Source organism: Mustela nigripes, chromosome 12, assembly GCF_022355385.1.
Source record: "Mustela nigripes isolate SB6536 chromosome 12, MUSNIG.SB6536, whole genome shotgun sequence".
Lineage (NCBI taxonomy): Eukaryota > Metazoa > Chordata > Mammalia > Carnivora > Mustelidae > Mustela > Mustela nigripes.
Window position 1 is genome coordinate 69582609 of NC_081568.1, and position 144179 is coordinate 69726787.

At 42.9% G+C, this 144179-nt stretch overlaps 2 protein-coding genes across 5 annotated transcripts in view; both read right to left on the reverse strand.

Annotated features, from left to right (window-relative positions):
- Positions 1-52646, reverse strand: part of MEIKIN (meiotic kinetochore factor) — an 80319-nt gene extending 27673 nt beyond the window's left edge. The window contains exons 1-9 of the mRNA XM_059416343.1: positions 52360-52646; positions 52105-52192; positions 51441-51528; positions 49585-49645; positions 40863-41000; positions 32597-32716; positions 23740-23779; positions 12944-13008; positions 7239-7309 (exon numbers count right to left, since the gene is read on the reverse strand). Coding sequence (XP_059272326.1) covers positions 7239-7309; positions 12944-13008; positions 23740-23779; positions 32597-32716; positions 40863-41000; positions 49585-49645; positions 51441-51528; positions 52105-52192; positions 52360-52471 — 783 coding nt within the window. The 5' untranslated portion in view covers positions 52472-52646. The remainder of the gene's footprint in view (positions 1-7238; positions 7310-12943; positions 13009-23739; positions 23780-32596; positions 32717-40862; positions 41001-49584; positions 49646-51440; positions 51529-52104; positions 52193-52359) is intronic.
- Positions 52647-56531: 3885 nt separating this feature from the next.
- On the reverse strand, positions 56532-119210 carry ACSL6 (acyl-CoA synthetase long chain family member 6). Of its 4 annotated transcripts, XM_059417517.1 has the most exons (22): positions 119059-119149; positions 118195-118308; positions 101884-102104; positions 99710-99824; positions 98947-99011; positions 98584-98685; positions 97983-98082; positions 97030-97208; positions 95973-96005; positions 94626-94677; positions 86150-86223; positions 84483-84560; positions 82731-82865; positions 82192-82326; positions 81105-81200; positions 80034-80106; positions 77944-78032; positions 76470-76586; positions 73377-73520; positions 72191-72292; positions 71250-71321; positions 56532-60414 (listed from the first exon to the last, which is right to left on the reverse strand). In XM_059417517.1, exons 3-22 carry the CDS (start codon positions 102076-102078, stop codon positions 60277-60279), a joined length of 2094 nt encoding a protein of 697 aa, XP_059273500.1. In that variant the 5' UTR covers positions 102079-102104; positions 118195-118308; positions 119059-119149; the 3' UTR covers positions 56532-60276. The 4 variants fall into 4 exon arrangements, with proteins under 4 accessions (XP_059273500.1, XP_059273499.1, XP_059273498.1 ...); XM_059417516.1 differs by lacking the exon at positions 118195-118308 and having other exon boundaries at positions 119059-119210; XM_059417515.1 differs by lacking the exons at positions 84483-84560; positions 118195-118308 and adding an exon at positions 84348-84425 and having other exon boundaries at positions 119059-119192.
- Between the last annotated feature and the right edge of the window lie 24969 nt (positions 119211-144179).

Here is a 144179-nt window from a genome sequence, read left to right on the forward strand (position 1 = left end):
CTTATATATATTCATATATTTTTTCTCTTATCTCAGAGAATTGCTTTTTAATTTCACTTACAAAGAGTTTGATGCTAGTGTATAGAAACACAACAGATCTTTGTATATTGATTTTGTATTCTGTAACTTTACTGATTTTATTTACCTCCTAACAGTTTTTCAGTGGAGCCTTTAGGGTTTTCAATATATAAAATCATGCCATTTACAAAGGATAATTTCATTTCCTCCTTTCTTATATGGATGATTTTTTGTTCTTTTTGTTACCTAATTGCTCTGGCTAAACTTGCAGTACTATGTTGGAAAGACATAGCAAGAGTGAACATCTTTTCTTATTCCTAATATAGAAAAATAACTTTTAACTTTTCACCATTGAGTATGACATTAGCTGTGGGCTTGTTATATATAGCCTTTATTATGTTGAGGTATATTCCTTCTACACCTAATTTGTTGTATGTTTTTATCATGAGAGGATGTTGAATTTTGTCCAGTGCTTTTCTACATCTTTTGAGATGATCATATAATTTTTATCCTTCATTCTGTTAATGTGGGTTATCACATTAATTGCTTTTCTTATGTTGAATTATCCTTGCATCTCAAGGATAAATCCTACTTGATCATGGTATATGATCTTCTCATTGTGCTCTTAAATATGGTTCGCTAGTATTTTCTTGAGGATTTTTAAATCTATGTTCATCAGGGATATTGGCCTGTAAGTTTCTTTTCTTTCAGTGTTCTTGCCTGGATTTGATATCACAGTAATTCCAGCTTCCTAAAATGAGTTTGGAAGTGTTCCTTCCTCTTCAATTTTTTAGAAAAGTTTAAGAAGGACTGGTATTAATTCTTCTTTAAACATTTGGTAGAATTCACCAGTGAAGTTATCTGGTCCCTTTTATTTTTTTTATTTTTATTTTTTTTTAAAGATTTTTATTTATTTGACAGACAGAGATCACAAGTAGGCAGAGAAGCAGGCAGAGAGAGATGAGGAAGCAGGCTCCCCGCTGAGCAGAGAGCCCGATGCGGGGCTCAATCCCATGACCCTGGGATCATGACCTGAGCCGAAGGCAGAGGCTTTAACCCACTGAGCCACCCAGGCGCCCCTATCTGGTCCCTTTTATTTGCTGGAGATCTTTTTATTACTGATTCCATTTCCTTGTTTTTTATGTCTCTTCAGATTTTCTGTTATTTCATGATTCAGTCTTGGTAAGTTTCTGTTTCTAGGAATTTATCCATATCTCCTAAGTTATCTAATTTTTTGGTATATAATTATTCATAGTAGACTGTTATGTTCTTTTGTATTTCTGTGGTATGCACCGTAATGTCTTATCTTTCATTGATAATTTTATCAATGAGTCATTTCTCTTTTTTCTTAGACTAAAGTTTTTCCATTGTTTATCTTTTAATAAAACTGGCTCTTAGTTTTGTTAATGATTCTTATTGACTTTCTAATCTCTATTTCATTTATTTCTTCTTTTTATTTCCTTCATACTGCTTTGGACTTTGTTCTTTTTCTAGTTCCTTGTAGTATAAGGTTAAGTTGCATGTTTGAGATCTTAATTTTTTCATAATGTAGGTATTTATCATAATAAAATTCTATCTTAGGGTTACTTTTGCAGCATTCCATAAGTTTTGGTATGTTGTGTTTCTATTTTTATTTGTCTTAAGATTTTTTTTTTGACATCCCTTGATTTCTTCTTTGACTCATTAGTTATTCAAAAATGTGTTATTTAGTTTTCACATATTTGTGAATTTTCCCTTTTCCTTATGTTATACATTTCTAATGTCATGCCAGTATGTCAGAAGAGATACTTGATATAATTTCAATCTTCTTAACATTTGTTAAAACTTGTTTTGTGATGCAATATGTGATCTATCCTGGAGTATGTTCCATGTGCACTGACAAGAATGTGGATTCTACTATTGTTGAATGAAATGTTTTGTATAAGTCTATTAGATCTATTTGGTCTAAAGTGTTGTTTAAATCCATTATTCTCTCAATGATTTTCTGTCTGGATGATCTATTCATTGTTGGATAGTAGGATATTGAAGTATGCTATTACTATTGCATTGTTGTCTATTTCTGCCTTCAGACCTGTTAAATATTAACATATTTAGGTCCTTCAATGTTGGATGTTTATATATTTACAAATGTTATATCCTCTTGATGAACTGGCCCCTTATTTTTATGTAATAACATTGTCTCTTATTATAGCTTTCAACTTAAAATCTATTTTGTCTGATATAACTACTCCTGATCTCTTCTAGTTTACACTTCCATGGAAAAAATTTTTACTTTCAGCCTAATTGCCTTTAAACCTTAAGCAAATCTATGGGGAACCTCAGTGGCTCAGTTGGTTAAGTGGCTGACTCTTGATCTCAGGATCATGAGTTTCAAGCCTCCTACATGAAAGAGAGAAAGAAAGAAAGAAAGAAAGAAAGAAAGAAAGAAAGAAAGAAAGAAAGAAAGAAAGTTAGAAAAGAGGGAGAGACTTTATGTCTTTTAAATGGCAAATTTAAATAATTTACATTTAAAGTAATTCTTGATAGGTAAGAACTTATTAATAGTAAGGACTATCATCATTTTGTTAATTGCTTTCTGACAGTTCTGTACTTCCTTTGTTCTTATCTTCCTCCCTTGCTGTCTTTCTTTGTGAATTGATTTTTTTTTAAAATAAGGATATGCTTTGATTTTTTTCTCTTTACATTTTGTGTGTCTCTTAAAGACTTGTGCCTGGATTGTCATAGGGCTTTCAAAATAGTTACAATAGTTCATTTTAAGCTGATAACTTCAACTGCATAAGGATGTTCTACACATTTATTCTTCACCCCCACATATGTTTCATGTTGTTGGGGTCACAATTTACTTCTGTTTATATTTTATATTTCCTTCTTTTCTATAACTTTTCAACCTCTTCCAGTCTGGCTTGCCTCTCATCAGTCTACTAAAATTATTTTTGCTTAAGTCATCAGTTTCCTTCTTGATTCTGAATGCAATTGAGTTTTTAAAAATTAATAAATTTTTATTTTACTTTTTAAATTTTTTTTAAAGATTTTATTTATTTATTTGACAGAGACAGAGAGAGATCACAAGTAGGTAGAGCAGCAGGCAGAGAGAGAGGGGAAAGCAGGCTCCCTGCTGAGCAGAGAGCCCAATATGGGGCTCGATCCCAGGACCCTGAGATCATGGCCCAGGCCAAAGGCAGAGGCTTAACCCACTGGGCCACCAAGGTGCCCCCAAAATTAACAAATTTTTAAAGAAAAATTGGAGGTTCACAGCACAATTGAGCAGAATATACAGAGTTCCCATATAGCCTTTGACCCTATATATACATACTATTTAACATACTCCATCATAGTCTTACATTTATTAGGAGAGTTAAACCTATACTGACACATCATTCTCTTCCCTGAGAATTTCCTTTAACATTTCTTACAAAGCAGGCCTACTGGTGACAAATTGTAATTTTTGTTTGTCTAAGAAAGTCTTTAGCTCTCCTTCATTTTTTTTTTAAAAGATTTTTTATTTGTTTATTTGACAGACAGAGATCACAAGTAGACAGAGAGGCTGGCAGAGAGAGAGAGAGAGAGAGAGAGGGAAGCAGGCTCCCTGCTGAGCAGAGAGCCCGATGCGGGACTCAATCCCAGGACCCTGAGATCATGACCTGAGCCGAAGGCAGCGGCTTAACCCACTGAGCCACCCAGGCGCCCTCTCCTTCATTTTTGAAGGGTAATTTCATGAGATATAGATTTCTAGGTTGGTGGGTGTTTTTCCTCTCAGGAATTAAGTATTTCACTTCCCTCTTTTCTTGCATGGTAGTTTCTAGAGAGAGCTCTGTAATTCTTACCTTTATTCTTCTATAGGCATGGTGTTTTGTTCCTTCTGGCTTCTTTCAAGATATTTTTCTTTCTTTCAAGATGTTTGAATATGATAGTTCGAGTTGTAGATTTGAGGGTACTTATCCTGCTGAGTGTTCTTTGACCTTCCTGAATCTATAATTTTGTATCTGACATTAATTTTAGGAAATTCTCAGTCATTATTGCTTCAAATATTGTTTCTGTACCTTTCCTGTGTCTTCTCTTTCTGGAATTCCAATTATGTGTATGTCACACCTTTTGTAGTTGTCTCACAGTTCTTGAATATTCTGTTCTTTTTTTTTCCAGTCTTTTTTCTCTTTGTTTTTCAGTTTTGAAAGATTTTACTATCATATCCTCAAGTCCATCAAAAGCATTCTTCATTCTTGCTATAGTATTTTTGATCTCTAGCATTTCTGTTTCGATCTTTCTTAGAATTTCCACCTCTTAGGTGCATGGGTGGCTCAGTTGGTTAAGTGACTGCCTTTGGCTCAGGTCATGATCCCAGATTTCCAGAATTGAGTCCTGCATCAAGCTCCCAGCTCCACAGGGAGTCTGCTTCTCCCTCTGATCTTCTCCCCTCTCATACTCTCTTACTTGTTCTCTCTCAAATAAATAAGCAAAATATTAAAAAAAAAAGAATTTACATCTCTCTGTTCATATTATTCACCTGTTTTTGCACATTGTCTACTTTTTTCTATAATGCCCTTAGCATATTAATCATAGCTATTTAAAATTCTGGTCTGATCATTCTAATACTACTGCTTTATCTGACTCTGGGGATGTCTATTCAGTCTCTTCAAACTGTGTTTTTTGTTTGTTTGTTTGTTTTTGCCTTTTAATAAGCCTTGTAATTTTTTTTGCTAAAAGGTAGACAAGATGTACTAAGTGATGGGAACGTTGGTAGATAGGCCTTTAGTAATGTAGTGGCAAGGTGTAAGTCATAGTGCTATGATTAGGTCTTTTTTGTTGAGCCTTTACACCTGGAGGGTAAAATTTGCCAGTACTTCTTAGTCCCCATATCTTCTTAGGTTGGACAGGACACGTAGAGACACCTGTATCTGGATATTTCCATTCCTCCATGTGGAAGGCTAGAGAGAGCTGGAATTGGAATATTTCCTTTCCTCATTTGTAAAAGCAGAGCTGGCTGAAGTTGGGTATTTCCTTTCCCCAAGGTAGGTCAGGCTCTACTAAAACCCCAACAAGTTAGACTCTGGTGAAATACATTCTTCTGAGGGAAGGCTTTGTTAAGAACAGAATATTCCAGTATATTTCAAGATGGTTCTTTTCCTCTTCCCATTACCAAAAGCATGAAGGGATTTTTCTCAGATATTGACTGTGAGGATCTGATAAAGGTCCTTCCTAAAGATATAATCTTTGAGTTTTTAACTCTCATCATTGTCCTCACTGAGCCTCTAGCAACTCATCAACCACACCAACACTGATTTCCCATCCCAGCAATGGTTCTCAGAGAGGTTTCTGTTCAAGTGTTTTTGCTCCAGTAATTCATGAGTCTCTGTATCCACCTGTCTTTCCAAGTATTAGTGCAGTACTTTGGCCTATGACATAATTTTTCTGACATATCTAAAAAGACTTATTGATTTTTAACTTTGTTCAGGTTTTTTTTTTTTTAAGGTTTATTCACTTATTTAAGAGAGAGAGAGAGAGAGACTGAGAGATAGAACAAGTACAGGGGTTGGGGATAGAGGGAGAGAGTCTCGATCAGACTCCACAGAGAGCCCAGAGCTAAACAGGGCCCAATCCCAAGATCCCAAGATCACCACCCAAGCAGAAACAAAAAGTCAGGCACTCAACTGACTGCACCACCCAGGTGCCCCTTTGTTCAGGTTTTTACTTGCTAGGCCAAAGTGGAGACTTCTAAGTTCCTTACGTGCTAGACCAGAAACTGGAAGTCCTCCAAATTTGCAAAGTTCTTTATAACCTGGGATTCCAAGCAACATTCAGTATTATTAACCACTCCCCCTTTTAGGAATAAATATTCTTGTCTCTTCTCCTATGATATCACATTCTGTTCATTTTCCTCTTTTCTTCTGTCCACTTTTTTCTACTTGACTATTGAATTTTCCAAGGAATGATCCTGGACTCTTTTCTCTTCTTCACTCTGTAGAAACTCATTCTTTCTCAGGTGCTGTCATCTATTTGTATAAACTTAAAAATATCTGCAACACTGTATACTTATCTTCCATTTTCCTGACCTGCAGATTTATAGCCAGTGGTCCTTACAACATTTTCATTTTCATGTACCCTCAGACCCCCTGCCTCTCCTATCACACTAAATAGTACCTTTATCCAACAAAGCTGCTGAAGACAGAAACCTAGAAGTCTTTTTTGGCACTTCACTCCTTCATCTTCTATCTCCAATTCATGATCTCTACAGGCAAAATTATCTTGAATCCATGCATATTTCCCATCTCTCCTACAAAATATCCTTGTCAAGCCACCACAATCTTGTACCTAAAATAACTATAACTTCATACTAAGGAATCTTCCTACTGAGACTCTTGCCCTTTTTCAATTTTTTTTACCCAATGTATACAATGACAGTAAAGTATAGTGGAAAGAATACAGATGTAAGATCCAGAAAAACCTGCCACAAACTCCTCAAATACACTAAATAATATCTAAACCTCATTTTTCTTAGCTATAAAATACGTGAAAACAAAGCAAAACAAACAAACAAAAACCTCATAGGTAGGAATGTTATAAGAAAAAGATATGGGGCGCCTGGGTGGCTCAGTGGGTTGAGCCGCTGCCTTCGGCTCAGGTCATGATCTCAGGGTCCTGGGATCGAGTCCCGCATCGGGCTCTCTGCTCGGCAGGGAGCCTGCTTCCTCCTCTCTCTCTCTGCCTGCCTCTCTGCCTACTTGTGATCTCTGTCTGTCAAATAAATAAATAAAATCTTAAAAAAAAAAAAAGAAAAAGATATGATTTATAAAAAGTGCTTAGAATAATGCCTAGCACTGAATAGTCACTCAAAGAGTAGCTCCTGTTACATACAAAATACAGTTTATATTTCCCCCAAAGACCTCTAGATTCTAGACCTAACATATTATATCACAAATTCTCCTCAGCAGAAAACACTGCTCTAGCTATATAGCGAATGTCTTATTTTTACCTTAAATTAATATTTAATAGACATCCAATTATCTAAAAGGAATTTGGAAAAACTGTAAACTTTCTCTTTCGTTAAACTAATTTACAGTATATATTCATGTAACAGTAATGTAATCGAATTCCTAAGTTCGAAACCTGTTTGAAATTATTGACTTAAATAGCTGAAAAATAACTCCTATAAAACCGTTAGTTAAGAATATGTCCTACATCAATGAAATTTATGATTTATACAGTTTTTCTGTTTCAACACTTACTTTTTTCTTTGTTTTCTCAGGGGCTGAAGGGTAAGTTTTCTCAGCAAGTAAAACTTCACAAGCTGCATTATCTGTAAAGAAAAAGATGCTTCAATATTTTAATCATTTAGGGACGCCTGGGTGGCTCAGTTGGTTAAGCAGCTGCCTTCGGCTCAGGTCATGATCCCAGCGTCCTGGGATCGAGTCCCACATTGGGCTCCTTGCTCTGCAGGGAGCCTGCTTCTCCCTCTGCCTCCCATTCTGTCTGCCTGTGCTCGCTCTCTCCCTCTCTCTCTGATAAATAAATAAAATCTTTAAAAAAATATTTTAATCATTTAATCTCTTATTAACTCTAAGTATAGAAAGTAGAACTCAGGGCGCCTGGGTGGCTCAGTGGGTTAAGCCGCTGCCTTCGGCTCAGGTCATGATCTCAGAGTCCTGAGATCGAGTCCCACATGGGGCTCCCTGCTCAGCGGGGAGCCTGCTTCCCTCTCTCTCTCTCTGCCTGCCTCTCCATCTACTTGTGATTTCTCTCTGTCAAATAAATAAATAAAATCTTTAAAAAAAAAAAAAAAGAAAGTAGAACTCAAATTTGGAAAAAAACAAAAACAAAACACCCTGATTTTAATGACTGCGTCTTTGAAATAGGTTTAGAAGAAAGGCTTAATATATGTTGAATAACCTGACTTACTACACAAAGGGCTTTATTTTTAAGAGCTCTAGGTTTCACACAAGTAAATAAGCTCTATGTAAAATATTTACTTTTCATTTGGTACAGAAGGTTGCATGTGATTAGAATTCTTCAATAACTATCCTTCCATTTCCATTCTCCTGTATTTTCAGGCTCTCCCTTTTTACTGCAAATTTTCTATTAGTATTTAAAATACAGTCAGGACTCTTTCATCTTACCAAAAACTTTATCTGTACCCCATACTCCTTCCTGTTACATCCTTTCTCTCCTTTTCTCCGTGGGCATGTTTCTTCAAAGAGCTGTCCACATATACTAACATAACTTCTTCTCCTCCTGTTTACTCCCAAACCCACAGCAATCTAGTTTCAGGTCCCACCTTTATGAACAGAAACCTTTTCTGTCCTATCTTACTGGACATCAGTACAACAAATATGAACATTTTCCCTCTGGCCCCTTTTATGGCTCTTCTTTATTTCTGACTTTTCTCCTTTTTTCAATCTCCAGGCTCAATCCAAGGCAACAAATATCTAGTCTGTTATGTGTCAAAGTTACTGCTATGAGTATTGCAAATTTGGTTTTCTTTATTCTTAACACTAATACCTTGTTTTAAGTCAACGCAAGATTTCTCTTCAAATTATTTCAATAGCTTTTCATTTCAGCTCCCTCTGCAGTCCACTGCCTACATTATAAACCTAAAACACAAGTTTAATATCATCTGCTTAAAATTCTTCCAAGGCTCCTCTCTCTCTCTCTCTCTTGTTTTTTTTTTTTTTGTTTGTTTGTTTTTTGCTATTTTAATTGGGATTTTTCTACTTAAAAAAAAATTCTTCCAAGGCTTTCCATTGTATTCAAGTTACAACTCAAACTTCTTAACTCAGCATACAAAATCCTGGTTTTTATGAACACTGCCTGTATACTTCTATATTCCCAGCCTCACTGCAAAGGTGAAAAGATTGCTAGATATAATACAGGATACCCACTTAAATTTGAATTTCAGATAAACAAATAATTTTTTAGTGTAAGTGTTTGCTGTGTAATAGTATAGCATGTGTAATATTTATGACAAAATTATATTAAAATTATTCACTGTTTACCTATACCCCTGGGGCTAATAATACAATTTATGTTAATTAAAAAATAAATAAAGTGGATACCATATTAAAAAAATTATTCACTGTTTACCTGAATTCATATTTAACTGAGCATACTGTATCTTTATTTGCTAAATCTGGCAATCCTTAAGACTACTTACTCCACTCATCTTCATCTCCTAAGGTAGAGAAAAGTAGTAGTTTTGAGAGTTTAGTAAGAGATGAAATTGGTACCAAAATTTGGTAATACATTAAGCAAAGGAAGTGACAAAGATGAGGGTGTCAAGGATGATCTCATGCTTCTGGTCTGCTAAGCTACATTTAGTAACTAAGATGGAGGACACTGGAAGACCAGGTTTGGTCTTGGTCGTGACAGTTCTCAGTTTTCAATGCTCATTTTATTTAATCTCTTGCTAACTTATGTTCAGTTAGTTCTAAATGTTGGAGTCTTCCATTTACATTCTTTTTGCATGTTTGTTTTCTATTCCACTTCCTAGGTAATCTCATCTATATTCTTTTTTTTTTTTTTAAAGATTTTTTTTTCTTTATTTATCTGACAGAGATCACAAGTATGCAGAGAGGCAGGCAGAGAGAGAGGAGGAAGCAGGCTCCCCGCAGAGCAGAGAGCCCGATGTGGGACTCGATCCCAGGACCCTGAGATCATGACCTGAGCCGAAGGCAGAGGCTTAACCCACTGAGCCACCCAGGTGCCCCAATCTCATCTATATTCTTGACTCTAGATCTTATCTAGATACAGCTTGTCTCTGCCCTAAATTCCAGACTCCTGTGTCACAAACTGCTTTCATGACATCTCTGTCTGAAGGCTAATAACCCTCCAAATGTTTTAATATTTTACTGAAGCACTTCACATACACAGTAATGGGCACAAATCTTAAATGTCTATGTATTCACCTATATAGTCACTGGCCAAATCAAGATATAAAATATTTCTAACACCCCAGAAGTTTCCTATATGTTTTTTTTCCCAGTCAGGACTCCCTTTCCAAAGATTATCACTATTCTTGCTTCTACTACATAAAACACTCTTGCCTGTTATTGAACTTCATATGTACAGAATTACACAATACATACATATTTGTGTCTGTGTTATTTTGTGAAATATTAAGTACATGAGTAGACAGATCAAATTTAATGTTGAAACCAAATTCTCTTAATCAGTCTCCCAACTTGCTCTGTCTTCCAGTGCTCCCATTTCAAGAAATGATACCATCATTCCTCCACCTGCTAAAACCAATAATTTTAGACTCATCCTTAACTTCTATTTTCCTCTCTCATGCAACATCCAGCCACATCAGAAAATCCTGGCACATCTGCTTTAAGATAGATTCTGAATCAGACCACTGCTCCCACTTTGGTCTCATATACCACTATCTGACCACCACAATAATTTAACAGGGTCTCTTTGCTTTCATTTGCCATCTCCACATGGTAGCCAGAGTGATCATTCAAAATATATCTAATCATGTCATCCCTTGCCCTAAAATGTGTTTCTAGGCACATTTAGAATAAAATCCCTGCTTCTTATGATGGCATAGGAGACTCTACATTATACCATTCTATTTCTCCCTGAACACAACTGACGTCATTCTTTTTTTTTTAAACTGATTTTGCTCCAGTCATTTTAACCTCCTTTCTATTCATCAAACATGCAGACCTCATTTCCATCTCCTGGTCTTTTCTCTTGTTTTTTTGTTTGTTTGTTTGTTTGTTTTTTGTTTTTTTTTTTTTTTTGGTTGTTGTTGTTGTTTTCCTTTGCCTAGCATGCTTTGTCACAGATTTTCACATGACCCACTCTCTCACTTCATTCAAGCTCTGTACAAATGTAATCTCCTCAGAGAGTCCTATCCTATTACCGTGTTTAAAATAGCATCCCTAGTCACACTCTGTTTTTACCTGCTTTATTTCCCTTCAGTACTCTTATTCCTGACATTGTTGTATATTTATTTAACTGTTTATTGTCTTTCTTCCTCTACTATAACATAGCTCTGTTAGGGCAAGGTCTCCGTCATGTTCCCCAGCAACTAAAATACTTTGTGTCATACTGTAAGTGATTAATAAATATTTGTTGAATGAATGGAATTAATAAATAGTGTGATGAGGTATCTCTGAAACATCCAAGGGGAGATGTTTAGAAGGCACCTGCATATAAAGGTCTTAGCCTCAGAGGATAATCTTTAATGAGAGAAAACTCAGAAGCCCTTCTTTTTATAGGACACCTATACATATCAAGGGTTAATTTCAAAAAGATTAAAATCTACGAACTAACCTTGAGGAACTCCCATATTTAATCATTAATAGTGGTAGATAAGATTGCAAATAAGCAGGAATTACCTGAGAAATAATTTATTGTTTATTTGTCTCTATGATTAGACTATTTTCTAACATTTAATAAAGAACCTGACATAAAATTGGAAAAAAGATAGGTTTGTTGAATTAAGGAAGTAAAAAATACCTCTTGAGCAAGATACGACTTAATTTTAAATTTCAAGTTAATCAATCACATAAAAGAATACAAAAGCATACATAATTTCAGAATCACTATTTTCCCTTACTACTAGGCCTTACAAAAACATTTTCTACCACCAAAGCAAAATATTTTATTGGGCAAGACCTAAATAAAATCATGATTGTTTTTGGTATGCTTACCACTTTCCCTTTCATAATCTCTCTTCTCTTGTTCACAAATTCCCTCTTAGGTTTATAAAACAAATCCCCCTTCTAATGTTCACCCTCTAGGGTAATAGACAGCTACTCCTTTAAAAGATGTGTGTTTTTACAAGTTTAGTTTATATCACTTGATTAATTTCCTTCAGAACAGTCACTATTGGGGCACCTGGGTGGCTCAGTTAGTTAAGCATCTGTCTTCGGTTCAGGTTATAATCTCAGGGTCCTGGGATGGAGCCCCATATCGGGCTCCCTGCTTGGTGGAGAGCCTGCCTCTCCCTCTCCTTCCGCCTGTTGCTCTGCCTGTTTGTGTTCTCTCTCTCCCTCTCTGTCAAATAAATAATAAAATCTTTTAAAAAAAGAACAGCAACTATTTTAATCATTTTTATACTCCAAATTCCTAACATAAAACCTGGCATGTAGAAAATACTGATTAAGTTGGGGCACCTGCGTGGCTCAGTGGGCTAAAGCCTCTGCCTTCGGCTCTGGTTGTGATCTTAGGGTCCTGGTATCAAGCCCCACATAAGGCTCTCTGCTCAGCAGGGAGCTGCTTCCCCCCTCTTTCTCTGCCTGCCTCTCTGCCTACTTGTGATCTCTGTCTGTGAAATAAATAAAAATTAAAAAAAAAAAACCTTTAAAAAAAAAGGAAGAAAATATTGATTAAGAGAATTTCTTAAAGTGACAATTATGTAAAAAAAACTTTATTCTTTATATAAACATACCTATTAAGAGCCAAATCAGCAATTCTTCAAGTTTACCCCAAAACAGATGCTATAAAACTTGATTCAGGAAATGAAAATAGCAATCTGATAGCATAAATTAAAAAGGTTGGAAATGTTTAGTTAAGTTCATCCTAATAATAAACTAAATTGTTTAGTGTCTATTATGCAAGGTACTATGTTGATTTTTATTTTCAATCATCACACATAATTCCAATATATCTGTTTATCGATTATGTTCCTTTCCCATGACTGAAACTCAGGAGGCAAGGACTTTATATCACTCCTCACTGCTGTAAATATAGCAACACCTAACACAGAGTACATATTCAGAAAATGTTTATGAAATGACTTAATGAAGGGTGTTACAGGGATAGTTAAGACCCTCATTCTAATATCACATATCTTCATTTCTTAAAATACAACCAAGCTAAAAAGCACTTAGTTTCCTGGGCTACCAATTTTATCAAAATATGCTGTACTGTCACAAAAATAAAGAAATACAGAATTATGAAGATGATTAGTTTTAGTATTTATTACCTGATTCTGAATGTGAAGTACTCTTTGGTTTTGAAGTAATATTTTGGTCTGTTAATGTCATCACTCTATAATAAGAACAAATTAATGGTTATTCTCTTAATCTTTCAGTAACTTTTGAGAATCCTCAAGTAATACTTAAAATAATAACATTTATATTTATATCAAATGTCCTAGAAAAAATATAACTGGTTAAAAATGTTCCTGTATCTATATGAAAAAGTAGTTTAATAGTAAAAAGCAATATATTTATACATTTTTCAGTGTGAGACGATACAAATAGAGGAAAAGGTATAGTGTTCAGAATCAGACAGACCTAGGGTTAAAGCCCAGTTCTGCTACTCACACTTGAGTGGTCTTGGAAATTTACTTAATTGTCTTGACTCTTGTTTCCTTCATTTATTTAAAAAAAAAAAAAAAGGCAATCTTGTTTCTTGTTTCCTAGGATTCTTGTGGTAACAATCTCAAGTAACATTAAATATAATACTTTAAAAAAATTAATATCCTTTTTTCTCTCTTTTTATTAAAGATTTTATTTATTTATTTATTTGTTTGAGAGAACGTGAGCATCAGTGGGGGGTAGGGGCAGAGGAAAAGGGAGAGGGAGAAGCAGACTCTCTACTGAGCAGGGAGCCCAATGCATGGCTCAATCCCAGGACACTGGGATCATGAACTAACTTTAACTGCTTAACTGACTTAGCCACCCAGGCACCCCTATCCTTTTGTCTTTTACAAATTATACCATCCAATTCTATTGAAATGTGTATGAAAGAATTACAAGAGGAATACCAAAGGATCAAAGCTCAGCTTTTGACCACCAAAATGGGATTTCTGAATTCCTGGCAAGACAATGGAGTTGAAAACCAAATGTGAGAAGATAATTTTCTAAATTCCTATTGTCGGCTTATTGAACAATTGAATTCAGTAAGCAAAAAAAAATTTTGGAAATGGAAACAAAGGCAAAAATGAACTACTGGGGCTTCATCAAGATAAAAAGCTTTTGTACAGCAAAGGAAATAATTGACAAAACCAAAAGACAACTGACAGAATGGGAGAAGATATTTGCAAACAATATATCAGATAAAGGGCTAGTATCCAAAATCTCTAAGGAACTTATCAAACTCAACACCCAAAGAACACATATTCCAATTGAGAAATGGACAGAGGACATGAACAGACATTTCTGCAAAGAAGACATCCAAATGGCCAACAGACACATGAACAAATCCACCACATCACTTAGCATCAGGGAAGCATAAGTCAACCACAATGAGATACCACCTCACACCAGTCAGAATGGCTGAAATTAACAAGTTAGGAAATGACAGATGTTGGTGAGGATGTGGAGAAAGTGGAACCCAAGTGGGAATGCGAGCTGGTGCAGCTTCTCTGGAGTACGGAGTTGAAAGTTGAAAACAGAACTACCCTACAGCCCAGCAATTGCACTACTGGGTATTTACCCCAAAGATGTAAATGTAGTGATCCAAAGGGGGGCCTGCACCCCAATGTTCATAGCAGCAATGTCCACAATAGCCAAACTGTGAAAAAAGCCCAGATGTCCATTGACAGATGAATGGATAAAGTTGTGGTATATATACATAAACACACACAACACAGTATTACACACCCATCAGAAAATGAAATCTTGCCATTTGCAACAATGTGGATGGAACCAGAGGACATTATGCCAAGTGAAATAATTCAATCAGAGAAAGATAATTATCCTATGATCTCACTGATATGTGGAATGTAAGAAATGAGGCAGAGGATCATAGGGGAAGAGAGGAAAAAATGAAACAAGATGAAACCAGAGAGGGAGACAAACCGTAAGAGACTCCTAATCAAAGGAAAATAACTGAGGGTTGTTAGAGGGAAGAGGAGTGTAGGGATTATGTAACTCTGGGTGATGGACATTAGGGAGGGTGTGTGTTGTAATAAGCACTGGGTATTATATAAGAGTGATGAATCACAAGCCTGTACCCCTGAAACCTAAATAATACATTATGTTAATTTAAAAAAATGAAGAAAAAACCCAATTTTATTCGATCCTATTTTATTTTTTTTTTAAAGATTTTATCTATCTATTTGTCAGAGAGAGAGAGAGAGAGACAGTGCGAGCGAGCACAGGCAGACAGAGCGGCAGGCAGAGGCAGAGGGAGAAGCAGGCTTCCCACCAAGCTAGGAGCCTAATGTGGGACTTGATCCCAGGACACTGGGATCATGACCTGAGCCGAAGGCAGCCGCTTAACCAACTGAGCCACCCAGGCATCCTTCTATCCTATTTTCATTTTTAAAAAAATCCTGTCAAAAATAGTGCTTTCTTGCCCCTGAATGAACTTTTAGGTGTATCCCATTGTTTTTATGGTATTCTCTTATATAATAAAACAGTCATTTGGGGGTAATAAAAATGGGAATGGGGGTACCTGTCAATTTATTTTGTTTTCATCTATTGAGGTCCCTGTTCAAGTTCTAAGACTACTTGAAAACCACATTTAATATCCTGGTACGTTCCTCAAGTTCCTCTTAACATATGTAGGTGAAAACCACAGAGTTTTACTATTTGCTACAGAGTGTAGAAAAAAATTCAGGATGTGACCAAAGATAGATTCCTGCTCCATGCCTTCCGCCTAGAGGACTACTGCTAAGAAAAAGGGGACAGCGTCTTGGGAAACAAGCAGTTTGACAGTGGGAACTGACTTCTCTACATCAAGCCCTAAATCTGGAAGCGGGAGTAATAGCTACAAAGATGACATTAGAAGAGGTGAAGAGTAAGCCAAAAGCAGAGGGGGCATGTGCCAAATTCACTCTAGGTGAAGATATCCACAAAGGGCAGAAATTCAACATCAAAATAAGAGTTTGAACTATTCAGTGTTCAGGAGACCTCAGTTAGCCCCCCTTGAGAGTCCCTTAATTCCTGTAGATTGTGAATGAGTTCTCAAGGTTCCAAATACCAAGGGCAGTGCAGAAGGTACTCAAATTAGAACCAAAATACTTGACTTGGGCCACTACCACTACTCTACCACAAAGGTTACAGAAAGGCAATCAAATTAAAATATAGTTGGAGGACTTCAAAGACATCCAAGGAGTTTTGGGTAGCAACAAAAGGTAAGTTGAGAATGAAATCAGCAATGGAGGATCTCAGGCCCTAAATAAGGAAGTAAGGTCACCAAAAATGTTATCAGCAGAGTCTAGCCCAGATACAGAACCAGTCTTAAAACCTCTACCATAAATTAATATAAGTCCAGAGACAACATGTGGATCCCAAACAACCTCAAAGCCCCAACTTTACCCCTCCCCCAGCTCTGGCTTGTTCCTGTACCTATAAGGAACCTATATTTAGGGTGACCATTTATTCAAACTGGCACCTTTCCAAGAGTAAAAGGGAGTTCTACTAAAATTTATGTCAGAACAGTAGACACATACTAGGACAGTCCCAGGCAAATCAAGAGGTATGATAATCTACCTATATGCCATACTCAGGAATATGTAATAAGGGAAAAAATCTGTAAGATTCAGCATTCACCCAAAAGAGACTTTTAACTGGAAGTAAATGGATGGCACTAATAAGTTTAACTCATAATTTCCAAGCTAAAAAGGAGAGAAGGGATAGGAGAGCCTATGAGAAATTGAAGTCAGCTAATTTAAAAAATAAATAAACTACATATGAAACTAATATTCTACTTCATGTTCACTAACTGGAATTTAAATAAAAATTTTAAGAGTGCCTGGGTGGCTCAGTCCATTAAGCGTCCTACTCTTGATTCAGGTCAGGTCTTGGTTCAGGTCATGATCTCAAGGTCCTGGGATTGAGCCCCCACATCAGGCTCCCTGCTGAGTGGGCAGTATGCTTATTTCCTTTCCCCCTACTCATTTCCTAGCTTGAACTCTCTCTCTCTTAAATAAATAAACCTTTAAAAATAGAGAAGCAAATAAATAGATACATACATACAAACTTAAGGAAGGAAGGAAGGGAGGCAAGGAGAAAGGGAGGAAGCAAAGGAAAGGAAAGGAAAGAGAGAAAGGAAGGGAAGAGAAAAGAGATGAAAGCTCTATTTTCTCTATATAACCATGTGGTACATTTTATTTTTTAAAAATAGGGCAACATTTAGGGGGGACAGAAAATAAGATCAGATACACATAATCAAGCACTGTATTACATTTGCTCCATGCGATATATAGGCAACACTCATTGAACTGAGTATATACATATCTTTCATCAATATAAACAAAACTCCCTTACTTTATTAGGTACTATGTCAAAGTTGTAGGATTTTAATTTTGTGAATGTGTACTTAATTAAAGAGAATGTCAAAAATAACTAATAGTCAAAAGTGGTATAATTACTATTACTATCCAAACTCTCCTTTCTTCCTAAAAATATATTGCATTGTAAATTGTGGAAGGGATTTAAAATTATATATCATTATTTCTCTCTGGTGACGTTAATAATTTATCTTCAGAATTTTCATTGTTCTCACCTTCAATTTGTAAAAAATGTAAAATCTGTGAAGCACAATAAGAAGTACAAATAAAATGAGGTATGCCTGTAAAATATTCCCTTTTCTTCAGAAATTTTTTTACCACCTAGATACGAGCATATTTGTAAGGAGGCTTTCACACTAACACTATTCTTTTCTCACTCCACACAATTTCCTAGGGTGACAATGATCCCTTTAGCCCAGAATCATTCCCTTGCTAACCAGGCTGGAATATTTAACTACTTGCCCATTAAAACCACCTCAAAGTGTTCTAGGTGCTTCAGTATTTTCCACACTAAAATTATCTGTCATGCCAACTCACTCTTGCTTTTCTGTTTGTGTTCCTTCATCCAATGAATTAGTCATCATTTACCCAGTTTCTTAAGTCAGAGGGCTAGAAACCATGTCGGACCTCCATCTTCCTCCCTTAACCAACCAAACATTAAAAATTACGGATTATCCCTTCTGAATTGTTCTGAAGTTTTCCCTTTTTGCTGTTCTTGCTGATAAAGTTCAGGTCCTAATTACCCTCACTTGAAATGCTACAAAAGACATTCCTTCAATCTAATCACTTTTTCTAATCCTTCTTCTTTGTTGCAAAAGTGATTATTCTAAGACAGAAATATTATCATGCATATGTCTGTGGGATAGGCATGTGGTGGGATAACAGGCAAGAACTTTGACTGAGTAATGTAAAGTTCTACAGAGATCTGCCCTATAAAAGTATAGCAGTCCTCACCCCCATAAACTCATCAGCACAGAATACCTAAATCATAAAGACCCACCAAGGAAGATAACATTGTACCATCTACTATTTCATTCTAATTTAAAAAATCAACTTATAAGATAGTAAGAGTTGTAACATTATTTGACAGACACAAAATCTATCAAGTAGCTATAGGACTTTTCCTTGTATCTCAAAAAGCTGAGAGCCAAAATGTGGCTCAATTAAATCATCTGACTCTTAACTCTTATAGCTTATTTATTTTTGGTCTATTATCTTTACTACCTGTATTTTCTATTAAAAATGATATTTCCTTGGTTTCCTAAGTCTTAGCTTTTTTTAAAGTTTTATTGATGCAATTCACATATCATATAATTCACCCATATAAAGTATATATTCAATGGCTTTTAATATATTTATAGAGTTGTGCAACTGTCATACATTTAATTTTAGAACATTTTCATCACCCCAAAAAGAATCCCTATACCCATGAAGCAGCCATTCCCTATTTCTTCCCAAACACTCTAGACTTAAGCAATCACTAATCTTTCTGTCTATACAGATTTGTCTATTCTGGATACCTCATATGATTGCAACCATAAAGTATGTGCTCTTATATGACTGGCTTCTTTCACTTAGAGTATGTCTGGGGTTCATCCACATTGTAGTATATATCAGAATTTCATTTTTTATTATTTTATTATGTCTATACCATATTTTATTTGTGCATTCATTAGCAGATAGACATTTGGACTGTTTCTACTTTTTTGGCTATTATGAATAAAGTTTCTGTAAACATTCATGACAAGGTTTTATGTGGACATGTGTTTCCATTTTTCTCAGTTATGCATACTTAGGAGAGGATTGCTGGGTCACATGTAACCTTTTGAGGGACTACCAAACTATTTTCCAAAGCACCTTCACCATTTTAAATTCCCACCAGCAATGTATGAGAGTACCAATTTTCCCATATACAATATAATAGTTATTATCAGTATTTTTAATTATAGCCATCCTAGTGAGTATGAAGTGATTCTCATTCAAGTTGACTCGCATTTCCCTAATAGATAATGACGCTGAGCATCTTTTCATGTATTTTTTTGCCATTTATGTATCTTCTTTTTTTCTTTAATTTCTTTTCAGCGTAACAGAATTCATTGTTTTTCCACCACACCCAGTGCTCCATGCAATAAGTGCCCTTCTTAATACCCACCACCTGGCTCCCCCAACCTCCCAACCCCCACCCCTTCAAAACCCTCAGATTGTTTTGCAGAGTCCATAGTCTCTCATGGTTCACCTCCCCTTCCAATTTCCCTCAACTCCCTTCTCCTCTCTATCTCCCCTTGTCCTCTATGCTATTTGTTATGCTCCACAAATAAGTGAAACCATATGATAATTGACTCTCTCTGCTTGACTTATTTCACTCAGCATAATCTCTTCCAGTCCTGTCCATGTTGATACAAAAGTTGGGTATTCATCCTTTCTGATGGAGGCATAATACTCCATAGTATATATGGACCACATCTTCCTTATCCATTTGTCCGTTGAAGGGCATCTTGGTTCTTTCCACAGTTTGGCGAACGTGGCCATTGCTGCTATAAACATTGGGGTACAGATGGCCCTTCTTTTCACTACATTTGTATCTTTGGGATAAATACCCAGGAGTGCAATTGCAGGGTCATAGGGAAGCTCTATTTTTAATTTCTTAAGGAATCTCCACACTGTTCTCCAAAGTGGCTGCACCAACTTGCATTCCCACCAACAGTGTAAGAGGGTTCCCCTTTCTTCACATCCTCTCCAACACACATTGTTTCCTGTATTGCTAATTTTGGCCATTCTAACTGGTGTAAGGTGGTATCTCAATGTGGTTTTAATTTGAATCTCCCTGATGGCTAGTGATGATAAACATTTTTTCATGTGTCTGACAGCCTTTTGTATGTCTTCATTGGAGAAGTGTCTCTTCATATCTTCTGCCCATTTTTTGATATGATTATTTGTCTTGTGTGTGTTGAGTTTGAGGAGTTCTTTATAGATCCTGGATATCAATCTTTTGTCTGTACTGTCATTTGCAAATATCTTCTCCCATTCCGTGGGCTGCCTCTTTGTTTTGTTGACTATTTCCTTTGCTGTGCAGAAGGTTTTGATCTTGATGAGGTCCCAAAAGTTCATTTTCGCTTTTGTTTCCTTTGCCTTTGGGGACATATCTTGAAAGAAGTTGCTGTGGCTGATATCGAAAAGGTTACTGCCTATGTTCTCCTCTAGAATTCTTTTTTTTTTTTAAAGATTTTATTTATTTATTTGACAGAGAGAAATCACAAGTAGACGGAGAGGCAGACAAAGAGAGAGAGGGGGGAAGCAGGCTCCCTGCTGAGCAGAGAGCCCGATGTGGGACTCGACCCCAGGACCCTGAGATCATGACCTGAGCTGAAGGCAGCGGCTCAACCCACTGAGCCACCCAGGTGCCCCCTCCTCTAGAATTCTGATGGATTCCTGTCTCACGTTGAGGTCTTTCATCCATTTCGAGTTTTTCTTTGTGTACGGTGTAAGAGAATGGTCGAGTTTCAAAGAGAAATAAAAGGTATCCAAATTGTCAATGAAGAAGTCAAACTCTCTCTTTGCAGATGCCATGATACTTTATATGGAAAACCCAAAAGACTCTACCCCAAACTACTAGAACTCATACAGCAATTCAGTAACGTGGCAGGATACAAAGTCAATGTACAGAAATCAGTGGCTTTCTTATACACTAACGATGAAAATACAGAAAGGGAAATTAGAGAATCTATTCCACTTACTATAGCACCAAGAACCATAAGATACCTGGGAATAAACCTAACCAAAGGGGTAAAGGATCTGTACTTGAGGAACTACAAAACACTCATGAAGGAAATTGAAGAAGACACAAAAAGATGGAAGACCATTCCATGCTCTTGGATTGGAAGAATAAACATCGTTAAAATGTCTATACTGCCTAGAGCAATCTATACTTTTAATGCCATTCTGATCAAAATTCCACCGGTATTTTTCAAAGAGGTAGAGCAAATAATCCTAAAATTTGTATGGAATCAGAAGAGACCCCATATTGCTAAGGAAATGTTGAAAAACAAAAATAAAACTGGCGGCATCACGTTATCTGATTTCAAGCTTTACTACAAAGCTGTGATCACCAAGACAGCATGGTACTGGCATAAAAACAGACACATAGACCAGTGGAACAGAGTAGAGAGCCCAGATGGTCTCTATGGTCAACTCTATGGTCAAATAATCTTCGACAAAGCAGGAAAAAATATACAGTGGAAAAAAGAGAGTCTCTTCAATAAATGGTGCTGGGAAAATTGGACAGCTATATGTAGAAGAATGAAACTCAACCATTTATGTATCTTCTATGGAGAAATGCCTGTTTGGATCCTTTGCTCATTTTTAAATTGAGTTATTTTTTCCTTTTATTGTGAGTTGTTAAGAATTCTTTTTAAAAACATTTTTAAAAATATTTTATTTATTCATTGGACAGACAGAGATCACAAGTAGGCAGAGAAGCAGGCAGAGAGAGGAGGAAGCAGGCTCCCTGCTGAGCAGAGAGCCCGATGCGGGGCTCAATCCCAGGACGCTGGGATCATGACCTGAGCTGAAGGCAGAGGCTTAACCCACTGAGCCACCCAGGTGCCCCTTTTTAAAAACATTTTTTAAGGTGTTATTTGTTCATTAGAGAGAGAGAGAGAACCAGAGATAGTGAGAGAGAGAGCACGACTGTAAAGGAGAGGGAGAAGCAGCCTGCCTGATGATCAGGGAGCCCAACGTGGGGCTTGATCCCAGGACCCTGAGATCATGACCCCAGCCAAAGGTAGACGCTTAACTGAGCCACCCAGGCACTCCAAGAATTCTTTATATATTACAGATACAAGTCCCTTATCAGATATATAATCTGCAAATATTTTATTCCATCCTACAGACTGTCTTGTCATTTTCTTTATATGGTGTCTCCTGGATTTGTTTTTAAACTTGTATGAATTTTTTCAAGTTCCTTCAAACTTTGTAAATTAAAGTGTTTAAAATTTTTGTTAAATTTTATAGGTTTACTGAAAATCTTTCAGAGACTCCCATCACATTCAAGAGAAAATAAAAATCCCAGTCCCTAAGGCCATTCATGATCCAGATTATGATTACCTCCTTCAGTTTAGGTACCGTCTCTCTCACATATGCCTTACCCCTTAGTCTACAAGCCCCAAACCAAATCCTTGATCTTTGCTCAGCAATGCTTTTCTTTAGTCTCTCCCATTTTAATAAATGGCAACACCATCCTTCTAGTTGCTAAAGCCAAAACCGTGGAGTCAGTCTTCACTATTTTCAGACTCTACCATTCAGAACATCAACAAGTAACAGTCTATCCTGTTAGTTCTGCTTTCAAAATATATGCAAAATCTGACCTCTCTACCTTTACTCTCACCACTCTAGTCCAATATCTCTTGCTTAGATTATGACAACAGTCTCCTAACTATAATCTCCCTAATTCCTTGTCTCTTCATAATCTATTCTCAACACAACAGCCAGGGTGATTCTTTTAAAACCTAAGTTATTTTTTTTTTTAAGATTATTTATTTATTTATTTGACAGACAGAGATCACAAGTAGGCAGAGAGGCAGGCAGAGAGAAGGAGGAAGTAGGCTCCCCACTGAGCAGAGAGCCCAGTGCAGGGCTTGATCCCATGACCCCGGGATCATGACCTGAGCAGAAGGCAGAGGCTTTAACCCACTGAGCCACCCAGGCGCCCCTAAAACCGAAGTTATATCATGTCACCCTTCTAAACCTTTCAAAGGCTTTCCAATCCACTTATATTCACTTACATTGTCTTATGTGATATGATGTCTGCTGCTTTTTTCACTTCCTTTCTCGTCTTCCCACATTCCACTCCTAGCACCCAGGCCTTCTTGCCGTGGGTTCATGCTCCAACTATTACTCTTCTCTCCTATGAGTCACACATCTTGCTCTGTCTTCTTTAGGTTTCTGCTCAAATTTCAGTTATGACTTCTCTGACAACACTACTTAAAATAGTGAACCTCCATTCCAATGCTCTCTCATCCCCATTTTACTTTTTCTCTATAGGATTCATTACCACATAGAATAGTATAAATTTACTTACTTATTTATTGTCTACCTCTTCCAACTAAAATGTGGACTTGATGAAGGCAAGAATTTTGTTTTTAACCAATTTCATTCATTACAATATATCTCTAGCAATTAGCATACTTTGGGCACATAATGATTCCTCAACCAACCATGAATAAATGAACACCTGAATTTGCAGGCTAATAATCACTCCAGGTATGTAACTATTAGAACACAGGGTTTTCTTTCTTTTTTTTTTTTTTAAAGATTTTATTTATTTATTTGACAGAGAGAGATCACAAGTAGGCAGAGAGGCAGGCAGAGAGAGAGGAGGAAGCAGGCTCCCTGCTGAGCAGAGAGCCCGATGCGGGACTCGATCCCAGGACCCTGAGATCATGACCTGAGCCGAAGGCAGCAGCTTAACCCACTGAGCCACCCAGGCGCCCCAGAACACAGGGTTTTCAAAAGCACAACTTTAAAATGTTAGTTCTTACATTTCTCTCTGGCATTTCTGATAGTCTTCTGAAGACATACCTAAGAAAGGGGAAAAAAAACAATCTATTAGAAATATAATTCAAATAGAGACCAGAGGCAAAAATTAAGTGAAAAGAAATATTCTTTCTAAAGTATATGGTGATAGTATAGTTTATTTTTATAACTTTATTTTTTCATATTGTTTTTATGTCTGCCACTTAAATTAGGTAGAAGTATTTCCAAAATACCAAAATAAACCCAACAGAATTGCTGGGAAATTTTATGAGATGCAGGAATCTATCAGCCTATATTTGGATACTTATAATTTTTGAAGTCCTTTTCAATCTTTTATCTTTCTCGATTCTTATAATAGTCCTGTGAGGCAAATGTAACAATTTACTATTCCTATGCTACATATATAAAAAAAATAACTTGTCAAGTTATAAAATTAACAGCTGCATACCTGGAACTTAAACTCAGATCTCATGGTTCTTAATCTAGTACCAAGCATATAGATATACATATTAGACTGATTAGCCAAGAATGCCTACCAGTCAACATTTTACAGTCCAGATCCACTATGCTAGTACTTAGGAACATAAAGAATCATGAGAGTAGTCTTCTGAAGAACTTATGACCCTAATCAGCTGCAGAAGTCTGCTTATATTTAATTAGAATGTTACAGTTAAGTAAAAGTGAAGTGAATGGTATCTAATAATCACTGAGAAGCATTTCCCTGAAATGGAGGTTCCTAAAATATAAAAGACTACAGTGCACTACTCTCTGCTTTTGCTGATAATAGTCTCTTGCTTTTCCTTTGATGAACTAGACAAGGCCTGTGATTCAATGTAACAGGAGCCCTGCATCTTCCTGCCCAAATTGACTGTTCAAGGATAGACATATGAAATAATTTTAGCCAATGTGTAACATCAGGACTTTTATTCAAATCATTGGTAAAGAGAAGCACTTTGTTCACTGGATTCGAGGCTGTGAGTATATAAGCCTGGACCTAAAAAGAGTTGCTATATGAAGGGGGAGCTTAGCTAAGAACTTAACTGGCACAGAGGGATGATGAACTTAGAGATGGAAAGGAATTGGTTCCTATTGCTGTCATTTGAAATTCTGGATCAAGTTGTAGTTGCATATAATTTACTGCTGGATTTTTCAGGTAATAACTTCCTTTTTTAACATGATAAATTATTTGAGGTAAAATTTTCTTTTCTTTTTCTTTCCTTTTTCTTACTTACTTACTTTTTTTTTTTTTTTTTTTTTTTTTTGGTCACCTGCAGTGGACAAAAAACCTAACTGAAACACTCACTAAAGAGATAGGCTGCTTCTTTGTGCACTTTATATCAGCAAAGGAGTTGCCAAACTAAACATAACATAGAAGACAAGGTTTTTGAACCGTTTGAAATATTGCCATCCAGACAGCTATCAACTCTCCTTTAAGGGACCCTATAATCAATGCTTAATTCTTTGATATTATTTATCCCTGTTTTTTTATTTTTAAAAGATTTTATTTATATATTTGACAGACAGAGATCACAAGTAGGCAGAGAGTCAGAGGGGGAAGCAGGCTCCCTGCTGAGCAGAGAGCCCAATTCGGGGCTTAATCCCAGGACCCTGGGATCATGACCTGAGCCAAAGGCAGAGGCTCTAACTCACCGAGCCACCTAGGCGCCCCTATACCTGCTTTTTGGCAGGCCCTGAGAGGTGAACTGACATCATCCATTCCCATTCCTCCTCTCCATTCTTTTCCATTTCTCCTTGCTTTATACCAATATAGAGAATAAGAGAATGAAAAACTTGATTTTTGTTTTGTTTTGTTTTGTTTTGTTTCATAAACTTTATCAAAGAAGCCTCCCAAGTAGTCATAGGCATATGACTCAGTCATGGCCTATAGATCTAAAAGAAGTCTTCTGGGCAATTTCTTGGAAAGCTTTGACTCTTCTGACAAAAAGAGATGTACATGGCTAGTACAGCCTTTTCTCATTCTTTTTCCCTGGAACTGCTCTGATACCCACAGGCTTAGCAACCATTCTACAATTATGGGGAAACAATCCAACACACTTGGTGGTAGAAAGATATAATGACTATAGGATCTTAATGATATTAGTGAGCTGCTACATTAGCTCTGGCCTGGGAAGAGAAGTAAATCCAATATAAATAAACATTTTTTTGCATGACAAAAAATAATATACACAAAAAGACAACTGACAAATTAGGAAAAATATTCATAATATATACCAAAGACAAAAGGCCAATATTCTTTAAAAGAAATTTTTTTTTTGAGTATAGGTAACACACATTACATTAGTTTTATGTGTACAACATAGGGACTTAACTTCTCTGTACATTATACTATGCTCACCACAAGTGTAGCTACCATTTGTCACCACAGGATGCTATTATAAAATTCTTGACTTATTCATTCCATAACTAAAAGCCTGTGTTTCCTACTCCTCTTCCTTTCCTACTCCCATTTTGCCTATATCCCATCCCTTTTCCCTCTGGGAACCATTAGTTTTGTTGTCTGTGTTTACAGATCTGATTCTGGTTTTTTGTTTTTGTTTTTTTTTTAATTCTTTAAACTTTTATTTATTTAAGTAATCTCTATACCCAACATGGTGCTTGAACTCACAACTCTGAGATCAAGAGTCGCATGTTCTTCCAAATGAGCCAGCCAGGTGCCCCTGTTTTTTGTTTCTTAATTTGATTTGTTTTTTAGATTCCACACATGTGAAATCATATGGTATTTGTCTTTCTCAGACTCACTTATTTTTGCTTAACATAATACCTGCTAGGTCCATTCATGTTGTTGCAAAGGCAAGAGCTCAAACTTTTTTATGTCTGCATAATATTCTTGTGTGTGTGTGTGTGTGTGTGTGTGTGTGTGCACACCATATCTTTCTTATTCATTTGTTCATCGATGTGTACTTGGGTTGCTTCCATATCTTGGCTATTGCAAATAATGCTGCAAAACATAGGGGAGCATATAATCTTTTCAGATTCGTGGTTTTGTTTTCTTTGGGTAAATACCCATTAGCGGAATTATTGGATCATATGCTACTTCTGTTTTTTGAGGAAAATCCACACTGTTTTCCACAGTGGATGTACCAATTCACATTCCCACCAAAAGTGGATAAGAGTTCTTTTAAAAAAAAAAATTGCATTTAATGGGCACCTGGGTGGCTCTGCCCATTAGGCATCTGACTTCGGCTTCAGTCATGATCCTGGGGTCCTGGGACTGAGTCCCAAGTTGGGATCCCTCCTCAGTGGATAGCCTGCTTCTCCCTCTCCCCCTTCTTGGTGGCTGTCCTCACATGTTCTCTCTCTCAAGATATTTTTTAAAAAATTTGTTTTTCAATTCAATATAATTAATACATACTGTATTCTTAGTTTCAAAGGTAGAATTTAGTGATTCATCATTTACATACAATACCCAGTACTCATTACTTCAAGTCCCCTCCTTATTGCCCATCACCCAATTACCCTATCTTCTCACCCATCTACCCTCCAGCAACTCTGTTTGTTTCCTTTAGTTAAAATTCTCTTATGATTTGCCTCTCCCTCTATTTTCCTCTTATTTTCTTTTTCCTTCCTTTCCCCTACATTCCTTGGTTTCATTTCTTAAATTCCACATATGAGTGAAAACATATGGTATTTATCTTTCTATGACTATTTTGATTAGCATAATACCCTCTAGTTTCATCCATGTCATTGTAAATAGCAAGATTTCATTCTTTTTGATAGCTGAGTAATATTCCTCTGTGTGTGTGTGTGTGTGTGTGTGTGTGTCTGAGAGAGAGAGAGAGAGAGAGAGAGAGAGAGATTTCCTTATTCATTCATCTGTCAATGGACATCTGGGCTCTTTGAACAGTTTGGCTTTGTGGACATTGCTGCTATAAACATTGGGATGTATGTGCCCCTTTGAATCACTGTTTGTATCTTGAGGGTTCCCCTTTCTCTGCATCCTCACCAACATCTGTTGTTTTCTGAGTTGCTAATTTTAGCCATTCTTTCTGGTATGAGGTGTTATCTCATTGTGGTTTTGATTCGTATTTAGAAGTGTTGCTTTTTCTCCACATCCTCACCAACAATTGTTTTTTCTTGTCTTTTTATTTTAGCCATTCTGCCAGGTATGTGGTTTTGACTTGTATTTTCCTGATGATTAGTGATGGATAGCATCTTTTCATTTGTCTGTTGGCCATCTGTATGTCTTTGGAAACACGTCTATTCAGGTACCCTGCCATTTTTTTTTTAAGATTTTATTTATTTATTTGACAGAGAGAGAGACCACAAGTATGCAGAGAGGCAGTCAGAGAGGGGGAAGCAGGCTCCCCACTGAGCAGAGAGCCTGATGTGGGGCTCCATCCCAGGACCCTGAGACTGTGACCTGAGCCAAAGGCAGAGGATTAACCCACTGAGCCACCCAGGTGCCCCACCCTGCCCATTTTTTAAAATTGGATTGTTTGGTTTTTTGGTGTTGAATTATAGAAGTTCTTTATATATTTTGGATATTAACCCCTTATTAGATATATCATTTGCAAATAGCCTCTCCCATTCATTAGCTTGCCTTTTTGTTTGATTGATGGTTCCCTTCATTGTACAAAAGCTTTTTAATATAGTCCCAATAGTTTATTTTTCCTTTTGTTTCCCATACCTCAGGAGACATATCTAGAAAAACAGTGCTATGGCTTATGTAAAAGAAAGTACTGCCTGTATTCTCTCCTAGGATTTTTATGGTTTCAGGTCTCATATGTAGGTTTTTAATCCATTTTGATTTTATTTTGTGTATGATGTAAGAAAGTTGTCCAGTTTCATTCTTTTGCACATAGCTGTCCAGTTTTCCCAGCAGCATATATTGAAGAAGCATTTTCTTCATTGTATATTCTTGTCTCCTCTGTCACAGATTAACTGCCCATATAAGCATGGTTTTATTTCTGGGCTCTCTCTTTTGTTCCATTGATCTATGTGTCTGTTTTTGTGCCAGAACCATACTGTTTTGACTACAGTTTTGTAGTATATCTTGAAAACTGGAAGTACAACACCTCCAGTTTCGTTCTTTCTCAATATTGTCTTGGCTAGTTGGGGTCTTTTGTAGTTGCACACAAATTTTAGGATTATTTGTTCTAGTTCTATGAAAAATGCTATTGTATTTTGATAGGGATTGCATTGACTCTTTAGATTGTTTTTGGAAGTATGGACATTTAAAAAATATTAATTCTTCTAATCCATGAGCATGGAATATCTTCCCATTTGTTTGTGTTCTCTTCGATTTTTTTCATCAATGTTCCATAATCTTCAGAGTACATGTCTTTCACCTCCTTGGTTAAGTTTATTCCTAGGTATTTTATTCTTTTTTGGGCAATTATAAATGGAGTTGATTCCTTAATTTCTCTTTCAGCTACTTCACTATCAGTGTATAGAACTGTTACCAATTTCTGGGTATTAATTTTGTATCTTTAAACTTTATTGAGTTTATTTATTAGTTCTAATAGTTTTTTGGTAAAGTATGTAGGGTCTTCTATCTCTAGATATCTCTAGATATGTCTAGATATCTATCGATCTATATGCATTCATTGATCTGTTCTATTGTTTTTGTTTTTGTTTTAGTCTCTAACATTTATTTCTGCTCTGAACTTTATATTTTCCTTCTTTCTATTCATCTTGGGTTTTGTTTGTTCTTTTTCTAGTTACTTTGGGATTAAGATTAGATAATTTATTTGAGCTTTTTCTTGTTTCTCCAGGTAGACTTCTACCACTTTATATTTCACTCTTAGAACTGCTTGTCTTAAAGGCTTGGAACCGTTATGTTTTCATTTCCTTGTGTCTTTATATAATTTTTGATTTCCCATTTGATTTCTTTGTTGACTCACTGGTTGTTTTATATTATACTGTCTAGTTTCCACATGTTTTGGAGGTTTATTTCCCAGTTTTTTTCTTGTGAATCATATCTAGTTTTATATTATTGTGGTCAGGAAAGATGCCTAGTATGATTTCAACCTTCTTAAATTTACTAAGACTTGCTTTCTGGCCTAATATGCAATCTATTCCCAAGAAAATTCCATGAACACTTGAAAAGAATATATATATTCTCTTGTTTGGATGAAATGTTTTGTATGAATCTGTTATGTTCATCTGGTGTAGTGTGTCATTTAAAGACACCATTTCCTTATTGATTTTCTGTCTGGATGATCTATCCATTGATTTAAATGGGTTGTTAAAGTCCCATAGTATTATTGTACTACTATCAGTTTCTCTCTTTATGTCCATTAATATATGCTTTATGTACTTAGGTGCTTCAATATTCAATATGTAGATATTTATAACTGTTATGTTCTCTCACTGGATTTATCCCTTTATCATTATTTAATGCCTTTCTTTGTCTCTTGTTACAGTCTTTGTTTTAAAGATTATTTTGTCTGATAAAAGTGTTGCTGCCCTGGACTTTGTTTATTTACATGTGCATGGTAAATGTTTTTCTATCCCTTCATTTTCAGTCTGTATGTGTCGTTAGGTCTGAGATGAGTCTTACAGGCAGCATATGTTCATTTACAGGCAGCATTTGTTCATTTAATCCATTCTGTCACCCTATGTCTTTTGATTGGAGCCTTTAGGAAAAGGCTAATATACTTAATATCTAATGAACCTAGAGAGGGAGGGTAAAGATGAAAAGCTGAATGAAAAATGGGGAAAAAGCATGAAAGGAAAACTCACACACACACATACACACACACACACAAAACAAAAATGGCTCTCAAACATATGAAAATGTTAAACTCACAGACAATAAAACACAGATTAAAATAACCCTGAGATATCATTTCTCACCTATTAGAGTAAAAAAATTTGAAAATTTTAAAATATGACAATATATTTTGCTGGTGAGGATATGAGGATACAAGCACTGTAATACTTTGCTGGTGGAAATGCAAACAGGTTTAATCTTTCTGGAGGAAAATTTGGCAATATTTGACAAAACTATAAATCCACTTACCTTTTGACTCAGTCATCCTAATTCTGAGAATCTACCTTGAAGATATTCCATCAATAATATGAATGATATATATAATAAATTTATTCATTAACACATTATTTGTAGTGGTAAAATATTGGGGGAAAACCCCTTGCACACCCTATTCATAAAAGAGCGGTTAGACAAACAAAAGTGCATCCATACAGTGGAGTACTATGTAGCTTTCAAAAAAATGAGGAAGATCTCTAAGATCTGCAGTGATTTCTCGTACCTATTATTATGTGGATGGAAAAAAAAAACAAAATAAAAAGTACATCTATATGTATGCTAAGCTCTATGCAAGAAAGAAGAAGATGTAAGAAAATACATACAAAAGAAATATAAGAAGGATAAACCATAAACTAAAGAGACTAGTTACTTATAATGGTTGGATGGGAAAGGTGTAAAAAGAAGAGGGGAATTGGATCAGAGTAGCAGGAAGGAAGAAGTGATATTTTCTGAGAATATACATATTTCTTACAACTTTGACTCTCAGAACCACAACAATGTTTCACATACCTTCACATAGCCCCTTCTCTCTGAATAAAGAAACAAACAAATAACAAATAGGATGGGGAATGAAAAACTAAATCCAACACTAACAAATCAATCTAAGTATATTTCAAGTGAATACCAACTGTACTGCAAGGGGAAGGGAAGAAAAGAACTAACCTGTATATATAGCTTCGGAAAACATTATTTTAATTTGTAATAGTAATAACAAACAGAACTGTACAAAAATGCTATAATCTATTTAGTTAGTGTGTTTCTCAAAGGGATCTGGGTTAACAATTCTGAAACTTCTTTATGTGTATACTAGAATTCTATATATACATAAATAAATAATGAAAGTATTGGACTTGGACACATAAAATAAATATTCATGACTTCATACTGACATAAACAACTGAATAAATAGTGGCAGAAAAGAGATAGTTCTTTTACAGTAGGATTCCAATTAGTAAATGTAGCAGCAAAGTGTGAAATGGAAAATCATCATTACATGAACACCAGAGTAATAAATGTCACAAACTCCTCTGATGACTACTAATGCCAGTGAATGAAAACTTGAGGAGAAACAGAATTTAAGGGTCTTAAACTATCTTTTATATATATTTGTTAACACAAAGGTAAACTAGTAACTTAACCATGCAGGAAACCACAGACACTATGTTCATCCAATGACGAAGTTTAGTATCACCAGTAATAAAATATACTGACCTCAAGAACTTCATATGATGTACTTACTAAAAAGGGCGTAACATCATTTCTGCAGCATTCTTTTAAAAAGTGAATAAATTCATTCCAATCATGAGGAGATATTAGACAGATTCCATTTGAGGGATGTTCTACAAAATGCCTGATCAGAAATCTTCAAAAAGTATCAAGACTATGAAAGACAAAGAAAGACTGAGAAACTGTCACAGACTATAGTAGATTAAAGAAGAAATAACAACCAGATGCAATGTTGGATCCTGAAACACAAGAAAAGAAACTGGTGGAAAAACTAGTGAAATGTGAATAAAGTCTGTAGTTTTATGCCATTGTTAATTTTCTGATTCTGATCATTGTACTAATGTTATATAAGGCAGCATTAGGGAAAGCTAGGTGAAAGATATATAGGAACTCTCTGTACTATTTTTGCACCTTTTATGCATTCTAAAGTTAGTTCAAAATAAAAGTTATAAAAAAGAAGATCCATGTGTGCTTAAGCTACTACTAGTCAGATATTATGTGTAGCCAAAGGTAATATTAATTGATGAATTTAGCTTATAAATAGTTTTTAGAAATTACTTTTTTTCCAACATTGACGATGGGGTTTCCCCTGTGACATGAGAAAAAAGAATGTGAAAACTTACCTAAAATTGCAGAGAGGTTTGAAAACTGTGGTACCTTCTCTATTGCTACTGCTGTACTGGTATCCAGAAGAGTGGAATTTTTGCATCGTGTACGTTCTTCCAATTTGGGACATTCCCAATCTAAAACAGCAGGAGGAAATGGCACACAACTTTGAACAGCGTACAAACAGTAGGTTATCTCCCTGAGCCCCAACTTAGGTTCCCATACCAGCTTAGGTTCCCCATACCAAGCTGTGGTAATTAAATATTAAATTTATTTAATATGTAAGTATTATGTAAGTATATGTAAGTATACTTACATATTAAATAAATTTAATTTAAATTTAATTTAAATATTAAATATGTGGTAATTAAATATTTTGAGAAGACAGATAAAAAAGACAAGCCTTGATTGCATTAGGATAATAAATAATCTTTGGCCTATTTCAGTGCTATTTCTTTCATAGATTTTTGCCCCATAAAGATTATAGACCTAAGGAACAGACGGCATACACAGGAGGTTCCTCTTAATATTTTTTTTTTAGATTATTTATTTATTTATTTATTTGACAGAGAGAAATTACAAGTACACTGAGGGGCAGGCAGAAAGAGAGAGAGAGAGAGAAGGAAGCAGGCTCCCTGCCGAGCAGAGAGCCCGATGCGGGACTCGATCCCAGGACCCTGAGATCATGACCTGAGCCGAAGGCAGCGGCTTAACCCACTGAGCCACCCAGGCGCCCCTCCTCTTAATATTTTATGTGTAAATTATACCTAGGTCCCATTAAATATCATATCACTAAATAACATACTAGTATCACTTGATGTCGATTTTAAGCTTTGCATTGATTTCCCGCTATGGAAGGATGAGGTTATTCTCTCTTATGTCCCTGTCCTCACCTTTCTCACAATTTCCACAATTCATTATATTGCATATGTAGTTAGATCAATATTTGGTGTAGACATTATGATGATAAATTGATATAAAAATGATATTTACTCTTGCAGTATACCATAACAATTTCTCCCCCCTACACCCCAGAGTCAATAAGTCTTTTTAATTTTCTCTGTATTTTTCATTGATTTAATCACAAACTCTTTCAAATTCTATAAACCCATTCTTTTTATCCCATTCTCTAGTTCTAAAGTTGCATAATGCTCTTATCTTGGTGTTTTTTATCTATTGTGCTAGGTACACTGTGGCCCTTTTAACACAGAAATCATACTCTTTTGCTCTAGGAAATGCTCTTGAATTATAACATTTATAATTTTCTTCCCTCTGTTTCTTCCATTATCTTTGTCTATAACTCCATTTATTTGATATTAGATTTTATATACTCTTCCTCTGATTTTTTTTCCCTCTCTCTAAACTGCAATCTTTTTTTCTTTCTTTTCCTCCTGACTCTTCTCTCCTCAACCCTAACTTCTAATACTTCTTCCAAGTTTTTCCCTGTTGCTGCATTTGTTATTGGAATATTGCTTTTTATAGCACCCTACTTTTATTTAATGGACACAATATACAGTTTATGTCAATTAGACTATTTTTAAAAAATTTTTTTCTCCTTGTGTTTCTATTTCTGCATGGTTCCTTTTCTTACTTTTTAATTTTTTGTTCTATTCTGGTAGGAACATTCAACATGAATCTTCCCTCTCAAATTTTTAAGTTTATAATAGAGTATTTTTAACAATATAGCACAGTGTTGTTGTTTAGGAGATCTCTAGAACCTATTGATCTTACGAAACTGACACTAATACCTGTTGAATAGCAACTTCCCATATCTATCTCATCCTAGGCTCTGGAAACCAACATTCTATTCTCTGCTATGAATATGACTATTTTAGATATCTCATGCAAGGCGAATGATATAGTACTTATCTTTCTGTGACTGATTTATTTCACTAAGTGTGACATTCTCAAAATTTATCCATGTTGTTGCATTTGGAAGTCTTTCCCTTTATTAAGGCTGAATACTATTTCATCATGTGTATATACTTTGAGTAAAGAACCAGAAGTGTGTTGGTAGATCATATGGTAGTTCTATTTTTAATTTTTTGAGGAAACTCCACACTGTTTTTCGTAGCAGCTACACCATTTACAATCCTAACAACATCATACAGGAGTACTCATTTCTCCATATTCTTATCAACACTTGCTTTACTATTATTATTATCATCATCACTATCATCCCAACAGGTGTAAGGTGAGATCTCATTGTGGCTTTAATTAACATACCCCTGAAAATTAGTGATGCTGAGCATCTTTTCATATACCTGTCGACCAACTGTTTGCTTGGTTTTAGTCATTTTTTAAAAAGATTTTATTTATTTATTTTTCAGAGAAAAAGAACATAATTACAAGGAACCAGAGGGAGAAGCAGACTCCCCATGGAGCAAGGAGCATGGTGCAGGACTTGATTCTAGAACCCTGGGATCATGAGCTAGCCAAGGGCAGACACTTAACTGACTGAGCCACCCAGCCTTCACCTGTTGGCCATTTGTATGTCCCCTTTGGGGAAATGTCTATTCAAGTCCTTCATCCACTATGGTTTTTTTCCTACTGAGTCGCAGGAGTTTCTTACAGATTTAGACATCAGTCTCATCAGATACGTAGTTTGCAAACATTTCTCCCTTTTTGTATGTTGTCTTTTTGTTCTGTTGTTTTCCTGTGCAGCTTCTTAGTTTTATGTAGTCCCACTTGACTATTTGAGGTTTTGTTGACCGTGCTTTTGGTGTCATAGATCAATATCATCTAGATTTACCCTTGTGTTTTCTTCTAGGAGTTTTATAGTTTCTGGTCTTATGTTTAAGTCTTTAGTGCATTTTGAGTTGGTTTTTCTACATGATGTAAGGTAATGGCCTGATTTCATCCTTTCATATGTGGAAGTCCTGTGTTCCCAACATAATTTATTGAAGAGACTATTCTTTCCCCATTGTTTATTCTTGTCACTCTTCATTTAAAATCAAGAAGACTGTATAAGTATGGATTCATTTCAGGGCTCTCCATTCCATTCACCTATATGTCTATCTATTCGCCAGTACCATGTTTTACAATTGCTGTAGTTTTGCAATACATTTTGAAATAAAAAAGTGTTGAATTTAGGGGTGCCTGGGTGGCTCAGTGGGTTAAAGCCTCTGCTTTCAGCTCAGGTCATGATCCCTGGGTCCTGGGATTGAGCCCCACATTGGGTTCTCTGCTTGGCAAGGAGTCTGCTTCCTCTTCTCTCTCTGCCTTCCTCTCTGCCTGCTTGTGATCTCTGTCTGTCAAATAAATAAATAAAATCCTTTTTTTTAAAGTGTTGAATTTATGTATAGATGTTTTATTCATTATTTAAACTATAAGTAATGAAGTCTCCATTACCATATAAATGTCCATTTATGCCTTTAGGTCTATCAGAGTTGATTATGTTAGGTACTCTGATACTAAGTGCCTATTTATTTATTATCATAATATGTTCCAGATTAATTGACCTTTTTATCATTATATCATGTCTTTGTGTCTAGTGATAGTTTTTGATGTAAAGTCTGTTTTAGCTGATATAAGAAGAGTCACTCCTGCTCTCTTTTGGTTATCATTTGCACAGAATATCTTTTCCCATTGCTCCACTTTAAGACTATGAGTGTCCTGAAATATAAAAAGAGACTTTAGTAGACAGCATAATGTTGGACCTTGGTTTTTTTAATCCATTCTCCTACTCTTTGTCTTTTGGTTGGGGAATTTAAACCATTTACATTTAAGATAATTACTGACTGGGAAAGACTGTTACTATTTTGTGTTTATCTTCTGTGTTTTAGTTCTTTTGCCCCTTTACCTCTCTTGCCATCTTCCTTTCTGTTTCATTGATGTTTTTTCATACTGATATGCTTTTATTCCATTCTATTTTTCTTTTGTGTACCTTCTTTTAAAAAAATATTTATTTATGGGGTGCCTGGGTGGCTCAGTGGGTTAAGCTGCTGCCTTAGGCTCAGGTCATGATCTCAGGGTCCTGGGATCAAGTCCCGCGTTGGGCTCTCTGCTCAGCAGGGAGCCTGCTTCCCTTCCTCTCTCTCTCTGCCTGCTTCTCTGCCTACTTGTGATCTCCCTCTGTCGAATAAATAAATAAATAAATTTTTTAAAAAAGAATTTTATTTATTTATTTGAGAGAAAGATAAAGTGAGTGTGAGGTGGGGAGGGGCAGAGAAAACAGACTCCATGCTCAGTGCAGAGCCCAATGTGGAGCTCGATCTCAGGACCTTGAGATCATGACCTGAGCTGAACCTGAGAGTCAGATGCTTAACCAACTGTGCCACCCAGGCATCCCAATCTTTTGAGTGTCTTCTATAGGTATTTTCTACATGGTTACCATAGTGCTTATATAAAATTTTGTTTTAACAATCTATTTTAAGCTTCTAGCAACTTCAATTATATACAAAAACTTCATATATTTATTTTTATTTTTTTTTAAGATTTTATTTATTTATTTGAGAGAGAGAGAGAAAGTGAGAGAGCACAAGCAGGGGTAGTGGCAAAGGGAGCAGGAGAGGCAGGCTTCCTGCTGAGCAGGGAGCCTGACAAAGGGCTTGATCCCAGGATCCTGGGATCATGACGTGAGCTGAAGGCAGATGCTTTAGCTGACTGAGCCATCCAGGTGCCCCAAAAAACTATATTTTTATTTATCCCTTCATACACACTGTTACTGATGTTATAATTTATACCTTTTTATAGTGTGTATCTATTAACATATTTTATTATAGTTATTTTAATAGTTTTAGTCTTTTAACTTTTTCTTTAAAAAGATTTATTTATTTATTTGACAGGCAGAGATCACAAGTAGGCAGAGAGGCAGGCAGAGAGAGAGGAAGCAGGCTCCCCGCTGAGCAGAGCCTGATGCAGGGCTCGATCCCAGGATCCTGGGATCATGACCTGAGCTAAAGGCAGAGGCTTTAACCCACTGAGCCACCCAGGTGCCCCAACTTTTTTTTTTTTAAGATTTTATTTATTAATTTGACAGAGAGAGACACAGGGAGAGAGAGAACACAAGCATGGGGAGTAGGAGAGGGAGAAGCAGGCCTCCTGCTGTCCCTGTGCCCCGGTAACCATCAGTTTGTTCTCTACCATTAAGAGTTTGTTTCCTGGGCGCCTGCTTGGATCAGTTGGTTGGGCAACTGCCTTCAGCTCAGGTCATGATCCTAGAGTCCTGGGATGGAGTCCCACATCAGGCTCTCTGCTGGGCGGGGAATCTGCTTTTCCCTTTAGCCATCCCCCCCCTTGTGCTCTCTCTCTCTCATATAAATAAATAAAATCTTTAAAAAAAAGAAACAAGTTTGCTTCCTGGGGTACCTGAATGGCTCAGTTGGTTAAGCATCTGCCTTTGGCTCAAGTCATGATTTCAGGGACCTGCAATCGATCCCTCATCAGGCTCCCTGGTCAGTGGGGAGCCTGCTTCTCCCTCTCCCCACTGCTCATATTCTATCTCTCATTATCCCTCTCTCTCTCAAATAAAAAAATCTTATTTAAAATTTTTTTCTTGGTTTCTCTCTCTTTTTCCCCTTTGCTCTTTTTGTTTCTTAAATTCCACATATGAGTGACAGCATATGGTTTATTTGTCTTTCTCTATTTTACTTAGCAGTATACTTTCTAGCTCCACCCATGTCTTTGTAAATGGCAAAGAATAAAAAATTATTTTTATGGCTGAATAATACTCCATTTAAAAAAATGACAGTGTTGCTGGTTACAGTATTCTTGGTTGACAGTTTCTTTTCTTTGATCACTTTAACTGTATCTGTACAGTTCAGCCACCAATGTTTCTGCTGAGAAATCCATCGATAGTCTAATGTGGACTGTTTTCTATGTAAGTCTAGTTTTCTATGTAAGTCTAATGTAGACTGTTTTCTTTTTTAAGATTTTATTTATTTATTTGAGAGAGAAACAGTGAGAGAGAACATGAGCGAGGAGAAGGTCAGAGAGAGAAGCAGACTCCCCGTGGAGCTGGGAGCCGGATGCGGGACTCGATCCCAGGACTCCGGGATCACGACCTGAGCCGAAGGCAGTTGTCCAACCAACTGAGCCACCCAGGCGTCCCTGTAGACTGTTTTCTAATGTAAGCTGTTTTCTATTTTGCTTTTGTATTACTGCTTTTAAAATTCTTTGTCTTTCGCTTTTGATCATTTGATTATGAGTTCCTGTGTGGATTTCTTTGATTTGCCTATTCTGAGATTCATTGGGCCTCCTAGGTCTGCATTTCCTTCCCCAGATTTGGGAAGTTTGCAGCTATTATTTCTATAAATAAATTTTCTGGCATGTTCCTTCTCCCTTTTCCTCCTTCTACCCACATTCTCTTTCTCCTCCCCCGACCCCCCGCCACCTCCCTTTTTCCCCCTCTTCCTTCTCTTTCTTTTATCCCTCCCTTCTTTCTTTCCCTCCCTCATCTCTTCTCCCTCTGGGACCCCTGTGAAGTATAAATTGCATGTTTCATTGTGTTCCTTGAGTGTCTTAAGCTTTCCTCACACAATGTATTTGTTGTTAATGGCCAAGAGTCATCTAGAATATAGCAGGTCCCATCAGCACTCTGAGACAGATGAGACAGAAGCCATTCCCTTAGGCAGCAATCTGAAACAGTCACAAGAGTAGCCAATCCTTTGGGAAGCTCCCAGAAAATTTATATTTCACACACAGTTCGGTCCTTTTTTTCCCTCCCCACGGAGAAGCTGGGACCTGGTGGTTTTCTGCCAATTGTGTGGCAATGTGCTATGAGTGGGAATTATGGTGAGAGAGTGTCTTGAATTTTCCTACTGGCTTTGATGTGGCTGATCTCATACATGCCTTGGGTATAAGAGTCCCTTGACTAGCTTCTAGATTTCTCACAAAAGGAATAAGTCCATGTATTACTGTTGAATTGGTGTGTCCATGGGGGAAGGAGGAGCCAGGGCTTCTTATTCCAACATTTTGCTGATATCATTTCCATATTTTCCTTTGTTCTGATCTCTATGTTTTATGTTAGAAACTTTCCTCAGAGGTCTGGTGATTCTTGGCTCTCTACTCATATTTAAGAGAGGGCCGTAAGAGGCTAACTGGGATTTCTGTGGCCTAGTTGGGGTTTGTCACAAGTTAACTTCATTTTAGGGTGTTCTTATCAGCTTCACTGAAGGGCTACTGAGGTCAATATCATTAGATATTTTCTTTAGGGTAGTTCAGATTTGTTAGGAAAGAATCTTCCATTCTCCTGCCTGAAATGTTCAAGTCTGGATGCTAGTATTCTGGAAGCTGAACAGAAAAAGGGAATGTTGGGTTGGTGAGGGAACAGGTATTAGGTGAGAAGGTACAACAATTCCTAATGTACACTTCATTTAATTTCGTCTCTACTTCATTCTGTACAGTATCTGAAACAGTTGGCTTTTTCTATGTAATAAATAACCCTCAAATCTCATGGACATAAAATGAAAGCATTTATTTTTTATTCCCATGTCTACAGATTGGTTCAACCAGGTTTGCTTCAGTTTACATTTCTGCTGATATGCTGGGGCAGCTCTCTGCAATCTACAGATTGCCTGGGACTGTTCTGTTCCATACCTCTCATTCTGGGATCCCCACAGGAGAAGCTGAAGCTAATTAAGATATATTCTTCTCACAATGTTAAAAGTTTAAGAGGACAAGTCCACCCATTTAGGCATATTTTAAAGATCTGCTTATGTTTCATTCACTGATATCCTACTGCTCAAAGCAAGTCATATTTCCATTGCTTTTCCAGAGCCAACGAGGGAGAGAGTACACTCTGCCCACTACAAGGATATGGCAACAATGTGGATATATAATATTACCACAAGGGAATAAGTATTTGGGACCAACATTTCAAAATATCACAGATCCTTGTTTTTAGCAGTGCTTAGTATCCTATAGGCCAAAGTTCCTCTGTTTCAAAACACCCCAAAGAATAAATCTCTAAGTTCCATTTGAGTAAGAAAGTAGTCACCACATCTTTCACATTTCAGACATACTTTTTTACAAGTACTGGTGAAGCCAAATTGTGAGCTTCTCTGGGATACTACAGATCAAACTGGCCTGTTTTGGGGGCATTCCCCTAGTATCTTCTTCCTTTTCTTGTCTGGTAGCTTTTAGTATATGTGCTGCCGAAGCGAGCACTGTCTGGTAGCTTTTAATGAATAGTCCTATGTGATTGAGCATGGAATGCAGTAGTGGACTGGGGAAGGAGGTTTTGTTGAGGAAGACAAGCATATCTTCTCAAGAGGAATATTATTTGTGAACAAAGGAACAATTTCTATATGGGTCAGCTTAAGGTTGAGAGTATTTCCTTACCTAAAGAATCTGATCCTCTGAAGAGTTCAGGTGATGAGAAACTGCTTAAACTCTCTCCAAAACTCTTGTGTTCTGTGTAAGAGTCTGTGAATGAATAGCTCAGAAGAGAACTAGAAATACCATGCTGCAAACTTAGTCCTATAAAATAAACAAAGGAAAAGGGTAAAATGTTTCAATAGTAAATAGACTCAAAATCCTAGGAATTCATATTTGTAGAAACATAAATGCAATTATATAGAGAGAATGTAAAATTACTTATACAAACAACTGAAAAAGCATACTGTTGCATACCACTTTAATTTCAATCTTAGAAATTCTGGCTTTGATGTAGAGAAACCATTATTTCAATCTTAGAAATTCTGGCTTTGATGTAGAGAAACCATTATAATCTTTTTCCATTGCTTTACCAAGTTTCATAATTTATTTCTTCCCTTCCTTAGGTTAAGTTGTGATTTTTGATTCCAAAATGCAAGTTTTACATATAAGTAACCCATAATTGTAAACTAACTAACTGAGAAGGAAAAGTAACTCTAGTTATTCCATATAAAAAACAATGAGCTTAAACAGACAAATAGATCAAAGGAATTCAACAGAAAGCCCAGAAATGACTTATACAAGCAACTGATTTTTTACCAAGATGCAAAGGCAATTCAGTGGAGAAAAGACACTGTTTTAAACAAATTATCTTGAAGGAATTGCGTACCTATATGCAAAAGCAAAACAAAACAAAAAACTTGCATTCATATCTTCCATCAGATAAAAAATGGGTCATTGACATAAATGTAAATCCTAAAAATACAAGGTTCGAGAAAAAAAAAGCAGAGCAGAAAATCTTCATGACACTGAGGTAGGCAAAGATTTCTTATAACACTAAGATTAACAATAACTATAGCAATGATCATTAAACTTCATAAATTTAAACCTTCTCTTTGAAAGAGACTGTTAAAAGAAAAAGACAAGTCACAGATTGACAGAAAACATCTGCAAATAGATTGGAATCCAGAATATAAATAATTTTGAAGACTCAATAATAAGAAAACAAACCTTTCAATAAGGGGCAAAATATTTGAACAGAGAATCTCCCAGACTAAGAAGTCTTTAAAGTTATCCCTATAGAATAAACTATAGTGAAGAACTTTAACATAAATGAAAGGGAAGGAAATTAATACCAAAACTTAAGAAACAGGTTTAGTAAAAAAAGGGAAAATGTAGTCTTCTCTAGTCAGCATTTATTAAACACTTTCAACCGAAAAGATAGATGTTAACACTAAATAAAAACTGGCAGGGTGTTGGGAGGGTTAGGGATAAAAGGGGAGCATGACTCTCATAAATTTATTTTTCCTGTGGGGCACTGACTTATAGCCCATCTCTCCTCATCCATTACCCACCTGAGACAACTAACTCTTTGTCCTTCCTACATTGACCTTACCACATCTTTCTCTTCCACTCCAACACCATCCTTAAAGTTGACAATTATTTCTAATCTGGCCCCCTCTTCTAACCACCACTCAACACTTAAATTGATTGACCCAATCTAATCTCTTCGCCACATCAGATGTCATAGGTAGGTTGATCATCTTTTGCTTCTCTTACTCCAAGTGCCCCAGAGTATCTTGTCCCTGTCCTCGCTTCTTAGTCTTCTCACTCTGTCTTCATCCTTCCCCTCTCACATGTTGTTACATCTCTCTTGCCTTCCAGTTTTCAAAATTCCATGAACACCACACACAGAGTAGAACCAGACCTTCCACCAAACCCCAGAACTCAAGCCAGGCTTAGAAATTAGGAAAATCCCATGCTCACCATCTGGGTAGTTGGGTAGAGAAAAAAATATATAAATATTCATGATTATAGCAGTGGAAGGATGTTTCTGGAGTCACAGGTTAGAAATGTAAATGCACTTAAAGTTATATTTATGTCAGCTTATACCATGTATATATATATGTATATATATATATATATACACATATATATATATTTTTTAATTAAGTCAACTTGTTCTATAAGGCTTGTAACCAAAACAGCAATCTGTTGTCTCATATCACCCCATAATTCCCTAATCTCCAGAGTCAACTATTTTTAACTACTAGCTGTTTCTTCTAACACTCCCTTTATATTTCTAAATTAAAATGTGTTCAACAATTCTATTATTATGCCAGCTCAAATATATTTATACCCAAGCCATACACTATGAGCTATAGACAGATCCTTTTGCTACAAGTTGTTTTTTTCAATTACTGATTACTCAATTTTAAAATTAGTTTTCTAGGGGCACCTGGGTAGCTCAGTGGGTTAAGCCGCTGCCTTCGGCTCAGGTCATGATGTCAGGGTCCTGGGATAGAGTTCCGCATCGGGCTCTCTGCTCCGCAGGGAACCTGCTTCCTCCTCTCTCTCTCTGCCTGCCTCTCTGCCTACTTGTGATCTCTCTCTGTCAAATAAATAAATAAAATCTTTAAAAATAAATAAATAAATAAATAGTAAATAAAATTAGTTTTCTAAGTACCGATCACTATTCTGTCCCAAGTATTTACAAACTTATACATCTCTTCTCAATACTTTAAAAAATTTCCAAGTTATCTATCAGTTCCTTTCCCTTTTTTCTTTTCTTTTTTTTCCACCCTTATTCCCCCTTTCTCCTCTTTCCTTCTTTTTCTCCCCCTTCCCCCTGTTTTTTAAGAAGTACTGCTATTGAAGCTCTCAATTCACTTGCTCAAATTCAGACCTCTTGTCCTCTAGACATGATGCACAGGTGTCTTCTTGGAATTCCCCTTTTACCATTATCCTAAGGAATTCTTTCTGAATCTTAAGAAAGTCAATCAGATTGCCTCTGATTGCTGGATACTTTGATTTCTTCTTTATTGATTTATTCTCTAGTTTTGCTGGAGTATCTCCTTTATCTCATGGGAAAAGATGGAAGACCTGTCTAGAAATTTGCTTATACTACTATCTTCATGCTTGAGTAATTGTTTGGCTGGGTACAGAATTCCAGACTCGTGTATTAAAATGACTGATTTCATTTTCCGATGTTTGACAAATTCAAACCTCAGTGCTATCTCTGCCCCACATTTGGGCAAGCTGATAAGAAAGTCCTGATGTTCCATCTTTTGGCAATGGTTTCAAGTTAAAACCATGCCTGGGAAACTCCATCCTGGCCTCACTTAACACCCCTTCTACTGTTTCTTCTCCCTGTTCTCTCAAGCCATTTTCAGTCCTATTTGGAAGATGCAGTTCTCTCTAGAAAGTCTCATTATGTGAGTGACAAACCTTTCCTTAACCCTCTCAGTTATACAGGTGGCATCATCAGCCTTGAAATCTGAACTGAATTTTGCCTGGGCATCTATTCTATCTCTGCTAAATCTGTATGCTTCAGAATTTTAAATGCATTGCCCCACCATGTTCTAGCTTCTGGAGTTGCTCTTGAGAATCTTAATGCCATTCATATTCTCCATTGCTTATTTGCAATCAACAATTTTTTTCCTGGAAGACTGAAGGATTTCTCTCTTTATCCTGAGGATATTTAAGTTACATTGTGTTGTGCTTGGTATGAGTCTTTTTTCATTCATTGTGATGGGCAGCTAGTGGGCTCTTTTGTTATATATACTCATGAGCTCTCTTAATTCTAGAAAAATGTCTAGCTTTATGTGTTCATAATTTCCTTTCTGTTTACTCTATAATATCTCGAACTACTATTCAGATGTTAAAATGTCTGAACTCATCTTCTCATTATTTTTCCTTTTTTTTTTTTTTAAGATTTTATTTATTCATTTGACGGAGAGAGATCACAAGTAGGCAGAGAGTCAGGCAGAGAGAGAGAGAGAGAGGGAAGCAGGCTCCCCTCTGAGCAGAGAGCCCAATGCAGGACTCGATCCCAGGACCCTGAGATCATGACCTGAGCTGAAGGCAGCGGCTTAACCCACTGAGCCACCCAGGTGCCCCATTATATTTCTTTTTAAAATAGCAGTTTTATTGTGGTAAAATTTATATTCCATAAATCTCCACCTTTTAAAGTATACAATTAAGTGATTTTTAGTATACTCACAGAATTGTGTCACCACTAACACTATTTTTATCTTTTATCTTCTGATGTTAGTTTAACTTTTGGAGTATTTCCTTAAATTTATCATCCAATCCTTCACAGAATGTTTTCTTTTTCTTCCTTCTTCTTTTTTTTTAAGATTTAATTTATTTATTTGACAGAGAGAGACTTTTGGAGTATTTCCTTAAATTTATCATCCAATCCTTCACAGAATGTTTTCTTTTTCTTCCTTCTTCTTTTTTTTTTAAGATTTAATTTATTTATTTGACAGAGAGAGACACAGTGAGAGAGGAAACACAAGCAGGGGGGAGTGGTCGAGGAAGAAGTAGGCCTCCTGCAGAGCAAGGAGCCTGATGTGGGGCTTGATCCCAGGACCCTGGGATCATGACCTGAGCCGAAGGCAGGCACTTAATGACTGAGCCACCCAGGTGCCCAGAATGTTTTATTTTTAATTTTGTATTTGTATTATATTGTATTTGTATAAAAAAAACATACAAAATTTGTGTAAATATTTGTATAAAATTTGTACAAAAAATTGTACTATGATTGTGTTTTGTATTTGTATGAAAATAATGTATTTATTTTTAATTTTGTATTTTTATTTTTTAAGAATACTTTTTGTTTTCCAACTGCTCCTTTTCATGGTAGTCCATACTTTTACCTTGGATACATATTTTCATTCTCCTGAGGATAATGAAAACATGGCTTTTAAAATTTTTCTTTACTTTGCACTGTATCCTTCAAGCTTCTTTTCATTTGGTACCATTTATTTGAAATGCTTTCATTAAATGCCTTTTAATTCTTGAATGTGCAAGAATGATGCTCTAAAACATTAATTGGAAATTCTAGTTCCATGAGTGGGATTTAGGAAGTAGTGGGCTTCACAGAAGGGTACTTAAGATAGGGACCAGGTCATTACTGCTAGAATATAGGTCTCCTTCTGGTCAGAGAAGATTCTAAAAGCAGAATCCTCCAGTATTTTTTGAAAAAAAAAAAAAAAAAAAGGAGTATTTTCGTGAGTGGGGTAAGGTGGGATAATGGGCCCAAAAGTTACACCACTAAGAATACAAACTTTAGTTAATTCCCTTCCCTCCTCCCTGTACCCCTACTACTTTTCAATAGGGCATCCCTGAGTCCAGATCCTGTGCTTCAATGTATCTGGACTGCCAAGGTAGGAAAAAGAGTAATTGTCTGACCACACTGTTAGGGAAGGGAGCAAAGAATTTAACCATTACTTTTAAAGATTTCTAAAAATCCTCCTATTTTCAACACTATCTGTACACATTTCTTCAGGAATATGTGATGCCTCTAATTCCTGAAACTATAGCTTGGATCAGTTTGTTTCTTCATTTGTCCTTACTTTAGGCAGCTAGCTCTCAATTATTTTTTCCTTCTCTCTCAGGAAAGGGAGAAGTAAATGTCTATGTTCAATCTTCTATACTAAATATAAAGTCTTGAATTAATTTTCATCATGTTGCAAAATTAACTACATTCCAAGACAGAATTAAAATGGTTACTTAAGTATTAAATACAATTCTGTAGGTTGTTCAAACCTAACCATTTACATTTTATTATGGGAAAAAGTATTCTAGGTTTCAAATATCAGTTGACAAAGATGTCTTAGAATACAACCAGTCTGCAAATTAGAGACAGTCTAGTCTCTATTTCCTTCTATCTTTTACCCATCAACTTGATAAATCTAGTAACCAATGACATATATTATGTATTTAAACTACAATTTAAGAAAATAATAATTATGATTAAATAGTTTATTTTCTCTAAACAGAGTATAAAACTCATTCAATAAGGATTTGCAATTATATAAGGTCCCAAACATGAGATAGGAACATAAAATGTAGGGCTTATTCTCAATGGCTTTAGCGCCAAAAGTAACAAAAGCAAAAATACTACTGTTTTGAGTCCTAAAAGAAGTATACAAAGAGTACCACAGAATTCCCAGGGAAGAACAACTCATGTAGGAAGAGAGAAGATGGGTCAAGAGAATTCCCAGTAGAGACAGCACCTGATTTTTTTTTTCCTTGAAGAACAAGTATAAGTTAAACATAAAAAGAGAAGAGAAGGAAGGAAATGCATTTGTTGAGCACCTTCCATGTTCTTTTGTACTATATTCTAGGAAATATTTCTCTATTCTACTTTCTAGCCAGCTAATTTGATTTTGAGCTGAATTCATTTCAATATTCCGATCATTTTCTGAGCTTTAAAATTTGATGATTTTTTAGTTTCTAGGGACTATAATTTCTGTTAAAACAGATTGTTATATTATGGATCCAGTGGTCTCTTGTCTTTATTTTTTTCAATATTTTATTTATTTATTTGAGGGAGAGGGAACACGAGCAGGGGGACAGGCAGAGGGAGAAGCAGACTCCCCACAGATCAAGGAGCCTGATGTGGAGCTCCACCCCAGGACGCTGGGATCATGACCTGAGCTGAAGGCAGATGCTTAACGCATTGAGCTACCCAGGTGCCCCAGCTTCTTGTCTTCAAAGAGATATTTAAAGTTTTTTGCTATTTCTCAGCTGTTAAGGTTACTCTGTTTGCTCAATTTGTTGCCTCTCTTCCATGCCACTGATTTTATTCAAAGTTTTGGCTGCTCTTGGTTGTCTGTTTATATCTCTACTTGAAAATCTTTGCTTGTATAGCAGTGCATATACACTCTGAAACAGCAGCCTACTTCTGGAGACTTATGAGTGATAAGACATTCTGAGAACCTGGGTTCTGCATGGTGATGTCCTCCTGTATTTTCTGGGTATTGTAGGTTACATGGAGCACTGTCCTAATTGTCCGGATAGTGTACATACTACAAGGTTCCATTATCAGAAATTCCACTTCAGGGGCACCTGGGTGGCTCAGTGGATTAAAGCCTCTGCCTTCCGCTCAGGTCATGATCCCAGGGTCCTGTGATGGAGCCCCGCATCAGGCTCTCTGCTCTATGGGGAGCCTGCTTCCTCCTCTTCTCTCTGCCTGGCTCTCTGCCTACTTGTGATCTCTGTCTGTCAAATAAATAAATAAAATCTTAAAAAAAAGAAAAGAAAAGAAATTCCACTTCAGAGGTGCCTGGGTGGCTCAGTCGGATAAGCGTCTGCCATCAGCTCAGCTCATAATCCCAGAGTTCTGGGACAGAGCCCTATACTGGGCTCCCTGCTCAGCAGGGAATCTGCTTCTGCCCCTCTTCCTGCTCCTTCTCTCTCACATGGCCATGTTCATTCTGCTCTCTAAAATAAATACATAAAATGTCTTAAAAAAAAAAAAAAAGAAATTCCACTTCAGAGAGTTATACTACATCTGTACCCTGGGGTTAATAAGCATAAGCATAATCTATCTCTTTCACTTTTTTATCCCTCTGTGATCTTTGTGGCATTCTGCAGTTACTTCAGACTCTCTTCTGCTTCTCATTCCAGCCTCAAAATTGACACTTAGAATCCAAACCCTTAGTTCTCTTTGCTTAGGAGAGTTTCCATGGTTTATCCTGGCAGCCAGCATTGTAACTGCCAATGTTTCCAATGTAAGAAAGGGATGAAGAAGAAGAACCAGGCCACATAGTTACATAATGTAGTGTTTAATCCATCACCTTGACAATTCCTTCAGAGTCCTTTCTATTACTTTTTTTTTTTTTTGCATTTATTGACCAACTGTTTCAAATGTCTCTAGAGCTGTTCTTACCACAGCAGCAGTTTTTCTCTGTTCTTCAAATATTCAGCAATCTGATTTCATCTGCTTTTAAGAATTCCTCAGTATTTCTGGTGTGCTGATGGCATCCTTTCTTATTTTTTAAAATAACTTTGATTACACCAATATGTAGATGGCTCACAAATTTTCTATCAGCTTCCCTCCATATCCAACTGCCCATATGGCATTCTACTTAATCATCTTAAAAGTACTCATAACTTATATTAAAAACATAATTTATGAACCTTCCCTCAAACAAGATTTTTTTTTCAGTAAATGGCACCACCTTATATTCAGTTATGCAAGCCAGAAACAGATGTCATCTTTGATACGTCCATCTACTTCATTCCTCATTTGCCAAACTCCGTCAGTTTCATTTCCTAAAATAGTCACGAGTTATGCCCACTTTGTTCCATTTCCAATGTCATCTTTTAGTACAAAGTGCCATCATTTCCCTCTAAACTACTGTATAACCCCCTATCTGATCTATTTGCATCCATTCTGCTTATTTCCATACCACAGCCAAGGTGATCATATATTTTCCTAAGTAAGACTTCAGTGGCTTCTTGCTGCTACAAATACAAACACCAAAATCTTTGACATAGCCTACAATGTTATGCAAGGCCTCTTTCTGTTGAACCTTGGCTTATTACTGCATTCCCCCCTTCTCTCTGTACTACAGTCACACTGGCTTTCTTTCAGTTCATAGAACTCACAAGGCTTAGTGCCATATTAGGGTCTTTGCACATGCTGTTCCCTAAACTTTCTAAATAAACTCAATTAGTTACCCTCAAGTCAATCTCTTTTGTAGTATTGATCTCAATTTTAACTGACTGGAGTGTGTTTGAAGGATGAGGATGAGGTCCATTGTACATGCAGGATTCACCCGGACTAGGAGAAAGACACTTCTTCCACTGAGATGGGAAGATGAGGCAAAAATACAAATGGATGCTTCTATGTATAAGAAACAAAGCTGAGAGAGTTCACATCTGATAATCTTACCTGATACTAGCTCACTATTGGATGAACTACAGTCAACCTGGAGGTCATCAGTCACTGATTCCTAAGGGAAACGAGAATTAAAATATAGCACAAATTATGAGACTGAATATTTTCATATTATAATATTATATCACACTAGTTTGGTTACTTTGAAAATGAAAAACTAGTATCAACATTGTGTATCAGTTTCATATGTAATTGATTCTTTCAGCCTACTGATCACAGATGTAATCTGATAATATTAAATCTAAAAATAAATACTAAAATATAATAACATGGACATATCTACAGACTCAGCAATATACTAGTCAACTAACTACTGGATAAAACAGCAACTAGACATTAAAGGTGAATATTTTTATGACCTCCTAGGCTGGAAGGGCTTTTCTTTCTCTAAATATGAAAGCAAAATAAATGAAAAGAGTGATAAGTTAAAATACCAGAAATATGATTAAAAGCAAACAAAAAAATATAAAACTATTTGTTATGTGTGTATAAAGTGTAACTATCTTCAAAGTATATATCAATAAGCATTTCACAAAAAAGAAACACAAATGGCCAATAAAAGGAGGGGGAAAAAGTGTAAACTTTACATTCAGAGATACTGCATTCAGAGAAATGCAGTATCAAATAACATGCTACTTTTCATCTATCATATATGCATTTTTTTCCTTTTTCCTTTTTATTAAAATATTAAATTAAATTAGCCAACATATAGTACCATCATTAGTTTCAGATGTCATGTTCAATAAAATATATGTACTTTTTAAGTATCAGGTAAAATGGTACCAAGTGGCCGACATGAATCAAACTTTAAACATGATCCAACCCTTGACTCACTGCAAAGTTATTTGTCTTAGGATAACAATTTTAAGGTACACAAAAAACTTCCGTGGTACAACGTCCACTGATACCTAAAATGGTAAAACCTCAATCCTCCAACCACCGGAAAATAGTTATATAAATTAAAGTATATTTATCTCTAAGACAAAGCACTATTTAGACACTGAAAATCATATTTTTGAAGGCCATTTAGTGTTAGAGGAATATACAGTAGGATAACAATTTCTAAATTGAAAAAAGAGATTGTAAAAAAAAAAAACAGAAAAAGGAATGTAAGGAAATACATAAAAATTAGAGGGAATTTTTAAAGCACTTTTTTTTTGCATAATCTGAAACATCTGCAAGGAACACTTAACACTTAAAATCTAGGGTAAGGGCCCTTTAAAAAAATGCCATTTGTTTAAAAAAAAAAAAAATGCCATTTGTTGAAACTGCCCACCCCCAAAACACATGTTTTAGAGAGATATATAAGCTAAAGCTCTGGAACATGACTATTTAATGTTAATGGTAAATGAGTCACAAGCAATTTTTAAATTCTGTATCTCTCCAAATTACTACATATCCTTAAAATATTGTACAGAATCCATATTAAATACTGTAAATCAAGAAGTTATATATTCTAATGGTAATGAACACTGTTTACTAGCCATCAAAGGAAATTCAAATGAGAATGAAAATGGCTTTAAAATGGTTTAACTGCTACTAAACATAAGGGAGTTACTAAGAAAAACTTACAGATAGCTGTTTTATAGAAAATTAGTGAGTAATGGGCATTTCTCAAATCTGTGTCAATTGGAAATTAAAAACAAAAAAGATACGCCCATGAATCTTCAACCAGAATTAGAAATTCAAGGGCCTGTCTAAAGAGAAAACACCAATGTTTACAAAAACGCTAGGAAGATATGCAGTCACTATTGAACAAAATTCTTACTACACTTTAATCTGAAGGCACATCAGTTACCATTGGCCTCTGCTTTAAGTATATCCAAGGTCCGTAAGAGAAATATACATACACTCAATGCAGCAACTTTCTCATCCGGGGGCTCTTCATTAGTGCTATTTTCTTGCAGGCTTTTCTGTCCTGTAACTCTTAACTGACCGCTAACAAACAAATAACACAATTAATTTGCATGGTCTGACTTGGCTCTCCCCTTCTCTGTTCACAGTTCACACTGTTCAGAATCTTAAAGGCTGTTTAGACGTCATTAGGAAAAAGTAAAGACTCCAGTGGGTTAATTGTACCAATATTCGCTGGCGCTACAAATGCTTTCCGGAAGGTTTTATCTCACTTGCTTTTAGGTAAGTTGGCAAAACTGCTCTTTAAAAAAAAATTTCTTAAATAAGTATTTCCAGGGGCACCTGGTGACTCAGTCAGTTGAGCTTCCACTGAAGATTTAGGCTGAGGTCATAATCTCCTGGGTCCTGAGATCAAACTCCTGGGGCTTCTCGCTTCCCAGGGAGTCGGCTTGGGAGTCTCTGTCTGCTCTCTCTCCCTCTCTCTCAAATAAAAATCTTCCTAAAGTCAAATTTCTGGGTCTATGTTGCAACAGCAGCCAAAGTAAATAGTATTACAGTTATTTCTTCCTTGACACTTAGAATGAGGGCCTATAGGCGGAAAAGGAGACTAAAGTTCTGCGGAGACAGAGGGCACAGGTTTGGCACTAGTGGCTTACGCACCTCGGTGGCCTAGAACCGCTAACTCCCTGCCCACCGCACTCTGCTTTCTCTGAGATCTTCTGCAAACGATGTGCTTTCCCTTTCAAGCCTAAGAGAGGACGACATATTTCAGGGCAAAGCCCTGGAAGCCGGCTTGCTGCCCTCGGGTGTCCCTGGGGTGAGGACTAGTCACCCCCGCCCTTGTGCTCGCCCACCCTGGGCCCTGCTCCACAGGCCCTGTCAGCTGGGGCTTACGGTGCGCAGATTGCCTTCTGCCTGGACCTGGGGGGGCCTCTACTTTCGCGGTGGGGCCTAGGTCCAGCGTCGGGGTTAGGTTGAGCCTCTGGCCGACCCGCTTCTTGCGGGTATACACCCGTAGTGACCACATTGCCACCCCACTCCCAAGGCCTCAGGGACCTCTCGGCCCTTCACAGCCTGTCTCTCAGCCTTCCAGAGGAAACAATCTACAGTCTGAGTGAACCACCGTCCGGGCAACGTAGCTGCCTGCGGAATAGAACGACAGGAGCTGGACGAGGAGATAAAAGCCGACAGCACCAACGCCTGACTGGCTGGAGCCTCCCACTGCCCTCCCGCCCTTTTTTATCTTGACCAAGCCGCGCGATAGCTTCTGGGAAGCGGAGTAACGAGGAGGAGACTCCGCCCCCTGAAGACGGCCCCGCCTCCCCTACGCCCGGGGGCGTAGCGTTGGGGTATTTGGCAGTGGGCCCGCAGGGTTGCCAACTGGTGGTACAGACTCACCCCTTTCTCGCCTGAAGGGAAGCTTACGGGGAAAAGGCTTTTCGTCGTCCAGGAGGTTGCTCCTCTGCGTTTCATTTTTTACTTGGTGTGATGAGCCTGTCACGTGATGCTACGGATGGCTCAGCTTGTCTCCTTGTAACATTGTGTTAAAGCCCTCGTAATAGTGTTGGGGTCTGAACACAGGGAATCTAGCGGGGGTGGGGGCGGAGGGGGACAGGGGCGGTGGGGGGGCGTTACCTGACTCAGTGCAGGAAGATCAGACGGGAACAAAAGTACATTAAACCAGTAGAGAATAGCCTCCTGAGCAATAAGCTTCAGTCACCGGGCCATGGTATTTGAGCATTCGAAGATCTTGTTTCCAGGATATTTCTTCTTAAGGATAGTGGAATCCCTTAGCCCCTGTCCATCTTATGGTCAAGGTAGAGAATTTCTTACCTCCTGCTGACTTGGGGCTCGGCGCGTTTGCTGGGCATCATTGCAGGAACGTGGGAATGTCCTCCCTCTCTCCGTACACTGTGGTTGAACCATCTGGCTGCAGCTGATGAACATATTGTGCACACAATAACCATCTTCCTATTTTTAAAAATGACATTTCACAACATTAAAAATGCATTTGTAGATATAAAATTACAAAAACTCCAGACTTTTTTGGTGATGCTCCAATAGTGTGTATGTATGACTATAGCACACATACAGCCACAATATTTTCATAATGAAATCACTCTGAATTTTTTAAAATTTAAAATAAGCTCATAGAAAGTCACGACAGTTGATTCAATATATAAGTAATCATTAAAACTTAGCTTTCAAGAACAGAATGTGGGTAGTCTTACCTAATTAGATACAGTGCTTTGAGTCCCTGAATCAATACTTACTCAGCACCTTAGTCTGTGTTAGACATGGTGGTAGGTCCTGGGGATACAGAGGTGTCCTTCAGTCTAGGATCTCATAGTGTTTTTGCAGTACAAAGCAATTCTCATATTTCAACCTCCTTTCTTTAGTTATATCCATAATATGCTGACAGGCAGTCTCTAGTTTACAAGTCGGGTCTCCAGGCTCTCCTCTCTCCCTTTGGGGACTGTTGTGAAAAAAACTTGGAGTTCTGAAATGACCTGTGGGAGGTCTGGGTTCTTCCATGCCCTATACCTAGAAATGGAAGAAACAATGAAACAGGAAAGCAGCTTAAAGCAAAAGCTGATCTGTGCTTTGGTGGCCCTATAGAGGTCTGTCTCACTCACTGGTCTGCATTTACTGAAATGCCATCAAGTAAAGATTCATAGGAGTTCATACATAGGGTTTCAAAACTGGAAATAAACTTACGAATGATTTCTTGAGCCAAAAGAGGTCCTTGGAGATAATTAGTTGCCTCCTCATTCTGCAGCTGAGTAAACTACAGCCGATAGAGGCTCATTGTGACTGATGATTGGCATAGGTGGCGTGAGTCTGCTGGCATTTGCCTAGTGTGTTTGTCATGACCCCATTCTTCCTAACATATGGTTGGGCAGGGGGTAGAGGGAGCAAGGAAAGGAGTTTGAAGCCCTGGGTAGCAAGGGGATTAAAGAGACTACAGACAGACTTGGTCTTTTTAAAGCTTCGCGCAGAACCAGGCTATAAAAGGGAAGGAGATGTGTCCCATACAAAAGGATGAGATAGGGCAGACACATCTTAATTCAATTATCTGTCTGTCTCCCCCATTCTACCCCAAATACACAAATGCCAGTGCAAGCATTCATCTTTGAGTGTTAAACTGAACTTCTCCCATTTCCCTTTGCATGCCTTCCGTATCTAGACTCAGGATTCTACTCTCTGTTTCAGTTCAGTTATGTTACGGGTTTGACTAGGTTTGGAGCAGTTGTGGAGTGGCAAACTTCCATGGGAAAACAAATTCCAAATTTTGAAGAGATTTCAAAAGAAATATTTTTGTTTTTGTTTTTTAAATAGCCTGTCTGTGGCTTTAGGATTCCCGGAAGCTCAGAGGAAATCTTTCTGTATTTTTTATGGCGTGACTGACCCACTGAGTAGTTTTGTTTGTGGTACTATCCATAGGTTTCAAGGTGCAACTGACAACCAGTTTATTTTTATTTTTCTTTACTTGACAAGAATGAACAAAACCACAGTGATAGAAGAAACATATCCTCAAGGGATTGCAATCTTAATGCATATGAACATTATGCATGAATGTATGAAAAAGAACCAAGGGGATTTTTCATAAATGGATATTTTTTAAATTTTATTTTTAAAAAAGATTTATTTATTTCAGGGAGAGAGACAGAGATCGCAAGAGAGAGTACAAGCAGGGAGGAGAGGGAGAAGCTGACTCCTAGCTGAGTAGGGAGCCCTACACGGGGCTTGATCCCAGGACCCTGAGATCATGACCAGGGCCAAAGGCAGACTAACTTGAACTTCAACTAACTTGAACCACCCAGGTGCCCCTAAATGGATATTTCTTGAGCATCCACTATGGACCAGACCTCTGCATTGGGGCTACAACTTGAAGTAACTCACAGTGGGAGTGGGAGTGGAGCAAAGGGAATCTTCTAAGATAAAAGAATAGTTGAACTGTATTACGAGATGTATGGTGGAAGTTAGCAGGGGGATTAAAGGCTATGGCATTCTATGAAAAGGGGACTCTTATGTGCCACATGGAGGCACAGAAAAGCATTTTTCAGATGAAGCTTTTAGGACACTACATGAAGTAGCTAGCTAGAATGACTGGAGCCCAGGCTCCATGGGAGAAGGGCAACAGAAGAGATGCTAGGTCTTGTGTGCTGGAACAGAGAGTTGGAACTTTATCCTGGAAACTATGGGAAGTCATCAAAGGAATATTAATCAGGAGAGTGGCGTGACCAGATTTTCAATTTAGAAAGATCACACTGACTGAAATATGGGTGGTGAAATTTATGGAAGCTGGGGTGGAAACCGGAAGACTAATTAAGAAAGAGCAGTAATGGGGGCGCCTGGGTGGCTCAGTGGGTTAAAGTGTCTGCCTTCAGCTCAGGTCATGATCCCAGGGTCCTGGAGCCCCGCATCACATCCGGCTCTCTGCTCAGCAGGGAGCCTGCTTCCCTTCCTCTCTCTGCCTGCCTCTCTGCCTGCTTGTGATCTCTTTGTCAGATAAATAAAATCTTAAAAAAAAAAAAGAAAGAAAGAAAGAGCAGTAATATTCCAGATGAGATGAGAATGGCCCCAACTATACTAACAGCTTTGAAAATGGAGGGGTAGGCAATAGCAAATCTGTAGAGAAGGCATAATCTGCATAACTGAGGCACACAGTAAGAAATTGTAACCATTAGTTTGCATATGGGTAAAATAAATTGTAGAAATGTTGTTTAAGAGATATTACAATGGAAAATTTGAATACAGGTATTTGTTCTTTTAAAAGTATAAAAATTATTAAAATTCAGGACACATAAAAATCCAGGACACATTTGGTAAAAGGAAATGTGCAAAGCAAAGAAGAGAGTCTCTGGGTGGGGACTGTAATCTGAAGTCTGAGGATCCTTAAAAAGAATGCAGAGTATCCTGACTAGTGTGATAAAGCTCTATACAATGTTTACAGTTATCAATGACTATTAATATGCTAACTACAGGGATTATGTTATATAAATATATAAAATAGTAATTATAAGCAGCTTTGAGAAATGAAAAAAATCTTTATTTTTTACAAAAGTTTTCATAAATGCATTTTATATTTGATAGGCATGCTATTATAACAAAGCAACTAAAAATATAATTACAGTTAAGATACTTCTATGCATATTTAAAAAGTAATTTTTAATCTCAATTTTAAAAAATTGAATGTAGAATAAGCAATTCTTCAAAAAATATCCATCCTGCCCCATGCAATTGTTGCAGTGAGTTAACAAGGAAAATTAATCAGTCAAATGAATGTCTAAAAGCCACTGTCACCTCAACAGAACCTTTTCAGTTTGGGACAAGGTTTAGAAATGCTTGTATTCCAGGTATTTATCTATTGCCTCTGGGTTATGACCATTCATTGTTCTAAGTCGAGAGTTCCTCCTTTAGGGCTTTGTCCTCGCTTGAATGCTAATCTCATTCTTATAGCAGTTAGAATCACAGAAAGGACTGTGTGCATACTTGAGAAAAAAAATTCAGACTATCAGGTTTGTTTTCTTTTCATGTTTATGCTTCCTTAAAATAAAAACAGGCAAGAAAATACAGCAACTTAATTCAACATATAATTTATCAATTTTATATATGATTATTCATTCTTTTTTTTTCCTGAGATATGAAGCAAGTTTGTAAGTAGTCTGTTTTCATGCAAAAAATACATTTGTCCATTGTTTACATTCATTTCATAGTATTTTGTATTCTAAATAACTATCACCTTTGTGCTTTGTACATTTGGAAAATAGAGAATAATTCCTTTTCTTTACTGCAGAAAAAATAGAAGATGATCAGTTCGTTGATGGGTAATACAGCCAAATTAAGTGGTACCTTCAAGTCACTGAAACATTACCTGACTATAAAAATTGCAATGCAAAGTCCTATTTTTTTTCTCATGCTTGCAGGTTTACTTAAATTTATTTAAATACTTTTTTTTTTTTTTTTTTTAAGATTTTATTTATTTATTTATTTGACAGAGAGAGATCACAAGTAGGCAGAGAGGCAGGCAGAGAGAGAGAGAGGAGGAAACAGGCTCCCTGCCGAGCAGAGAGCCCGATGCGGGACTCGATCCCAGGACCCTGAGATCATGACCTGAGCTGAAGGCAGCGGCTTAACCCACTGAGCCACCCAGGCGCCCGACTTAAATTTATAATGAAATTTTGACTTGCACATATGAGGGAGACATGATATGTTTATTCCTTGGACTTGTGAGTTTGTGAATTCCTAAATATGGAAGTAGGCCTCCACACCAACACCTCAATTTCTCTCCTGCCTGGAGGGGAATCACAATGCAATATAAAGATCTCTTTCATGACAAAAGGAAAAAAAAATTGGTGTATATCTTATTTTAAAATATATACAGGATTAGTTTGCAAAATGTGGAAATTACTAATTTATATTCCTAATTACGTTACTAATTTACATTTGAATGGAAACTTGATAAAAGGCCAAACGTTTAGGAACATGTTTTCTATAATTGATCTCTGTTAAAGCTACAGATTTATATCCGATCTGATGTCCACTACAAATGTGAATGTCCTAAGTACATAGCCTTTTCCCATATTTGTTAAAGAGAAATACAAAATTTTCCAACATTAAGTTGGGAAATCTGAAACAAGAGGGATTTTTTTCCATTAACATGTATTGTTTCATTTCTCCTTTATTAAAAAATTAAGTGGACTTAAACAGAGGTATAGATAAATGTACCTGCAGTATATTTAGCGCCAAAAGTTTACTTTTCTCAGCATATCTGCTGTAACCTATTTATTGGCCCAAGTGTGATGCCTTTCACACAGATCAGGAAGACCAGAAGATACATGAAGTGAAGGAGCAGGAGGCTGGCTGAGGACAAAGCAAAGGCGCCAGAAAAAGAAGAAATGCTTAAGCTGTCCATAATCAATCATATCTAACTACAGTGAGATATAAATAGAATCAGTATAAGTTTTAAATTATTTGCTTATGTTACATTGTCAAAAAATCTTTTTGGAAACAAAAAGACAACTATGAAATTTTGGTTGAGTGGAAAGACAATGGGAAGCAGCTTCTTTTTCTTCAGATGTGAAGCCCACTTGTTTTATTTAAAATAGTATGACTATCTAATTCAGGTAATGATTTTTCTCTTTCAATTAGTTGAACATATTAAATATAAAAAATTAATGCTATATGGATGTAGCCTGGGACATTTTAGGAATTTGTTTTTTCAGAACTGCTTTGAAAAGTCAGTATGCATTGAACTAGCTCATATACTAAAAGTCAGGTTTGTAAGTGTAAGTAAAGGGTCTGCAAAAAAAAAATCTACCAAAGGAATATGTAAAAATTGGGTAAATGCATCAAATAAAGGTGTGATCCACTTTTGCCAAGACTGAAATATGTTATAATCACTGATACAGATTGATCCAGTAGGCCTGTGCGATAATGCTTTTTTTTTTTTTTTTTAACCAATAGCATTTATTTACAGCTTGGATTTGCTCCAGCAGAGAGAACTTCTGGACTGTGAGCACTACACCTCCATGTCTGCTTGCAGAGTCCTGCCTCTACAGAAGAAAACACTTGCCTAGGGATGATTCCTTGAACAGATGCAGTCTGTAGCTTGGAACTTAACTGCTATCCATGCTGGCTTTAATTATACGAGAATGTCGGCACTCAGGTGCAAGAAGTATCTAAACACATGATGCAAGAAAGGAGGTTTCCACGGTTAAGCTTAGAAGCATTTAAGGATTTTATGAATGGAATTATGACCTATGAGATATTCATCTATGATGGACTTAAAAGTTTTCTACGGGTATTTTGAAGAAGTTCTTCAAAATTAAGTTGTTGAAACCTGTTTTCTTTGGAAATAACATTCCCTCCTCCCCTTGTTCAGGATCATAGCCATAATGGGTTTCCCAGGCCTGGCATGGACATATTGAGAATGGAAGGCCTGAAGAACCCAGCAAGGAACATAGGGACATTAATTGCTATCTATCCTGAGAAATAATTCTGGGTTTCTTTTCCCAAGTCTTCCCCAAAGGTCCATTCATTGTGCAGTCAGTCAACCGACATCTTTTAGAATTCACTTGTAGGAAGTCCACAGATATACACATATTATCCTTGAAGTCTTTGTACATTTTTTTTCTAGGTAGTTCCTGAAATTTTAATGAGCTTAATGAGAAAATGTATTGAAAGATCTTTGTAAAATGTTATATAAATATAACATTTGTTTCAAGAATATCTGAATTTGTATTTTTCATGAATAAAAGTAAAAATGAGAGGGAAATCTTGATTACATCAGTAAGAACTGTCATGTGAAGTTATGCAGAATGTGCATTATGTTTTGTTTTAGCATGATTCTGTACACATAGTTTTAATGTTTTAAGTCTGATTTAACTGTGATTTTGACAATCAGTTATTGAATGAGGTAGTCCACATTGTTAGAAATTTGCTGTGTCTGGTTACTATCTGATTACTATTCCACAAATAATTAAGTACAGTATATCAGTTATGTTTTTCCTTTATGTTTAATAGTTCTGTGAACATTGAGAATATATTACTTTTAGTGATACACAGTCCTTGAGAAAAGTCTTGATTTTTACATTGCCATCTGTGATATTTTTTAGCAGCTTGTTACAATATCATTTTAATAAAAATAAAGTGTACTCAGTGATGATAGAGAAAATATTGTTAAAGACCTCTTGGGACAGGAAAAGGCTCAATCATAAGCTCACGTGCTTATTCATTTTCAGCTGCATCATTCTGATTCATTACTTTCAAGAGTAACTACAGTATTGCTACACAGTCCATTATACTGAGAAGAACTTTCCTGGAACTTCACATGGAGATTGAATAAAGCTCTTCTATTTGTTTTTTGAAGTACTCTCTCAGCTCAGGTCTCTTAGCCTTTAGTGTTGGTGTCAGCAAGCCATTCTGAACTGAGAACATGTCAGAGTGGATGTGAATGGCTTTAACCTAAAAACCAAATGCAGAATATGTCTTTATCAGGAATACAACATAGCATTTATAGCACACATGATAAAAGTAAACAAGACATATAAGGATATATTGATACAGAAACACTGTACTCATTTAAAAGTCAAAATTACATTAAATAAACATTTCGGCCTATTTAACATGTCTGCAAGCCAACTTTTCCCCTTCCTATTTCTTCATTTAACCAGTTGACAGAAATGAACCGGCTGCTTTTTCTGTGCCAGGCACTGAGTATGCAGAGAAGAGTCATGAGTGCCCTTGCTCACAGGGGGTGCCTACTGGCACCCAGCAGAGCGGGCATAGAACAGTGATCAGTGAGGTATGCATAGAGTGACAGATGCTGAACACAGTTATGGTAGAGGAGAAGAAGGAGCAGTGGAGAAGCCTTCCCAAATTCAGTGAGTGTTAAAGAATGAGTAAAAGTTAACCAGTAAAGGGGGGAGAGGTGGGTGGTATAGGGCATTCTAGGTGGAGGCAACCACAAGAACAAAGCTATGGGAGTAAGAAAGGAAATCAAGGGGGTTTCTGGTTGTAGTTACATGAAGTAGGAGGGAAAGGGGGTAAGGGATAGAGCTGAAGTGGTTGTGATGTGACCATTGACAGAGGAGCTCCAACTTTGGTCTGGAGTCAGTGGGAAGGCACTGAAAGTTCTTATACAGGGCAGTGACATGGACATTTCAGAAAGATACACATTTTAGAAAGATCTGTCCAAGAGAAATGTGAAATGTGAGAACGGATTTTGAAAACATTACGATAAGATAGAAGGAAACCGGGGCGCCTGGATGACTTAGTGGGTTTAAAGCCTCTACCTTCAGCTCAGGTCATGATCTCAGTGTCCTGGGATCAAGCCCCACATCAGGCTCTCTGCTCAGCGGGGAGCCTGCTTCCTCCTCTCTGACTGCCTCTCTGCCTATTTGTGATCTCTGTCTGTCGAATAAATAAATAAAATCTTAAAAAAAAAAAAAGATACAGGGAAACCAATCGGAAGACTCTGGCCAATCCATGGGAGACAAGATAAGGACCTACCTATACTTAGAGCAATGGCACAGACAGACACAGTAAGCAGTTCTAAGGACCATTCAGTGGGCAAGAGGTAATAAAGAGTGGGGGCAGACTCCAGGACTCCCGGGTTTCTGATCTGGATGGATATATGGATGGTACTGCAATTCATGAGAGGAATATAAAATCTTGGTGGGACATGATGAGTCTATGTTTAAAAAAAAAAAAGGCCCTGCCATAGCTTTTATCAGAGCTACTTGGAGGAGGCATGAAGGGATCAGGTGTAGCAGTACACACTTCCTATTTCTATGAGACAGATCTTAGGCTCCCTCATGCAAAGTCCCTTTGCAAAATGCTGAAATGAGGACCAGAGATAGAAATTAACTAGGAGGGCCTGGGCAGACTCCTCCATATGGGGCTCCATTTGAAAAGGTCATTGACAAGATTGAGAATCTTATGATCTGGGCTTGAGTTTAATTCTTGAGTGATACTGCCTCCAAGAAATTGTGTCCTAACAGCTGGATCTAAATTAAATGATTTTATTGAGATAATAGACCCGGATCATTAAATAGAAAACAATATGAATTGTTGCAATAGACATTTTAATAACAATTTCTATTGCACATCTGAAAAATAAAAGTCACAGAAAAATAAAAATCACAATGTGACTACAAATACCATTTGCTAAACATAAATGTCATTTGTCTTTACATGTATATTATTCAAAGTCCAAAATGCAATTTTGAAACTGAAACAACAAACCTTTTCTCAGAATCTTCTGGCAGAAAAGTCTAAGTAGCAGCAGTAAGAAGTGCAGCAAATCCTAACTACTCCCTAGGTATGTACAGGTGACCTTTGAACAACAATGGAGTTGTGCAGAGCAAGTGAAGATTTGTGCGTAAATTTTGATTCCCCCAGAACTTAACTATCAATAGCCAACAGTTGACTGGAAGCTTTACTAATAACATAACTAGTTGATTAATACATAATTAGTATATTATACGTATGATATACTGTATTCTTATAATAAAGAAAGCTAGAGAAAAGAAAATGTTAGAAAATCTTAAGGAAAAAAAGAACATCATAAGGAAGAGAAAATATATTTACAGTACTATATTGTATTTATTGGAAGGGAAAAAAGCCACGTCTAAGTGACCCCTTCAGTTCAAATTTGCATTGTTTAATAGTCAACTGTCACAGACACTTGGAAAATTAACTCAAAGTGTGTTAAATACACATATACATTCATTTCTTGTTTTGTGTAATTGATATTTATTGAGCAACTCCTTTGTATCAGATATGTGTCAGGCATTAGGGATACAAAGAATAACAGGACACAGTCCCTGCCCACATCAATTTATAATCTAATGACAGATGCTGCTATATTACTTTGTAGTGACAGTATTATATTGTTACTACAGGGACAAAGCACAAGGAAGGTCACCATTCTCAGGCAGAATCAGTTGCTTTCACAATACCCAGTCCTGACTCCTTCCATACTGATAAAACCTTGATTTGGTTTGGGGCCAAAATGTTCTATGCCAACCATGACAAATCACCTTTCCTGGTTTCCCAGCCACTGCAGCTAGGGGACAGTCATGAGATCTATTTTTGGCTAGTGAGAAGGGAAAAGTTTTTGCTTTTGTAGTAAATGGTTCAGACATAACTATCTCCACCCACTCTCTTTTTTCCTTCTTTGAATATGGACAATGTCCAAAGTTGTAGTGGCCACCTTGTGATAAGCCAACATACTAAGAATGGAGAGTGGAAAGACCGGCAGAGTCTAGGTCTTTGAGGACCGGTACCTTCCTTGGACTGCCTATCATCACACTTCTTATGCGAGAAAAAACAAAACACATCCAAGTGTTTAAGACATTGTGGCTTTTCTGTTAGAGCTGAATGCAGTTCTGATACAGCACCCATCCCAGGCTTGGGGAGGGTTCATTGAAAAGAGATGCTACAGTGGACCTTGAAGGATAAGTCAGCTTTAGCCCAATGAAGACAGCAAGGGGAAGGAGTAGTGGTTGCTAGATGGCCCAAGGAGAGGAGGGTGCTCTAGGTAGAAGTAATATGTGCCAAAGCACATTTGGATCACTGTATGTGTAGGCTGAAGCATATGGTATCACTGGAGAATAAAGCTATTTGGGGCTGGAGAGATACCCTGGGAGCAAGTTATAAAGGATTAAGATGCCAAAGCAGAGTCTGGACATAATTCTTTCAATAATTCTTAAGCAGTGAGAGACAGAAAGGCTCTTTGGAAAAACCACTGTGCTAAGGATGGACTGAAGTGAGGTTAAAGTGGAAATGGCGGGACGCCTGGGTGGCTCAGTTGGTTAAGCAGCTGCCTTCGGCTCAGGTCATGATCCCAGCGTCCTGGGATCGAGTCCCACATCGGGCTCCTTGCTCAGCAGGGAGCCTGCTTCTCCCTCTGCCTCTGCTGCCATTCCGTCTGCCTGTGCTCACTCTCTCCCTCTCTCTCTCTGACAAATAAATAAAATCTTTAAAAAAAAATAGTAAACAAACAAACAAACAAACAAAAAAGTGGAAATGGCAAGACCAACCAAGAGACAAGACCGAGGGTGACCTGGACTCTAAAAGTTGGCTCTGGAGATAGAAATAGATTGGGGGATAGAAAGAATAGGACTTATAATTTGCTTGGGTAAGTGGTAGAGAAAGAGAGATATTAAGAATGGTTCTAGGTTTCTGTTTCAGAAGAAAAACTGGAGGGGCAGGAAGATTCTTTGGAGGAGGGAAGATCAAGTATTTGTGTTAAAGTCCAAAATGATTCTGAGACAACCAAGGGGTTACTACTGGATATATTAGTATCAGTATGCAGGACAGAGCAACAGCCTGGGCTTGAGATAGAGGAGTGACTTGATGAGTAGAAAGGTACTGGAGTGTGGGTTACAAACACCAGGAGGACAAGAATGAGAGGTCACTCTGTCAGATGCTACTGTCATAGAAGAACTGTTCATAAAATCAATGGAAACAATCAGGAAATGACTTATTTCAAAAATCAATATTTGTACCACCTCACACATATTTAGGACGACTATTATCCAAAAAAACAGAAAACAACAAGCATTGGTGAGGATGTGGAGAAAGCTAAACCCTTGGGCACTGTTGGCAGGAATGTACAATGGTGCAGTCATTGTGGAAAACAATACAGCAGTTCCTCAAAAAATTAAAAATAGAACTACCACATGACCCAACAATTGCACTTCTGCGTTGATAGCCAAAAGAACCGAAAGCAAGATCTGGAGAAAAGACACTTGTACAATCATGTTCATAGCAACATGGTTCATAGTAGTCAAGACATGGAAGCAATCAAATGTCCACTTGACAGATGGATAAGCAAAATGTGCTTATATACATACAGTGGAATATTACTCGCTATAAAAGGGAAGGAAGTTCTGACATGTGCTACAACATGGATGAAGCTTGAGGACATTATGCTAAGTGAAATAAGCCACTCACAAAAAGATAAATATGGCATGATTCTACTGATATGAAGTACTTAGAGTAACCAGTCATAGAGACAGAGAGTAAACTGGTGGTTGCCAGAGGCTGGGGGTGGGGTGGGGGGCTGGGAGTTACTGTTTAATGGGGATGGAGTTTCACATTTACAAGATGAGAAGACTTATGGAGATGGAGGGTGGTGATGATTGCACAACATCACAAACACATCTAATGCTACTAGACTGTACACTTAAAAACGGTTAAGATGGTAAATTTTATGTTATGTGCATATCACCACAATAAAAAAATGAGAAAAAAATTAGTGTATGCAAATTAGTTGCAAAATGTCCAGCATGTCAGTGATTGTCTTCAAAACCTCTGATGTTAACAGTCTTGTGTCCTGGTAGGTGGGCCTTTTGAGATGGCCAAGAATTCTTTGCTCTGAAAACTCAGCATTATTCAGATAAAAAAAACAATATACAAAGAAGATCCCTAAAACAGCTAACTATATTCCCAACTTCCTAAAAGTCCAAAAGGAAAAATCCTAACCAATTCTTAAAATTCTAAAAAATTTTAAACCTATGCTTGTAATTTAAAAATGTGAAATCTTTCAAATGAGCACACATTAATAAATCAGATTCACTTTGTCTCTTAGACATTTGTTCAAATGAAGGATTCACTTTTTCTACAGAAAAAACAGCATTTTAAGGATTCGAGTTTGTAGGGGAGAGGTGAAGAGAGAACATTAGGCTAAAACCAGAGCTAGCATTATAGTTAGCTGCCTCAACTTTACTCACAAAGGATTTCTGCTTGGATAACTGATATAAATAGATGGAAATCTGAGGTTCTTAGCTAAAAGGTGTATTGTCAAATGTTTCAAAATTAGGTAAGGTTCTTGTAAAAAATGTCTTGCTTGGAAACTCCCTCACTGTTCTTGATGTTCAAATAAGCAAGGATTTGGTAAGGAATAGGCTGCCATTTTTGTACCCTCTGGAATATTTTTAAATTTTTCTTTATTAAACATTAACCATTCTAGAGGACCCAAAATTCACTGGAAATAGGTCCCAAGGGTGATATTTTCAGACAGAGTGCACTGAAAAGCTGGGGTTCTGCGGAGGCCCCTGCTGGGGGTGCTGTGGTGGGGGAGGCAGGTATAGATAAGTGGGGGTGTGGTGAGGTTGGTGAGAAGCAGAGGTGTGTGGAGGTGGGGTGGAGGAGGGATAAAGTGAGGTGCTTGGTTTGGGGAGCAGGGGGGAGAGAGGTTCTGGTTCCAGCCCCAACCCCACCAGGGCAGCACTGTTCCATTGTTTGGTAAAGCTCGACTTTTCAGATAAGATTCCATCTAAGCGGGGCGCCTGGGTGGCTCAGTGGGTTAAGCCGCTGCCTTCGGCTCAGGTCATGATCTCGGGGTCCTGGGATCGAGTCCCGCATCCGGCTCTCTGCTCAGCAGGGAGCCTGCTTCCTCCTCTCTCTCTCTGCCTACTTGTAATCTCTCTCTGTCAAATAAATAAATAAAATCTTTAAAAAAAAAAAAATTCCATCTAAGCTCTGGTGCTTAAAGAAGTTTGGAAATCACCATTAGACAACAAAAGTAATTAGCCTGAAGAAGACATGAACACAATCTGAGTCAAACTTAATCTTCGATTCTGCAAATTAATTTATTATTTCATGTTTACGTAAGGTCATAAAATGAAAAGCTGAAAGTAGTGCTAATTTCCTTAACTTTTTTTCCCCCTAAAGTTCTCTTCTGATAGAAATGGTACCACATAAAGACTTCTGGTAAGTGCAAAAGCCAAACTTTTTTTGTAAATGAAATGAATAATGTAATTTTAAAAGGAGAAGCAGAAGCCAAGATACAATATCTGCAGCCTGGGTTTCAGCTCATCTAAGCCCCTCACAGCCTGTGGAGAACACAGTGAAATTGGAACTAGAGTGTATGTTCAGTGCAGGGCTTGGGGTGAGCACCTTTGAAAATCTAGCAGTGACACACAGAAGCTACAAACGATAAAGTACAGGGAAGATGAATTTCATAGGGAGAGCTATAGAATGCTATTTAGATGCTCAGTAGACTAGAAAAGAAAATGTTATGATCTTAGGAACAAAAGACTGAAACAGCAGGTAGATGTCACAGCAAGCCTAAGGGCTAACTGGGGCATCAGCAGTTCAGTGTGGCTCACTACAAAATAGTTTCTGCTTGCAGATAGGGAGCAGCACTAAATACAGCCTTGCAGGAAGCCAAGGCATAGGGTGCCTTTAACTCCCTTAGTGAGTGGCTGAGAGTGGCTTTGTGGCCTGGCTGTCGGGCCCTGTATCAGGCTGACCTACAGCTCTGGGTCTGTTTGAATTCTTCCATGAAAATACCTATACACTCTCTGATATGAGGAATTTGAGAGGCAGGGCAGGGGAGTCATGGGAGACAGGGAGGGAAAAAAATGAAACACGATGGGACAGGGGAGGCAGACAAACCATAAGAGACTCTTACTCTCAGGAAACAAACTGAGGGTTGCTGGGGGTAGAGGGGGAGGGATGGGGTGGCTGGATGATGGACATTGGAGAGGGTATGTGCTACAGTGAGTGCTGTGAATTGTGTAAGACTGACGATTCACAGACCTGTACTCCTGAAGCAAATAATACATTATCTGTTAATTAAAAAAAAAAAAGAAGAAAGAAAGAAAGAAAATACCTATACAAACTGCCTGAGTGAATAAAAGTCCAGTCAGTAAGTAGGGGAAAAAAATGGATCAAACCAGTACTTAGTTGTTTTTTTTTTTTAAAGAAGGAAACCAATGTTAAAACCAATTTTAATTTTCTATAATTACGTATTTTCTAATAAAACCAAACTATAGATTTGTGGGGGAAAAAAAAGGAATGAGAATCTTTATTCTCCCTTCAGGCCTAACACCATGTGAAACTCATTTTCCAATTTTTAATAAGCAAAGCAATTTTTTAAAGATTTATCAATTTATTTGATAGAGTGTGTGCGCATGCATACACACATGAGTGCGGGGAGGGTCACAGAGCAAGGGAGAGAACCCCAACCAGACTCCTGCTGAGTGCAGGGCTTGATCCCAGGACCCTGAGATCATGACTTGGGCCAAAATCAAGAGTCAGCTGCTCAACTGCCTGAGCCACCCAGGCGCCCCAATAAGCAAAATTTTTGTTAAGGAAGGAAATGCTAATGTTAGCTTCCTTTCTGAAACTACACTCTTGCCACTGAAAAGTGATTCCAAAGGGTTTTTTTTTTTTTAGTTTAGAAATACTGTAACTTTTATATATTGTATTGAGTTAAAATACCTCAAAAGTGTAATTTATGCTAACTCACTAAAGCACAAAAGTTTTCATAATTCTGAAGAAACATGGTATTTTAAATTTTCAATGGTATTACTGAATCAAACCCATAATGTTGTTTGGAGATAATAAACACAGAGTGAATAATTTAGGACTGAAGAGATAAAGTAAAAACAAAACCCACTCTAATTAGGCAAATGCTCTATTCATGTCATTCTTTTTTTTTTTTTTTTTTTTTCATTTCTGATTTAAAGGCAAATTGGTTAGGTAAGCATTCCACTAGTGACAGGAAACACAATAACATATTTTGGTGAGAGTTTCACATCAGAATATGAAAAATCTATCAAGTGTCAAAGTTCACTTGTTATTGTCTCCACAAACTAATAAAGCATATAAATGTCAAGAAAATGGTTAAATCATCGCTAAGTATGCTCAAAAACTTCCTGGGTACCTAAACATTTTAATTATCGATAGAGTGATTTTAAATGCTTCCTATATATTCCTTAAAATAGATCTTCCAAAGATCTCCATAAAGAAATAATGATTGGCCTCATTCTAAGAAATTGTCTGTTTCCGGAAATTAAATTACATTAATTTTTTATCTAATTCAAATGTTAATTCAGATCAACCCTGCCCAGTGAGCCTGAACTCTTATAGCTTTTGGTGAATGATTTAAGCCTTGTAGGCTTGTATATGTATTTGTGTTTGTGTGGTTTAAAAAAAAACTAGTATTAAACCTTAAATGATGACTCATTTTTGAGGAAAAGGGAAAAGGACAAGCTGACAGTGGACTGTGGGTTAACTTAAATGATTTATATTGATCTCTGGAACACAACTGGGAGCACACCATCCTCGGGCAGGAGGCCCGGTTTTCACTCTCCAGTGGTCGGCTGAGGGCATGCGCTGCTTGTTGGTACAGGATGCACAGACCAACAAAAAGGAAAAGGAGAACAGAGAAAATGAAGTGGTGACACCCTTGGCGATAAAGCTCAGGTCTTTGGGATCTTTGGGATCCCCACATGACTTCCCTGTATTTGAGGTTACCATGGTGAAGTCAGATTAAGAACAGAAACTACTTAAGTGGTATGGGAAGACAAGAATATCTCTCTTCTCAGGTTGCCTGGGTGGGTTAAGCCTCTGCCTTCGGCTCAGGTCATGATCTCAGGGTCCTGGAATGGAGCTCTGCATCCCTGCATCAGGCTCTGCTCAGCAGGGAGCCTGCTGCTTCTCTCTCTCTGCCTGCCTCTCTGCCTACTTCTGATCTCTCTGTCAAATTAATAAATAAAATCTTAAAAAAAAAAAAAAAAAGACTACCTCTCCTCGCAGTAAGGGTCTAATCTGAGCAATGGTTAACACCCGAAACTTCACCAAAGGTCCCCTTTCAGGGTAATCTTTAGAGGTCATGGGTGGTCTTTTGCTTAGCATGGAAATGCTAAGATTCTCCATGTGCTGGGGCAGGTTATGCTGCCCAAACCCACCAGGGGGCGTGCCAGCCTCGGGAATCGCAAGGTAGTGGCAGGAACCAATCAGCTTCAGCAATGCCCTCAGAGCCCCTGTAGCTCTCCATTCAGAGGAAGACCCAGGCCCAGAACAAAGGGGTCTTGGACCACCCATCTGTGTTCCCTGCTCTACGTCATCATGTGATCCAGTCACATAGAAACCATTAATGGAAGGGCAATGAAATCAGTTCTAGCAAATTTAGAAATTTAAATAATGATGCCAGAAATGAACTTTCATTTAGAAAGAGAAATATAACTTGACTGAATCCCTCTGACTTTTTTTTTTTTTAAAGATTTTATTTATTTATTTGACAGAGAGAAATCACAAGTAGATAGAGAAGCAGGCAGAGAGAGAGAGGGAAGCAGGCTCTCCGCGGAGCAGAGAGCCCGGTGCGGGACTCCATCCCAGGACTCTGAGATCATGACCTGAGCCGAAGGCAGCGGCCCAACCCACTGAGCCACCCAGGCGCCCTCCCTCTGACTTTATAAAATTTTTTAAAATGAAGATTTAATTCATCCAAGCCTTTTTTTTTTTTTTTTTTGCCTTAGATGCGGACAGATGAGGGTAAAGCCCTGTTTCTCAAACTAGATTCATATAAAGATCTATTTCAAGGAAAATAATTCTGAAACTGTGTTTAGATTCCATCAGTTTGAAACTTAAGAAATTAAAGTCTGACTCTGTGGACGTGGTTTCTAATCACAAGTACCTGCAATAAGAGTTTTTACATTTGAAACTGGTTTAAAAATGATTTTAGGTTATCATCAAAATAAACATACAAAATTTAAAATTCTCATAAACCCTGCAGATCCTTAACACTAACACTATATTTGGGAGCCCTACTGGAGAAACACAATTTTATTACAAACGATTATGTTAAAGACAGGCAGGAAATTTTTTTAAAAATCAGAGTGTGTCTATTTCTCTATTTGAATAATTTTTCTTTTTGAATTTTTGACTAAAGGGGATGTATAAATGGTGTAGATAAGTAGGATCAAGGGCACTTCTGAACTCAGTTACAGTAAGAACCCCAAACTTGCAAAGAGAAAGGGTCTGAGAGGACCACTTGCTGTGTCATCTCCTCACACATTCTGTGTTTCTTCCTCTTTGTGGTAGACACGCGGGGCGGAGAGATCACTGGCCCGAGGAACATGACCTTTCCAATGTCCTAGCAAGTCATCTTGTCTGCTGCAGCCAAGAAGACAGTCCCCATAAAAATAAAAATAAGAGAGGACTCTGGTCTTGAGTACTGCAGTCAGGCTGGAGACAGACCAACCATGTGCACACATGCTCTGCTGTGTGACAGCAAGGTAATATTTCAGCGTTAGGAACGTCTGTGATTATGAGGACAGCAAGCACGGTCTCACTTGACATATGACCTATTTTAGTGCGGAACGAAGGCTGCTACAAAGTTGGCTTGGAACAGGACTTCAGGGGTCTTGTCAGTACACAGCCTGTCTTACGGCAGCAGCATACGGGGGTGGAGAATCTAGGTCAGGGTCACCATGGCTGAGTTTAATTTTCAGCATTGCATGAAGGGTTGTAACAAGTATGGGGAAGGTAATATTTACCTGTTCAAATGAATGGAGTCCACTCTGTTTTCCTAACCTCACCATATCTTCCAAAATGGCTTTTTTCAGCTCCTGAATTGGACCATAGAGAAAAAAATGACAAGGCAAAAACACACTTCAAAATGGAGGTAGAGGAAACAGTGAGTCTTCAGCAAAGTACGACCAACCCCCACCTCTGCCCCTCTCTTCTGGGGCTGACACTCCCAGGCGGCACCCAGTCACCACCTCTCATCAGGCAAGCAAGTGCCAGGCATGACCAAATGAGTGACCAGGAACAGGCTAAGGGACCACTCCATTTTTTAAAGTGGTTCTCTGGTCAGCCCGGTGAGTCCCAGGAACCCTGTCTCTCCCAGAAGGGACCAGGATCCAGTGGGAGTGCCTGGACGAGGTGAGGTTGAGCCAGAATAGCAATCTCTTCCAGAGGACTCTACCCGTGCCTGAGAAGTTTTGGGCAGATGGCAATGGCTAAAGCTCTAAGCAGGAAGAAAGGAGTTTATTTATTTATTTTTTTAGTCAGCTCCATGACTGTCTGAGTCCAGTACATACAAAAGCCACTTCACATTTGGAAAGAGCAAGGCCAGTGAGTCAGAAGGCCGATACTCACACCTGACACTGCTCTAACCAGCAGTGTCAGCTGTGCAGCCTTGGGTCAGCTACCTCCCTCCCTCTCTAGACCCAACTTTGAGCTGCCGGACAGCAGGGCTGGACAAGCTTTCTGTGACATCTTTCTCCAATAGTTCAATAGTCTATCAAACTTTCTAAGAAGAAATCTGCATTCCTCCAATCACAGTAACAAAAAGACAAACCTCTGGTTTAAGATTTCTACCACTTATAAAATAAAGTTAGAAATGTCCCTATAGGTTCAAATTCCACTGGTCTACTGCGTTTCTGCCTTCCTGTTACCCAGTAGCATCGGAAGGTCCAGCAACCAAGGTACAGACCTTATTTGCACAGAGCTCTGCGTATGACCCTTCAATTCCTCTCTTCTGGGCCCAACAGGGCATGACTTCAGGGTCAGGCACGACAATACCCACCAAAAAGGCCTGCAATCCCAACCAAAGGAAAACATAGTCAAGACAAAAGCTTTCCAAGTGGTTATTTGTGGTCCAGCATTAAAAATAATCTCCTGTTATTCTCAGATTCCACCTTCTTCTAAAAATAAGTATATGCTTATGTTATGAAACATTTCCACCAATATGGCACACATTCTTGACTGTTTATTTTCTGACATATTTCCTTAACTTTGTTAACAAGAATTAATAAAGGGTAAACTTAAGGATATTAAGAATCAGTAAAGTTTAATTCTCATGCCAATCCCATGAGTACACCTTTAAGATGTCAGTCAAACAATTCTATGAACCCAAACACATATATTTCTCAAGGTTTCCCAAATCATTTGGAAATTGTTTTATTAATATGGCCCCCATTCATGAAGAACTCCATTTTAAGCTTTGAAAGGATTTTCTTTAAAATAATTTAATAATATTTGCCTAATGAATCCAATGACAGCACAAAATACATTCACAGTAACCTTTCTGAGTCTAAATGATGTTAAAAGCAGAATTTGCCTAATGAATCCAATGACAGCACAAAATACATTCACAGTAACCTTTCTGAGTCTAAATGATGTTGAAAGCAGAATAAATATAAATCCTCTCTAATAATTTAATCCTAACTATCTTAACATATTAGCCATATATACAGAGAGGGAGAGCTATATTAGAAACAGTACTATTATTTGCAATACTGTATCCATTTATCTGTAGACCTCATCTGCATTTTTAAGATTAAAGAGCAGAAGAAACCCTGAATCTGGCTTTAGCATCTTATCTCAATATCCCTCTTGGAAGTAGGTGGAGCCCAAGTTAAAAGCAGTGGGAATGTTCATTACCACTACTTCAAGCAACTTTTTCACCTAATCACAGTTTATCAAACTCTACAAGTGAGATTTCTCCTTCAAAAGGAATTTTCTCTCACAATCTAATATGCAGAATACCAGTGTCTGATTGGAAAACAATGTTTATTACAACAGCCAAATACCAAATACTCAGGAAGTTATTCCCAAATAACTCCAGATTTTTTAGCAGGCCCAGTATGCGTGAGAGGGCTGAAGCACAGGAGACTCACCTTTAAGCTGTCCCCGTGGACATAGATTTGTGCCACAGGCTCACTCCGGATATAGATGTTCTCAATCTTCTCAGGCGCCACATACTCTCCCTGAGCAAGTTTAAATATGTGCTTCTTCCGATCAATAACTTTAAGAGTCCCTGCCTGTGGAATTGGACAAACTGCTTCAGGAAAAGATAGCATTCTTGAATCTAAACCCTTCACTCATCAGTGCCATAGCCCCTCACCCCTGCCTTGTCCCCCCCCTGCAAACCCCACTGGATCTGGGCCTCCGCCTGAGGCCTCTGCCATTACACAGCCCCCTTGTGGCTAGAGAGGGCCAACACAAACCACAAACGAAATCTGCTAAGACACTGAGTGCCCACTGTCCTTTCCCTTCAGCACTTACCCCGCCTCCCACTCCCCACCCTCATGCCCAGCAAACGGGTGTCCTCCTCCTCAGAAGGCCTGCCTACCTTCCCCTCTCACCCAAGCTGCCTCTTTTCTCACCACCATCTTCAAATTCACTCCCTTGAATGATGCTTAGGCCTTTCTGCCCAGCTACTGCCTCTGCTCCCAAAAAGTGGCCTCTCCATCCCTCAGCAAACAGCAAACCTTGGCAGAGGTCCCCCGGGGACTCTTTCTGACAGACCAGATGGTATGCAGAGTTGTCACCTCTCCAGGACCTCGGCAGTAGGCAGGCCACCCCTTGAGCAGTGAGTACTTGTGCTCCTGGCCACAGACTTCCCTAACTCCCTCTGACCTTTCTGAGTTTCTCAGGGGAACTGGTGTATCTCCTTCCTTTGGCTCAACCCTTGAATGTTGTACTTTCTTCACCTTCACTGACAACACTCCTTGAAATAACTGCCATTTGTTTCTTCATTGGCCACTCCCACAACCGCCTAAGTGTCCAGCCAAACCTCTTCACCGAATTCCAAACCCAGGACCTAACACTCAGGAGGCTTCAGAAACCAGACTGTTCGCCCTGCAGGACACAGTGGGAAGCCCATCATTGTCCTCCTCATGCCTGTCCCTCCCTCCAAGCCCCATACTTGGAGATGGCCTCTCTGTTTGCCTCTCCTAGAACTGCTGGCCATCAGGCTCGTTGTCCTCAAGCACAAATCCCTCCCACACCCACCTCCTTCACCCATCAAAACCCCTTCCTGACTGGATTTCTGCATATCCTCTGTCCCTCCTCCATCTGTTTAATTGGCTAAAGCAGAGCAAAGTCTCCAGAAAGGAAAAATGAGCAGGCCCTGTTTCATTCAAAAGCCAGGCTGCACCTTAGGTGCTTTCTGTACACTGGCTTCTTTGACCCTCATGGTACCCCCTAAGTGGGGCATCGTCACCTCATTCCACAGATGAGGAAAATGAAGATTAGAGAATTTGGCTGATTTCTCAAAAGCCACACAGCTAGGACGCAGGGGAACCAGGATTTGAATTAGGTCTTTCTGGATCAGAAGTTTGTACTTTGTCCTTAATCTACGTAATACTCTTTCAAAAGATTAATAATTTAAAGAAATGGACACCTACAGACTGCCTGTCCACTGTCCTGGGCTCCTAGTGTATACGCGGCTCTAGGTCTCCACATGAATTACTTTACTTGCTTCTTCTAACATCCTGCAAGGTGGGTGGTTGCATCCAACTTACTGGGAATTAGTACTAGAATCAGGGTTCTGATTAGTACTAGAATCAGGGAACTTCAAGCTTTTACCAATTTTGAGGCCCTCCCTCTTTAAGAAAAATGATATAAAATGAAGTGCTGGGGCTTGGACAGTGCCTGTGCAAGTGAGGGGCTCTGAGCCTAGGCTTCCTCAGCAGAGGGAACGATGCACGCTCTGCCAGCCAGCAGGTCCTGTTGCTTCCCCAGCCTCTCCCCTCCACACCTAGGGGGCCTCAGGGAGAACCGCCTTCCTCACATCTCTCGTGTCTCTCTACTTAGCATGTGCTATCACTCCTACCCTGACCATCCTCTCCACCCTCTCCTCTCTCCTTGGAACAGGACTCACATCCTGAGACTCCCATAGGTGCCCGTCCTCTCCTGCCTCTCCCGTGACCCTTCACTTATGCCCATCACATTACACACCATACTGGCATCTCTCTCCTGAGCAGAGTCCCTGGCCCTGGGCACACACTGTGGGGTGCATCTGTGTCTGCTATGGAAAAGGGCTTCTCAGGAAAGGACACAGATTCAAGGCCAGGGTGAATCAGCTCACCAGCCTACAGAGCCACCAGACGGTTCAGCACCATTCACATGCCTGAGAAACACTACATTTTACAGCGTCTACCCTAAACCTTAGCAACTTCACAAAGACACAGGAGACATTCCTGAGGTGGGCTGTATCAGGCCAGGGGATCTCAGTTCCAGCAACAAAGCCGTTTTCTGGTCATAGTTTTCAATCTAAGCATATCCTGTGTGCCAGGCATTGTGTCAACCGCTTTACAGGTGTAACTTCTTTTATTCCTCAAAACCACCATAGAGGTAATCAGTGATATTAGCCCCCATTTTACAAATGACTGAGTGAGGCACAATAACCAGGTCTGGTTAAAAGTCAGGGGTCGCAGCCAAAGAATATCACATAGCTTTCTTCTCTTACTCCACAAGAAAGTCAACAAGGAGCCCCAGAGAGGGATGAGGCTTTGGGCTTCAATCTCAGAGCAACTGCTGGCAGAGCCAAAGGAACTCGGACACCCTTCTACCTGGCTCCAACTTTTCCCACTGCTCAGTGCCACCTCTAGCCAGGTGCCAATGTCTGTGGGTCCCTAGGCCCTGCCTTTCTCAGACCCCCCAGAGCTATGAGCTTCCGGCCCCTTGTACCCCACTGGTCAGATTCCACAGCACTGACAGGAAAGAGATAAGGTAGGGAGTGGTCTCAAACTCCAGCTGTGCCCTCCTATAAAGATCTCTATCACCTTTATCAGAAGGATGGACAGACAAGAAAGCTCTGGGGGCAAGATAAGGAAGAACCTCCTTATCCCCGCCCTCCCCCCACCCTGCAGTTGTTTCTAAATGGCTAATTATCAGGGAAGATATGGAGAAGAATTTTGCTTCAGAAGTGAGTTGGAATATACACCCTCCAACCGCGAGCATGTGGTGACTGGAAACTTACGCACCGGCAGCCACTTCCCAATGTCCCCAGTGTGCAGCCAGCCATCGCTGTCCAGGGCTTCCTTTGTCCTGTCTGGATCTTTCAAGTAACCTTTGAACACATTTGGTCCTCTCACGCATATCTGTAGGGACAAACACCAGGTTTCTGTCAGCCCACAGCATGAGGAACCCCGATGTGGGGCTGTCAGGAGGCTTGTGTAGGAGAATGTATCCTATCCTTCCAGAAATTTGCTGTGGAAGCAGCAGGGATGGAGACAGAGTATAGGAATGGCCACCAGCAGACTGAACAGTCTTCTGCTTCTCTCCAACAGTATGTTCTGTCCTGGCCATGTTTCTTCCCTGTCCTGGTCCCCTACCCTACTCTCAGGCCTCCTGCCCTCCCTCCCTTCAGTAAGTGCTGCTTTGTGACACTGAAAGGGTCTCCTCAGATACTGAGGGATGCCTGATTCCACTGGAGATTTGAGCTCTCTGTGACATGATGGGGTCATCTGCTCCCATGGAGTGAAAAAGTATAGGCCAGCTCTATCCCCTTCTTCTGGTCTAGTTGCAAGGGTATGGCTTCTGCTGGGACACATACATAGAAGCAGGCCATGTCAGTTAGAAGAAAAAAATGGATTTTTTTTTTTAAGTTTAGGAATTTCATTTTTTTTTTTTTTTTTTTTTTAAAGATTTTATTTATTTATTTGACAGAGAGAAATTACAAGTACACTGAGAGGCAGGCAGAGAGAGAGAGAGAAGGAAGCAGGCTCCCCGCTGAGCAGAGAGCCCGACGTGGGACTCGATCCCAGGACCCTGAGATCACGACCCGAGCCGAAGGCAGCGGCTTAACCCACTGAGCCACCCAGGCGCCCAGGAATTTCATTTTTTAAGATTTATTTATTTTAGAGAGAGAGCATGAGTGGGGGGGCGTGGAGATTAAGAGGTAGAGAGAGAATCTCAAGCAGACACCCTGCTGAGTGCTCAATCCCAGATTGAGAATAAGACCTGAGCCACAATCAGGAGTTGGATGCTTAACTGACTGAGCTACCCAGGTGCCGCAAAAGTTTGCGAATTTCGAAGGATTTTTTTTTAAAGATTTTATTTATTTATTTGACAGAGAGAGATCACAAGTAGGCAGAGGCAGGCAGAGAAAGAGAGAGGAGGAAGCAGGCTCCCCACCGAGCAGAGAGCCCGATGCGGGACTCGATCCCAGGACCCTGAGATCATGACCTGAGCCGAAGGCAGCAGCTTAACCCACTGAGCCACTCAGGTACCCCAAGTTTGCGAATTTCAAGTCTTGATTTAGACCAGCCTGGTCCCAACCTTGGGGGCCGGTTGCTTCATAAGCAAGAGAGGAAATGCTGAATTCAGTAGAGTGAAATTAATCAGTAATTTAAAGTGACTTTATAGGGAGGGTGAAAATAAAACAATTCCATTGTTTTTCTTTTACTTACAGTATGTGGCATGCAGAGACATAAATGGCTAAGGTCCTAACTTTACCTCTCCCTCTCCTTTGGAGGTCCAATAGTTCAGTTCCTCGACATCGATGAGCTTGATATGATTGCAGGGGAGAGGTGCCCCTACATGCCCTAGAACACCAAAGCAATATGGCATTTGTCAGTGTCTAGATCAATTTCAGCACTGAAGATGCTCTGGGCCACATAAAAATCCCTCCAGTGTTGAAGTGGGGAATTACAGGAGAGCAATACACCTTAAAACGGGCATTTGTCACAGGTAAGCACTGATGATCAAAAAAAATTCTGGGGAAAAAACAGGCCAACCTCTGCTGGGCCTTTGTTTTACATCTGATTCTTTAAAAAGCTAAACAGGCACACCTGGCCCAGTACCAACCTGCACAGGGTCTATAGGGGGCCTTCTACCCACATCAACCATACCATCAGTATTTTTCCAATAGGGCCCATATTAAACATTTCCCCCCATTGTCAGACCCCTGGTTTTGGAACTGTCATCATTACTTTTCCACCAGTCAGCAGACTATGATTCATGCGCAAACCATCCAGAAATGTTTTTAAAATTTAGATTTTGATGAGCCCTGAAAGCCTCCAAGTCTCACGGACACCCAAGGGACGCTGGTGCTTCTGGTCCACATAATACACTTAGAGTAACAAAGGAATAGAAGACAAGGATGAGATCATTCTTCCCTGAAAAATAAGACTTCAAATGTTCTTGCTCATATATACTCCAACTGCACAATTACATGGAAGTCATTTTTCTAGTAATTATGGTTGTTAGCACAATACCCTGGCAAGGTGGAGGGGGGGGTTTGAGTGGGTGCTGGCCAAGGTCCTGAAAGAAAAGTGCGCCATGTAGACGAAAACAGGTTGCAACAGTCTGGTTTCTCTTTTAAAGAGGCTGCCAACTTTTACAATATTGTCTAAAGATATCTATCCTCTTATACTGAATAGCCTTGGCAAGTTTTTGTGGTAAGGACGACTTAAAAAGGCAAAATCTCAAAAATCTTACATAGGAAAATATAGAGGATGCCATTAGGAGGAAAGAGAGTGTCCAGAAAGAAGGGGATCCATGTGAGTGATCAGTAAATATGATGACAGAATAAGAGAAAAGTTACTGATCCAGGGTTTTGGAAGAACAGTCCTTACAGTAAGTTTTCCAGGGGTAGAGACAGCAAAGAATCTATACACAAGATAGACTTTATTCACCTAGACTTTTAAGAGATAAAACTCAGACAAAAATGCTTCTGTCCTTGATGTGGTCAAATATGACTTCAATATGGAACACACCTATCATGTTTCAGCTGACTGCCTCAAGGTGTTCTGAAAAGAGCATGGCACTACTGTGCGTCTCTCTTTTCCATGTGTATCACCCTGAATTTTCTAGTGTGTAGCTGAGTAAACCTGCACTGAAAGAATGGCCCCTGGCTGATATAGGAAGTTGGTATCCTGAAGGATTCTTTTGCTCAGTGTTTTTCAGATTCTTCTGGTGTCTGGTTTAAATTCTGTGGTAGGCAATAAATACATGGGCTACCTACTGCACCCTCCTTGCTCTGAAAGAGGAGTCTCTTCAGAATGAAGGCATGGAAAGGAGCTGCTTCTTCTGGAGGATGCTGTTGCCTTCTAGACATTAACATCACAGGAGACCCCAGGTCCCAAAGGGTCTCAGAAATGGTTTAAGAAATAGTGCTCTAGTCACTATGAACTTTCCCTTCTTTCCTAAATCATACCTAATTCACACCCTGCTTCCTTCATTCTAAAATATTAGGTTCTAACCCACAAAATCCAACATACTGACATTTACTGATGTTGTTTACTGATGTTTACTGATAGTTCCACCTGGAACTACAGTCTCTGATCTACCGCTTCTTTATATATATATGACTTCTAGGTACCCATGAAAGAAATGGGAAAAGACAAAACATATTTGAAAATCACAAAAATATGTAGCAAAGAGAACACTATCCATTGTGCTACAACCCAGACATAACCACCATCAGTGTTTTTCTTCTTTTTCTGTCCCCTTTTTCCTAAATGACCCATAAATTTGTTTTCCATAAAGACGTTTTAGATCAGTGGTACCCCATGAATCATTCCCACATCTCCACTCCATCCTACCTGAGGTCCAGTCCCCGGGTGTAGTGAAGGTACACCCAGCTGTACACTCAGTTTGGCCGTAACCTTCATAAACCTTCAAATGAAAAACAAAACCACGTTGTAAGTTACATGTTACTACAGCTGACTGATTGCCCTTTTCAGCCAGCTAACCTCCCACTGAACATCTGGCTGTTCCATGCTGGGGGCAGTAGGAGGGGAGGTAGGCTACTCCAGGTGAAAACAACAGGCGTAGCTCCTTGGCTTAGAAGAGGTGCTATTTTTATACTGCAGACACTTAGGAGATAAAGTTATGTGATTTGGGGTGAAGATTTCTGACCTATTTTCAACTACTGACTTTATTTTTCATTTGGATGATAGGTATGAGAGACAAATACTTTAAAACCTACTATGCATTTTACTTTTACTCTGTAAGATATTTTCCCCCCTCAGAGCCCCACATGTTTGCAGGAATAGAGCATGTGAGACAGTCTGCCCTAGGAGTGCCCAGGCCATGCTGGTACAGAACAGGATAGTGAAGGGAGCACTGGCTTCTAAAGTATAAAAACTTAAGCATGGACATTTATGAAACAGTTGTGCCTACTTTACACAAAATACATGAGTCACAGCCCTGCAGATGCAGGAACTTAATAAATATTAACCGAATAGATAAATGAAGGAATGAGTATTTTAAGAGATGACAAAACCTGTTGAATCAAATAACAAAACAGCAGTGGGCTTGCATCACCCTCTCTAGTGCTCCTTTTGTGGGTGGGGAGATATTTTGCAGAATGGAGAATGCAGAGATGCTGGCACAGGTATGGGATGGGTTCTCTAGCACAACGATGACCCATACAGTTTAATGGACCCCTCTTCCCAGAGTGGGTACGCCTAGATGTCGCAGAATGTGACAAGATAATCTTGGCTTTCACTGACTCTCAACCTATTTCATCCTCAGAGGAGGGAGCCTTTGTCCCACTAAAATCCTGCCCCGAGGATCTTTTTCTCTCCAGTAGAGAGTGCAGTGGGTTTCCTCCTCTGCCCTGACACAGGTCCCATTGACTCTAGGGAAAGCGGTGGAAAGAAAGGCTGTACCTGGCACCCTAGAGCTGCCCGGAGGAATCCCAGCACCGTTGGGGACGCGGGGGCTGCTCCAGTGACGATCATCCGCACACAACCACCAAGACTGGCCTATGGGAAGAGACAAGAACCTGCCAAAGTTTGTGCTGCCAGAGATGGCATCTAGCCCGCGGGGGTCTCATCCAGGGTCACCACTCAAGAGTTGGACCCTACCTGGCCATAGGGGAGGGATAAAAGAGATAGCCTAAGGCTGAAGAAGTCCCTTCTCCTTTCAAATGAGTCAACCCAATCAGTTTTTCAATTTGACCCACAATATGGTCAACTTCTCTGCGTCTTTGGAGATAAGTGTGCTATTCCATACTTTTGGCTTTCCCTTAAAATACACCACTCTTCCCTCACTCTCCCATCAGTTGCATGCAGCCAAAACAATTACTTAGGACAATTTCTTCCCACTCCCATGGTAATGGCATAGTCTTCTCTCATTTATAAATTGATTCCATGTGCTGCTCTATTTTCCTATGCACAGCTGAGGACAACTGGATTCTTTAAGCACTTTGTTTCTGTAAGTTGAGCCAAGAGAGTTTAAATATTAATTGTCTTAGCTAAAAATAGAGTAGTAAAAAAAAAGTACTGCTACTAATTAGCTACAAATTCCTTGGGTAATGCAGAGCTTGAAAATTTATGTGGGAATACAGAAGTGAGTAATTTATGATCCACTCAGTCTAGGAGAGGTTGAAGGATTAGGAAATAGGAGAGGAAAGGAAGATTCTTGGCCTCAAGGCTAGAACCTAGTGCTGCTGGAAAGCCAGCATGGCCAAGGCTAAAGGGAGGAGCAAGAGAAACTTAAGGCCACAGGAGCGCCTGAGGGCAAAGGCACCCCAATGCTTGTGGAGGCCAAGGGACCTGATGTCCAGGAGTCCTTCTTGCTGGTTGCCTTTTGGCAAATATCACACACACCCAAATAATAAAAATGAGTCCTTTAATATTTCTGTGGTAGCTTAAGTTTTGATTTCATGAGCAAATGAGTTATTTATAAAAGATTACAGGCCACTGGAATGAGCTTGTCAAATTCTACTCTAAGGCCACTTGTTCATTTTCTTACCTGAATCTTATTAAAGAAGAGTTCGTCCCAGATACTATCATTCCTGATGATTCCGCTCCGGACCTCAGCTTGTTTACGTTTTGCTGCAAACTCCAAGAGCCAGCGCTTTAATGGTGTGTCTGCCTGGCTGAAGATCTGAGGAACAGAAGTTGGAAGACAGCTGTCAGGCCTGTGTGCACTACCTCTAGACAGACACCACTGCAGACCCCTGCCCCAGCCTGACCAACAGAGAAGCCATGCTCCATGTTGCCTCTGCAGGAGGTCAGTGGATATGTGACACCCAGCTAAAGGCTAACCAGCACCTGGTCACACTGTGGGGACAGAAATTCCTGAAGAAAAAAATCTCCTTAAACAAGATGTTAGAGAATTGGAAGAAAAGAGGAGAAGGAAGGTGAGAGCAAAGGAATTTAAAAGGGGAGGCGGCATAAGGGAGGACCTGAGGGAGGCAGCATGGCAAGCTCGCCGGGGGCTCCAGACCCTGTCCAGACAAGCAGATACACAGCACCTCAGTCTGGTCAGAGACTCCCTAGGGGACTTACCTTGTCATACATCCGGTTCAGCAATCTAGGAACCACAGGGAAAATGGTGGGGTGCAGAGCCTTCATGTCATCTGAGAGGAGACGGATGTCTCCCTGAAAGAAGCCGACGCGTCCCCCATGGCAGTAGACAACAGACTGGAGGGAGAGGACAGGAAGGGAGGAGTTCCTCAGGGTGGTCATTCCTGACTGCAGTCCAAAGCTCTGCCCCACATGGAGAGCATCCATGACCCCCTAACCCAGTTCTGGCTGCTGCCATGAGACACTCAAGAATATCATATGAGGTGCCCCCCTTCCCATTAAGTCCCACTTAGGCATGGGGTGAAGCAGCAAGAGATGGAGGGGGATCCTGGGCCTTTGGGAGATGGCAGAGCAGCCAGTCTCACTGGTGCCTACTCCCTCATGCTCAACTCCCAAGCCCTGGGCAAGGGCCTTCCTGAGGACTCAGGTCTCTGAGCTGTACTGCACCCTATCAACAGGTCTGTCCCAGGTCTATGGATTTCCCCCAAGGACACCTCAGCAACTCTGGAAAGGTGTGTAGCGCCCATGAGTAATGTTGGCTGTGGGTGTTGTTTGGTGTGGGGGACCAAGGCAGGGCAGGGGGACTGGTTGGTTCTTAATGGGTTTAGGAATATGCATGGGGCTTAATACATGCTCCCTTATTTAATGCTTGTTGCAACCCTACAAGTGAGGCAGCATTTATATCTCTATTTTATAGGCGAGGAATGCAAAACTCAGAGAGGTAAAGCCATTTGCTTAGAGTCACAAAACTAATTAATAGTGATGACCTATGGCACTCTAATCCAGACCTGAAAAGCTGGAAAGCATGCCCTAAAATACCAGCTTTCCTCTAAGCAAGATGGGAGAGGCTTAGTAGATACAGCTTAGGAGAGCCTGGGTGGCTCTGTTGGTTAAGCGTCTGCCTTCAGCTCGGGTCATGATCCCAGGTCCTGGGATGGAGCCCCACATCAGACTCCCTGATCAGCGGTGAGTCTGCTTCTCCCTCTCCCTCTGCCACCCTTGCTTGTGCTCTTTCTCTCTCCAATAAGTAAATTAATTTAAAAAAATACACAGATTATTCACAAGCTGGTTCCCTGAGTGACGCATGCCTGGAAAATTCTTTGTTCCCACAGTCTTGTGTGGACTCCTCCAACTCCCTCTGTACCCCTGCAAGGCTGTTCTCAGGACTAATCATTATGCCGGTCCCATCTCTGGAGTAAGGGGTCATGGCAGTTTGATTCCCCACCCTTACTGTCTTGTTTTCCTTTCCAGGAGTTCATGAGTTCTGGAAGTTATGGTACATAAGTGTCGTGGAGCCACAGTGTACAGAGTGTGAATGCAAAATACTTCTGCAAAGCTATGATCCTCTCTGAGCATGGGCCAACAGCTGGGGCCTCTCTCAGCCGAGGTATAACCACAAGTAAGACAAGGCAGGCCTGGGTTAGGCACTGGAGGCTCCCCAGGAGGGAGAAGTCAGGAAGCCAAGGTCCCCCGACCCCTTGGTAGCTTCTGAGGACAGGGCAGTTTAGTTCTACTTCACGGCACCAGTGACAAAGTGACACTCTGCTAGGGTTCTGGGTTCTGGGCACAGACTGTGCCTCTCTGGAACCAGGGCCTTACCTGCACCATTCGCTCAAACATGTGTGCTAAAGGCAAATAGGAAATGTGCACATCCGCACAAGTGGGAGCCCACTGACTCTGTAAGAAAACAGAAGGAGCCCAGGCAAGGCCCGGTCAGTCAGGTGGGCGTCTTACCTGGATCACTCTCTCAAACATGTGAGCCAGAGGCAGGAAGGAGATGAGCACATCGTCCTGTCTCGGAAAGATCACTTTCTGCAGGTGACGGGCATGGGAGACAGAAAGGAAAGAAACACTGACAGGAAGACGACGAGAGAGTCATAAAACAATACAGAGAAAATGGTCCTGGAGGGGCAAACAGGAAGAGGGGAAGGGGAATGGAGGGATGGAGTGGTAGGGGGAGGGAGAGAGAGAGAGGCAAGATATGAGAGAGAGAGAGAGAGAGAGAGAGAGAGAGAGAAACGGTGTGAGAGAGAGAGGAAGATGGAAGGCGCAGGAAGGAGAGAGGGAGAGAGAGACAGGGCAGCGTAGGAGGCGGAGTGTTAGGGCGCAGCCAGTGGGTCTAGGTTATCTGCAGAAGCAAAAAGCCCAGTGAAGCACACATAAACCAGCAGAGTCCAGCTCCGCAGGGAAGTCTCCTCTGGGGCCAGGCCCCCTTCACCATCTCCCTGCGGCACCTGGGCGCGGAGTCCGAGAGGCTTGCCTTGTCGGCACTTTCTAAGTCCTCCTTCCAGAAAAGGGACCTGGGGGCGCCCTAGCTCTGCACCAGCTGTGGCTGGGGTAGAAGCCCCAGGCAGACAGATGGCTGAACCAGACACTGCATGCCACAGCCTGGGGACAGGGCCTGTAGAGGAGGCTGAGAGGGAGCCCTGCTCTGCCCCCTTGCCCCTGACAAGCACATGGGACTGACCACAGTGACAGGGGCTGCACAAGGCCTGTGCTCAGGGGGTGGGCCAGGTCCTTGGGAGCTCTCCTTCGGTGGACTGCCCTGACCCCCACCCTTTCACAGGCCCTTCGTTCCCCGTTCCCCGGGGCTGGCTTCTGAACCAGTCTGGACAAGCCCTGGGAGCCTGGCTTATGGCTCCTGACATGGGTTCAGCCTCCAACAGTCTCTCACCATTCTACTAAAATCTATCAGTGTCTGGGGGGTATATGCTCCATGCCGCCACGTGGCATGAATGCAGAAGAGAGGTTTTTCTCCACAGTGGAGAAAAAGCCTGACTTCCGTGAAAAGGAACATTCCTTTCTCCTTGAGGAAACTTGCAGGAAAAACAGATACTCACCACTTGTGGAAAAACATCCTTCTCTTAGTTGGTTATAAAATGCTAACATGCCTTGGTCAGGCCAAGATGTCAAGCTTTTTCTTTTTTTTTTTTTAACTTTAGATTTACCTTTCCAAGTACAGTCTTACAAATTAGCAGTTGCTGTTATTTCTCAGACTCTAGCAGTCCTTAAACACAAAATGACTGAATTAAACCCTGACCTATGTGAAAGACAAGTTATTAAGGATTACTTTCTAAATAAAGGTACATGCAAAACCACACATATTTCAATTTTCACAGTTAAAAATGAAAAACAGGTTTACATGTTTCTCTTTCTGGGATCTTAGCACTCTCAGAAATCAATCTGGCTATTTATCAGGCATGGGTCATTTCAGGGTTTGGGAGCTAAAGTGTTTATAAAAATCAGATTGCTCTAAATGACAAGAGAAAATCCTGCCTTTCATAAGAAAGGCAGCTCAGATTACATCAGGGGGAAAAAAAAGAAAAGAAAACAAACAAAAAACCTCTGAGGCTTGAGGGTGTCCTCAAGAGACACCTGTGTAGTGAATCTACTTTATTCACCTCTGTCACTTTCAGAAAGCCTGAGAAATCAGCCACCACGTTCCCATGGGTGAGCATCGCACCTTTTGGGTTTCCTAAAAAGAGAAAGCAAAAAGGCAAATCAGCTAGAAGCTCAAGGGCCACTGGGATGGTGACAGTCCCAGACACTCAGCACCCGAGCCTCTGGCCTTCATCTGCAGCCACTTCAGAGTCCTAGGCTGATGGGTGCTATGTCAGAGACTCTCACCCTGAGGCTCCCAGCAGCTTGGGACCAGAACACAGGTGACACAGTCCCACAGGCAGGGTGCCTTAAGGCCTGACTTATGACCTGTGCCTTCCTCCTTCTGCCTCCATGGGGGAGCACAAACTGTCATCCCCCAGTCTCCTCACATACACTCAGTACCCTGTGCTCCTTTCTGGGCTGAGCGGGTCTGTCTCCAGAATCCAGCAGCCCACTGTGCTGACAGAGGACTTCCTTGAAGCATGCAGCCCCTGTGAAGGCCCCAGGCTCAAGCCAGCCTAGAGGAGCAGAGCACGGGGTCAGCCCCTCCCTTGCTGGCAGAGATAGGACAGGAGGAGGATATTCTCACTTTGTCTTGATAAGACCTTTCAGGACTGCTTGTAGTGAAACCCAGGTCTGGTAATTCTACTCAGAAGACAGGGGCTAGGTGGGGACCCAGGGCACCATAGGCTGGGGAGGAAGGCCAGCTAGTCACCATTTCATATCAGGGTGAATAGGACACACATCTAACCAGCCTCTTGACTCCTGGCCTTGCCTGTCACCGCCAGCAGAACACAGGGAAGCCATTTCTCCTCTCTGTTTGCTTACCTGTAAAACAGAGACAATGCCCACCTCCCAGGGCTTTCAGAAGTTCTAAGAATATAATCTTTGTGCAAAAAATGTTAAATTAAAAGTTTCCACTAAGGCAGCAGTTACAATAACCATGAAACTCCAAAAGTGAAAGACCAGACCCTGGGCAGAATTTACCCAGGAAATATTAAATAAACCAGTATGTTAAATTTGCAACCCTCACCTAGAAAGAGGTCATAAAAGGACTAAGTGACCCGAGATAAAAAGAGTATTGTAGTATATGCCACCACATTGCTCACACTGAAATGTTTAATTTTATGCTGTATGAAATTTACTTCAGTGAGGGGATGAGAGGAGGAAGAGGAGGAGGGGGAGGAAGATGAGGAGAAGAAGAAGAGGAAGAGGAGGAAGGAGGAGGAGGGAGGAGGGAGGAAGAGGAGAGAGGGGAGGGGAGGGGGAGAGGGAGGAGGAGGAGGAGGATGGGGGGGGGAAGGAGGACCAGGAGGAGGGGGGGGAGGGGAAAGAGGGGGAGGGGGGAGGGAGGAGGGGGAGGGGAAAGAAGAAGAAAGAAGAACAAGGGGAAGGAGGAGGAGGATGGGAGGAGGAGGAAGAAAAAAGAGGAGAAGAAGGCGAAGGAGGAGAAAAGGAACAAGAAAAAGAAGAGGGAAAAGAGGAAGGGGGAGGAGGGGGACAGAAGGAGGGGGAATGAAGGGAGAGAGGAGGAAGTGGAGGTGAGGAGAGGGAGGAGGGGGAGAAATGGAGGAATGGATCTGTGAGAATTTCTTCGGAAAGAACTACATAGTTCCATAGCCCATCAAAGTAGGGAAGAATGCGGGGGTGGGGGGTGTCTTCTTTCCCAACCCCAAATCCACGATAACTCAGAACTTGATCATGTTCCCTGTAGCTGAGGGTCCCCGTGAGAAGTGTAAAAAGCGTGTCTGCAAACAAATAAATCCCAGGGACTGGTTATGGAGTTTGCAGAAAGAACATTAGTCTTAGGGGGTACTGGGAATGGGGGGTTAAGAAGTCTTGTCCACTGGCCAGTTTCCTCCGACTCAGAAGGAAGCTGTCGTAGGCCACAGGCCAAAGGTGGAGTGGAGGAGGGAGCAGACAACCCAGAGAACACTGCCAGCAATCAGGATAACTCCCACAAGTGGTCATGATACAAAGAGCAAGTTTTAAAGGCCTGCCCCAAACTGCCTCTCCACTTCCCTTTCCCACTTCCTTTTTCTCCCTCCCCATTTTCACGTGGTGGGAGAGGGCCCAAAGCTTCATTAGCAAGTGGGAGGAGGAGGAGAAACACCTGAGTGAGAGGAGAGAGACAGGCCACCAGGCCAGCAGCCAGCCCCAGCTGGGGAGGGAAAACATGGCAGCAAAGTGATCAGATTCGCACTTTGGATGGACACCTGCAGTTATGAATTCAGACCGTTGGTGACTTACGACACCTATGAAATTGACATGACAGTGACCAAAAAACACAAGAGGTGCCTGTTTTCACCCTACGGCAGAAAAAGTTCCCACTGAGTAACTTTAAAGGCATAGATGGAGTCAAAAGTCAAGTTACTCTCATAATTCTATCTTGTGTGGTCTGTGTGCTCACCTTGACTGGCACTCCGTCTGTCAGACACAGGAGTGTCTCAGTCTGACCAAGACGCATGGTGGGTGGGGTTTTAACAAGTGCTCTGGCACAAACACCCATTCTGCAAATCACAGAGGGTTTTGGGGGGTGGGGAGATGCAGAAGGTTACAGGGCTTTAATATGTAGCTGCCAAAATATCTTTCTTTTTTTCAAATGAAGACCCATGGGATCTGTTTTACATCTGGTGGTCTTTCTTTCATCCCAGCATCTTTCCTCAAACCCAAGCCCATATTAGGAACTGTTCCTGAATCATCTCCTATGTACAAATCCCACAGGATCTCTGGATCCATAGACTATTCTGGGAAATTTTCACCTGTGGATCCCCAAGTTCTGGAATTTTCTAAGGAATCCCCCCAAAATACTAGGTATGAACTCAGAACTCCCACGAAATACTATCCAATGCTATAGAACTTTAGATCTGCTAAGCTGGCTGACCTGCCCATGCCTAATGCAACCTCAAGGTGGTTGACTGAGAATCTCAAGAGCAAGTTGTCTTCATTCATGAAAATTGTTTGAAGCCTCCATTCGGTTCAGTCCACAACACACATAATGTTAGCAGTTACTCAGTTCTGCTTAGACAAACCTTTTTCCTCTCCAACACTGAGAGAAAAAGTTTGTACCCTTTAGAAACAAACCTTTGGCTCCATCTAGGCCTTTACTCAGCGGGGGTGGTGGGGAATTGTACTTCTGCCCCTTGATGAAAACACAGGCACCTCATGCTTTTTCTGGTTATTGTCAGGTCAGTTTCAGGGGTGTTGTAAGTCACTGATGGACTGAATGCAGAACTGCAGGTGTCTATCCAAAGTGCGAATTGGACCACTTTACTTCCACTTCTTCCCTCCCCAACTAGGGCTGGCTGCCGGCTCGGTGGTCTGCCTCTCCTCTCTTGCTCTGGCGTTTCTCCTCCTCCTCCAACTCTCTTGCAGATATGAGTGAGGTTTTATAAACTTCTAATGAGTTACAGAGTTTTAAAATATTCCCAGAGATGTTCAAATCATGTCTTCAAGTCGTGCCTCCATGTGGTCCCAAAGGAAGAAGGAGAAGCACATGTTGACAACAAATCCTGGGACAGGACTCAAGGCTTTGGAAAGTTCTGCTTGCTTCTCTGATTCAGGACAAATGCTTGCTTCTGGTAGTATTTCCTTCAAATGTGTTATGGAGGAACAGGGAAGCTTTCCTCACTAGACCTCTAGCAAAGTTAAAGAACCAGTGTTTGCTCTGGTTCTCTCCTTTTCTGTTCCAACATCAGTGGAGGTGCTGCCTGGGCTCCAACATCTCAGCAACATGAGACCAACTGTCCCTTTCCAACCTTCTACTCACAGCCTGGCCATCCTCCCATTTATTTTCTCTCCAGCTGCTGAAGTTAAAGAACTCTTCTTTGCAGATTCTGCAAAAGTCATTTGGATTTTAGTCAGTATTCTTTGGCTGGCCATCCATGGCTGATATGCAGAAAGGCATTTCACTGACTGAAGGTCTGCCCTGGATGGACACTGGCTCCAAGTGAGAGCAGTTATGGTGTTGGTGGGGGGGTGGGAGGAGCTCCAGGTCTCTTCTACAGGGGTGGGTGGGAGCAGGATTGAGAGTAGTGCTGGGCCATCTAGCTAGAGGTTCCTCTGGCTGCTTGTTTCTGCTTTCATGCAAAGGTGGGTTACAAAAGAGGCTGATAACAGAAATGCTTGGGAAGATTTATAATGCAGAGTATTCTCCCTGCTTGAGGCTCCCACACCTTCTTTAGGATTGAGCCTCACAGCCCCATACCCACTACTTTTAAAGTTTTTTATTTGTAAACAATCAGACTTGAGAGCTGGTAGGAATACAAGTAGTAATAGCAGCCAGTTACTGAACACCCACCATTGTGGGAACTGTGCTAGGTGGGCATCTCATACATGGTAACTCGGTTATTTCTAAAAACAGTCTATGCTGCAAATATCAAATGGCCTCATTTACTTCTTTTAAAGATTTTTTTTTTTTTTTCATTTGAGAGAGAGAGAAGGAGCAGGGAAATGGGGAAGCAGACACCCCAATGAGCAGGAAGCCCCACTCAGGCTCCATCATGGGATCATGACCTGAGCTGAAGGTAGATGCTAAACCAACTGAGCCACTCAGGCGCCCCATGAATGGCTTCATTTATATCCAAAGAAGTGGGGGCTTAAGACTGGTAAAGAAATTCTCCTAAAGCTGCAGAGCAGGAGTGCTGAGATGTAGTTTCATGCATATAGTCACCTAAGTCTTGAACTGAATGGTGTAAAATAAATAGGCCAAGGAGAATATTTTCCCGAGCTCCTATCTCTGAGCTGCCACAGACGTAAGGCTTTGGGGCATCTTCATGCTCAGCTAAAGGACTGCATATGAGTGAGCTTTCCTGGGTGTCCCCAATTAGAACAGAGGAGATGCCTCTACCCACTCTTCCTCCCTTCTCTAGGCAGGGCACATCTCTTTCCTGGTGGCACCTGGAAGCCTCCTCTCTCCTCCAGTCCAAACCAAAGCTACGGGGGCTCGGCTGCACTGAGCAGCACCTCCCTTTCTCGGTCTCTAGTGGCTCTTTCTCGATACCAAGAAACACTTGCAGGGGTTTCCAAGAAAATAACAAGAACCCACCCCCTCCCAGCCTCTGCCAGCTCTACTCTTGCTCTGTTGTTCCTTCAGAGCCAATGTATGTTTTTTCCTATAGATCTCTCTTACAGCACAACATACATATATAGTAAAGTGCCCAAATCAGTATATGGTTCAACAGATTTTTTTTTTTTTTTCTCAAAGTGAACTTACCTGTGCAACCAGCACCAGGTCAAGACATAGAACACCATCGGTAATCCAGGGCCCCCTTATCCTGGAAGGCAACCGTTAGCCTGACTTCTAAAAGCGTAGACTAGTGGATTATGTTTGTAACTTTAAGTCAAAGAAATCATGCACTCTTTTGTGCCTGGATTCTTTCATTCAGCATACGGTGAGGTGGATGTTCTACTGGGGTATACCATTCCATCACTGATGGGCACTGGACTTGTTTCCAGATTCTGACTCTCCACACAGCGAGGTCATGAATGTTCTGGAGCAGGCCTTTTGGTGACGTGGCCAAGCTTCTTGAAGGAATTATCCATACCTGTTGAAGTGACATCCTCACCTCCCGTTCACTCCGCATTCCCCTACCATCAGCGTCTACATCCAGCCTCCACTCCACGATTAGCCTTTGCCAAGAGCACCAGCAAGTGTTTCTGCAGTGGCATCCTCTGTATGGCGCAGCCACCAGACAACACTGACAGAGTCTGTTCTCCTCCAGCGTCTCCAGCTGCACCCGCTTAGCCTCTGTTTGAAACCCCAGCCCCTGTCACTCATTTCCTGCCAGTGCTTCCAGGATCTGGCCTGAGACTGCTATTCCTTCATTCAGCTCTCCCTCAAAGCAACATTTTCTTCTTTGCCGCTGATCCTCAGCACATGCTGATCCCCCTCCCGAGAACGCCCTTCCTCCTGTTCTCCTCCAGTTACCAATGTTCTGGGACTCCGCAGATGCACTTCCTCTGGGAAAACTTTCTGTCGTGCTCTTCCCGTCCCGCAGTGGCCGAGTGCTGCAGGCACGCTAGGATGCGGACCCTTGGGGCAGTGACCACATGGTACCAAACGGCTAGGTGACATGAGCTGTGAGCCCATGGAGACAGGGCTCTGGCTTAGCCATCCCTGTGACCTCAGCCCCCAGCACTGGTCTGATGCATACTGGGTGCTCCACAAATGTGCTGAGTCAATCTACATAAAGTAGGAAAAGAATGCTAAAAGCATACCAGTTAAGAAAGGTATGTTTTCTTCTCTGGGAGGAGAGGGTACATGTCCTCATAGAATACATCTTAATTATTCATGGGGCCCAATTTCCCAAACTGGGCCATGTTATACCACAAATCTTCTTTTCTTGGGGAGAAGGGGGTGTCAGATTCCTGTCCAGCTAATAGTCATTTTATGAATTATGAACAACCAACCCACACACCCAGCCAGTAGCCACCCCTGAGGACGGATGAATTCCAAGCTCTCACCGCCTCCAGCACCCTCTTGGCCTGACTATGGGCTCCAAAGCACGGCTTATTCTACAAATTTCCATAGGTTTCCATCACATACCAAGAAGAAAATCTTCCTAGAATGATTTCACCAGAATCACCAAATGTCAAGTTTAGATTATATTTTCTATCTTTCCCCACTGAAAGAACAGTGTGGCTCTTGATGAAGCTGGGAGCCAGGATGATTGGTATGGAAGGGAAGCTTGTTTGGGGCTGTGACACACCTTGCTGATGTGCTCAACAACAGGAAGGCTACTGGGGCACAGCAAGTTCAGGCGAGGGCCAAGGAAATCCAGGTACTGCCAGGCAGGGCAATGAGAGCTGTGCTCCATCCTCCAGCTCTGCCCCCAGCACTAGCGGGAGTAGGAGGCTTGGGCACTAAATCACCACTTGTTGGCCAAGCTCTGTATGTCCCACTGCCACCACCCAGAGCCTTGGCAGGACAGCTTAGCTTCCTGCAGTGACTTCATGGTCTGCACTTTCCTGCAGTGACTTCATGGTCTGCAAAAGTGCTAGACAGGAGGCCTGCCCTTTCCAGCCAGGTGACAGTACATTTCTGTGTTGGGAGGTTCTTTTCCAGAAACACGGCAACATCAAGTGACTCAGGAAAAGCCTAGCTGCACGCTTGAAGGGCAAGGATCCAAAGCTAAAGGCCACAGTGGTCACGTGCTCCCCAGACCAGGCTGGAAAGACAGGTCACTAAAAGTTTATGTCCTGAACCTCATGACAAAGAACAATATAAACCTGAAGGGCGTTTCTGAATTCTGGCTTGAATCTAGATGTCAGCCCCTGGAGAGCAAATGCTACATTACTTCTTGTCTGACAAAAATTAGCAATGTGGTAGAAACCCTCAAACCCGAGTTAATGGCAAAGATCCATCTTGATCCAACAAAGCCAAGTTTATGGTGATCCGTCTTCATGGAGAGTCCTGCTCATGGGGCTGGTCGGACTTAGAGGCTGTGTGTGTGGAAAGCATCAGAAGCCCCAGATTCACTGCCCACCCCACCAAGAGCTATCACCAAGGCAGGCCAGTCCTCAGTCTGGAAAAAGAAGGCTAGAAACTCGTTGCCCATTCGGAGAAAAGACAAGCAACTTCCCAAGTCCATAGATGAGATGGAGCAGCAAAGGGGAAGAGCGCTGGCCTGGGGATCACAGGAGTAGGGCCCCAGTCCCCCACCTCCACTTGCTAGTGGAGGCCCCCTGGCCAACCCCCAACACCTGCTGGCCTCACAGGCTGTGCAGAAGCCCCAGCAGCTCAGTCCCTGGGTCCACAGGGCACTGCAGACTATGACGTGCTGTGCGCATGACCGTGTGCATCCTGACCCCACCCCCACGCAGCCTGCCTTGGCTGTCCCTGCTATGCAGCTGTGTGCCCTCCTCTGTCAGCGCCAGGCATGTGGGTGTCACTTCTGCTTGTCCTTGTCCCCACAGCCATGCCCACAGCACACCAGCCCCACCCCACCCCACCACAGAGCCTTTGCACCACCTTTTCACATTATATCCCCTCTCTTCTTTGGCACTTTCAAGAGCCCCCATCCCAGGTGAGAAGCTGCGCAGAGTGGTGGCAGCAAGTTTACGTGACTGGCTCAGACCCCCCAGCAAGTAGGGGAAGTGGGATTCAAAGTGAGGCTCTCAGACACCAAACCCCACACTTCTTCCCCATCTCTGACACAAAGGCCAGCCAGGGGCAGGAAGCAGCGGGGTGAGAGCTGCTTCTCAGGGAGGGATGAAGTGACTCGGCTACCCAGTCCTCCTCTGACCCCAGTTTAGGTACTGGTGAGCCCCGACCCCACGCCTCTCAGACTACACTGTCCATTCACGTCCAGCCACCTGGGCTGCCTCCTACTGGGCACTGGGAGTGGCAGGAAGGGCCCAGTGTCTGGAGCCAGCCATAGGACAAGGCTCAGCCCATGCCGCCCAGGACACCAGAGAGCCCTGAATCCGCCCCACCAAGGCTGCTAGAGAAGGTTGCCCGTGGCCCCGGATGGTGATCTGGGCACCTCTGCTCACCTGTTGTGCCGCTTGTGAAACACACAATGGAGAGGTCGCTGGGCTTCGGGGGCTGCAGGGTGGAGAAGAGGCGTGAGTTCAAGGTACCCAGTGTGGCCAACCAGGGCCCAGGATCTCCAGGCCTCTCTACCAGCCGGCCCTTTTTTGCGCCCCCACCCGCCATGAGTGGGTATGGGGCCATGTGGGTCCAGGCGCATGCCCTGCACACTGAAGTCAGAAGGGCAGGCTGGCATGTCCCTGGGAAAGGGGAGGAGAGGCTGAGGAACCCTAATAGGAGCTTGGAAGTCCATCTGTCCCACAAAGCTCTCACCAGCATCTGCTGCCTCCCTGACTTGAATCAGAGTTCAATTCTAGATGGGACTGGGCTGCAGTGGCCACATCTAGGCCTGAGGCATGTGATCCAGTGGTCCTTCCTTCCCACTTTCTCCCAAATGTCTGTGGTTAGGCTTGGGAGCAGAACATGTGGCGCAGGAACTGAGCTTCCCACTGGGTGACCACTGGGTCACCCATGTGTCACCATGACTGCTCTGCGTCAGGCCCTTGTCCTTGACACAGGATACACGGTCCTGGGGTCACCAGAAGAGCTGAGCACATCTGATCACATGCAGAGGACGTGACACAAGTTCAGAATGAGGGACAAGCCAGATCCCTTCAGACAAATGGAACAGAGGATGGGCTCTGGGAGAGAACTGGCCTGGTAGAAGCAAGGGCATGCCAGGGGGTCGGAGAACAGCAGTCTAAGGCTGGTGTTTTGTGTGTGGGAGGTGGGCACCTCCCAGAGCCACCTGTGATGGCCAGCCCATGTATGAGAAAACTCAGGGCCTTGCAAGAAGAGGGGAAGGGCTAAGCTAGAGGGAGGAGTGAAGGCAAGAGGCCTTGTAAGCAAGCTGAGAACCCCTACAGGGCCCTCCCAGGGCCAGTGACTGTCACTGGTGACTCAACCCCAGGCAGTATCACTTGAGGGCAACACAGAAAAAAAATCACAAAGCAAAAATGAAGAAAGACAGCTTCTGCTCTCCCCGTCTTTACAGAGTTCACTACCGTCAAAGAAAACCATGCACTGTCCCAAAGAAAATCCTCCTGGAGAACTAAGAGAGGCCAGGATTGGCTGCCCTTTTTCCCTCCTTCCTCAACACCTGACTCCTGTTCCAGGTCACTTTCTAAATCCTCACCCACAGAAGTCCTGGCACTTTGAGCATGCATTTCACAAGCTGCTTAGTGTAGTTGTTAATCAGCACAGGGGTGCTACTCTGACCTCTTATCAAGCTCCTGGGGAGGGGGGTGTCTGTGAGGATCAGCTCTGCACAGCATCTTGCTCAAGAAAGACCTGCTGGCAGAGGAGCTTACCACAGGAGCCTGATGATTCTGTTGGCCACACTCCTGGAAGAGAAAGGTACCATTTTTAAATGCTCAAAAGTTCTCATCCATCAAATCAAACGAGGAAACAAAAAATCAAAACAAACTCAGCCTAGTATGCCTTGCTCTTGTGCTGAGTCTAGAGTTCAGGATTCCCTGTCCAGATGTAGCCCATGTGGAGAAACCACCTGAGCAGTCTCTCCTCAAATACGCATCCAGGCCTGGGCCACCCCACACATTATAGACAAGGGGCTGAGGCCCAGGGAAAGGTGAGGCACTGTGTCCATGCACAGTGGGAAATGGCTTGAGGTGCCCATCTGGACAAGTGCTCAGGACAGAGGGGCTAGGTGGCTGGGACTTCCAGATAAAGGGTCAGGGCTGGAGGGGCAGATGGGGGCTGCCAGTGTAAATGTGGCCCCCAAAAGCCATGGAAGGGTACAAGTGCACAGCTATTACAAGCATTGTCCAGAATAGACAAGCATGCAGGAAGAGAAGGGGGGAGCCCAGGAGCTGATGTCCAGGAAGGTACGGTGGAGGTCAGCTGCTACTGAGCAGGGCATGAGGCCCTGGAGGCCAGAATGGCCTGTGTCACGCTAGCAGGCCATAAGCTGCCACTAAACCAACACCTCGAGGAAGGTCACACACAGAAAAACTAGTTCCGCTGGCCGCTGGGAGTCTCTGCACATTTAAAGAACCTCAAAGACTCCTGTAATGTCTGTTTATAGTCCTCGGGTTCAGATGGGCTGGAGAAAAGGCAGCCCCAGAGGCTACATGAGTAATTCTGGGCAGGCTGGGACCCCCATCCCCTGTTGGTGCCTATGTCATTAACTGTGCCAGCCAACGGAGCCTGCTGCCTAGAGGATGCCCATAGGCACCCTGGTCCCAGCCCCCACCATCAGCCCTCATGAAGCCTGCCCTGTTTCAACCCTGACATGTCCTTATGACCTAAGACACCCACCCCAGGGCATGAGAGGGGCAGATAACCAGCTGCTCTGGCTGGGTAGCCTGCCAGCTGTGGCCCAAGAACAGCCCAGGAGCAGAGCCTCACCTCCACAGCCTGCATGGACTTAATGACCACCCCGCACTCCTGCCCTCTGTCTTTCAGAGCTTCCTCAAACGGTTCCATGATGATGATGAGCTTGAGCCCTGGAGTCTCCTTCCTCTCCACATGTTCCAGCAGCAGCACAGCCTTCTGAGGTTTGTCCACAACTACGGTGCTGATGTCAGCTGAAGGGAAAGTCATGCTGTGTGGGCATAGGCTGTGACCATGGGTACATGGGCCAAGCCACAGAACCACAGTCTGGGTGTGCCCGAGCTTGCGTGTAAATAAATACATTAAGATAGGCACAACACGGGGGTGCCTGGGTGGCTCAGTGGTTAAGCCGCTGCCTTCAGCTCAGGTCATGATCTCCGGGTCCTGGGATCCAGCCCTGCATCGGGGCTCTCTGCTCAGCAGGGAGCCGGCTTCCCCCTTCTCTGCCTGTGTGCGCCTTGTGATCTCTCTCTCTCTCTCATTCTGTGTCAAATAAATAAATAAATCTTAAAAAAAAAAAAAAGATAGGCACTTGGGGCTGTGTGCTATACAGAAAGGAAAACGCAGGGAGCTAGGGAAAAGCCAAGGACAAAAGGCCAGGGAATCTCCTAGAGCAGATTCCAAGCATTCCTTCACTACAGGCTCAGGCTCCATAATCTCAGGTCTGCATGAACTATTTGCCACCCCCACCCCTGCCCCTGGGCATCTGCCCCAAGCTATACTAACCCTCAGGGAACTGGAAGCCTGTGTGGGGGCTGGTGCAGAGGTTCCTTCATGATAGCCAGGCCCCATGGAAGGTGCCTTTAGGTGAAGTCCAAGTGGGGAAAGCCAACTCAAGGGCCAAAATGGAAAATGTTCTTTGAGAATGGAAGCCAAGAGCTTATCAGTGTCAGACAAGTAGTATAACATGAGAGTTGGGGATTTGGAGGGCTGGCTGCCAGTGACAAGAAGGGGATGTAGGGGCTCACCTGTCCTGATGATGTAGCGGATAGCACCAGGGCCCAGGGTGTCATAGAGCGGGACCACCACCATAGAATATGTGTAGCAGGCAAGCTCTGCGATGATCCACTGTGGAAACACATGGGTCTGGGGTTGGGGGAGCTCAGAGCACATAGGAGGGCTATACGGCCCTTATGCCCAGACAACTGGAGGACTTGTTCTGGGTCCTACTGAGAAGGTTCTGTTCTGGCCCTCTCCATGTGGCAAGGCATCTATGAAGCCAGTTGGTTGTGCCCACTTACACACAGCCTTCGGGATCATGCATGCCCCAGGGAATTCTGAGACTCCAAACAGCCCCAAGTCTACTTAAAGGGCTTGCATGGCCTTCTTCCTTGGGTCCTTCTTCCCACATGGCTCAGGGAACAGCTATTTGTGGGGCTGGCTGATGTGGATAGACCGAGCTTGTCTGGGTTGTCCACTCATGGTTAGAGGCAAACCCAAGAGACTGAGAGGTGGCATACACCAAGGATATCCATTTTTCCTCTTGTCCCAGATGGGAGCAGGGCTGTGTATAATACTCAAACCCCTACTCCACTGATACCTCTAAAACCATTCAAGGCAGATGCTTACCTCTGGCCGATTTTGAGCAAAAACGCCAATAAACTGATCTGTACTTGGTTTACAATTATGTTGGAGAAGTCCAGACCCTAGAAATTCAGCTCTGTCAGCCACCTGCACACAGACATGGGGAAGCGATGGAAAGCAATGTTCATCAGGGAAGAGAGATCCCCAGGTGGGGATTCTTACAGGTCTGAGACCTTCCCAAATCCCTACACAGATCGGCTGGAAGCCCTGTGAGGTAGCTGCCAGGAGTCTGGCAAACAGGCCAGACAAGGAAACAATGACCCTCTGAGACCTTGCAGGGTGCCCATGTACCCCCCAATGCCAGGTCTACATGGGTTGACAGGGTGGGGCCTGTCCTCTGTCACTCACCTCCTGGTAGGACAGCCACTGATAAGGTTGCTTCGGCTTCCTGAAGCCAAGACAGGGTCCATTCCCTGCAGGGAGATAAGCGGGTCTTGTGCCAGGGAGGATGGTAGGGTGGGCTGTCACCTGCAGCTGCTCATCAGATGCCTGAATGGCCATCCCAGGCCGTGGGGTGGCTAATTTAGGAGTCAGGCGAACTGCCCCTTAGCTCCCTGTCTAACCTGCTGAAGCCCAAGAAGGCCTAAAGTGCACAGCATGATGTGTCCTCAGGGATCAGGGAGGCCCAGGAATGGGGAATGACACAATGCCAGTTCCCACCATGACCTGTCTGATGCAGCCCCAGGAGGACACAGAGACCTAGCCATGGGGCAGACCTAGCCATGGAAAGTTGCCTCTGTTGGACCATCTCCTTTTGCCCCCTACCCTGGCCCACCTAGACATCGCAGAGGCCCAGGTTCTGAACCGTGCCAGCCAGTGCTCTGGCAGTATGAAGCTTATGAGGGGCTGCCTATGGGAGTATAAAGTATGGGCTAAAAGCCAGCTTAAGGTCAGGAAGTCCTAAGTGCTAGAACAAAGCTGAGGTCAGCCCTTTGGCCACATACTGCAGCTACTTCTCCAGTTGGGCAGGAGAAGGGCTAACAGTGGTTTTTCTCCTCTGAACCCCAGTACCGCTCTCCTCCCAGGCCCCCAGTACCTGGCTTGCCCCTCCCCACATTTGTACCTGCTCATTCCCACCACAGCTCCTGCACACCCCTATGCCCCCTCTTACCTGAGATGCTGAGCCCACGGCGGAACACCTGGTACATGGTCCTGGCATCATCATAATAGTGGGTGAGCAACTGAGGGCCATCCCCGATCACAGATCGCCGGGCCCCACCACTGTCCTACGAGCCAAGCACAGGCCAGGGAAGCTGACTGAGGCAGGCAGAGGTATCAGGAGAGGGCACCAGGACGCACCAGGCTGTACACAGCGTGGACGCCCACCAGGGCCACACAGGTGGGACTGTGACATGCTGTACGCATTCACACATGGGGCCTAGATAGAACACCTGGAAGGCACACACACGACCTCCACACTTGACCTGTACGCCCCCTCACTCCAACGCAGTTGGCTCATGCACATAGGCCCAGTATGCTGGTCTCCCATAGGTGCACGCAACACCCACAAAACATCCAGAATTCCAGTTACGGTTCATATACAGCTATGGGTCACTCCGTGGGGAGTGCCAGTAGGTGTCAGGTCATCCTCTGGCATCGGGATGGTCCTCATCACCAGCTACTGCTGCATCCCTATGTTAAGAATCATTTAGGTGCCATCCATCATTCACATAGTAGTATGAATTAGTTTGTGTACTGGCTGAAGGTACCTGCCTGGGAACACTCCTGTCCAGGACTCTCAATCCTTCTACATCACAAATTGGACCTGTGGCTCTTTACTACTGAAAACCCAAAGCAAATCCATGCTGCCTGCCTCCAGGCTCTTAGACCATCGGGCTTTGTCCTTACTGGCCTCTCCAAACAAGTTGTAATTCAAGCCTACCAAAACAGTTAGTCTAGTGCTTTCTCTGTGTCATCTTACCAAGTCTTTACCACAATCTTAGGAAGTGGGCATTCTTTTTATTACCCACTTGGCAGTTGAGGACACTGAGGCTCAGAGAGTTAAGAAACTGCCAAGGACCATATAGCTAGTAAGAAGCATGGCCAACCTTTTGGGGCTGTGGGTCACCAGAGGCCATTCTGGTCACCACTCTGCTAGTCCAGGGTTACCCCCTCCACTGTCCAGCCATTCCATGTGAATTATAATTTCCCAAAGCCACCAGGTGCAAGATCACATATCCACACCTTTGCACACATCATGCCTCCTGCTGGAAAAGTGCCCTGAAAGATCCCTGTCCTATCTAGACCTGCATCTTCTCTGACCACACAAAACTCTGCTATGCTCATGGTTGCCAAGATGCACCCTTAAGAGCAAAACAGCAAGACACTGAACTGTGTGTGCAGCAAGTTAGTGTTCAGAAAGAGGGGCAGGGTGCTGGGGTGGCTCAGAGGATTAATTAAGAATCTGACTCTTGATTTCGGTTCAGATCGTGAGATTAAGCACCCTCTCCTCCCAGGCTTCATGCTCAGCACAGAGTCTGCTCAAGATTCTCTCTCCCTCTCCTTCTCTACCTCCTCTCCTCTCTCACTCTCTCTTTCTAAAATAAATAAATAAAATCTTAAAAAAAAAAAAAAAGAGGGCAGATAACTATCCATTTGCTCATGGAATGTTCCTTGGGGAGGAGAACTTGCAGGCGAGGGGAAGAAAGTAGATCTTCAGTCTACAACTTCTCCTCTTTGGAAGTGTGAATATGTTAACTAGTCAAAATGAATAAATAGGAAAAAGACAATTTTTTAAAAGGCAAAATAAATTTCATAAGCTTAAGAAAGAAAGAACTCTCACCAGTCCTTTTAGATTGAGCCTGGAATACCCTTGTCCAGGCTGGACCACTGCCCTTCCTCTCCTTGGTGGCCCTCCTGGGGGCCCATGTGCCCTGGGAAGACAGGGCCATGGGGTGGGCTCAGTTCTGAGTCCCAGCTCTAGACCAGGGGCTGACACGGGGAGACCAAGAGGGAAGTTACCTGGTGGCCCCTTGAGAACCTTAGGCTTTCTACTGAAGCACCAGGGAGCCAAGGCTTCCCACCCAAGAAGCAGATAAACTAGAGATCCAGTGCAAGGCCACAGTTGGGCTCTGCCCAGGGCTCATGCTCAGTTCCTAGAAAAGGCAGAGGAGCATTGTGTCGGAGACCCTGTTCGAGGCCCCTGGGGGTCTTACTGGCTCACTGCCAGGGGAAAACAAGATTCTCTGTACCATTTTGGGTCAAATCAGCTGCAAGTGGGGCTTCTACCTTCAAAACGCCTCTACCTGCTACTTGCCACAGACCAGCTGCTTGCACTCTGCTCACCTCCACTTCCTCTGACTGCATCAGGAGGTTGCATGGTGGTTGCAAGGCCTTTGGCCGGTGCGTGAACCAGTAGGCGAGGACAGCAGCCAGAGCACCCACACTCACGAGGGTGGTAGCTGAGAGGCTGCGGAAAAACTGGCCCAAGTCCCCCAGCTCGGGAAGCCGCAGCAACCTCAGGATCTCCTGTGTCTGCATCTTCTCCAGAAGCGAGAGGATGAACTCTGCAGGAAACAATAGGCGGTGAGAGAGGAGAGTGGATGGCAGGCCAGGGAGGAGTCCTGGGTCTGTCCTTCCATCTGTCTTGGGTCACAAGCGGCACAGTGACCTCAGCCAGATCCCGGCCAAATACACTGTATGGCGGGCCCTGGGCTAGCTGGGTGTGTAGTCGCCTGGTGTAACACTGCATATCCCAGAAGCTGGCTTTCTAGAAGGACCTTTCTAGGTGACAGGCCAGAACCCTGAGGAGTCACCCCTGACACTTGCACATCCAGCCCAGTTCTGAGAACCACATGCTCAGATCCTGGGCCACGACTGACAGATGCTTCCATATTCTCTGGAGGCCAGCACGTGCTCTGACAGCTCTGGAAGTAAAGCCTTCTGGGCCCCCAAATCTGGGTACAGACCAGTATGGTCAGACCAGTGTCCTTACCTCTGCTCCTGGAGTATGAGGAACACAATGGCCAGAATGAATGGGCTGATGCAGGCTCCTCCCACTCTACCCCAAGCTCCCAGTCCCAGGCCCTGACCCTGAGGGAAATAGAGAAGGCAAGGGGAGCAGAACCCACAGACCCATCCGGACAGACACTTCTGGCCTTCATGACATGAGGGCATCACTCTATCTGGCAAGGTTCCAAGGAGTGACACAGCAGGGTACCCCCAGGTCCACACCCTCATAGGTGCTCCTTAAGAAAACTTGGAGCCAAAGTCTTGCCAAGGTCAGAGGTGATGCTGTGGCCAACTTTCTGAGGAACAGTAGCATTACCAAGAGCAGCCAGGGAAGGGTCAAGGCATCACTCCCTGGCCCCAGACCGCTGACCACTATGCGCTGGGGTTCCACACTGCCCCTGACCAAGCACCAAGAGGCACAGGTGACCCACCATTAACTGGATATCCCATCCGCTAATGTGTAAAGGAAACGGGAGTGGCCCAGGAAGCACAGGTTAAACTGGTGGGAAGGGAAAGGAAGCAAAGCCCAGAGAGAAAGGGCTCAGCAAGGTGCTGTGTGTTCTCCTGGGGGTAATCAGCATTTCCTGTGATATGGTGGTCAGGGTACCATGCTTGCCCACCCCAGCCTGAGAGGACAGAGTGAGCTTACCTGGGGACAGAGTGGATGCCTTGGGGTGGACAGGGGAAGCATTTCTGTGGGAAGCATTAGTGACTAACGGTTCAAAGAGAGCAGTCCCAGAAGCTACCACGTCCTCCCAATGGCCCCTAAGTGAACCGTGCTGGCAGAGCGGACATGGCCAGCTGGGCTCAGGGATCTAAGCTTAGGACTGAGAGAAGGAGCAAGGATGGACCAGGCACTGGATGCTCTTATCCCCATGGGGGCCTCCTTGGAGTCACTGCCTAGGAATATCTAGACTAGTAATGCCACAAAACACCTACAGGTCTACTAGCCTGCTGAGGGCTGGATAGGCTCCAGGCACCACTTCCCCATCTGCAGCCACTCTCCTTGCCGGCCCTCTACCTCTGGAAGCATGGCTATGGTTTCGCTTCTTGGGAAACAATGAGAAATCCAACAATAGCCACTCTACCGCCACAGGATATGAGCCAAGCTGGAATTGCCTGACCCCTGAGAGAGGAGAGATCTGCTGAGATGCTGACAAATAATATTTGTACTAAACTGTAACATCACCACACCAGAGATGAGGTCAGTGATGTGCAAAATCATTGCCAAGAAAGCAGGCAAATCTTGTTTCAAATCCCCTCTCCTTCACTCACAAGCCACACAAGGTTTCACATAACCCCGGCTTTGTGGACCTCCTCTTGCCCATCTTTAGAATGGGGACAGCATCACTCAGCCACATACTCATAGAGGCACGCCATGCGCGACCAGGGAGGCTGCCCAGTCCAAGCAGGTCCAAGCACCTGACAGAGGTGGGGCTCCAGCTGCAGCCCCTCAGGAGCCGATGCTCTGTGCATGGCACAACAGGCGGTCTGAGTCCTGGAAACACTCGTGAGCCACCCAGAGACTCTGGGGGCTCCCTGGGGAGCAGAGAATGTAAACCCCCAGGCACCATGGTCATTCCCACTGAGTTTCCTGAGCTGGAAACCCAATTTTCCTGGCAGTCTCCTCAAGTCAGATCAGCCAACAGGCTATCCCACAGGAACAAACCACTCCTGGCATATCAATCACAAGAAGGTGCCACACCAGCAGAGGAGAGACCTGGCTATGGACCCCAGTGAATTCACCAAGGAAAACCATTCTGGGGAAAACCCTGGGCAGGTGATCAGCTAGCTTCCTCAGGACATTTGTTTCCCTAAGCTGCAGACGAGGTGACTGTGTCATGGCCATGCCTAGCAGGTAAGTGACTTAGTCCACATATAGAAAATCCAGATATGCTCATCAGCTCTTGGGGTAGGCTCCAAGCTGCCTAATGTTTCTTCTAATGGGGCTGAACTGAGTCAATGGGCTGAAAAGCCTTGGACAAGCTCAAGAGCTCAGCTGTGTGGTCCCAAAAATGTCAGCAAGAACCCTGCAAAGATAGCCCACTATCAGCAGTCCTTAGCCCTCGGCAGTTACTGCCGGGCGCTGAGCTGCAGGAGAACGTGGCATTTGCAGTCTCTGCTGCCATGCTGGGGTTTTCGCAGAGCACAGCCCAGAATGGCCAAGTCATCCATCCACCCAACCAACCCCCAATCGCAGAGCAAACCCTCCCTACTCTCCTCTGGCTCAGGGCTGGGCCCTGGGACAAGTCACATGTGGGTCTGCCCTCAGTCCCATGGAAGAGACACATGAGGGAGGGGGCGGTGCCGTGCAGCAGAGTCTGGGCCGTGATCAGACATAGGGAGCCAGAGAAGGTGCCCGACTCAGGGGAGTCAGGACCTGCTTCTGGCAGGGAGTTGTACTGATGCTGAGACAGACAGACAAAGAGGAAAGGGTGTCCTGAGCAGAGGGAAGCCAACACACAAAGGCTGGAGCTGACAGAGTGGGGAACACTGAGCCAGCTGAATATCCTGCTCAGGATATTAAGTCTGAGCTCTGGAAATGTTGTACAAAGGTCACTGCCACCAGTCTGAGAGGCTGGCCTCCTAGGTACGTGCACTCTCAGAAGTCACCAAAGTATCAGAGTCCCCAGGATAGGGAAAAACAGAACTTGTCTAACCTTCCTGAATTGCTTGTGTCTGGGAAGCAGAAGCCCTCAACTGAGATGGGAGCACAGAGGTGCCTCTGAAGGTAGCTGCTGTCTGCAGGTACACAGGGAGCAAGAGGAGGAGCCCAATCCAGGCCTCAGACTACAGCCTCCCAAACCACGACCTCATGTGGTATCACCACCCCACCCCTGCCAGCACTGGACCACCCTTACCCACACCTCTATGTCCAAGGGTGTCAAGCTCCCACAGAACCAGCTCCAGACCTGCTCAGAAGAGCCCAGGCCAAGACCACAGGGGTGGGAGGCAGCATGAGGCCGCCAGAGCCCGGGAAGTGGCAGCTGCCAGTCAGGCCCATGGCTGTTTCTCCACCATGCACACACTAGGCATGGGTGCCCTTCCACTCACCAGCTTCTCCAGGATGGGCACTTCTCTCCAGGAAGCCCACTTGCCTGGGGCAATGGGAGGTACTGGAGGAAGGGCTGGACTCCCCACTTCTCCTCAGGTTGGGCCTGCACCCCTGCCTGGTGGGCAGCAACAAGGCAATCAGCTGGGCACCCTATCATGCTTCTAGGCTCGTCAGCCTTCTCTGACAGTCAGGGCTGTATGCATCTACCCAGAGAACTGGGAGCCATTGCAGGGCAGAGCTGCAAATTCAGGTCTTCTGAGGACACGAGCCTAAGAGCCAACCCATGCCACCAAACACTTGGCATGGGGGCAGGGTAGAGCCTAGGTCTGGGAGTCTGGTCTCCTTTCCTTATTTCACAGGGCCTTGGCCTCCTCTGACCTTCACTCCCTCTCCGTTGGACTAGGGTAGGGTTTGGTGGTCCCTGGGGTGCTAGCAGTAGCTGCCTCCTCCCAGGCCCCAGGAGCCTCTCCTGGTTTCAGTAGCATGGGACAGGGATGGGGGGGTGGGCAGCACCCAAGGGAATCAGTGGTGCCCTGTTGCCAAGTGAGCTGCTGTGTTTGTAAATATTCACCTTGAAGGAGGACCCCGCCCTCAGCTCAAACCAGTCTCCTCTCCTCCGGCGTATCCTATGCCTTCTTCTCCTCTGGCACAGAACAGTTCAGGATACAGCTGTTGGCACAGGTTAAGGACCTGGGACTACCCCCACCATAGTAGGCCCTGCACTCACTGGGGCACAGGGAAGGTAGGTGGTAAGAGACAGAGCTGTGCAGGAAGGGAGAGGATGGGAGGAAAGAGACCCTGGTGGGAGGCATGCTGGTGCCATGGTGACCAGGTGGTTGAGGCAGAGCTCAGGGCACAGTCCCTGTAGAGATGGTCCTGAGTCCCATGGCTTGGCACCAAGGACCCTCTACTGAACTGGCCTCCTAGCCCCAGCACTCTAGACCTTGGCAACTTGGCTAGGTGGCTCTGTCAGGGCCACCTCCTCAATACCCCTCAAAGGTGACTACCCCTCTTCACCCCACAGCTCCTGGCCCGGTCCAGCCACCAGCAAGCATAGTCCAGACTCCCACACCAGCCTCCTCACAGGCGTCCCTGCTCTGACTGGTGCCTACATTGATACCAAGTGTATTTTCCCGACACACAGACATGACTATGTCATGCTACTACTCAAAGACCTTATTTGGCTCCCTACTACTACTTTAGGATAAAAGTCCAACTCATCATGCCCAGTGCTGAAGAACAACCTGACCCTCAGATTCTTCCCTTCTTTTAGAATCACCCATGTTCCTTCTGTATCAAACTGGAGTGGGGTGAGGGCCCTTGCAGCAGGGTTGAGTTTCTGAAAACCTCTGAGGAATTCGGAAATGGTAGGCAGCGCAAGGCAAGCCACCGGATTATTAAAGAACACCCTTACCTCCCAATGAAAAGCTTCAAAAAGAAAATCACAACCTCTCCCAGGGACCGGGGTCTCCAGCAAACAAGGCAGGGAAAAGGTTCCAAGGCGAGTTCTGGTGCTGCACTGACCTGGTCCAAATCGACTCACACTCTTGATAGCCGTATGACCTTGGATAAGTCACTTGACCCCTCAGGGCTTCTTCTCAAAGAAGCTCAGGGTCAGAGAATGTGGTGCCAATCACAGAGTAAGTGAAACACTCATAGACAGTAGTTAGCTAAAGCAGTTACTCTGTCTCTTTGCCAGCCAGAAGGGCTCAAAGATAACTTGCAAAAGGACATGCATTTACACCCTACCTTTCCAGAGGGCTCCTGGCACTGGGGAGGCGGATGAACTGGTCCCACTAGTACCAGCCTCCCTTTATAAAGGGTGTGTGGGGCTCAGGGAGAGAGCTTACCACATCTTGAGCAAAGCACAAAAGTGGCGAAGGCCCTGCCCCAAGTCTGCCCTCCTGGGGACAGCGGATGGCAACAGCCGCCCGCTCTGAGAAGCCGGGTGGCAGCGGCGGCGTTAGCAGAGGTGGCAGTGGCTCCCTGGCGGCCGCGGGAGCAGGTCTGGCAGGGACCTGAGCACAGAACAGCTCTATGAGGAGCTGCCCCCCCCCCCCATCTGCACACTGGGCAGCACTGGCTCAGATCAGCTTAGAGCCAAGCAACTCGCCTTAACCCCCACTCTGCCGGGTGGCCAGAGCTTGGCTCACGGCTTCTGCCCTCTCCCCCACTCTGTCTTCAGTTTTGGACAGAGTTGGTCAAATGGGTTGCTTAAGGACAAAGGCTCTTTACACACCCATCTATGACACTGATTAGGGGCAAGAGCTTCAGCTGGGGGCTGGAGACTTGCTGCCTGCATGAGTGGCGGAAGTGGTAGGAAGTAGTCGGGCGTGGGGGTGCAGATGCCAGATCTCTGGCTGAGTGAGACATCTGGAAGCCCAGGAGACTCCACCTCCAGGCCCTCTCAGAGTTCCAGGGGCTGCCTCTCCTCCCCCGCCACCCCAAAGGTCACAACCTGTCTACTTGGGGAGAAGAAGGAAACTGAGCACAGTCCCAGATAAAACATCTGCTCAGAGATGCCCTGGGTGTTCTCCAATAGGGATTAGGGTCAGCAGATAGAAGATACTGGCTTGTCCTCTGCAAGACCCCAGGCCAGCACATCAGCCCTTTCTCAATGCCTGTCCTTAGAGATACGGCCATCCCAAGCCAGAATCTACACCCTGGCCCGGTGGAACCAGAGGTGAACTCTGAACTCTCTCAGCACCCTTGGAAGACAGACTGGAACCAGAGGTCCCAGGGACTCCCAGGGCCCCACTTCTCCAAGGTCTGTCTCCATAGGATGAGGGGTGGGGATGAGGCTCCCACTTCCATGACCAGTACATGGCTGAACACACAGGAGGAAGATGGTCACCACTGCTTAAGAGTAAAATGCAAATTGAGGCCACAGTAATTAGCTCACCGCCCTCCAGGCCCTACCCACACCTGGTGCTTCCCAGTCTGCCAAAATGTGGTCACTGTCTATCCAAGTCCGACCTACCTCCTCAGCAGCAGGGCGGTCCCACGCCACGGTCCAAGGCTCTGAGCTCGTTCCTAAGGGACTGCGGGCACAACCAGTCTGGAGCCCACAGACCTTGCAACACTTCCCTGAGGTTGATGTGGTCCTCACGGCTCAGCCCACCACCCTGGAGCTGGAGCCGCCCAGAGGAGAGTTTCCTGCTTCAGCTGCCCTCTCCTGGAATTTGATAGGAGCCTATCTAGGCCCCCAGGCCATAGCCTCCTCCAATCCGCCCCGAGGAAGCTTTAATATACACAAATGCCTGAGGACCCACCTTCTGCTCTCAAAGCTCCTATCTCTTCCTTCTCGGCAGGACCCTTACTTTCCTCTAGACATCTTCAGGGAGGTTTTAAAAATAAGACAAAATCTCTGTTTAATGCTTCCTGGGACGGCTTCTGGAGCAGGAAATTCAGCAGCCACAACCCAGGTCTTGGCTGATGGACCCTCCCCCGCCACCGCCCCCGGGTGCCGGGGAGGAAGAGCCCGGCAGTAGTTCTGTCCCAGTAAGGGTGTGACCCAGCCACTAGGGTAAGAAAAGCAGGGATCTCACCACCACACCTGTATGACTCTGACAGGCAGACACACAAACCCAGCAGCCTACCCTTGGCCCACTCTCCACCCCGTGCGCACAGATACTCATGCTTGGCTCTATCATGCGCGAGAGGCTTTATTTCCATCTTCCTCTTGGGTTTTAATTAGTCACAGAACCACAGACAATTGGGGCAGAGATGGGGCCCAGGGCCTCCCCGACGGGGGACCTGCCAGGTGAGAGCTGCCGCACATCCCCGAGAGGCTGGGACGCAGGTTGCTGGGTTACACAGTGACTCACCTGCCAAGCTTCCCCAAGAAGCCTGATTCTAGCTCTGAAGGTTCAGTTAAGCCTCTTCAGTGTGGGAAAGCCCACGTCTGGCAGGCTGGGCCTGAGAACAGCATGGGGCCGGCCACCCCTGCCAACAGGCCCCGACTCACCTTGATCATGTCTCCCTTTAGCAATTCATTTAGCATCCAGGAAGCTGCCTTCACTGCCCTCCTCTCCTCTCACCACGCCAGCACCTCAAAAGAATCCCACTCACCCAAAGCCCGGGTCAGGGAACATGGGCCCACATTCCTGACGATAACACTGGGCAGCCAGGCTCAAACGACACTTTCGGGAACTTAAAAAATACAAACAACCTTGAGGACAGAGGAGCAAAGAGAAACAGAGTGTCTTTCACAAGCTGGGAGATAAATGTTGTCCTCACCATGAATTGGGCCCAACTAAAAATTCCGAGCAAAAAGGGGCATCAGAGGCTCAAACTGGCAGTAGGCCCTTTGGCAATATTTGCAGAGCACAATAACCGGGGCCGACGGTGTGGGTGAGCCCGAGTCTCACTGTCCTCCCTAACATACCAAGCCCCCCAGGACAGCAGGCAGAATTCAGGGATGCCACTGAGGGCCATGAGCACCACAAGACCAGAGGGACACCCCCTGGCCAGACCCAACTGTGCAGGAAGCCAAATCCTGTCACTGCAACACGATCCTTTCCCTTCCCAGCCAGTCCGCGTTAGGACTGCCTGTTTCCTAGCCTCAGGAGCTGTGATCCATTTCCGTCACCTGACCAAACTGAGGACATACTGAGAACCTAGCAGGTTCCAGCTCAAGGGACCAGAGGCTGCTCCTGGCAGGGCCAGGGTCTCAGAGTCCCCTGCGGTGGCCGTGGCACGGGATGCGACCTTCTCCAGGAGGGTCCTGCTAAGACAAAGTTGTGGTCGCTGAGGTGGGGGTATTCTCTCACTGGTACCCAGCTCAGGAAAAAATGCACAAAAGAGGAACCTGGGTCACATTCTTAGTCAGGGACAGGAAGCAAGGAGGGACTCAGGAGCAGATGGGAAGCAGTGTTCTGAGAAGTGGACTGAGGGACGGAAGTGGGTTGGTAAGTCGCAGGGAGACACTGTAAGATGTGGAGGGTCCCAGGAAAGAGGCAGGAGTCTGGCTGCATTGAGAAAAGGGGTAGGAAGCCGAGGCTGGGAGGCCAGTAAGTAGCTGCAGAAGAGAAAAGATCATTGTGGTACTGTCTACATCGTGGTACTGTCTCGCCTTCGGTGTCACAGCCAGGAGCTGACAGAACCCAACAGCTCCTAATAGCCCCAGGGTTTTAAGATGCCCAAGTGCCCCCAGGCAAGCTGTGCCCCAGCTCCCTCATGAAGGGGCTGCTGCCACAGCCATGAGCTACCCAGTCTCTGTCCCGGCTGTTCCAAGGGTCGCTGGGTTTGTCACAGAAGAGACTGAGCAAGAAAGAAAGTTGTTTTTGTTTTTTTTTTTTTTTGCCTTCAGTTAGAGGTAAATTTTCTGGAAAATTTGATAAATAGTTTAACTTCCTGGCTCCCCCATACTTTGACAATGTTCCTCCTCTGAATGCCACAAAAGTAACAAATCCGAGTTCCACTCAGTTCAGCCGAAGGCTCTGCCTACTGGTGGGACCCGGTCACCTCCCAAACCATCCCTCTGGAGGCCAGGGGCATGGTCTCTCACTGTCCTCCGGTCTCTCACTGCCCTCCGGTTGCCTGGTCCTGCTCTGCCAGCAGGGGCCCTTGGCGTCCTCAGGGTTAATGCCAGGCTCTAGCAGCCCAGCCCTCAGCTGGGCAGGGAGCATTGAGAACTCGGGCCTCTTTTTCAAGGCCAGGATGAATGGGGAATATGCAAATACCCACCTCCCCAGGAGTGCAGGGGAGGGCCTGCTGCTGTATCTTTCCACTCTGGGCCTGTCACATGAAAGGGTTTGTATTCCTGCTGCTGGCTCTGGCGCCAGACTGGGGCTGTTCTCACCAGAAAACAAAAATCTCTTTCAGACCCAAGCAAAACGAGGCCCTGGCTGGCTGGGGGAAGGTTGTTGGACGTTGTTCACACTGACCCACCGAGAGCACCCATCCCTTAGATTCCTATTAAACCCACCACCGTTCCAGAGGGAGCCGAAGGCCTCTGGGGTCTCTGAGGAAAGCCCTGTGTCAGGTCTGGTGGGTGACACCAAGGAGTGGGACTAGTTCATTTGGAGGCCCCAGGGGTTTGTCCCTTGCAGACATAGAAATGGCTGGCTCTCAGGTCACCACCTTTTATGCAGGGGGAAATGCTGGTACTTCTCAGGGTGTTGACAGTTAAACATGCAGAAAGAAAAGGAAAGAGAAATGACAGTAAACAAAAGACCCTGCAGTGCACAGTGAGGACTTTTTAAGAATGGAGGCCATGGGCATCCTCCGCCTGCCTCGCCCGAGGCCACTGGCACAGGAGCCCTCCAGCTGGGGCCAGGGCTTCTGGTAACCTAAGGCCCAGTGTGCAAGATCACAAGCTTCTGGGACACTCCAGGGCTTGGATTCCATCCTCCACAGAGGCCCCATGACAAGGTCAGACTTTACTTTTGTTCAGACTTCCAGAGGCCAATGCTACTTTTCTGACATCCCTAAGGGCCACCTAAGCCTATCTCCACAGTACAAATCTTGCACTCTAAGTGAGGGTGCTCCTCAGACTCCCATGAGCAGGAGACAGTGACACAGGGAGCCCTCAAAGATACACATGGGTGAGCCCGAGGAACAATCTAGAACAAAACCACTTAAACTGATTAGAAACCAAGAGGAGGCCTAGAGGACGCTCTGTAGATTCCCTGCGATCTGAGGGAAACTGCCCTGGTCAGCTTCTCAGCCCAACGAAGATGCCCTTCCTGGATGAGTGTCCACTACTGCTTGCCCCACGGGTCTTCCTTCTAGAGGCTGGGGCCACATAGTATACCCACAGAGCCAAGAAGCCAGGCATGTCTGTGAGTGTTCAGAGAGCAGCCCTGGGAGGGACAGGAGGCAGCAGGGGAAGAGGAGGAGGAGGAGGAGGAGGAGGAGGAGGAGGAAAAAGGACACTTCAATACAGATGGAAAGGGTGCTTCCCGGGTCACAATATTCCCTGATATCTGACCTGGGCAAGAAGGTTGGGGACATAAATACCCCATCTCCCACCAGCCCACTGGCCAGAAGAAGGCCCACCCTCCCCTTCTCTCCACCATTCCAGGCAGAGCCAGGCTTGTGGAGAGAGCCTGCAGGCAGGAAGGGGGGCTAAGTGTGGGAGTTGATGATGTCCCCTACAGAACCTCATCCAACACATCTGCTGGAAGGGAATATCACCGTTAACACTGAAGTCTGCCAGAAGTAAGCAAGGTCCTGGGCTTTAAGTGGTTTCATGCACACCCCAGTTTCCAAACTTCAGGGGTCACTGCAGGCCTGGATGGGTCCCAGTGAGTCTCCCATCTCCATGCTGGTAATTGCCTTCCTCTCGCTGGCCTCTGGAGGATTGCCATCCAGCCTTTGGCCAACCTCCCTGTCCAAGCTCACTGAACAGGCCCTTATTCCATCCTGCCACTCAGTCTCAGCTCCAACAACCCTCCCCCTCCTCTGATTGTCCTTGCTATGCAGGTTTGCTGTCCAATCTCTAACTGACCTCACTGTCCGTCCCAGTGACTCTTCTACCTACTTGACATGATTTGCAGTCACTTGGTCTATAGCCAAGGCTGGGCCAGGGGTTGCTGGTCAGGAGCCAGACTGGAGACACTTAGCCCCCACAACAATCTGCACACTAGAGGGAGACACAGGGCTTTGTAGCAGGGCTAAGTTCTGCCTGGTTCCTTGGGATCCACCTGCCAAGCTATTGGTCCAGGCAGGTGCAGTGTTCTGGGAACAGGAAAGGGTTCCTGGTGATGGTTAGTGGCCTTGGGCCCAGAGCAGCCCTTCTGACCTGGGCCTGCCTGTTCCCTCTCTCCTTCCTCTAATAGCCATCAATTGCTGGGTCTCTTCCTGACTCCCAACAGGTCTCATTCTGGATTTGCTTCTCCCAGGCTCTAAAGATGGAGATGCTGATTATTCCCTCACTAGCACCATCCTGGCCTGGCTTCCTGCTCTAAAGTCCCCAGGAGACAGCTGTCTTAGAACATAGGACTGAATGGGCAGAGAGGAAATCAGAAGCGAGCTTCCCCCAGTTCTCCACGGACACTGACATCCAAATGCCTGGACTAGCTGTCTGAAGAAGAAAGATGTCTCCAGGCAAAGCAGGGGAGTAGGCACCCATGGGACTTCTTGGGATTTGATGTCTTTCACGTTCTGAGATTACAGGCTGGGCCTCAGAACTGATCACTCAGCTTGATCCAGAATTTATACCGACCCATTTCCCAGCTTGCCACTTCTGCCTGTCACAGAATCAGATGATCAAGATCAAGCCTGCATGAATCAGAAGCCGTAAAAAGGAACCAGGTCTGGGAATGACTCCACCCACCATGAGCTCCCAGAGCAGCGAAACAATGGTGGGAGATGTGCCTGGGCATCCTGAAGGATACCCCAAAGTAGTATCCCTGAGGCCTAATGGGTGACTAGTGAGGACACTGGCCAGGCAAAGGCAGGAAATGGGGCCAGCACTAGGGCCTGCTTGCTTTCTGCTCTGCTTGGCCAGAGCTCCCAGCCTACTGGAGCTCTAAGGAGACAAAAGGACCTTGCCCTCAGAGAAGAATATATTCTCTACCAAACCAATCACTTGCAGCTAGGGATTAGATTGACCTACCGACCGGCCTACTTCCTCCCTTCCTTCCTTCCTTCCACAAATACTTTTGGAGCACCTCCTTCTGTTCTGGGTTAACACTAAGGGTTCTCCCAGAAAGGCTGAGCTGTCCTGCCTGAAGTGAGTTCACACCTGCTCCCCCCCCCCCCCCCACTGCTTCTACTACACTATCATCACCCCACCCCCATCCCGAGGTGGGCATGGAGACTGGCACCTAGTAGGAGCACAGTCAAATTCTGTTATTAGCTAACTGATGTGTGGTAAGAAAACAGCCAATAAATTCTTTCTATCCTTCATTAAGGTAACCAACACTGGTACATGCTCTGCCTGGCCCTGGATTGGGGCTCACAGAGGAGACACTCTGGCCTTGCCCTCCAGGAGATCATAATGTATGAGGCCAAAGACTGCAGGTCAGTGGAACAGGTGCCCCTAGGCGATGCACACGGCATGTGAAATGCAGGGTAGTGTCACCGTGGGCACTCACATGACCAGCTTGGGCTATGTTTCTCTGACGCTGCCACTACATACACAGAACAAAGCCCAGTGCCTGGGCTGGTACCCCAGAGCCTGCAGACCCCCAGCCCTCGTGACCTCACTGGCCAAGGAGAGTTTGTCCCTAGATTTCCTTCACTCCTATGGCCTTCCTGGTCTTTCCTCATACTGGTCCTTCTGCCAGGAATGCCTTATTTCCCTAACTCCCTCTCTGCAGGTCAGAACCCTGTCCCTGTTTTGAGGAAGGCCTAGCTCGAGTTAACATTTAAGGGGACCCTTCTATGTGCTGGCCCTGCTCTTGACAGTTGATGCCAGTCCTCTCTTTAAACCCTCCTCCTTCCAAGGACGGCTCCCTTGCTTGTGCCCACCACAGAGCCTGCTGGAGGGCTCAGGTCCTGGCTGCTCACACCTGGTGGTCCCTCCCTGGACTACAAATCTGAGAGGATGCTCTGGCTCCCAGTTCTTAGGAGTTGCTTCCCCTCTGAACCTCCCTGAGTCTCACTGACTCACCTGTTAAATGGGGATAACAGCACTACAGCGCTGTGGGAAAGATTACATGAGAAGCTAGGGAATTACAGAGCACGGTGCTTGATACATGGTAGGTGCTCAGGGAAACAGCAGTCAAATCAGTACATTTGCAACAACACTTCCTCCCACCCCCATAAAAACAACCCTCCTCCCACAGTACTTCACTGAATGGATATTTGAGTGCCTACTACATACCAGGCTAATTACATGGCTAATGACAAAGTGCAGTCTATGTTAGACAAATGCCTATAAATATTGCCTCCTTTTGCAAACAAGCCTGAGCCTCCTGCTTCCTTATCCTGCTTGCTACATGTATGGGACAGCCCTGGGTCCCATCTGGGCCTGTAGCCAAGCTAAAGTCAGGCTTCTGAAGGTCAACCTAAGAGCCCTTACTTTCACGTGGGACAGAAAACCAGGCAGAGAACAGAATGGCCAGGTTCTGACGCCCTCTGGTGTCAGTATGCTGTCACTGGCCGGATCCTTGTATCTTACCACACGCTGGGCCAGCTGAGGTCCGAACTTTCCCGCAGGGCAGCGCACTGTGTGCAAATCACAATTTTCTTTTGTGAGGCATACCCTCAGCTGTTCTTTCTGGAGCTCCACAATCTGTAAGGACCCCAAGTGCCTACTTGGGACCCCTGTAATGGCTCCAGATCTCACACTCCTCCTCCACCCTAATGGAAGCCTGGAATCAGGTGAAGATCTGATAGGGCTGAACTCCGTAAGATGTGCACATCTGCACCTGCCCCAGACACTTACAGCCAGATGGCTGCCACAGCTGTCTCTGCCACCTGGGCCAACCCCATTCCCCAGGGCCACAGCTTGGGTCTCCTACTTTCCCCTTCCAGGAGCCCAGAAGTGACCTGAGCCGCCATCTAATCTTGTCTGAAACATCAACAGCCTCTGTGTGCTCTACCAGCCTCCCCCTGTTGGCTCAGCCTGGCCACTGCAGCCTGGTCTCTGCCACCTAAAAAAACCTTTCCTCCAGAATCCCCTCCTCCCACAACCAAGGCTCCTGGGCACAAGACCATAAAGACCCACTCCCCCACAGTTCTTCTTGCACCCCTTGGCTGGCCTGACTCTCTCTACCCAGTTTGGCCTCTCTGCCTCTGACAAACATCCCTGTTTGCTGCAGAAGCCTATTAAGATGCCACCAGTGGTCAGGTATGTGGTTGAACAGAATGGACCTTGTCCAAGGGCATGGGGCTGCAGCAACCTAGAAGGAAGGATGCCCTTTCAGAAATTCACCTCTCCGAGGGGTGTCTCTTTCTACTTTGCCCAAGGGTGCCATATGGCCAGGCAGAAGTGCCCATCCATTGCTTCCACAGTCCTCTGAGTGCTCACCGCACAGAGACCAACCATGTTTTCCTGGGGCCAGGTGCAGCATCTGACTCAGGCTGGATCTATTTTATTTGTTTCCTCATTTACTGCTTAACACACAGGTGAGATATGGGCTGGCCTGGGACTCAGAGATGGCCTTCTCTGTGGGGAAGACAACAGATGCATCTCTGGTTCTCCTAGGGTTCAGAGCAAGTGGCTGCCTCCCCTAGACAGACAGTTCTTCCTCCAGGGGGGCTTCCTCTTACCCTTCACATCATCCTCTCCCTGCAGTCCTCTGAAGGCAACCCTTGTCTCCTTAGGGCCAGAATGGGTGGCAAAAGTACATAACCTTACTAAAGAGTGACATCACCTTGAGGGTCATCTCCTGTGTCTAGCTGCGCCAAAGGTATCTGACAGCTGCCCAGGGACCCTGGGGATTACAAGGCCAAATGTGTGGTCAATCTTAGCTTAGGAGTTCTCTCTCTCCCCAGAGAAAGGCTGGGGTCCAGGCAAAGTCCCAAGCAAGGTGGACAGAGAATCTGGGAGCCCCTACAGGTGCAGGGAGTATTCCATCCAATGCCTGCTACTCAGTCTCTTACTCTAATATCAAGTGTGGTATCTTTGAGAAATTTCCTATTTGCACTGAGCAGCTTGCCCTGTACAGAAGCAGCTGCCACCTGCGCCAAGAATCTTCCTCCCTGACCACTCCAAGGCCTCTGTACAGTCCCTCAGTGAGGCAGTTTTCCCATTCAAGGAGGCATGTGACCACTTTGGGAAATGCTCCATAATGAAGCAGACAGAAGTCCAGTTTGAGTCAGTGCCCGCTGAACCCCAATTTCAGACCAAGTACCCAAAACTATGCTGAACCCCAATTTCAGACCAAGTACCCAATCCTATGAGAAGCTTTTTCTCAAAGGTTGCTGATTACTCCTGGCACATGTGGCTCTGTGGTCCCCAGACCTCTCCCTATGTTTGCAGACCAAGGTTCCAGAGAGTTGCCCTTGGATCCACCACTGGGTGAGGGCCTACTAAGGATAGAGCAAAGGGTCCTGGCACTAGGGAAAGGCTCTGAGACCATCTCCCTTACCTGTGACCCCAGCTCTAGCCCAGACCTTGCCTGCTAGATGAGCATATCAGGCCCAGAATGGCCCTGCACAGCCTGTCCTCAGACACTGGCAGACAGAAGGAGCTTAGGGAGCTGAAGGGATTAGAGAGGCCTCACTCACTCCCCAGCTCAGGGGAAGTATCCCTGTGGCCCAACTCAGGGCAATGGGGTTAGGGGGGGTGGTGATTACCTGGCCCCCCAACCCTCAAGGTTCAAGCCTGATATCACCATGCATTTAGCAACGATTGCTCACTTGAAACCTCACATCAAATCCCACTCTGCCAGATATTACCCATGTGACATTGAGCAAGTCAATTAACCTCTGAACCTCAGTGAGAAAGGGAAGGCACCATCAAACTCCTAGTATTTGTTGTGAATTTTAAATAATACATGTAAAACTGCAGGTAAGCTTTTCAAAAGGGTTGGCTTCCCCTTCTTTGGCTCAAAAAGAACCTTATTACCTCCTCTGATGCTGTAGTCTGCATGTGAAATAATAATATTTATTATTTACATTAACATTCAAAGAGTATTTGCTCTGGACTAGGTCCCTTTCAAGGCCAGTTTAAGGTTCCAAACTTCACATACCTTATCAGGCTTAAATCTGCAAATGGGCAGCCGGAAGTGGAGACCCTGTAGTGGTATTATACCCTGGAGGAACAGGAGGCTCTCAGAGGGGACTGGCTGGTGCAGGCAGCAGAACTGGTGGATGAACGGGCCTGTGGTGAGACCCCAGGTGTGTGTGTGGTGGGGAAGGAGGAGGGAGGAGTGCTGGGCAGGAATTCAGAGCGGGTCCTCACAGCCTTTTAAAAGAATGCAGGGGCGAGGAGCTGACTCCTATAAGGGGGGGAGGGGAGAAGGCTGGGAGCAGTGGGGACACAAGCACTGGCCAGAACTGAGGAGTCAGGTGAACACCCTTCTACAGAAATCTTGCGAAGATTTCTGGCTCAAGGGTGGGCAGTGAGGGGTCTTGAGGAGACCCTTGCCCAGGATCAGGAAGCCCAAGTCAGTGCTGGTTACGTCTCCCACCTGCAGTAAAACGTCGGGGACCAACACCCTAGGTTTCTAGGATACAGGGGATGGACACGGGTGCACCGCATCTGTCCCTTGGGTGACGGGTGAGCTCGGCCTAGTCCGACCACGGATGGTGCTCGCTATAAGGGGAGAGGGTGCTAGAACTGGAATGATGTTGTTGTGCGGTCCTGAGAGCAAGGCCCCTCATGTCCACACACCTAGCAGCTTCTCAAACCGGAGCCAGAGCCCGCCAGAATTTGGGAGGTTGGGGGAACGAGCTGGGAGGCCAGGGTTGGGGGGAAGAGGCTTGAAGGGATCGCTCAGCAGCGGGGACGGGGGTGGGGGGGGTGGGGGGGCGGGCCGCACTTCCACCCGGGGCCAAGACCCTATAGCGCGCTGGGGATGGGGGTCTGGGAAGAGGACAGAATGGGGACTTACCCGCGAACAGCCAGAGGGATCCCCCGGAGACGAGGAAGAAGGTCAGCATGTCGGTAAGCGGGGCCCGGCCTGGCCCCGCACGGCCTCCCTGGCCCGCAGCCCCGCAGCCCCAGCAGTCGCCGCGCCGCCGCCGCCGCCGCCGCCGCCGCCGCCGGGTATTTTTAGCCCCCGCCCCCCCGCTCCGCAGCGCCCCCCCTCTCCGCGCCGCTGCGGAGTCCTGGCAGGAGTGGGAGGGCGCGGCGCGCGCTCCGCACCTGAGCCCCCTGCCAGCCCCGCAGCCTGCGGAGTTCGGGGCGCCTCCAGCGCTCCAAGCCGCGTCGGAACCGCCGAGACCGGGCGGGGGAGGGGCCGGCCGCAGGGCCAACCAGCCTTCTGCGCCCCCGCCCCCAACGTCAGGACCAGGCGTTCTGGGAAAACGGGCAGGAGAGGGGCGCACGGGAGAAGAGCGCGGGACCGTGACGCCGCGCCCACCCCACTGCTGCGCGACCCTTACCCCGCGTGATTGCTGGGCAGGCTCTGGTGGCAGAGGGGTTGCAGTCACCTGTTCTAAGAGGCACACGTACCTGTGGGCCAATTTCCGCTAACGCGGACGCCCCCTAGGACCCAAGTTTGCAGATACCAGGAGCCTCTGAGTGCCAAGTCCGCAAGCCAGTGAGGAGAGAGGTGGTGTGTCTGTATAGGATCTGGCGAAGGGATTAGGAGGCCAGATTAGTGCCCAGATTCCCTGGGGACCCCGAGACCTCAGATCTTCCCTTCTGGGAAGGTTGGATCTGAGGCCATCAAGGTCACAGGAGGCTCCATGTAGTCACAGCCTGCCACATGGGGTCACAGGAAGCCACATGGAATCACAGGTGTTTCTTGAGGACACAGGCGATCATGGTCTTCATACATAGCTATTTGTGGCACAGGAGGCCTCAAGAAGCCCCTCATAGCTACAGTGAATGTCTATATGGCCACCCACAGGCGCGTATGGCCACAATATTGGCAGAGGGGTTGTTTCAGTGTCTGGGATGGAGGGAGAAACCCCAGCTGTACATTCTTCCAAAAGAATAAGTGTAAAATAAATGTAGATATCCTGCTGGGTCCTACACTTACACCTGGATTTCAAGGTCACCTCCTCCCAACACTCTTGCCTGTTCTCAAATATGCCTGTCCTACCAGGCATCCAGCACCGAGGACAGCGCTCAAGCAGCCCAACCCAGAACACAGTAAGAAAAGGGTAGGACACCGGAGGTTAGAGGTCAAGTGGCATACAGTGGAAGAGCCAGAGGTCTCTTCAGACTCACCAGTGACCACCTGCCCTATGTGCACATGTGCTCAACAACTTAGCATTTAGGGTGTGAGTTTGTGCAGCAGCCTCTGCCTGTAGTACTAGTATACGGCATATGTGTACCCAGCCCCAAACATATACACCCTGTAGGTGTAAATGTGCAGATGTGTGCCTCTGAGACACTTCCCATGTTTACAATAGGACCTTCCACCTTCTTTCCCACCGCAGGATCTGGACTCTGGGAGAAATGCTCCTGCTGGAACCCAGGCACAGCCTGGCAGGGACTTTGATGGAATCTCTCATGCTCCAGGCTTGGAAGGCTCCAAAAGGGTGTCACATGTCTGTCAGAATACCTCCCCCACCAAACTCCCTCTGGCAGCAGATTAACTGAAGACTTACTGGTGCCCAAAGGAGACCCCGGGGGAACCAGAAGGCTGGGTAGAAAGAAGGTATCTCTCCAGATCAGATTAGTCTATAGAGATGGGCAGGCAATTTCTCCACAGGACAGGAGGGGCAACAAAGAATTTCTTTGTGGAACAGAGGGCCCAGAAGCCATGCTACTAGCCTCAGGTCCAGCTTTCCTCTACAGCAGTCAGGTGCAGATATGCTCCAGGCCCTTCCGTGGCTCCTGGCAGCCTCCTCTCCAGAATGATGTCATGGGACACATTTAGCCTGGCCTCCTGCAGGATGTCGCATCCAGTTACTCTCCCTACAGATGTCTCTGCTACTTGTGAATAATCTGATTTGAAAAGATGAGCTGGAGCAGTGACAGATTACAGCTTAACTGAGTATTTTTCTGTCTTCTTTAAGAGTGGCTTGCCTCCCCCTACTCCCTGAGGGGTGGGGATTGGAAGACTATGGGCCTAGCTGTGGAATCATGGGCCAGGTAGCTTTCTACTTTAGGCCTGTTCCTACCACTGGCTATAGGGACTTGTTATTTTCTGTCCTTGGTTCCAGAGGTCTCTTTCCCCTTCTGTGGGTGTCCATCTATGGACCTTCTGTGGGCCTCAACAATTGTGACTCTGAGGCATCCAGACTGCATGGGACCCAGCAGGAGGAGACCCAGGACCCAGAGATACTTAGTCGAGGCTGGAGGGCCCTTGGACTTCTCTCTTAATCAGCAAGGTCAGCCACAGTAGTGGCCAGCTCTTTTCACATCCATCTCCTCCCAGCTCAGCACCTCTGAGAGAGCAGGCAGGTAGGATCCTGATCATGTTTTCAGACTGTGGTTCAGAGAATGCAGAGATTATTTTCTTCAACAGAGTAGGAGACCAGTGTCTAAGGAGCAGAACATCTGCCTTAGGTCATATGGCAGACTCCCCTTCATTCATTCATTCACTCATTCAACTAATGTTCATTAACACATGTTTTGGCCCCCTGATTGGAACCAAGGAGGGGAAAAAGGCAAATAGGAAACAGCAGTAATGAACAGTTCAGGTGGTGAGTGTGAAGACAAACATTTGGTCCTGGCCTCACCCAGGCAAGACATCCTGAAGGAGGAAATATTCTAGTGGGGCCTTAAAACTTGCCAGGCATCAAAGTGGGGCACCACTCCCAGTCCTGGCTACAGTTCTGCTATGCTGTGCAGCCTTGGGCAAGCTTTTGTCCCTCTTTGTGTCCATTGGTACAAGGAGGGGCTAAATCAAGGTTTCTGAGCATCAGGATTAACTGGTCATGACTCTGCTGCCTCTTTATCATCACAGATGGCCATCCTCTGGTCTTTGAGGCCCAGTGTCCAACACTCTGTGTCCAGCCTGACCATGGCCCTAAAAGCCAGACAAGGATGGGCTCAGCCACTCTGGGCTCAGGTTTTCCTGAAGTTAGATAGAATCCAGAGAAGTCTCTTTTATAGGCTCCTAGGCAGGAAGGGGGTGGATAAGTGACTTAGACCATGCCAGTGAGAGATACACCCTCGTAAACCTTTGATTCAAAATCCATCAATAAGCAAGAGGAAGTCATATGTGTGGTCTCCATCTTACTGGCACAGGCTGGGGGCAAAAACAATGTATAAAGGATGTTTTGTGGAGTTGTTCCTAGAAGCTGAGAACTGACCCTTTTTCTTGAGCCTTTCCACAAATTCTGTGAGCTACTTAACATTCTTTAATGTGCTCCTTTTCTGCTTAAAATAGTCAATATGGATTTTATTGCTTGCAGTGAAGAATTCAGACTGACTTACTCACTGTCCCACTGTTAAAGGTCTTTCTAGCCCTTACAGCGTGACGCTCCCACACCCACAGCCTTGCATCCATGAGGAAATGGAAGCTCTAGCTGGTGGGCCTGTGGGAGCTGAGCCCCGTTTTTGTTTCTCTCCACTTTGACAACCACAAATATGAAGAGCTGAGCCAGAACCTGAAACCCTATCCAGAGCAAAGGCTGGGAATATGTGATGAAATGGGTATAGATCTGCAAACAAGTGTCAACCCATGTCTTTTATTGAATAGTAGTATTTTCCCCCCAGATTAATACAATTGTTCAACATAGAAATGTTAGAAAATATGGGAAAGAATAAACTACAGGCATTTGTAATTTCATTCCCCAAGGATAATGACCAATGTGGTTTTGTATATTTTCTAACAATAATAATAGTAGTCATAATATTAAACATTCATATAGTGCTTAGTATGTACCAGGAATTCTTTCTTTTTTCTCTTTTTAAAAACATTTTATTTTTAAGTAATCTCTACACACAAATGGGGTTCAAACTCACAACCCCGAGATCAAGAGTCCCATGTTCTACTGAATAGGCCAGCCAGGCTCATTATTTATAATGAGCATTATTAGCCAGGCATTATTTATAAGTATTTTACATATGTGTTACAGACTGAATTATGTCCTCCCCCCACCCCAAAAATTCATATGTTGAAGCGCTAACCTCCAATGTGATTGTATTTGGAGACAGGGACTTTAAGGAGATAATTCAGGTTAAATGAGGTCATTAGGGTGGAGTCCTGATCTAATAGATCTAGCATCCTTATAAGAAGAGGAAGAGACACCAGGAGGGCACACACACAGAGAAAGACTGTGTTGAGGATGCGGTAAGAAGACAGCCATCTGCAAGCCAAGTAGAGAGGTCTCACCAGATACCAACCCTGCCGACATCATAATCTTGGACTTCCAGCCTCCAGAGCTGTAAGAAAATAAATTTCTGTTGTTTAAGCCACCCAGTTTGTGGTATTTTGTTATGGAATCTCTAGAAGACTGATATAATATGTTAAGTCATTTAATCTTTATATCAGTCCTGTCTTTCCCCCGTTCATAAGAGTTCAATAAATATTTGTTAAATGAATGAATGATGGATACAGTTTATTCAGTACCATATGCTTCTTTTTTAAAACCTAACCACATAAGTATTTTCTCCATGTTATTACCTCTTTAAATTTAAAAAGTGGATATGTGATAATCATTCATGCATTTATTCAGTTAACAAGTATATGCTAAGTCCCTGCTATGTGCAAGGCATTGTGTAGGTACTGGGGATGTGGCAGTGAAGAAACAAATGGAAAGTCCCTGCCCACATACAGTGTGTTTGCACCATAGAAATCCCATTGCCTAATTGTCAGACATGGACTGACCCATGCATTTGGGAAGGTTTCTTTTGATTGAAACTTTTATGATGAGCCAACCAGATAGACACAAGCTACCAGATTCTCTACTTTTGAAAAGGCCAATTAAATGACTCAAAGGCTCTTGGTATTTCTTCAGAGTCATAGAAGGACAAAGATGAGTGCCTTGGAATTTGTCCTGGGTCCACAGGCCTTGAAGTTAGGGTTAATCAAGCCACCAGCACCAGATCCCAAGGAGACCCCTGGGTCTCCCACTCACACAAGGTCAGGATTTGATGGGAAATAAATCGCATTTTCAAGACTTTGAAAAACGAAGCAAACAAAAATAATTGAAGAAAATATAGATGAATGTGTATACCATCTAGAGGTAGGGAAAATCTTGAAGTACAACATGAAGGCAGTAACCACAAAGGAAAACACTGGTAGATTGGAAGATCTGACTGCATGCAAATTTTAAATGTCTGCATCTTAAAAACCACCATTAAGAGAATCTAATAGATAACTTGCAAAAAATATTTACACCACAGAAAACAGGAAAAGGCTTTGACATGTTACCCAAATCAAGAAGAAAAAGACAAATAAGCAAAGGACATGGACAGGGAACTGAAGAAAGAAGAAATACTGCCCTTCTCTGTATAGCCGACCATGGAAGTGAACAATGAAACTACTGCCTGAAGGTCACCATCCCTTTTCCTGTCTCCTTCCACCAACAACTGGTGGGGTCCCCTCTCCCAGATATGTCACAAGGGCACTCAGAGGACCACCATTCCAAAAGCTCCACCTCACCCATCTGGAAGGATCTCCCTGGCCCCCTTCACTACTTCCATCGCACAAGAATTCAGACCCTTCTTCCTCGCAACCACCTAGGCAACTCAGCCCAATGGCCACGCCAGATGATCTCAAGAAAAGGAAGGTAGAGATCAGGAAAAAGTATTGGCATCTGAAGGTCTGACATTTTGCAAACCCCTTTTGAAATGCAGTATAGCAAGGTGTATCACAAACCCTCCAAAATTCTTAACTTTAACTACTACCAGTGGGTTTTCTCAGGAATGAGCACACAGGGGAAACATTAAGAAGTATTTGTTCACAAGGATTGCCCCTGCAATATCTTACAACAGGGCCAGACTGGAAACTGCCCAAATATTCAATCACAAAACTGAATTTGTTTTTGTGCATCTCTAAGATGGTATATGCACTTCTGCCCGAAACACAATGTTGCAGATCACTGCACAACAACTCAGAGAGATGCTCAGGGCAGGCAGCCAGCTGAAAAATGCAGCTTATGGAAACAGTATATTCAGTACAATTCCAATTATGTTTGAAATCATTTGTATATTCATTGGAAAAAATGGACAAACGATGAATAGCTTTTATCACTGAGTGATGGGATTATAAGGTCTTTTCTCTTCTTTGAATTCAACCGTATTTTCCAAATTTTCTACAATGAATAGACATTTTTGTAACAAGGAGAAATCTAATATGAGAAGAAGCCATTGCCCAGAACCCTCTCTCCATTCAGAAAGGGCTGGCGTATCCAAGAGTGAAAGCAGGCCATGGGAAGATTTTTAGAGAATTCAGAAGGATATTCCTCCCAAATGGCAGCAAAGGCAGGGTGTGAGGAGAGGGTCAGTGCTACAAGACTCCTTACTTCCAGACTCTTTGCCCCAGGCTTCCTTTTCTCTGGCAGCCATTAGAAGTCCTCACTGACCTGGGGCTAGGGAGGGAGAGGAGGGTTGGAGGTGGCCCTGAGGACCTTTAGAGCGGCACATGTCAGCCCAGGAAGATGTTACAGAAGGAGGGGAGGCAGACAGAGGCAGACTCTTTGGAAGGAGATCTCAGGGAAGGGCCAGGTACCAGTGAAGGCCAAGGAGATATGAATTTCCAGAAGAGGATGATGCATTCCTGGAGGCAGGCAGAATGTTCCCATCTCAGAGCTCATTATAGGGAACCAAAAATTCAATGCCTAAGTCATTGACCACATGACTCAGACCCAGGGAGAACAAAACCTGCTTTGGCGAGGCAGTGGTGGGGGGCAGCAGAGGGGGCTGCTCTCTTAGGTTCAGGAGAAAACCAAGAACACAACACAGAGCACTTCAAAGGTGGGAGGAAAACCACTAGAAATTGGCTAGAGGGTGCCAGAAAGGTGACAATGGGTCCTGCCAAAAAAAAAACAACCCCAAGTACCCGGGGCTGATCACCTAGAAAGGCCAGCTGGGCGGGGGCTCAGGACATCTGGGCCAGCTGTCTTGTCCTCCCTAATCCTAGAGGCCCAGGGAGGCTAAGGGACTTGATTTTGGTCACACAAGAAAACTGAGATAAGGATCAAACCAGACCTTAGACATTCTAACTCCCAGCCTAATGTATCATCCACTACTCCATAGGGAGAATTTTTTTTTGAATTTGATAACATAAGTAATCCCTTTATGATAAAAATTATCTGTAACTATATGAATGCATGGTTTGTCATCCAATTCAATTTAGGAGGTAAATACAGACAGAATTCCAAAACTCAATTTTTAAAAAACTAAAAATAGACAAACCAATGTCAGATATAAATATAGGCACAAAAATCCTCGATGAAATCTTAACAGGCAGATTAAATATGTAAATTGAATTTTCACTGAAATAAAAGAGACCCTAGCTGTAGGGTGCCCGGCTGATGCGGAACAAGCAGCCAGGGGTTGTACCCACAGACGTACGGAGCGTCAACCAGGGGCAAATGCATGATGAGCTCCAGTTCTGCTCCCATCCTAAGATACAAGGGTGTTAGGATTCTCTCTGCACCAACTTCTATAGCAAACACTGCTCTTACTATCCCCTTTAGTTCCATCCACAACTTTACAAAAGGGGCTACCAAGTTCACACAGGGTGACTCTGTCCCCTGGTCATTGGTAACTGGTCCAATAGCTGGACCCATCGTTGTTCTTTCCTGGGAATTTGGGATTGGGATTTTAGTCCTTTTCTGCAGAGAGCATACATTGGCAAAGAATGTGAAAAATGAAGCAAATGTGCCCAGAACAGCAGAGATGAGAAACAGAAAGGAATTCACGGTCAGGTTCTCTACATGGTCATTGAGGGGTGGGGAAAGTCAGTATATAACAGCAGACCAGAAAAGCCATCAGACCCAACTCTGCTGCATCTCAAAACAAATCCCAGGGCAAGATTTTCAGCCCATCTATAAAGGAACTGGAGTTTTCAGGGACCCTCATTTCTGGCTGTGCCCACATCCCTGACATCAGGGCATCTGGTGAGCCCACCTACTACATCCCTGCATTTGGAACATGCGAGGTACTTTCCAGGGATCATTGCAGTTCTTTGTGCTAATAATACCTAATTTTGCAGCTGAAGATATCAAAGCTTAGAGAGCCGAAGTAACTTACCCAGATCCCAAGGCAGCCTGAGATCTGAATCCAGAGCTGTTCAGTTCCCCGAATTGTGTTCTTTCCATTATACCTACAGACAGGGAAATTGGCAAAAGTCACTTAAAGAGGAATCCACAAGAACCCCACATCTCTTCTTAATAAAACCTCTGAAAACTAGGAATAGGGATTTTTTTTTATGTAAAAGAAGCGGAAAAAGAGTTAATTTCTTAGGAAGAGGACATTAAAATTTGGGAGTCAGTATATCTTTCAGTGGGAAAAGATGGCAAGTTTAACCTCAGCTCCCCCAGTAATCATAGGCATTGCTCTCTTCCCCAAAGCTGTGATGTGGTTTATGTGTGGGCAAACCCCAGATGGAAGGAAAGAGAACATCCCTTGCATCGTAGAAATATCAAGGCCAACCACGAGCTCTCAGTGATGACACAGCAGCAGGGAATTCACCCAAAATACCAGGGCATCCTGCATACATATGCTACGTAATCCCAACTCCATCCAAAATAATTTAAAAAACACATTTTTTATTTATTTCAAAGATTTTATTTATTTATTTGAGAGAGAGAGCACGTACCTGTGTGCCCCTGTGGGCGGTGGGGAGGGAAAGAGGGAGAGGGAGAAGCAGGCTACCCGCTGAGCAGGGAGCCCAACACAGGGCTCAATCCCAGACTCTGAGATCAGGACCTGAGTTGAAGGCAGACACTTAACTGACTGAGCCACACAGGCACCCCTCAAAAACAAATGAAATATATATATATATAAACTTTATTTCTTTATATGACAGAGAGACACAATGAGAGAAGAATACAAGCAGGAGGAGTGGGAGAGGACAAAGCAGGCTTCCTGCTGAGCAGGGAGCCTGATGCAGGGCTGGATTCCAGGACCCTGGGATCATGACTTGAGTTGAAGCCAGCTGCTTAATGACTGAGCCACCCAGGTACCCCTCAAAAAACATTCTACATCTAAAAAAAAAAAAAAAAATCTAAATCTATAGATTGAAAGTTCCCAAACGAGGAAAAAATTATGGGATGTGAAATACCAAAGATGGAGCTGCTGGGCCAAGTATGTGATGAAGAGATGAGTTTCACAAGGTGAATTGCCACAGACCTCGGGGTAAAGAGTGAGGTAGGGGATTCAGCTGCCAACACCTGTGGAGAGTCAGACTGAAACACTGCCACCCCCTCCAGCCAGGTGGGTGTCACCCCCTCCAGTCAGCACTTGGGCTGCCTTCATCCCGTACTGAGCCTTCTGGCATTCAGGAGACACTCAATGACAGTTTGGTGTTGTAGAATTTTAGAATGACAGAGAAATCATTAAGCAGATATAAACACCCATAGGATTCATCCTGGTGGAGAATTAGAAAAAATGTACCACGCAGGATTTGTGCTTGAGTCAGCTGGAGCCTTTTGGTAGCAGGGAGGATGGACCTCTAAACTCTGCCCTTAAGAAAGCTCAGGAAGGATTTCTTCAGGTGGGAGGGGGCAGCTGAAGGAAGACAAAGCACTGGGGAGACAGGTCCTCCTTCCAAGTACCTCTGCGCCCTCTGGACCCCTTCCCAGGACCCCGCCCCACAACATGCACACACATTCAGCCCCTCCTCCTCCTCCTCTTCCTCGGGTCCTACCATTCCCATCACTGTGTTCCTTGGGGATAGTTCAGGGGCTCTAGCCAGCCATAAGCGCCCAAGGCCTGTCTCTGCTGAACCTCCTGCTTTATTAACCCCAACTCCCTCCACATGCTCTCTGTTCCACTGGGCTTGTGCTTTTCCCAAGACACCTGTTTCCGTGGTTCCTTGGCTGGGAGGATCATGTTTCTCTTGTTGCACCCAAATATCTATGCATCCAGAGTAGACTGTCTTTCCAACACAAGCACAAATGACCTCACTGGGGAAGATCATTCATATTACTCTGAGGACAGGAAGGCATGCTGATCTGTACTACTGTTTTGGGGCCTTCAAACTGAGTTCTGCCTCCATATGTGGATGGAAGATTCAAAGAGGAAAGAAAGTGAGTGTGTAGAGGGTAGAAACTCCAAGAGAAGCAACTAAAAATGGTGGTACTAAATAGAAATGTTTATATAAGATGTCTGAATATTTGTTATGAAAATATAACAGAAAAGATACAGAAAAAAATAGTACATTCACAAAAGCAACAAAAAAAACCCCAGAAAATAACTGGGTGGTGGGTGGGCACCTGGGTGACTCAGTTGGTTAATTGCCTGACTCTCCGTTTCAGCTCAGGTCATGATCTCAGGGTCATAGGGTTGTGGAATCGAGCCCCACTTTGGGCTCCATGCTCAGCAGGAGTCTCTTGGATATTCTCTCCCTCTGCCCCTTCCCCTACTTGTGTTCCTTCTCTCTCTAAAAAAGAAAAAAAACATTGGGGCGCCTGGGTGGCTCAGTGGGTTAAGCCGCTGCCTTCGGCTCGGGTCATGATCTCGGAGTCCTGGGATCGAGTCCCACATCGGGCTCTCTGCTCAGCAGGGAGCCTGCTTCCTCCTCTCTCTCTGCCTGCCTCTCTGCCTACTTGTGATCTCTGTCAAATAAATAAATAAAATCTTTAAAAAAAAATAAAATAAAAAAGAAAAAAACATAAATAACTTAAAAATAAATAAATAAGTAAGAAAATAGTGGGACTATTTAAAATAGTGGGACAAGATATGTATGGGACATAGGTGAAGGATGTTATAGAACTTTGTAGAATGACATAAAAGAAGACTTCAGTGAATAGAGAAACTTATTTCCTGAATGAAAATACTAGATTACAAAAATGTCAATTCACTCCACAGATCGGTCTATGTTTAATGCAGCTTCAATTTCAACTCAACAAATGGATTTGAATTTAATTTAAAGAACATACCTATAGGGGCGCCTGGGTGGCCCAGTGGGTTAAGCTTCTGCCTTCAGCTCAGGTCATAATCCCAGGGTCCTGGGATAGAGCTCCGCATTCGGCTCTCTACTCAGTGGGGAGCCTGCTTCCTCCCCTCTCTCTCTGCCTGCCTCTCTGCTTACTTGTGATCTCTCTCTGTCAAATACATAAATAAAATCTTAAAAAAAAAAAAAAAAAAAGAACATACCTATGCAATACTGGCCAAGAGTCGTCTTTGAAAGGAGAGTAATACTAAAAACTAAAAGGCCGAAATAGGTAATGTAATGGACAGCACAAACATTAAGTCCATGACACCAGTGCAGAAATCAGACCAACTGCTAGAAAGATCAAATACAAAATCAAAATATTACATGAAATTTTAAAAATTTCACAATCCCCAAGTATTGACTATATGAGGGGCTCATATAAATCAATGAGAAAAAACACGTTGGAAAGAATCGGGCGAGAAGATGACTAAGTAGTGAAGAAAAGAAAATACAAAAGGCTACTAAAAATATAAAAATTAGTCCCACAAGTAATCAAAGAAAACTCAATAGCAATCAGGTACATCTTTTTTTTTTTTTTTTTTAAATCAATTATCAAGGTTTAAAACATGGCCATAGATTCCTCTGGAAGGAGTTTAGGACAAGGGTTTGGATAAGCCTGTTTTGGGTGGGAGGGCAATTTGGCAAAATGTATAGAAATTTGAAGTAAAGCACATTCAGTCCACAATTTCACTTCTAATACATACAATTCCTTGGCCCTAGGAATTTATCTTCAGGAGATAATGTACAGAAATAGCTATAGATGAATATTCAAAGATGTTTATCATGGTGTTACCTATAGGATAAAAAGTTCAAGACAATGTCAGTATCTAGGTGGGTTGGATAAAACAGTTAGTGTATACACATAGCACAAAATATTTTGCAGCCATTAAACATAATGGCATAAGAGAATACATAATGATGCCAGAAAATGTTGACATTGCATTAAGTGAAAACAAGTTATGATATTCTAATGACAAATGCTTATGGCATGGCTACCATATACCAGTGAACAAAGTAGATAAAACTCATACTCTCATAGAGCTTTCATTCCCTTCTAAAATCTATAAACTGGAAGATAAGGTATGGTTCCAATTAACAGAAAGATGTGGTTGGAAGGATGTCAGGAAAGTCAGAGACCCATGTGTCAAAAGTAAGGGATTGCCTCTGAATTTGGGACTGAGGGTGGTTTTTGTGCTCTTTCTTGGTGCTTGTCTGAGTTTTCCAAACTTTTTGTAATGAACATACATCACACTTGTAGCAAAAAAAAAAAAAAAAAGAAACAACAAAACTGAAATGTCATTTTTTTTTTTTTTTCAAAGAATGCAAGTGGAGACCTATGAAGTAGGTGGCTTTTCAAAACAGGGATTTGGGGCACCTAGGTGGCTTAGCTTGTTAAGTGTCTACCTTTGGCACAGATCATGGTTCCAGGGTCTTGGGATCTAGTCCCACATTGGGCTCCCTACTCAGCGGGCAGCCTGCCTCTCCCTCTGCCTCTGCTGCTCCCCCTGCTTGCTCTCTCTCTCCCAGACAAATAAATAAATAAACATTTTTAAAAAAACAAAACAAAGACTAGTTATAAACACATCACCCCGGCTATGGAGAAGATAGGCTGGGGTGGGTATGGAGGTAAGGGGTGGTGGGGAAGGGCATCATCAGCAGAAATGCATGTAAAATCCAGATAACACAGGATGAGCAGTGGGAGGAAAGAAAAGTCCAGGCCAAGGAACATCTTAAAAGTCTTTCTCTAATATCCTCCTACAGAATCATACTGATCCTGATCACAGCTTCTTTCCCATGAGTCAGTACCCTCTCATCACTATGAACGGTTGAGGCCCAGGCTTCCCCAGAGCAGCCAGAACACACAGACAGGTGGCTCACTGCCTTGACTCAATCCTTCCTAACTTTCTTTTTCTTTTTTTAAACCTCTACTCCCTTTTTGGAAATTGGCTTTTAGATTTGATCACTAATTATTCCATCACTTGTTCACTTTTATTCATCAAATGTTGTCCTTGGGCCCCCTCCAGTCAGTGGGTGACTGAGATCCTTTTCCATACCTGAGTTGTTAGAGATCCCCTCATCCCACACTCAACAATCAGTGCAGCCAAGTCCAAGCCAAGTCTCTCTTCCACAGAGACCTAAGGTCTTAGAGTCAGTCACGGATGGATCTTGACCCCTGGAATTATAGACATGGTCTTTCCATGCTGACCATCCTTCATGTGGTTACTTTCACTGTTGTGGACCGAGCTCTGGGCTGGAGTTGGGTGTTCTCTCCTCGTGGCATGAGCTAGAAAACAAGACAGCTCAGAAGGAGGTTAATCCTTCAAAATATAATCATAACACGTACAGTGGCTCAGTCCCAGCTTATTATTGGGCTTTTCCCAGGCCAGGTCCTACCCTCACCCCAGGGCAGTCTCCAAGGGTGATCGGGACTGCTGGGACCCTGTTCCAGCCCTCTCTTTCCAGTCAGTCACTTCTGAGACTCCTCTTCCATCACCCTTATCCTCACACATCTCACACAAACACGTAACTTTCTGGCACTCATGCTATTCTTTTCACCATGCCAGTTGTTGGAACTCTACTGTCTCTTATCTTTCATGTCCACTCCTGTCTAGCCCCAAACCCATGCTGCCCATTCCCCAACCAGTCACTTGGTCAGTGCACAGGACTTCCCGTCTGTACTGATCCCATAAGGAGTGGGCCTCTCCCTCTTCTTCGTGCTGCGTCCTTCCCTGGGCCAGCTGGGGCTGTAGACCAGAGGCAGGTGCAGGCAGTTGCAGTGTGTTGCCCCATCCAGGATTCACTTCCTTGTTGTCATCGTGCTTTTCTTACCCACCGGTTTTCAATGTAGCTGAAGGGAAACAATTTTCTCTTTCACTTCCATGACAACACGCTCCCTAGGCTTTCCTTCCCCCTCGTTGCTCCTTCGCCTCCACCTTTGCTGGCTTCTCCTCAGGGGCAGTCCTACCTCCAAATATTGCCGGGCCCCGGGGCTGAGTCTGCAGATCGCCATTTACACTGACTCCTCAGGCATCCTCTTCTGGGCCTCATGTTGTGAGTACTACCAGTCACTAGTGACAACTCAACATTCATTACCCAGTCCCTCTCCTGGGCTTCAGACTCCTCCATCCAGCCTCCCGCCTCATAGTTCCCACTGGATGTCCGAATGGCATCACCAGGGAGCCACACCTGTGTGGACATGAGGGCTGCCTTCCCGGCATCCATTCCATCCCCGTTTTGGTAAGCAGATCCTCCCACCCGCAGCTGCAGGGGTAGCCTCTGGTGAAGAAAGTTAGGATAACCCCATCCCTATTTGCCACAGTGATTGGTGATTTAAATTGGTTCCATCAAACTGAACAAAAGTTCAGGGCTTTTGCTTAATCGTTGGGCAGTAGAAGCTTTTTCTACTGGGTGATAGGCCTGAAACCCATACAGCCATTCTGCTCCAACAAGGGAAGCCAGATTGAGGACAAAGTAAGATTGGAGGACCCATGGAGAAGCTCTGATCAAACCAGGCCTAAATTCTGGACTTTTCAGTTGTCAGAGTCAATACCTTTCCCTTGATGTTCAGGCCAGTTTCACTCATACATTCTATTATTTAGCAATTGGAGAATCATGATCCATAAAAGAACAAAAAAAGTGGGTATTCCCACTACCCCATCAACCTGCTTTTTTGTGATCTTCCCCATCTCATTGGCAGCCCATTCCATTCAGTGGCTTAATCAAAACCTGTCAACTCATCTCTGACTCCTTTTATACTCTCATGCCCCATATCCTGTCTCTCAGCTTCACTTGGCTCTACTTTCAACATGTAAATGGAGCCCATTCATGCCTAACCTTGACCCATTGCTGTCCACTCTGTCACAGCAGCCAGACTAATTTTTGAAAAACCTAACTTAGATCCTATCATTAGATTGTCATAAAATCCTTCAACTTAGGACTAGAATCCAGGTCCAAGGCTATCTGTGATCTAGCCCTGCCCACCCTTTGGACTCATTCCCTTCCACTGCCCCCTCCCCATCTATACTGGTCTCCTTTTCCTCAAGGACTCCCTGAAACCCATGATAGGACTTGGCCCCGATCTTCTATACCCCTATTTTTCCTATGGTTGCTTGTCTCTCGTCCCTCATGTCTGAACTCATGCTCTCTTTCAAGGACGCCTTGTTTGAGGACCCAGTCTCATGGCGCCCACACAACCTTGATCATAGTTCCTTGTTTTATTTTACTAATAACACTTATCACTATCTGCAATTATCCTCTTTGTATTCACATCTTTATGGTTGGTTCCTCTCCTGGGAGCTCCTTAAGGGCAGACCAGTCTTTCTTGTTCATTGCTGGATCCTAAGACTGAACATTCATTGTGTTTGGACAGAACATGAATCCCAGCAATATGTGTGGCCACCACACAGAAGCAGAAGGTGGCCAAGCCTCACTCACATGAAATGCTCGGTCCCACGGCAGTAGAAGCCAGTGTTCTCTGTCAGGCATCTGGACAGAGCAGGGTACAGAGGCAGAGGAGAGAGTGCGGAGGACAATCTGTGAAGCTTTCAGGAACCGGGACTTCCGAGGGTAGTTCACATCAGTTCCCAGCTGCGCTATGGAAAAAGCGTCAGAGAAAAAGAGCCCAAGAAACCTCTGTGGCCGCAGTCATGGGAAGCCCCAAGCAGAGAAGTTGTGGGGTGAGGTGTGTGTGGGGAGGTCTCAAGTCACTCTGAGGTCTTTGGTCATAGATTCCACATGTGTGGGGACGGGGGGGCCCTAGAGGTCCTGGCACCAGCAACCACATTGACCCCTGCAGCTTCATGGGCAGAAGATACCATCTGGGAGAGAGTGGGCACTGCTGTCACCATGGGCCTCGGGTCAGGTCCAGGACTCTGCTGGACTGAGGCCACTCAGGCCCAAGCTGGGGAGGGGGTACTGTACACATTTCCTGGCACACACTTCCTTTCTCCTTTTAGATGAGCAAATGTTGTTGCTGAGGCCTTGGCCACAGCTTCCTGCCTCCTGCTGAGATCTAAAGCCACAGTCACTGTCTTAGTGACAGCCTTGCCAAACTAGCCTTGGCTTCAGAGACACAGGGCTAGGTGCCCTGTCCCCACTCCCAGGCTCTCCCAAGATGGGGGCTCTTATCATCTGAAGACATGCTTAACAGTTTGCTGTCCTGGGGAGGCACAGACCTGGCTCTGGACGGACGAGACAGCTCTGGACAGACCTCCACTTGTTAAGGGCAGGGCAGAGCATGCTATCACTCCAGCTCCACGTTCTGGAAAATCCCACAATCTGCAGGGTTTTTTCACTTATGTATCCTAAGCCCTTAGAACAGTGTTTGGCAATTAGTGGGGGATTAACATTAGTTCAATGAAGAAATGAGTATGTGCATGAATGAACGAATAACAGTTGTTTGTTTACTTTTTGGTGAGCTTCTTGAGGGCAGGGTCTGAAAATAAATCACCTTTAAATGACCTGAGTATAGTCAGTATTCAGGGTAGGATTTTATACAGAGCAGACATCAATAAGTTATAGCCCTTGGCCTGGCACTGAAGGCTCCTGCCGTCTACAACTAAGCTTTCTTGCCAGGCTTATTCAATAAAATAGGGTGGGAAGAGGTTTTGGCTGAAAATATGGCACCTGGGTTGGCTTTGCCCTCCTCACTGTGGGTGACTCCTGGCTATCTACTCTGTTTATGCCTGGATCATTGCATGAATGGGACAGATACTGCCAAAATCACCTGCCAACTATCAGTGGACAATTGTATTTAAGTGTGAGTGATTCTAACATCCAAGTAAGTTGTGTGGGCATCAACTTGAATTGTGTGTGACCACAGGACACGGCTCTGGAGGTACTTGGAAATAGTTGCAGGATATTGTTGGAACCTGGGTCTTTGTGAATAAGGGGGATTTCCTGCAATGGTCCCAATGGTCCCAATTCCTAGAACAGCAGCAGGGGAGGGGGATTACAAACCAATGAGGAGGGGACCAATTATTCATTAAATGGCAATTTATGGAGAAAATAACTTAAAGTCCCGCCTCATGCTACACAACAAAATTAATTCTAGCTAATTAAAAGTTAAGTGTGAAAAAAGAAGAAAAATTTAAACACTTTTCTTTCATTACATAAAAGAGGATTTTCTAAGAATAAAAATCAGTGAAAGAATTTATCCGAAAGAAATCAAAGTGTATGTCCGTATAAAGAATTGTACTCAATAAACAGATTTACTTGTAGTAACCCCAAAATGGAAACATACCACATTTCCATTGATAGACAAATGGTTAAGCCAACTGAGGACTAGCCACATGATAGAATACTACTCAGCAATAAAAAGAATCAACTACTGAAACATGCACCAAAATATTTTGATGAATCTCAAAATTATTATACTAAAATAAGCTAGATAAAAAAAGAGTATGAACTGTACAATTCCATTTATATGAAATTCGAGGAAATGTAAAGCATAGTGGGAAAGGGGTGGGAGGAAGTGATTGCAGAGGAGTCTGAGGAAATTTTGGGCGGTGATGCGTAAGTTCACTATCTTGATTGTGGTAATGGTCTTATGCTTGTGTACATGTGTTAAAAGTTATCAAATTGTACAATTTTAAAATGTGCTGTTTATTATACCTCAGTCACATCTCAAGAAAACTTTTTAAAAATTGGTGAAAGAAAAGACAAATGAAAAGGGATTTTAAAAAACTTTTTACATAGGTATATCTTATATACAATAACATGCACAAATATGTGTACAATTGAATGACTCTTTATATATGCATATATTTTGTAAAGAATGCTCAGATCAGGATCTGGAACATTTTCAGTACTCCAGAAGGTTCCCTCATATCCTCTCCTATTCATTATCCCACTAAAAGTAACCTGGAATAGGTCAAGTAGATTCATTAGCATTCAAATTTAAAACTTCTCTGTGAGAAAATCATCATGAATTATAATAACAAGTAATGTGCTGGAGAAAACACTTTCCACAAATATGACCAAATGCTACTAACCTTAATGTATGGAAGACTCTTGTAAGGAAAACACTTGAGACCTTAATGGAAAAATGAGCAAAGGACATGACTGAATGAGTCACAGGAGAAGAAAGGAAGGGAGGGAGGGAGGAAGGACAGAGAGAGAAATGAAAGCGATATTCAATCATTTAGTCATTCAACAAGCATTTATGAGGGGCCTGCTATCATCTAGGCATTGGGCTAGGTGCTGAGATTATAAAAGGATATAAGACACAGTCCTCATGGTATAGTGAAAAAGGTGGGAGAACAGCAATTAAAACACAATTAAAAGACAAGGAGAAAGTTTTCAGTCCACTGAAGCAGCACAGGGACTGTGTGAGCCCGTAGCAGGTGTCTGACTGCTACAGAGGCTTTCCACAGGAAGATGTCTGAGCTGAAGCCTTCAGAGAAAGAGAAGGAGGTTGTGGGAGTGGAAGGGGAGGACGCCAGCATTCCAGAGTGAAAGAACAACTTGTGTAGAGGCCTGGAAGGGACAGAAAGGGTTGAGCTGTTGGGTCTGGGTGAACCTAGGGTGCAGGGGCATGGGGGGTGACTGATGATGAGGCTGCAGGAATGAGGAGCTAGGCTTTGAACACCAGACCATAGAGAAACTCTGAACAAGTTTGAGGAGTCAGGAGGCTGAAATGACTAGATTTAAATTTTAGAAAGACACCACCTGGTCTCTGGGTGGGGGAGTAGTTGGCAGGGCAGGACTGGAAGACAGGACTCTCAGGACAGAGCTAGCAAATGTCAGGTGAGAGGTCACAGGAAAGGAGCAGGGGCAGGGGCAGGAAGAATTTCCCCTATAGGACCAAGGGCAAGCTAGGACATAGAAGTGACAGGAGTGGGCAATGTGCAGGTGAGGAGCATGGGGAGGTGAGGATGCCTGCCTAGCTTGGGGGTCTGGGTGGATGGGATACTGGCCAGTCACCTGAGATGGAAACACTGGAAAAAGAAGGCTCAGATATAGGACAATGATCTAGCTTATAATGAGATAAGCTTCAGGTTCCTGTGGAGCATCCAAGGGGAAACACTGAGCTAGAGGGTAAAGAAGCTTGTGAGATGGTGGCCACCCTCGTCTAAGGAGTGGAGTTCCAAGACTAAGCCCAAGGAAGGCTATTTTAGGGGCAGGCAGAGGCACAGGAACAGGCTGTATGGCTAGAAAAAGTTGTCTCAAGGGTAACTGGGAAGCCTGGCCCTGGGAGGTTAATGACCAGCGATGTGGCTGTGACAGGCTATGGATTCTGAACACATGCACTGAGACCCTGGGGACAGATGCCCCTAAAACTGAATGTCCATGTGCTTCAACTAGATCAAGGCCTCCAGGGAAGTCCCCTTCAGGCAGCCCACACTGGAGCCAGGGTTAGGGGGCGGGGGGTGGGGCAGGGAAGGAGAGAAGACAGTGGGGAGAGAATAGAACTACCACCCAGACCTCAACCACCTTCCTTGTCACTTGTGGTCCCTGGGCCATTGCTGTCCTTATCAACTTTCCTTAATTACCCAGAAGCCAAGGAAATAAGATCAGATGACAATTACATAAAAGGAGAATGTTGGGAAATACTAATCCAGTTGTGCTTTCCTGGCAGATTCCGTTGCCTCATAAAGCTTCCCCAATTCCTCCAGCTGGAATATGAAGCATATAGGACTTCCAGGGAGGGATGTTAAATCAGAAACAGAGAAAAGGCTGTTTGGGAAGCTTTCAAAAGCCTAGACACTTAAGGGATTCAGGACACCGGAAGTGACTTAGGATCAGACCTGTTGTCCAACTCGATGAAGGTTCACTCACAGGTGGGAGTGTGTGTTTGGGGTAGGATCAGCCAAGGGGAGAGTGAGGATCCTTAGGAAAATGGGAGCTAAAGTTCTATCCCTACCTTGGATTTGGCCAGAAGGACTTAAGGATTCTTAGTACAGAATCCTTAGTACAGAAACCTTTTCGGGTTTAGCTAGAGTCTTCCAAACTAGAAAAAGAGGAAAAAATTATTAAACAAACAAAAAGTTGCAAAAAATTAACTAATCTGAAACAACAACAACAACACAGAAATAGAATAGGCAGGAAAACTAGAAGGCATTCTATAAAATAGTAAGTTTATCCAAAATACAACAGTACTACCACATTCAAATTAAAAACAGTACTCCAGGCAAAAGATAAAGATTGTCAGGCTGAATTTAAAAACAGAATGAGAAACACTCCTAAAGCCTGAGACAAGCTGAAAGTAAAAGACTGGAGAAAGACACACCATGCAAGCAATTACCAAAAGAAAGTCAAGTAAGACAAAATAGACTTTAAGGCAAACATCCTTTTGGCGACAAAATAATTTTTAACACTCATCATTTTAGAAAAATGGCCTATTCAGTTCAAGAAGACAGAATTAAGTATTATATGCATTATCTCAAAGTATGTAAAGAGAAACTGACAGACCTGCAAGGATAATCAGACCGATTCACAGAGACGGTGGAAAATCTGCACATATACTCTGTGACTGAATAGCGTATGAAGAATTCAAAAAATTCAGTAAGGATACAGATTTGAACAACACAGTAAGAAACCTGACAGATATTTTGATAAATGCATTTTGTATAAAATGCTGTATCCAATAACTAGAGTACAGATTATTTTCAAATATACATAGAACATTTATAAAAACTGACCACATACTAGATCCTAAAGTAAGTCTTTTTTTTTTTTTAAAGATTTTATTTATTTATTTGACAGAGATCACAAGTAGGCAGACAGGCAGGCAGAGTAGGATGAGGAAGCAGACTCCCTGCGGAGCAGAGAGCCCAATGGGGGGCTCAATCCTAGAACCCTGGGATCATGACCTGAGCTGAAAGCAGAGGCTCTAACTCACTGAGCCACCCAGGCGCCCCCCTAAAGTAAGTCTTCACCAATTTCTAAGGATGACATCATCCAAAGGTACACTGCCTATTATGGTAGCCACTGGACAAATGCTGAGCACCTGATGTATGGCCAGGCCTAATTAAGATGTGCTATTCATGTAAATACACACTGTGTTTTGAAGACTTTGTACAAAAAATCTAAAATATGGCATAATAATTTTTATATTGATTACATGTTAAAAGGATACTATTTTGGATATATAAGGCTAAATAAAACATTTTATTTTTTAATTAGAACACTTTATTAAAATTAATTTCCAATTGCTTCTTTTTACTTCTTATAATGTGATTTCCTGAAAATTTTAAATTACATTTGTGGCTTGCATTATATTTCTATTGCACAGCACTGTTAGGGAGCATATTCTCTGACTACAATTAAAAGGAAATCAGTAGCACAAAAAAAGAAAGAGAAAAAAGAAAACTAGAAATCCCTAAATACTTGAACATTAAGAAATACACTTCAAAAATAATCCACATGTCAAAGAATTCAGAATAAATAAAATACCTGAACTAAATAACAAAATATCTTATCAAAATCTGTGAGATGTTGCTAAAGCAGTATATGGAGAAAAGTTTAAAGGAGGGGTTGACAAAATCCAGCCCATAAACCAAAACCAGCCCAAAACCCAATACTGTAAATAAAGTTTTATTGGAACACAGTCACTTCCATGTATTTATTTATTGTCTGTCACAGCTTTTGAACTATAATGGCAGAATTGAGTTGTTCTGAAAGAAATCTGCCAAGTCAACTATACTTACTATTTGTTTTTTTTACAGAAAAAAAGTTTTGGTTTAGGGCCTTATGTACATATATTAGAAAAGATTAAAGAGTGAAAAATAATTATTGAAGCATCCATCTCAAGAACTTCAACAAAGAATGGCAAAATAAACCTGAAGAAAATGCATGAAACAAAATAATAGAGAGCAAACAGTAATGAAATAGAAAATGAGCATATAATAGAAGGATTAACAAATTTTAAAGCTGGTTTTCTGTAAGGACTAAAACAATTCACAAACATCTAGTGAAATAATAAAGAGAGAAGAATTAATAACCAATATCAGGGCCGTCACCACTGACGCTGCAAACCTTAAAAAGATAAGAGCATATTTTAAAAAGCCAGAAAACTTAGAAAAAGTTGACAAATTAGTATAAAATTATAACCTCAAAGTTGACACAGAGAAATAGAAAATATGAACAATCCGTTATAACCTATAAAATAACAAATTCAAGGGCACCCAGGTGGCTCAGTTGGTTAAGGGTCTGACTTCGGCTCAGGTCATGATCTCAAGGTCCTGGGATCAAGCCCTGCTTAGAGCTCCCCACTCAGCCGGGAGTCTGCTTCCCTACCCCCCCTCATTGTCTCTCCCCCTGCTTGTTCTCTCTCTCTCTCTCAAATAAATAAATAAAAATCTTAAAAAAGAATAAAATAATAGATGCCATAAGAAATCTCTGACCCCAAATGGCTTTAGCAGTGAATTCTACCAAACATTCAAAGAAGACATAGTTCCAATCTCTTACAGAAAATATAAAATGAGGAAACACTGTTGTGATACCAAAACCAAAGAGACAATATGAAAAGGCGGAATCAGAGTCATTCTTACCAGACTGATTATTTCCTTTATCATCCAAAACAGGGCACTTTTAAGAGTGAAAGGCAATACTATTAATAATGATGCCAGTAAGACAAGTATAAACAGGAGTTATCCCAGGCAAATCAGGACATACATTTCCGTAAATCTCACTCTTAAACACAGATGCAAAAATCATTAAAAAAAAAAAAAAAAAAAAGGGATACATAAGCTAGCAAAATACAAAAATGGTAAGAATATATGATGACCATGTTGGGTTTGTCTGGAATATGAATTATTTTAAAATTAGAAGGTAAATTAATGTGCTTCACCACATAGATTAAAAGAGAAAAATACAAATGACCATCTCAAAATACATGGAAAATTTTATTTGATAAAATCCACTTCCATTCATGATAAAAACTCTCAGCAAACCTAGGAATACAAAGGAACTTGCTTAATCTGATAAGGATATCTGCTGTATACTGAAAGGAAACTACATACTCAATGGTAGAAAGATGGTATCTTTCCCTTTCATATCTGTAACAACACAATGATGCCTATCACTGCTTTTATTTGACATTGTACAGAATGTCCTAGCCTGCATAGAAAACAAAGAAAAATAAAAGGCATAAAAATAAGAAAAGTAGCAACAAAAGTCCCTATTCACAGATGATAAACTTGTATATATATAAAATCCAGCAAGAGCTATAAATGCAGTTTTAATATTGATAAGAGAGTTTACAGATTTTCTAGGGACAAAAATCAATCTATAAAAATCAATCATATTTAGCTATACAAGAAAATGACATTTATTATTATGAACTTTTAAAAAGATATTATTTTTAATGCTATACCAAAATACCAAATTCCTAGGACTAAATTTTTTTTTTTTAAGATTTTATTTATTTATTTGACAGACAGAGATCACAAGTAGGCAGAGAGGCAGGCAGAGAGATAGAGAGAGGGAAGCAGGCTCCCTGCTGAGCAGAGAGCCCGATGTGGGGCTCGATCCCAGGACCCTGAGATCATGACCTGAGCCGAAGGCAGCGGCTTAACCCACTGAGCCACCCAGGCGCCCCCCTAGGACTAAATTTAACTAAAGTTATATATGTTTTCTGCTGACAAAATTTTAAAATTTACTGAAAGTGAAGAAATAAAAAATAGGTACATTGTATTCACGGATTATAAGTCTCTATATTTTTAAGGATACCATTTTACTTAAGTTGATTTATAGAATCAATGCAACCCCAAGTCCCAGCATTTCTGAGTGGGGGGGGGTATGGAATTGACAAGCCAATTTAAAATTGATGTGGATAGAATATCCAAGACACTCTTAAGGAAAAGGACAAGGGAGAGAACTTGCTCTACCAGATACCAAGATGTATTATAAAGTTACAATATTTAAGACAGTGTGATATTGGTTCAGGAGGAAACAGACCAATGGAATAAAGCACCTAAGATGAGACCCACACCTATATATATATATATATTCCCTTGAAAAATGATAGAGATAGTGATACAAATCAACAGGGAAAGGCCATTCTTCTTAAAAAAATGGAAAACGGTGCTGGGACAAATGAGCACTAATATGGAAACAATCAAATCAGAGCCCTACTTCAGGCAATCCCAGGTCAGTTAAAGATAACAATGTGGAAACCAAAAGTTAAAGTTCTTGCCTAGTATGCAAGAAAATCTCAGGGCTTTGAGGTAGGAAAGGAGGAACATTTAAAGAAAATGCAAAAAGCTCGACCCATAAAGAAAATATCTGACTATAGACAGTCCCCAATATACAATAGTTTGACATAGGCTTTCTCTACATTCTGATGGTGGGAAGTGATACACCTTTAGGAGAAACCATACTTCAAATTTTGACTTCTTATCTTTTCCAGGGATAGTGATGTATAGTAGGATACTCTCTCCTGACACTGGGAGGGGGCAGCTCCCATTCAGCTACCCCATCACAAGGGTGAACAACCAGTATACATACTGCCATTTTGTTTTTCACTTTCAGTACAGTATTCCATAAATTACATGAGATATTCAATACTTTATTATAAAATAGGCCTTTTGTTAGATGATTTTGCCTAACCGTAGGCTAACGTAAGTGTTTTGACCATGTTTAAGGTAGGCTAGGCAAAGCTACAACGTTTAGTAGGTTAGGTTTATAAAATGCATTTTCTTATAATAAACTTATAATAGTTTCTTTTTTTTTAATTTATTTGACAGACAGAGGTCACAAGTAGGCAGAGAGGCAGGCAGAGAGAGAGAGAGAGAGGAGGAAGCAGGTTCACTGCTGAGCAGGGAGCCCAATGCGGGGCTCTATCCCAGGACCCTGGGATCATGACCTGAGCTGAAGGCAGAGGCTTTAACCCACTGAGCCACCCAGGCACCCCAACTTATGGTATTTTTGACTTCTTATGAAACCCATATAACTCCACTGTAGGTTGAGGAAGATATGTATATTAAAACAAAGAACTTTGGTTCCTCAAAAGATACCATAGAGTGACGAGATAAGAAACAGTATTTGCAACATGTATA

Bases quoted from the DNA above. Each gene is read 5' to 3' on its own strand.
- ACSL6 (XM_059417516.1), bottom strand. From the start codon at position 119,107: ATGCTGACCTTCTTCCTCGTCTCCGGGGGATCCCTCTGGCTGTTCGCG. The intron at 82,866-84,482 runs GTAAGACGCCCA...CTCTCCCTCCAG, and splicing joins TGTTTGAGAGAGTGATCCAG to TCTGTTGTCTACTGCCATGG. The intron at 60,415-71,249 runs GTAAATATTACC...TTTGGTTTTTAG, and splicing joins GACTCCATTCATTTGAACAG to GTTAAAGCCATTCACATCCA.